Here is a 101,310-nt window from a genome sequence, read left to right on the forward strand (position 1 = left end):
GCAAGAAGCTTTACATTTTCTTTCCACCTTCTCTCCATGGATCATAAAACCTTGAATATCACAGAAATAAATGTTTTAGTGCTTTTTATGCAGAAAAACACAATACATGGTTGTTCACAAGTCAGTGTTGACCTGACAAAAATAGTCAATGGCAGCATCTGCGTATGTCTGTGGTCTTGTGTATCCATGTGATAGTTGTGCGTGTCATTACATTTGTTTCCTCTTGCAATTTTCACTTGCCCAATTAGTTGTCTCATATTTTGTGGCTGGCACATGCTACTATGGCAACTTTGTTTGTCTTTTTCCACACAGCACGTCACACGATGCTCTGTGCTCATGCTGTACTGTGACTGGCAGAGACTAGACCTTTTTCATGGCAGCCATATTGATATGATGTAGTAGGTAAACACAGGTGTTGCCAATGATAATAACTGAGGTCCCGTTATAATAGCAGCTCCTTGACTCTGTCCAACCTAAATGGAATGGGACCTTAATAAGTATCACTGGTAACACCTGTGTTTAGCCTACTATTTCATTTCAAGATGGCAGCTGTGAAAAAGCTCTATTGATGGGCTGCATCTCTATAGGCGCTGGCTGCTTTTTGCTGACAGCTGATGCACGTACATCCACAGCATCAGATGTTTGTGCTCCGTTATGGAAGTCGTTTTGAGTAGGCAGGCACTTGATGATAATTACCGTTTCTGTAATGTTTCTCTTTCTGTAAATGGAATCTGGGGGCTTTGGCAAGAGCAATGAATCAGCTTTCGGGTAAAACAAAAAGGATGTAACTTTTTAGCGAAAGGTCTGTTTCTGTCGAATTTCTTTTCATAACATCATCTGGAACTTAGAATAAGAATCTGAACCTGTCGGTGGCAAAGCAAGCACTTTTATTTCGTGGGCGACTTTGACAGTTCACAATTGCCCATAAGGATTACATTTGCAGCCTGTCTCCTGGCGGTCTTGCTCAATACTGGACCAATTTTAAAAATTGTCTCCATGAGTCACTTTGTGAAAATAAGGTCCAGATTGAAAAATACTGAAGTTACCCTTTAAAGATGAAAGGCCATGCATTATTTTCAGTATGGACTCCAGGGGATGTAATGTGTCATTTGAAAAACCTTCATGTTAAACCATCCAGTGTGCATTCGGAACTCACCATCTCACACACACTCTCTCTTACACACACGGAAAGGTTGCTTATATGGCCACGCTCCTTACCCCAACACACACTCACTCTCACACATGCTGATATAATGATGCCGGTGTTCCCACACTGTTCAGATGGAATGATTTATTCATAATCATGATAGCATAATAAAACAATGAACATTGAAAGCACTGACAGTTGAACCCAAGGCCTCTCACACACAGCATGCACCACCCTGACCCCAGCGTTCACAGAGACACTGACCATTCCTAACGCCAAGAGACTCCCGGCACCTGAAAGTCCTACTTTTTTTAAAATCTCCGCCCCAGTCAGTTTTTTCCTTGTACTTTTTTTTTTTAATCCTTTAAATATATTTTGATATAAAAACAAGCCCACATATGATGAATCAACCATGTTTGTGAACTGCTTCTCCCCCTTCTCCTCCTGTTATTGTCCTGCCCGTCCCCCCCCGTCCCATCCCACCACTCCTCCTCTGGGCTGTATTGGTTGGAGGACAAACTTGATACTGGCCCCCCAAAATCCTCTCTCTTCCTGTTCACGCTCTTTTCATGGACACTTGTAAAAAAAAAAACAAAAAAACAAAAAACATTCTGATGGGTTGATGGCGGCGGTGGGGGAGACAGCACTAAAAAAAGGGTTTGATAACTTCCCTGAAAAAAAAGGAAAGCAATAAAAAAGATTTCTTAAAAAAAGTAAAAAAAAAAAAAAATCAAACCACAACAGTCCAATTGAAAGAAGTGCTGGAGGGACGTCTGGAGCTCTGTAGACTGGAGGCACTTTGGCACAGAGCGAAGGCCCCACACCTGACACCACGCCGAGGGGAAGGAGGGAGGTAAGGAGGGAGGGAGGGGAGGGATAGAAGGAAGGATGGAATGACAAAGAGAGCTAGGCTGAATTCATGCAGAGCCACACAGTGATACAAAGATCCAGGAATGATGGAGAGACAGAGGGAGGAAGAAGAAAGAGCACCTGACAAACGTGGAGGAAAAGGCCAGCCTCCCCTCAAGTTAATGCCATGTTCAGGAGAGGAGGAGGGGAGGAAAAAATAAGAAAAAGAAGGGATCTTCAAGGTAAAGGAAGAAGAGAAAGTTGGACCGAGAGAAAAGAGACAGAGAGAAAGAGAGAGCAGGTGAGCAGCGGCAGGTTTAGAAGGAGGAAAGAGAGCAGTGGCCTGTCAAGAGAAGAGGAAACTGTCTGGCAAAAGCTATACAACACAAACAGGAAAACAGTCCTTGTATGGAAGCAGAGGGCGGCTGGTGGACGTCTGAGGTCGGGGGAGGGGGCACGGTATGGCAGTCCCACAGGGTCAACAGGCTGGGCAGGCAGGAGGAAAGTTGCTGTGGTCCCTCTTCCTCTCTTACTCTTCCTCCTCCTCCTGCTTTACAGCTGTGCTGGGCTGTGTCTCGCCCCCCCTCCTCCCCTCCCCTCCTTCGCCACCCGTGGAACCTCCTCTTCACAGGTAGAGCTCCTTGGCTCTGATATGCTGCAGCTTCTCCCTCAGCATGCGGAAGGAGGGCCGCACCACCGAGTCCAGGGTCCAGCACTGCTTCATCAGGTCGTACACGACGGGCGGGCAGCCATCCGGGGCGTCCATCTTGTATCCCTTCTCTACCCGGGGCACCACCTCTTTCAACGGCTGAGAGACAGAGACGTGAACATGTTGGTCAATATTCAGCTGATGCAACTGCACAAAAACATCCCAGAAAGGTTATTATAGTCTAAAACTAAACAAAAAAAACTGAAACTGTATTGCAATACCTATTCTGCACTTCTTAAAACTTGCTCCTGATAAACACCAAATATTACAATAAAAAAATACTACTGTGAAACTAATGAAAAATGTTAATAACTCTGCAGTCCAGGCAAAGATTAATCTTCACAACAACAAATAACTAAGTATGCAACAAGTGGTGAAACATGCAGAAATAATTACATTTATAGTTTACAGGACATATTGACATTTTCATCACCTGCTCCAGCAGTCTAATGGCACAAATATAATTATTTTGAGGTCAAGACATTTCACTAATCTTCTGGGGGAAAAAAATAAATAAATAAAAATAAATAAATCAATACTGGTCCTAGCAATGAAGCCTGCCATCTGCTGGTACACCTCAGACCTTTGTGAGCCACAGAAATCTGGTGTTCAGGTACTTACAATTCTAGGGTAAGGCACGCGCCCAAAGGAGTAGATCTCCCAAAGTAGGATTCCATAACTCCACACGTCCGACTTGGTGGAAAACCTCTGTTGAACGAAAAGCATCAAACAAAAGGCATTCAGAGGGCAGCTCAGGTCTTTTGTGCTTCCTCTGTCTATCAAAACTTAGGCTTGGTTTGTTTGTTTTAGTGCTACTTCACATGAAAAGTATGACAATAACCACAATTTTGATACTTTATTCTTGGCTGAGTATAGCATATCAAACATACACCAGCTGTATTCAGTGAGTTGAAATTCATTGTAAGTAGAGGCTGCAGAGAGTGCTTACATGCAGATTTAAAAGATAAAGAGAAGAAAATGAGGAGCAGCAGGCTGCCTCTTAGTTAAACTGTTGCTATCAAACAAACAAAACAAAGACCTGAATTGGATTCCAGTCCACCTGAAACTGCAGCAGTAAACAAAACAGGTGCCAGGAGGAAAATATGAGATAAAAGCTGTCTAAGCTTTTCTATAAACACACTGGGCTTCATGCAAGACCCACTTGTATGAACATATTCATTCCTGATCGGCACGTTAAGAGGTTTTGTTGCAGTCGCCAGTTTTTTCACGCTTAAAATTTTCACTATGGTATGAACAAAATTCTTGAGTAGTGGAGTCCTGTCGTATGAGTACAGAGAGGTCTGCTTTTCTTCACAAGGGAAGGGAAAACACTTGTTAAAGAATTCCAAATATTAGAGAATGATCCTTAAAAACTTTAAAAATGAACACACTGCTGGTACTAGTGAAAGTGGAAGCAGAACTTTTCAGCCCCCTAGTGTTTCCACATGGTATTATTGCTGTGCCGCTGTGGCAAAGACAACAGGTGTTGTGCTGAAATCTGTTCCCCTGTTGATATGTCTTACCTGATTCTGCTATACCTAAACATAATGTGTGGAGGACACGGTGCGAGAAACACTATCTATATAACTTGAGAACTGGTTCTCAACTGACTTATCTGGTTAAATCAAGGTAAAATAAAATATAAAAGTACGCCCACTTCAAAACAACACTGGGTTGCTTTCAGTTTCCTCAGAGTCAGTGCCTCTGTAAAGAAAATAATCAACACTGCTATAAAAATAAGAGTGAAGAAAGAAGCATGTTCACTGAGGAAATACACTGAAGTTGTCAAAGTAAAAAAAAAAGTGGGTGAAACAAGTGCTACATGTCCATCTGTTGTCCCCTCTCACCTTCTCTCTTAGTGCTTCAGGGGAGGTCCATTTCACAGGGAGCTTGGCAGTGTCCTGTATGGAGGAGGCCTCTTTGGTGAGGCCGAAGTCGCTGACCTTGGCAATGTTATCGTCGGACACGAGCACGTTACGAGCTGCCAGGTCTCTGTGAACGAAGTTGTTGGCCTCCAGGTACTCCATGGCTTCACACACATCGCTGGGTTACAGAGCGAGACAAGAGGTGATGAGTGAGGACTGCATGACTCAGATTATAACAAGTCACAGGTGTGCATCTAATCCTTATTCTGTGTTGACATATTTGTGACTGTGGTCATCCGTTATTGCTCTCGTGCTCTTGTTGGGGTTCATGCAGCTTTTTAAGAGTAAAATTCAAGCACTTTCAAAACTTTACACAAACCAAAAAGTTCTAAACTCTTATATGATATTTATCATCATATCAAAATTGTTACTCTTGTACATTCCTCTATACCAATGTCAATCAATGAATATTATCATTTTGTTTGTTTTATTTCTTCATATTAACTTTGACTGTATGTTTTTTAATAGTATTTAACACTTACTAATTTCCAGAGTAAAAGATCAACAAAGGACTTATCTCAATACGAGTAACAAAGATGCTCATGGGATTGTTTCATTTCAAATATTAAAAGATTCTGTTTCTGAGTGACTTTGCAAATGATTGCAAATTTATAAATGTATTGAAAATCAAGCATTTTTCAAAGAGTATATTCAAATTCAAGCAGATTTATAACCTTGAAAACATAACAGTGAATTTTTCAAACTTTCAAGACTTAGTATGAACCCTGAAGGACACATCACATGATGCCTACAGTGCAAATATAACTGGCGAATAAAGATGGTTAAGATGAAAGAAAAAAAAAAAACAGGCTAAATGAGAAAATGTGACACAATCCTTTTCCTCTTTTACTTGCGTCATGTTCATACAGTTAAAGTTTAATCCCTTGCACTTCTCTTACAAGTTCATCCAAGGGCTACATGGCTCACACTGAAGATGAATCATGAAATACTTCCACGTGAATGCATGCATATTTATTTGTAATGATCTGAGTGTTCATAGTTATGTAACGGCTGCAGTCATTTCAGGTTGTGCTGGGTCACAGCATCAGCTAAACGACTGTTAAATTAAAAATAAATAAAGACTTTCAGGCACTTGACTTGCAGATAAAGCAGTCATTTATCAAAGCAAACAACCTGCAGGATGGCTGCTTGTGTAAACAAATGCTTCTTTCATGTTTCCAGTCAAGTGCGTGACACTGCTCTTTTGAAATTCTATTCAAATCCTGACAGCTAAAGAGCAGCAGTTTAGCTCGAGACCCTGAGCTGTGCCGATTAAACATTTGTCTTCTTGACTGGTGTAATAAGCACTTCAGCAGAGACGATGAAGACTCACAGCGAGAACTTGAGTAAGCAGTCTCCGCCGAGCACGGTCCGTCCTCGAGAGCGCAGGTAGTCCACTAGGCTGCCCTGTGACACAGTTCATATTATTAATACAATATGTGAGGACACAGAGCATTTTAGCACCCAAAAAGTGTTTGTGTATTGTCAACTGAGCAGCATGGGACCTCAATATGTTACATACACGTTTTTATAGCCTGTCAACTTATAACTGAGGGACTGAGTTTTGTCATCCAAATATCACTATAACATTTGTTATTTTGATTATTAATGTCGGTTTTATTTGCCGTCATTTCTTCTCTAGGTTCCTCAAATGACATTATAAAGGACTAGTTCCACATTTTTGGAAATATGTTTTGCTGTCTGGCAGAGAGTTAGATGGTAACATTGATATCACTCGTATCTGTATTTTTGTTGGCAGACACCAGACACCTTGCTCCCAGCCAAGAAATAGTCCAGGAAATCATCTCCCGTAAAATGGCTTTGGTTTTTGTGCAGATTAAACAAACGACATATGTAAGGGATAATGCCTGACGAAGCGTCCATTAACAGGAATTAATAGGTGACATGAACACCAGGACTGTCCAAAGTGTAGCAAAGGATGGCTGTATCCAAATTAATTCCTGATTTTGGACCCCTTGAGGGGCATTATCCCACTTATGCCATAAATAAAAACATAAGAACATTAATTTATATTTTCATGCCATTTGTGATCAAAATCAAACAAGCCATAACTCAGTTTCCCTGGTAACACCTCAGAGTCTAAATAATTACCAGCTGATTAGTTTCTTGTGTAAATTAAATGGTGGTCTCTACTCCAGTAAACAGGACAAACCTTAGATACCACTTGACAACAGGAGATAATTCTAGACCGTTCAGCTCATAGGAGCCTTTGGCTCAGCTATGAGCCAGAAAGCTAATGTTATGCTAGCAAGATTCAAAGTCAATAACATTATTTCCTGCAGCTTGTGTGTCACAGTCTCCATCCTGTGGTGTCTCAGAGGATGAGACACTTGGTGGTGTAAATAGGTGTAGTTTGTTTACCTGTTGCAACAAATTGTAAACACAGGCTTTGACTGTGTCCCTATTACTACGGTTATTCATTTTAGGTACAGTCTCTATATTAATTTTAAATTCTAAACACACATTTTCACTGAGGTAACTTAGTAGGTGTCCATTATCAGGAAATGTTTGACACCCAGCAGCCAGTCAAAATTAAGTAAAGTAAAAAATGTTTTACAGTACAAGCACATTTCCAACAGTGTTCCTACATGTTTTAAAACATGTAATAAATGGTTTAGTAGCTTTCCATAAGAGGAGACTAAAGAAAACTTGTGTGACAGACCTTCGCCATGTACTCTGTGACGATGTAGAGACTGCCTCTCTCCTCAACAATTACACCTAGCAACTGCACCAGGTTGTTGTGCCTCAGTTGCCTGTATGAAACAGAAGCAAAGCAAAACAAATCAAGTGTTAGTGTGCTGCAAAACATTCAGGTGACTCCTGTATGTACATAACGGAAAACGTTTTTATCAGAAGATCTTATGGGAAAAAAAGTGACAGAAAACAACCTTTCATTTCAAAGAGACAGATGTGTCCATGTACACACGAACATATTTTACAGGTAATGTGAAGGACAAAGGAGGATCTTACGTCATGACAGATGCCTCGGCAATGAAAGCCTGCGCTGTGGCGTCGTTTTTGATACACTTGACCGCTACCTTGGTCCCTCTGTAGTCTCCTACCATCACATCTGACAAGGACACCGACAAGGTGAGGTTTTAGCACAACTTCCAAGGCGACCTCACTCTGTTATTACGGCTGTGATGTATGAAATTAAATGATGCAGAGATCCTTGTGAAATCAACTGCTTACCTCCAAACTCCCCTTTGCCAATGGTCTGCAAGAGTTTCAGCTCCTTTCTGTTCAAGGCCCAGCCGCCTGCCAAGAGAGGACAGATAACACTTACTCACAGTCAGCGACAATCCTGCTGTAAGTCTAATAACATTATTGTAAATCACACAGGGAAAAGCATGCATTATATAAAGCCATCCCCCGATCTTAATGGTTACTGTTCAGCTGTAACTGTTAGAACATCACATTTATATGCTTCATTGGCATTTACTTTGTACTTTAATAACATAATTCATCATCATTCATTAATCATAGACTAGTTTTAAATGTAGAAAAGACACAGTACATATTATTCTCTACCTCCACCACTGAGTCTGACTATCCTGCTATTAAAACTTTAAATGGTACCCATATTGCTCTGAATGACTCGTATAGATATCTTGGTGTCTGGCTTGACAGCAGACTATCATTTCAGATTATGTTCACCATTTGACCCAAAAAATGAAAATAAAACTGGTGTTCTTGTACAGAATTAAGGGATGTCCATCTCCCTTAACCTGTAAAATCAGTGAGCAATCAACCTTCATGTCTGTCCTCGACTATGAAGATATTTTGTATTGTCGCGCTGCTCCATCAACACTTCAGCAGTTAAACGCTGTGTATCGCAGTGGGTTTTGTTTCATCACAGATGCCAGATTTCATACTTATCATTGTTCTCTGTATTAAATGGTTGCACGAACTCCCTTACAGTCAAGAATAAACAGCCATGTCATGATATTCAATTTACAACGCCCAACTGTTGAAGTGTCCTACCTCATCCCTTCTCTCTGTAAAAATTAGTAACTAAGGTCCAGTAACTACATGTAACTATATGATCCAGTGACCTAACCTTAGACGCCCCTCATTTAGGAGCTAATGTTGGCAGAACTGGTTTCAAGTATTATGCACCTTTCAACAACAAACTGGACTCAAACCAGAGTTTTATTTATTATTATTATTTTTTTAAAAGATTTTAAAGCTTTATTATCTGTTTTTTTGTGATTCTTGTAACGGTTTTATTAATTATACTTTTTGTACTTTTTATTGTGTAGTTGTGATGTTTTGTTTGCTCACTGTGATCTTGTGTGTTTTTGATCTCAGGCCTCTCTTGCAAAAGAGACCTTAATCTCGATGAGACTGCCTGACAAAATAAAGATAAAAAACAAACCAAAAACCCCTCAACACTGATATGATTTTGCAAGGAAAACACTGAATTGAAGTAAAAGAAACAGGACTACATAAATATTCAGAAAATGTATTAAAAAGCTCATTAGTGAGTCTGGTCAGACTAAAAGTTCCACTTTCTGAATGACGCATCTCTCATTTGGGGGGGGAAAGGTGTTCATCAATTCAGAACATTTAGCTTTTCCTAATTTTCTGGTGTAACAATTAGCTGGGTCAGATGGATACATGCAGAGGAATTCATAGGTGGAGGAAGACTCAGATTGACCTTGAGAACTGGTGGAGCCCAGCTCTCGTCCCCAGACACACTAAGATTAATTACCCTCTGTTGATTAATGCTATTAGGACTAGGATGACAGTGGATTCCTGCAGGAGATGCCACAGAGTTTATGCCTGTGGGGTTTATGTGACAGTATATAAACACAAGCACAGTAAAATCCCTGTGTGCATTGGTGCCTGTGTCCCTGTAGAGCAGTGTAATGAGCTCAGTGTGTCCTTACTCCTGGAGAACTCGTCTTGCGCTGCCACCGTCCCCTCCATCAACTTGGGTTTTATCAGCCTGGTGCAAAGGCCGTCGGCATCTTTGGTGTAATGCTGGGGACAGAGATAAAGAGAATTAAATGCACTTGAAATACATAAAGACAAAATGTCAACACATTTAAGTGTTGGAAATAACAATAAAAATCCAGGCTGTCATTTTTGTGAAGGGTTTCATTTTTAAAAAGTTTCATACTGTGATAGTTCGCTCCCACTCTGCCATCTTAGACCTAGTTGACTGATCAGAGACTGATGTTCACAGATTAAATTTGAAAGCTGCGTCTGTGTACAAGCTTTTGATATGCAAAACAAAAGTGAGGCTGATGCTTCCAGGGACGCTTGACGGAAGAACATGAAGGTAGCGATGAAAAGAAGATTCAAGCTGCGTTGGAAGAGTTGAGGTGAGGGGGAGATCCGTCTATTTAGTATGTACGGGATAACAGTGGTGTTTGCCTTCACCACAGAGAAAAAGTAGGGGAGAACTTTTATCAACACATATCAATGTTAAAGAGGAGAGAGGTTTTCTTGTCAGAATTCTCGTCAGGTTCTCTGCCTTATTTCCATCTGATAGATATGGTTTTATATAACTTGTTTCAGTACACACAACAATTTAAGTAACAATTTTGGACAATAATAGTGTCCAAAAATACTGAGTACTGCAGTCCAAATAGAGAGCTGGAGCCACAGACTATATATTAAATAGACTGACATCCCATTCAATACACAGTCTTCGGTTGAAGCGAGTTATTTCCCCCTGCTCCCTCCTTCCCAGCCCTGAGGAAGCTCAGGCAGGCTGTAGGAGAACATGCAGGAGGGCAAGACGAGCACAACATTGTAATTTGACAATAACAAGCAATGAAGAGTTCTCCCCTGTAAGTTGATCAGCTGTTTATCACTCTGTCAACTGTTCAGTGACTCCCTGCCAGACTTCATGAACATTTTGCTCAATTTAGAGCAATGGATGTAATAAACATCCATGGCTTCTAAAAGATTATTAATGGTTTCTTACCACTCATAAACATACATCAACTAATTTGGCCAATGTTCAGCATCAATTTGAACTCTCATTAACATGAAACAGGAACACAATGATACAAGTTATAGACTGGAATAGAAATTTCAAAGGAGGTCACTGTTATTACTGTAGAGTTGTCGTCAGAGAAGTGAGAATTTCAAGTGAGTATGTTTCCTTAATCTCTGATGACATACTGTAGTCATTTTGTGATTTATTACAGTAAATATATTCAATATTTCTCCCTTAGTAGAATAAACATAATTCACTCAAACATAAAGCTTCTGTACTGCAACCATCGTCTGAGGTGACAGGATCAGTCATCAGTATCTGAAAAAGGTTCTAGAGTAGCTCCTGTGGTGAGAGGTGTGAAGGTTTGTAACATTTATTGTGGGAACCAGCAGCAGGAGGAGTGTGTGGGTGTGAGAGAGGTCACTGCATTTGACCTTTCACCCTCAGAAACGCAGCAAATCAAAGAAACTCCCATATATATATATATATATATATATATGTATATATATATATATATATATATATATATATATATATATATATATATATATATATATATATATATATATATATATATATATATATGCTCATTATCATAAAATCAGGCTACACAGTAGTATTACAAATGCAGATGTCCCATTTTGGTGATATTTTATTCATGTGAACAGGAACATTAAATTTAAGAGATAGAAAAAGAAGCAAACTTGTGAGACAAACAGTGAATCAGTGTCTTCCTGACAGACAGCTGAGGCCGTGTGAATCACCAAACTTCTGTGTGACCGCCAAATTAATAAGACAGTAACACAAGAAGCAGCTACCCCACTGACAACAATACTAATGTCATGTTATACAACTGCAGCATGGCGAATTGACCACAGAGTGTAAGTTACCATGATAACCACCAGGGGGCAGCATGGTGAAGGAGGGGGTCAGCTCCACTATATTATTCACCACTGACGCTCACATGGGCCCAGCAACAACTGCACCACCCCATATGCATATCTATAATACACAACTACACATATTTAGTTGTACCTACATTGTTTGTTACATACATGTCAGGATTCACCGCGTTTTTCTAGAGATCATGTTCAAGGAGATTTTCAGTGATGATCTAGCGTTAATGAAAGATGCCATACACACATTCCTCCCTGTGAAAGTGTGATTTAAACTTAAACTTTTTCTCTTTGCATGTAGTGCTATTTATCTATCTAGATAGTTTTTGGTGCGAGTTGCAGATATTTGGAAATATCAGCCGTAGAGATGTCCGCCCTCTCTTGAATATAATGGGACTACTAAAAAAACATTTTAAAATTTCAACATCAGTGTCTCTTTCCAGAAATCTTGACCTTGTTACTCATGATAACCCAGACCTTGTTGTGAGCAGTTTCATGTAGGAACTACTTTCTTCCTACTAGGAAGACAATAGTTCAAGAGAGGGCAGACAACTTTGGAGTGAACGGTCCATTTAAAGAAACATTTCAGTATATGAGAATAATCTTTAGATGCTTTGATTACCCAAATACATTCTTTCTTATGATTCATATTACCCATTGCTGCCTAAAAAATGTACGCTACAAAAAGTACAAAAAGCCCACAGTTTGCCAAATCAAGACTGAACTTTATATACCTAAATGTTCGAGTCAAAGTCAAGAGTCTCCCATGTGAACGTTAATATGATCTTGAACATAAAACAATGTTTTGGAGAGCTCCGACAGAGAGCCTAGTGGGCTAGTTCATTCTCAGCTAAAGGACAGGAGGATTATGTTGAAATAATTTTCTAGGACATTTCACATTTTCGCTCATTTTCCATGTGTTTTCCATGACTGGAAAACTGGTCAATTGTTTTTCCAGGGTTTCAAAGAGGTGTGGGAACACTGACTGTGTATTAAATGTACTAAAGCAAAGATGACTCTGAATGTTGCATAATTAATACTGCTTGTGTTAACACATTTTCATTACTTGAAACAATGACTTAAATCCAGTCTGCATGAAAATATATTTTTAGTACACAATGGTATTGGATAAATCAAGATCTTGCCCATATATGATTAAAACAGAAGGGTGTAATGACAGAGTAAAAATACAGAATGGGCATTGTAGCTAAAATCACTTTCACTGTGCTGATACGCCCATGTAAATACCATATGGAGCCATCTTTGTTTCACTTCACCACTATCACTGCATACATGTGACTGACAAACAGAACATCACTGTGAAACTAGTGACTGGCAGAAAGGAGACCTGGATCTGTCAGCATATATGCACTATATGCATAAATATATAGTATGAAGGTCTACATTAAGCCTGCTGTGACAGGCCAATGAGAGCAGGGGAACAGCGAATGAGCCAGAAAAACACACAAGAATGCGAGGAATCCTCTCATATGCTATTATAGAGAGAGAGAGAAGACACGTGGGAATGCAGGCAGGGGAGTGGATAAAGATATAGAGATTGGGAGAGAGATGCGAAGGGAGGGGAAGCAAAGTAAGAGGTTGAGATGGATAACAAAGAGAGGAGGAAAGAAAGCAATATGCCAGGTATACACAGGAGGGAACACAAAGAGAGAAAGAGGAGGGAGGGAGGGAGGTGGAGAGAGGAAGTGGAGGCAGAACCGAGCCTGGAGGGTGTGAACAAGAGAGACAGAGCGAGAGGGATGGAGAGATAGAGATTGTGGGTGGCTGATAACGAGAATGCACCGGGGATAGAGATGGTCGCGGTGCCAGCTGGCACATTCCTGTCGTCCACTTCCAGCGCCCCGCGAGGCAAAGAGATGAGGTCCAATTAAAAGTGTGATAGACGCCAATCCAGCTCTTCTCTTTATCTGAGAGGATGAAAGGCCTCCCCCGTCTCTGTCTCTCTCTCTCCCTCTGTCCCTCTGCCATCGTGTCTCCTTGTCTTTGCCTCTCCACACTCTGTCCTTCCTCTGAACCGACTCTCAGATAACAGGCAGGCAGTGAAAAGATCAGACAGCTTTTTGAAGAATTTGAACATGTACTTGAGTCTGATTTTGAGGGAAACTCCGCAGGGACGCTGAATGTGTGTGTTATGTGTGTTTGTGTGGGTCTTGTGTTTACAAAGTTATGTAATCATACTGCTGCATGTTCACAGTGCAGCTAGATTTAATTTTACTAATCATAAATCGTAGAGAGGAGAATGGATTACAAATCTCAATCATAACATCAAGAATGGCCATTGAGATATGTACTTTACACAGATTTATAGATCTAATTTGTTAAAAACTTTCTTGTAGATTTGTAATTTCTTTTCTGTAAAAATCATAGCTGATAATAAAGGCCTACAGGTAGACGATCAGAATGCCACATTTAGTCAGTAAACACTTAACAGACAGATTGCTTCACTGCACTGTGTGACTGACTGTGAGTGGTGAACCAAGAGACAGTTTTCGCAACTTAAACAGTGGCTGAGGTACGTTTGATGGCTGTTTTCACAGACACAACAGAATCCGAGGTGCTGGTCCCCTGGAGCTGCATAGTGGCTGCCTCAGCTTCTAATTCTGAATTTGACTGTATAATTGTACTTTGCATGGTTGTATATGTCACAGTGAAACTGATGTTATTATCTGGAAATTTAATACAGCCTTGTAGGACTGCAACTACAGCTACAACAATTAGTTGATTAGTTTTCAACAATCAAATTAACCCCCAACTATTTTAATAATCAATTAACCTTTGAATCTTTTTTAATGCCCATATTCTTTGAATTTCAGCTTTTTAAATGTGAATATTTTCTGGATTCTCTGGTCCTCTTTGGATTGTGGACAAAAGACATTTAAGAACGTCACATTGGGGTTTCTGAAACAGCGAGCAACTTTTTTTCACCATTTTCTGACATTTTATGGACCAAATAGCTAATCAATTAAATGAGAAAATAAACAACAGATTCTTCGACAGTGAAAATATATTTAGCTGCAGTGCTACAGAGCAAAACATTTTTGTTGATTAATCCTTTCATCTGGAGAATGACAGAAAATAGTAAAAGTGCCCAACAATTTCTTAGGGTACAATGTGACGTCCTCAAATTGTATATAATTGTTGCCCTACATCTTACTGACTTTCAGGGGGGAGGGAAGTATGTTCTGAAACATGAAGAGTGACATTTATGAACAAATGTCATCGGTCCAAGGTTCCATTTTCTTAACAACAACTGTCTTTACAGGCTCTCTCTATGGTTCAGCTGCACACTGACTTTCACTTCTCACTATTATTAAGTGTAAAGACAAACCAAGTGATTAGCACCGATAATGAGTGGCCAATTCTCCTTTTCATCTGCCAGACTAAAAACCAAGGGTATTTTACTTTTGGCATCAAGAGTATTATGTAAAGAAATAAATAGGAGCCTAAATGCTGCTGTGCCTCACCTCAACCAGCTGCATGAGGTTCTCAAAGTACTCCTCCTCGTCGATGGTGAGCTTGCCGTTGCCGTAGATGATGCGGTAGTGCTCCACCTTGCCGTCACAGCTGACGCACAGGGTGTAGTCGCCGGGATAGTTGGTGCTCTCCCTCACCAGGTACAAGCCCGTCTCCGGAGGGTAGAGGAGCCGCTCGGCCTGCTCCCGAGTTATCTTCCCATGGAACCAGCTACAAGGAGGGAAAAATGAAGGACAAGAGGGAGGAGAGGGAGGGAAAAAGGAGGACAAGAAAGGAGGGATAGTGTAGAAAATGTGGGGAGAAAAAATAAAACTGGTTAAGGGATTGTTTGAGATTCAAAACCTGTCGTGTACTGTTTGCATATCCACAACCATACACATGGTGAACAAGTTGCTCTAACAATCATGACCTAATATGAGATACTTCTGTTGTATTGATGAACAGAAATACCACGTGCCACTTCTTGTTCTTGTGTAAAACAACTGAACTCCTCGTCTCTCTTTGTCAGTACTAATGGCATCATACAGGCCCAAATCTTACAACAGATCACAAGGGGTTTCATTTTCACTACTCTCATTCTGCTCATTTGCAACTTCAACCACACAAAAGGATCCACTTCCACGTTATCACAGCCCACAGCTCTTTTCTGAAATGAGAAGTGAAAAACAGTAGCGTAGCGGTAATGGGAAGCCGGTAGCCGTAGCACTTCCAGTCTGCTCAGCTTAGCAATGTAGGGGCGGGGCTGTCTCGACTCCAGGAGTCAGTGAGAAAGTACCTGAACCCAAACAACAGGAAACATGGTGCTCACAAACACACACACATGCACACACACATAAGAAGCCTGAGGCAGAGTCGGAAACCGACACGCAGGGACTGCAATAACAGGAAAGCGCAAAAACTGCTCAGACGAGGTGGTGGGTGGGACAGAGCCGAGTCACCCACTCCTGAGCTGAGGTCAGACGGACGGACTGACTATTCAACACATAATGGAGTTCAAACAAAAAAAGAAAAATCAAGTCAGCCTTTGCAAGGCTAAAAAGCTGTTCAGAGATCTGCTAAAGCTTGTGATTCTTTATATAGAAACTGGCTGTACAGCCCTGTTCACCCTCACCATATGGCCTGGTGGATACATCTATAGGCTACTAATGGATGGATTAGACAGCTGCATTACAGTGAGTGTGCTTACATGCACATTAGTATCCTGGTTTTGTGTCTTGTCCTGATTTTGATCATATTCAAAACGGGGGTTGCATTAGACTTTCTCGTTGTTAGTCATTTTGACAGACAGGGTCGTACAAACTCTGTCGTTATCTATTTTTATCCATCTTTTCATTTATTTGTTTTCTATATTTATCAATATGCACTAATATGAAATTTAAAAAAAAAATAACATTTAATGCAGGAAACAATGCTTGAGGTGATTTAGATTTAGTGCATTTATGACAGGAGGAGCTCCCTGGTTGGTAAAAATGCTGAGAAGTTATGCTTATTGTTTTACAACCTAATCCTAACTGACTGATAAAATTACATTATTCAACAATTGACTGATACTAAACAGCCAGCTGTTTATTTCATTTTCATTTATTCTTTATTTTCTGTGTTCCTTTCTACAATTGACATATGTATATGTTAAATACATAATATTCTTAAATGAAATGATTTGTTTAAGAAAACAGTTTTCTTAGTACCATTGAATAGTATTATCAGTGCAAAATCAGAACAGAATCTACGCTGAAAATGTCTATTTGTACTCTAGTTCAAACATTCACTATATTGGTCACTATATCACTAATCAGTTAATTTTTCCCTTCTAAAATTGGTATCTGTCTCAAAAATCTGTTATCAGTCAGGTTTTATCAAAATATAGGACACCCCTGTAGAGTGTCTATGATTACTTGACTAAAGATTTCTCTGTCACTCTTGTATATATCTTATAGCTTGCCTTTTGGCAACTGACACAACCACTTGTTACGGTAGCTCACCCTCAGTGTTTAATCTGTCAAAATGATGAGAAGCCTTCAGATTTTTCTGTCACTGTTAAACAAATGACTCAGTCAGTGATGGAAAATATTCAGTCAACACAGCATCTGATTTGGCCTATGGTGCATACATGCAACATATAGAAACCTGATTATTCGTATCCCTGATTACATGATCATTACATCCAGGCTTCTGATGGTGTGTGTGTGCAGGTGTCATCTCAGCCTCTTATTTCTGTCCTGACTGAGTTACCTCAACAACTGAGAATGAACACAGTTTGGTTTCTGGCTGTCTGCTGTGTTAATTATTTGGTAGGATTTGGTTTCTCCATTGGATCATTGGTAATGGAAAACAAAAGTGACAACACATTTTATGATCTGCACTGCCAAGTCAGACTTTCCTTTTCAGCTTGTTGATCATTACATCATTTACCATCAGATGTTTTTGTATTACTGATTAACTACAATGTAACCTGAGTAGAGGAGGCACCTGCATACATGGTAGAGAATTGACAGACACTTAGATAAGGTGTTCACATGCCACAGTATCCCAGCTTCAACCAGAATACTCTGACTAGTGTTTGGTTTTTCAAAACAAGGTTAATGTTTTTTTTCTTATTTCTCCATTAATGAGCAAATTACAGGGTTCCAACACATTTTCAATTTCAAAATCACATACTTTTACAGGCTCATGTTGGGTTGGACCAAAAAAAAAAAGTAACTGTGGGAGCAGAAGATATTGTGACAAGACTGTGTTTTTGCCCTTGCATATGACATACAACTGTTGCATTCCCCATGTTGGAGATGTTGAATGACTTTGCAGAAAGTTTGCATCTAGCCGTTTTTTTTTCCCATTTGGAAACCTTAGCAAACCAGCGGTATCATATTGTATTGTGATGTGAGTCAAGGTATTGTGATAGATTTTGTATACTGTTATATCATGATGGGGCATAAGTGTTGTCTTTTCCTGGTTTTAAAGGCTGCATAGAGTCATGTGATGGAATTTTTCTTGAACTTTGTCTATCTGCCTTTATATCCACATTACTGATGATTGATTACCAAAAAATCTCATTGTATGAAAATTTAGTAAAAGCACCAATAGTCACCCCTTCAGTATTACTGCAATACCAAGGTATTGGTCAAAAATATTGTGATATTACTCACTTTGTCACCTTACATGCTTCCATCCCTTGGAGTAAACAGCATGTCATCAGTCACCTAGATAATCAGTAATTATCTGTATCGACTGATATGAAACTTTACCATCATGATATGTTTTTCAGTTATATCGTCCAGGCCTAGATTATCCACCAAGCCCTCAGTAAACCTACCTATCCATTGTGGCCACTCCAACTCTGCTCAAAGAGGAAGTTAACTAACTGGTGCTACCCATTCTTGATATTATTTTCCCTAAATTGAATTAAAAATATTTGCTTAATGTTTCCACCATCTTTTATAGAACTGAAAAATACTTTAATCAAGTTAAGTCATTTAATTTTCGTGTTGTATGCAGCTTTCTTTAGTCACTGTGTCCATGGGAACAATAAACTTTTCTTTTTTCCATACTTATCCAGACCTGGAAATTATTCAACTCAAATTCAATACTGTTCATACTACGTAGGAAACCTGAAATTAGTTACATGTAATCTGCAAACGTTTATGTGCAATTTATCTTAGATTTTCCAATAAAATACAGTTTGACTTTGGCAAAGTCTGAGCTGTCATTGTAAGAGTTCAGAATTTTGCCATCACTTCTCTCTGGTCATCAGCTTAAATACGCTACCATCCCGGCACCGTATCCCATCGATCCATGTCACTCCTCGTGTGAAAGGTTGTATTAGCGGCAAACAGTGGCAGCCCACAGGGGTATCTCTATCTGTCTTGGCTGGTGAATGGGTGGTAATCAACAGCTATAATTGATTTAGCCTGTTTTCCTGTGACTGCCTCCGTCACTCCCTCCTCCTCTTCTTCGTACTTGGGCTCCTCAGACAGCAGAGGCCCTTGTGGCAAAGCAGCTTAATATGGGTTGAGTTGATTAGATCAGTGCAGGCAGCTTCTCCAATGGACAGCAGCTCCTTAACTCCCACTAATCCGAGAGCGGGCGCCAAGCGTGGATGGCCCAGAGACACACATAGCCCTTTGGTGGACACACACTAGCTATTCTGTCCATGGCAATTAACTGCAGTGTTCATACATTACATCATACTGAAATAAAAAAAAACAACAACACAAAAATGCAGTAAACAACTTGGTGGGGACATCAGGGAAGGAGGAAGCAGGACAGCACCTAGCCTCCATTAGAGGGTGGTGCTGTCCTGTGTCGCAGATGTCTGCCACATGGGGACAGCAGAGAGAGCAAGCCGCTAGATGCCAGGACTGTATATAAGTATCAAGGGGTCAGGGTGAGAGAGGGGACAGAAGACCACAGCTGAACCCTTATGTAAGCCAGAGGAGAGGGAGAGGTCTTCTCAGAGACATCTGTTAGTGATTCACACAAAAAAAATCAACAAGTCCCTGTTGGTTACAGCTAATGGTTCAATGACTTCTGATGACTTGAGTGTTTCAAAAACCCTCTTAACTATGCAGTGATCTCAAAGGCAGCAGTAAGGATGTGAGGTCAGCAAGTGTTACCATGTAAAATATTTGGAACTCTAATCATTCCTTTAAGTCACTGGTTCCCATCCTCCAGGTTTCATGGGGGGTCATTGAGGCCTTCAAGAATTAATTTCTGTGGAATTTTGTGGTATACATTAATATTTAAGATAGAATTAGAGGAAGTGCTAATAGAAAATGGCAGTGTCGGTGAGAATAAACCACTGAATTTCTCAAAAAAGAAGCATGTGTGACCACCAAAAATAAAACTAAGCATACATAATACAGATGGAATTGTATAAAAAATACCTAAAACAATAGTAAAACTAGTCCCTGTTGCAATATTCACTACAATAACCAGCTCAAAATTCATCCAAATCATTCATTTTACACAAATATTCTACATCTACATCATATTGAATTCACAATTTAGGTTAATTATACAGTTTATTACCGTAGTTATTCTGTGCAGTTGTTATAATGCACTGAAATAATATGTAGTTCAGTCAGAGGTGTCCAGTTTATTAAATGACAGACAAAGGAATCCTTAAGGAAGAAGGATGGGAACCACCACTTTAAGTGAAATCAAAGTAAAATTTCTCTCAAACAAAGATAAATGGTGATGAGAAACATATTGTGACAAAAATTTGGAAACTGCCATAATAAAGTGGAAAAATAACTATTTGTCTACAGGACTACAGGAATAATTACATGGCCATCAACTGACCATCAGAGTTAAAACAATATAGGAGTTACTAGTGGAGTTCAGTATTTTGTGTTGTTGTTGTGGGTTTGTAAAGCCCTCACAGTTGCACAGGGCTAATTTAGAGTTACCATTGGGCCTCTTCAGACCACACACACACACACACACACACACACACACACACACACACACACACACACACACACACACACACACACACACACACACACACACACACACACACACACACACACACACACATATCAGCATGGCAGAGCTGGATGACCCTGTGACCATGTTCAGAATAGTGTGGACAGGCAGTATGAGTGGTGGCACAACGAGAGGTTAAAGCTTTCAGCAGCAGATGAAGCGAGACAAAGAGGGTCAAAAGTCTATTTAAATGTTTCCTGCTGATGTTACTGTGACATACTGTACCTCCACCTCTATACGCACTGCTGAACCAAAGACTCCCAAGATAATGACTGTCTAAAAGTTTGATCCTCTGACTGGTCTCTGTATCTGAACAGAGCAAGCTTCCTTTAGGGTTTATGGATGTCCACCTGGGATTATAATGCAAGGATGGCTCATCTTAGCCACAAGAAAGCCCCATAAATTGTCAAGCCATGTGTCAATCAATGCAGCACGAGTGTATCTATTCATCCCATTAGGATGCACATGTTTCATTTTTGGCATCAAAGAACTGTTGCTGTAACTTTTCTGTTTTCTCTTTCCCCTTTTTCTTCCTGCACTTCTCTCGCTGGACACCTGCTTGCTCACTCACGCAAAACAAGTGCTTCCCTCTGCCTCTCCTGTCTCTCATTTCATTTCCTCAAAACAGACAGTGAAAGAACTGACATCAAACTGCATCATATCACCACACTTTCATAATGTGCATGTGTGGAATAAGTTTGTGTTTTATAAGAAAGATGAAAAGCACTGCTACCAATCATTTATGCAAAATGTGCCTGACAGCTGTGTACAGAGCCACGCGTCTCCCAACCCACAGAGATCTTATGTCATTGGCGTGTGGAAGAACAGCAACACTGCTCCTCCACACCCCACTTCCTTAATACGGTCAACTTCAATCAAAGCCGCAGCAATCTTCACATGAAACAGAGTAGCATATAATATTACTGCAGAAGTGCATTTTAATCAGTTTTAAAGATTGTTCACAGATTCTCATTTTGGCTACAGTATCTCATTTACAAATAAGATTCCTAATATGATGTAAATGCCACTGTAATGTTTCCTTCTCTCTGTCTCTCCTGTTACTGAATTTAGTAAAACTAGCATGATTTCTTCTTGCAACTAATAGTGCTTTCCAAACATAGCATTAACAGAAACAAAATGTTAGATTCACATATTACATTGTATCGTATTGCATCGTGACAAGGCTGAACCATACTGAATGTAATCTTTAGCTAACATGTATCGAGATGTGTATCGAATTGGTCTCAGTCAGTGAGAGACATCCCCTTGTAGGACATTTATCCTGATGGACAGATAGTTTTAATTGTTGCTAAAGTAGCTAATTGCTAACTGATGTTATTTAAAGCTGATTAAAGGACCCATGTGCAGTATTTAGGGACCAGTATTCAAAGAGCCTGCACCTGTTCTGGGCTACAGTAGTAGGAGTACTACTGTAAGTGGTGCAACATGGCGGCATCTGTAGATGTAAACGGCTCATTCTAAGGTAAGAAAAACACAGTGACTTTTATTTTCAGGTCATTATGCACAAATGAAAACATCCTTACACTGGTCCTTTAAAGATTGGGTCTAACCTCATGAAGACTGGTTGATTCATTTCACCATAGTTGATAGTGGAACATGTCTCACAGTATATAACTTCTCCCAGCAGAGTGACTACCCTCTTCTTATAATCCTACATTTCCTCACTTCATGCTGAAATTAAAAACTTTCTACTAATCTGTAAAGGTTTAACTCTTGTTTATCAGCACTGGAGGGATACAAACAAAAAAGCTTTGGCTTTCATGACAACATCTCATAGCTATGTGATGAGACTGTAGCAGCCTGTATGCTCTCAGCTTTCCTGTCTTGTTTCATTTGCATATGCCCCTCGTTATGTTTTCCTCTTTTTGAAATAGCTGCAGTTTCAAAGAGACTGATTCAAATGCTGTGCGCAGCTGGTCCTGGCCTCTGTAGCAGGCAGACAGATACAGACAAGAGAAGACGCGGTACAAACCAAAAAGATTGTAAGAGATGGAATTTCCATCTTTTGATGTTTTGCCTGACTTTTGAAATCAACACTGCATTTTCCCTCGCTGCAGGGAGCAGAAGTGAACGGGGGGGGGCAACAACTTGTTCACACACTTAAGAAGGGAAGAGAGCACATGTGGCAAACACGTAGAAGACATTACTGCAGCATAATGCCATGTTCTTGTACTATACTTTGACAGTATGTATCATAATTTTCCTTCTTTGTATATAAAACAAAGTTTGAGTCTGTCTGTGTATAAATACATGAGACATTAATTCAGTCACACACTGTTATGATGGGTTTCCCCTCCATTACTTCTCTGTTACTTACGGCATAAGACTTAGTTTCCCTCCTGACTTGACTCCTTCCCTTTTCTGGACATAGTTAGCTGGGATGGTGCCCTCTCTGCCCACTTGGTTCCTCGCTCTGTACCAGTTTGGATCCTGAAACAGCCAAACACACAACAACATGACTTTTAATGACTGAGTGAAAGGACAGTCTTGGAACTTGCTACCCGATCACTTGAAATCTACTGCTAACTTGTTTTTTTTAAGGGAGATTCCAAATCCTGGTTAATTCAGCAACAAACATGTACTCATGTCTACATTTTAAATGTAATTTCTTTCACTGTATGCTTTATTGTTTCGCTGTCCTCAGTTTTTACATAAGTATTCAGTTTAACATGTTTTTTCCTCACTGTTTGAATCTCTTATTTTCATAAAAGCCCTTCTGGGGATAGGTGTTCCAAATTAGCAATCCTTATAAATACTATGATGTGTGCATCAAATATCTGTTTTCAGCTATTCATACTGTATCTGTCCTATCACATGAAACATCAATAAATTATAAACTGGACTAATCAAGGAATGCTAAAAAGTCATTCTGTAGGAGAGGAGAATTTCTGTCCCTCTTTTCCCTCAGGAAACACTCTGAGGTGGTAGCAGGCGAAGCAGCGGGGTTAGAAACCTACAGTCCTCTACACACAGTGGAGAATGGATGCAGGCAGTGAGGTCGGCTATATATCTGAAGCACTGATGGGAGCAAGAGAGTGCCTCTAGCTAAAAGGAAACCCCTCTGACAGGGGCTACAAATCTATTAGATGGAATTAGGTTCAATGGCATCTCAGGTTTTTTGCAAACCAATTTAATGTATTACGCAGCTGTTTGTTTTGTGTCGACATACAGGATATCAGCATTAGGGGGAAACTATTTGGCTGTGTTTTAGTATCCCACTTTAACTATAAACTACTACTATTGGCTCATAATTTGCCAAAAAATATGAATATCAATCTTAAATACAGGAGTCAGTTATTTCTTACTGAAACATTCAGTAACATGAAATTGCTGCTTTGGCTATTTCAAGTTGGAAGAAGAAGTTATCCCCTTAGTCTGTCATCATTAATACTAACAGTTAATTTCTCAAACATTAACTAAGGTTTGGAATGTGAGGAATAGTGGAGACAACTTTAGCTGTGCTGGTGTAGAGGTGGGTTGTGGGAAAGCAGAAACAAGTATTGAGCCTTCTGAGGGCGTCATGGCTTTAATTCATTTTAATTAAGTGGACTGAGAATGGTACTTTCTGTGTGACAGTCCAGTAGATTGAAGCCGACAGTCGTATCCTGCACCATCAACTTTTTTTTTCCTTCAGTTAACTTCTGTGTATTTTGTTCAATATTGCAATTGTAAAATGTCGATATTTAGTACAAGATCAGTAACTGGGAAATAAAACTTATAAAATATATTCATATACACCTCCATGAAGAAGTAAATTAAAAAGCTTTTCCACAATTAACTCATTCGGCCATGATAGCAGCTTTGAGGGCTTATGTAGTAAAACATTTATGATATATACATATATACTTACCCTGGTAACTCCGATAATGGTCAGTACATCTCCTTTACAGAAGGGCAGGTCCTGTTCATTGGCAGTCTGGAAGTTGTACTTGGCTACACACTCTGTGCCAGTCGACCATGGTGCCTGCATCACACGGGACAGAGAGGAAGAACCGTTAATGATGTAATAATGAACTCAGGCTAGTATGAGGGGATGAACTGAGCTATTCATGACATGATAGATGATAGATGCACAACTTGAGGTAACAATGACTGAACCACACCAGAGCCTGACAGCAACACCCTGACCCATCAAGGCATGGACTCCACTAGCCCTCTGAAGGTGTGCAGTGATATCTGGCACCAAGATGTTGGCAGCAGATCCTTTAAGTCCTGTAAGTTGTGAGGTGCGGCCTCCATGGATTGGACTTGTTTGTCCAGCACATCACAGAGATGCTCAATTGGATTGAGATCTGGGGAATTTGGAGGCCAAGTCAACAAACTCATTGTGCTCCTCAAACCATTCCTGAACTATTTTTGCTTTGTGTCATGGAGTATTATCCTGCTGAAAGAGGCCACAGCCATCAGGGAATACCGTTTCCATGAAAGGGTGTACATGGTCTGCAACAATGCTTAGGTAGGTGATATGTGTCAAAGTAACATCCACATGGATGGCAGGACCCAAGGTTTACCAGCAGAACATTGTCCAAAGCATCACACTGCCTCTGCCAGTTTGCCTTCTTCCCATAGTGCATCCTGGTGCCATGTGTTCCCCAGGTAAGCGATGCACACGCACCTAGCCAGCCACGTGATGTAGAAGAAAACGTGATTCATCAGACCAGGCCACCATCTTCCATTGCTCTATGGTCCAGTTCTGATGCTCACTTGCCCATTGTTGGCACTTTCGGTGGTGCACAGGGGTCAACATGGGCACCCCGACTGGTCTGCGGCTATGCAGCTCCATACACAACAAACTGTGATGCACTGTGTATTCTGATACCTTTCTATCAGAAGCAGCATTAACTTTTGAGCACTCTGAACAACAGTAGCTCGTCTGTTGGATCGGACCACATGGGCCAGCCTTCGCTCCCCACGTGCATCAATGAACCTTGGCTGCCCATGACCCTGTTGCTGGTTCACCACTGTTCCTTCCTTGGACCGCTTCTGATAGATACTGACCACTGCAGAGCAGGAACACCCCACAAGAGCTTTTTTGCTTCTAACACATCAGCTTTGAGGACAAAATGTTCACTTGCTGCCAATACATCCCACCCACTAACAGGTGCCATGATGAAGAGACAGTCAGTGTTATTCACTTTACCTGTCAGTGGTCATAATGTTACGCCTGATCAGTGTATGTTGTTGATTTAAACATTAGGTTCATTAGTATCACTGGTAACACCTGTGTTTACCCTACTTCATGTCAAAGTGGCTGCTGTGAATTGAATTGTCTGCTGTGAATGTGTTTATCTTGTACACTCAGTTTAACTTTAAAACTTTAAAAAGGTACAAGAAATCAATTAATAACACAAATGTAACTAATAACAGGTGTTCAAACAAAGCAGAGGTTTAAATGGATGTTGACAGGAGGCTTTTGTGATTTCACACATATGCCACCACAGCTTGCTAATTGGTGAAAACAAAATTACATAATCTAACATGGCTAGAGGCGTCATAGCGGTAATATGCACTTATTACCACTACAAACTTCAGCCAGCATTTTCAAAACACTTGTGATGAATATCTTAACAATTAAATTGTGGCATAGATCCTTGGCAATTATCTATATGTGCATATGCATGCTAACATCACCCACTTCAAAGTCAGCAACTAATACCCCCCAAGGTGGCTATATGAATCTTGGCAAAAGGTTGATGAGACTGCACCGCCTTACAAAAGGCAGCGTGCAGTAACTACAGAGGCAGTGATGTTGAGGGGAAAAAAAAGCTTTAAGTTTTCAGGCTGGATGAGAAACTGTGAAGCCAAAATAAAGGTTTAAAGGTCATTTTATTCCCCCAAATTATTGTTATAGAACCTACATAATAGGTAAAATATGCTAAATTTGCAGTTTACCTCAATATTGTCTTCAGGTTATATGAGGTGAAAATGTAAAATCTACATACAAAATTTGTTTCAGCTTTCTTGTCCACTTTCAAACCTGCAACTAACGATTATTTTCTTTGTCAGTTAACCTGTCAACTGATCCATTACTTGTTTCTATAAAATGTCACAAAATTATAAAAAATGTTGGTCACTCTTTTCCAAAGCCCACCATGATGACCTAAAATTTCTTGTTTTGTCCAAAACCCAAAGATATTCAGTTCACTGTCATAGAGGACTAAAGACACCAGAAAATATTGACATCTAAGAAGCGGGTATCAGAGAATTCTGCCTTTTTTCCTAAAAAATGAATCAAACAATTAATCAGCTCATCCCTAATGCTGACCTGTCCAAAGTAATTGCTGGGACAGACTTTAGCCTCTATGTGGACCCTCAAAAGACATCAACAGGTATGCAAAATTAATAAATGAAACCTATCTCACAATGCTTTGGACATTAATTGAACAATTTCTGTTTGGGTTTGCAGCATCTTACAAAAAATAAAATAATCCTGTGAAATATATTGTCAGTTCTCTGGCACATATTAATAAAAAATGTTTATATCACAGTTGCTGCCTCAGAATTTACTCTTCTAAATTATTCTTGAAGAGCTAGTTGCATTCAATGTCAGTCACTGTGAATGCTGTAAAAGTGGCAGCTGCACACCTAAAATATAAATTTAAAATGCCAGCAAGGGTACAGATGCTTAGTGTATTCAGTTTTGCACTGTTAGATCAGCACAGCGGTGTGATCAAAAATGCTCCACAATAGAGTGAATGAGATGAAATGAGAAAGCCAGAGTACAAAGCAGCAGGTGTGAGTGAGAGGCTCCTTGTACATGCTGCTTTATTCCTGACAACACAAGCTACGGCTGAATGTGACCGATGCTGTCTCAGCCAATACTACATAATGAGTTTGGACCGCTGGAGAAGACTGCGACTGAGGGAGATGCAGATACAAAAAAATCTTGCTCCTCACTGTTATTAATTTGGTCACTTGAACCAAAGGACTTTATTTATGAATACCGAATTTGCTGGATAGAATGTATTTCCTTGAGGATCTTTAATAATTTTAGATGCAGCCTGGTTCAACACACAAAGCAACTGGGGGAGAAAAGCGTGGGCTACATTTAACCTGAAGTTGCAGTCAGATATTTTAGAGCCAGCGTACAGTAGGGTTTTCACTGTGTGTGCTACAAAGCTTGAAATTAAAAATATCCTGCTGTCCCGTGGATAATAAAAATAGGACCTGGGACACAAAGATGCAGTGTCTCAAACTGTAGAGAAACTTTATCTTTACAAATGTAATTATTAGTGCTATCAATCAATTAAAATATTTAATTGCAATTAATCACATGACTGTAGTTAATCACAATTAATCACAAATTAATCACACATTTTTTTATTTGTTCAAAATGTACCTTAAAGGGATATTTTTCAAATGTTTAAAATGTAATTTAAATATTCCTTTATTAAATAAAATACATTAACTAAAAACAATGATAAATATTGTCCAGAAACCCTCAAAGGCACTACAACTGACATAAAAAAATATGTTCAAATAATAACATGACAAACCCAAGTTCATCAGACACAGATGAGCATACTGACCTGCTCAATTTATCATTAAGGCCAAAATGCACTGAAAGCTTCAATAGAAAAGTCAATTGTAGCTTCTATGGTTCACTGCAGGCTTCAGATTTAAAATTCAAACACCAAATGACCAGCTGTATTTTAGGAAAAGGTTACTATTTATATGCAATTATGTCTTTAGTATTATCATTGTTAATAACAGATTATTTCTTGAATAAAATATTGTCCTCTGAGGAGAAAAGTCCTTACCTTTATTCTGCTCAGTCTACATGATGAAATGGTGCGCGATATTCATGTTTTTGTATGAAGGCAGCAGGATCATTTACATCAGTGTCACTCTGACAGTTTATATCAGTGAGGATGTTTTAGACCACAGTAAACAGCAAACTGCACCCCGACACACTGAGGAGATGAAGAGGAGATATAGCATCTGGACTCTTCATCGTGACTTACAATAATGCAGCGCAGTGACAAATGTTTTGTGGAGGAGAAAAGCGTCTGCCAGTTTGGTCTTTACAGAGATAGATTTTTAAATCTATAGTTTAAACCACAGAACTGTACAGTAACATCAGGATTTATGATCAATAAAGTTTTTTATCGGTCGGCACTTCACTCACTCACTCCCCCTCCCTCCCTCCGCAGCTTGTCTCTCCTCCCTTACAGTTATGATCAATCAGCATGAAGTAATTATGTATTTAAAAGTACACAAACTGGACTTGGAGTAAAAAAAAAAAATTCACACCACAGAAGTGTACGGTAACATTATGATTCATGATCATAAAATGTTTTTAGATCCAGTTGACACCTCTGTCCATATTCACACACTTCCTCCCTCTCTCTCTGCTGTGGGTCTGACTTATTTTTATTTTTACCTGGTTTCAAGTGGAGCTGCAGCTCGACCAGCACTCGCTCATCTCCCTCCAATAATTATGTTTATTTGCATTGAGCCAGTTGCCTAAACAGATAAGCCTGTTTATATTGTTGGGTGACACTGAAGCTCGCTTCTGATTCAAGCTATTGGTCAGGCCAATATACCAGAACGTGCATTAATCGCGCGTTAAAAAAACATAGTGGCATTAAAAGGAATTTGTGTTAATACATTATTAACACATTAACTTTGACAGCCCTAGTAATTATTATATTAATGCATCATGAATTTGTTATTTCATTGTTAGGTGTTCAAATTAAAAAAAATACAGGCGACACTGGCACAGTGGTGTTTAAAATAAGTATTTCCAAAAAGTTTTTACCCTGAAATGCACAAGTTTGTATTTGTATTTGCTGATCAAATAGTTAGAAATAAATGAGAAACAATAACTCAATTAATGACTTAAAGAAAATGAAAACTGTGAATAAAAGAAAAAAGTTAATTTCAAGCCCTGCTATGTTTTCCAAAAGGAAAATGCCACTAATCAGCATTTTTACTAGGATGTGATGACTTTTAGAATGGCGTAATACTAATGTGTTGTTACTGCTTGCCATGTAATTCAGTTCCTGAGTGACCTACAAGTCAGTTTGGTGGTTTACTGTATTCACTTATATAAGGGATTTTTTTCCACTGACACTTATTGAATATTTGACCTTTTGGTCACAGGCTGGTAAGAATACCAATAGGTCACTCTAGTGCCCCTCAAAATATTCTGTGTCAAGAACATTTTGTGACCTCTTGGCCTACAGAAATCCACTGTGTAGTTCTACAAACAATCAATCTTCAGCCAGATTCACACTGAATCCATAATGCACTTATGTTGATATAAACCAGAGTTTTCTGTCAGGGTCCAGAGGCTCGTATATGCTGAGTAATCTGACATGGTTATTGATTGCAGCATTATAACATGCATTATTAATTACACCTTAGACTTACTGTCATAAACATAATCAAAACTTCAAAAAGCCATTAAGAAATAACGCATGAGAAAAATAAATAAAATGTGTATATCACAACCTGACTCATGCAAATTCTCTCATTTATGTGATTAAACTTCCATAAGAAGTGGAAAAGGTGATCTTCTGGAGTATTTTCACTGGACTGTATAGAGGGAGTGTGGTCTGACAGATAAAAACAACACGGATCAATAGGGACATGTGAAGGCAGGGGATGAAGGAGAGAAAGTAATCCTCCTCTGAAGCCAGCACTTGAGAGGCATTAGTTAAACCACTGAGACAGCCAGGTAATATGAAACCACTAAAACTGAGCCCGACACTTTGATGGATGTGTGTGTGCGCCAGCTATGTGCATTAATACATTACTGCAGATATGGGTTTAGTTCAGCACCTCAGGGACCAGCACAGATTCCCTTACGACTTATGTGTTCGTGCTGCTCTCATTTGTGTATGTGTGTGCGTGTTATTCAGTCCAGTAGTCTCAGTGAAAATTACACATATTACAAGAAGGTATTAAGGTCAGGCAGTATGACCAGAAGGTGACCAGAATTATATCACAGTATAATTTCAATGTTGGTCACCAACAGTATATATCAAGGTACTTTTTTTCCTATCCTCTGTATCTATGGTGATACTGCTTACAATTAGTCAGTTAATAAATTGAGAAAATGAATAACCAGCAATTTTTAGAATTAATTAGCAAGCAAAAATGCCAATAATTCTCTGCCTCCAGATTCTGACATGTGTTTTACATTCTGTTTTATATCATTATAAACTGAATATGTTTTGATTTTGGATCGTTAGTTTGAAAAACAAGGGATTTTAATATGTCACATTGAAACAGTGATGACATTTTTTACACTATTTTGTGTATTATTTAGATCTAGCAATTCATTTAAAAAACTACTGTCTGGAAATAATCATTAGTTACAGCTACTTCCACAATGCACCTTTTTACCTGCTACCTTCCTTTCTACTCTGTGTTATCTGTGAAGTAGCTGAGTGTGACTTCATGTAAATGAAATGAGGTGTGAATTACAGCTTCGTAGTTACTCAAGAAGCTTTGATTTTTAAAAGTTACAGATGACACCACAGAGGCAGGACCAAACAATGGACTCTTAAAATTAAATCTTAAGGTTGGAAACAGCAGTTTGACAAAAAAAAAAAAAATAGACACAATGATCGACAGTGTCAAAAAACATTCAGCAGATCAAGAAAAGGTGTTGCGGTTGTTTTTATCGAAGACCTGAGAGGGAACATTACCACTGACATTAAAACAACGCTAATAAAATGTGACAGCTGGTGCTGAGAATATTAACCTCCAGGGAGACACGAATGATGTTAGAACTGAAGACAACATGGAGAGTTTTGATAAAGGGAGGATAATTATCAAGATCATACTGGTTATGGAGTCACCACTGTAAGCAGGAAGGACCATCTGAACTGCTTTTTCAACTGTCCTTAGACCAAACTGCACGATGTTTACATGTAAAGCTTTTATAAAGGTGACCCTCTTATCCGCAATAACTTGTGATGTGAGTAATGGTAGAATATGTATTTATTCCTTTACCATAAACACTTTAGGAAACTTGAGATAGTTTATTTAAAATACTGTTTCAATATTCTTATTCTTATAATCTCTGATGAATATATTAAGATTAAGATACTACAAAATGAATACTAGCAAAGCTTTTTGTTGTAATATTTTCTTACATCACTGTTAGTTACTAAACTAAACTTAAAAGTAAAATAATTAAAATTGAGAAGAAGCTGCAGAATCACAGCTAAAAACACATTCCCTACAACTATCACCAAGATGGGCATCTTGTAAGAATGGACTTCTTTGTGCTGGTGTGGCCATCAGAGGCCACCAAGAGCAGATGCTGCCGAGTGTTGATGTATGAAATGTAGAGAGGGTAGTGTTTAAAAGGTGTTTGTGCACCTGTGCACCTACACACTGGGTCAGCAAATATGAAAAAACAGAAAAATGAATAATGCATTGTGTGTTTCACTTACATGCATCCCAGACATGATGAATGGAATTGGGCAGCAGGTGTCCTCAGGCAGGTAGCGGTCACTGTTCAGCTAGTACCATCAGAGCTGTAAGAAAGAAGAGAAAAGCATTGGGGTACAATCAATAATCTGTTTTAGACTAAATGCTAACTATATTCTGAAATTGGAAGATTTGTTGGGGCACTACACTACAGATAATGATCACTGATTGCAAGACGTGTATGTAAGAGCAGAAAGATCTCAGCTGACAAACATCACAGTCCTTATTTTAATATCTTAATAAGTGTACACACTGCTAACATGGACAGGTGCAAGTCCACAGAAAGCGAGTCACAGTGAAGCTCAACTTAAAAACCAGACAAGCAGAAGAATGACCATTTCAGGTGTTTGATCTTCAAATGACCTTAAAGTTTTGCACTTATATATTCTTCTTTTACAGTTGGAGTGGTTGGTATAACTGGTACAAACAGAAAACTTGCAGATATTGTGTAACAGGGAATGAATTTGGTTGTAGCAGTGGTGTAGAGAGTGTTTAAATGATGACATCATATAAGTGAACCATGATCATCAGTGGAACTTTTACACTTACACATGTTTGCATGCAAAGGAAAGGTGGTAGGAGACAGTATTACAGAGCCAGGACATAAAGGTGAGCAAACACATCTGCAAGTATGTGGAATAGTTAAAATGTGCTCCATTTAGAAAATAATAAAGTCCCCGTCCTTCAGTTTAGGAGCCAGTGGTGTCACATTAAACTGTCTTAACTGTGCATATGAAGTGCACAGAAGCCAGTGATGTAAGAAAGGTGACTTACTAACTCTAATTCTCTATATTTTTTAGTGATATTATTCAGATTGGATGCAAAAACTGAGATTCGTAAATGAGTGGCAGGCAGCTCTCTGGTATTAGCCAAGTCTGTCGAGCATCTTTGCAGCCAATTACTAGTCTTTTAAAGGTGACCTTGATACAGTGACAGAAAGGAGAGAATGAGCTGCACAGAGAGACATGTGGGGGGAAAGGGAGAAAGGATGTGAAGACAAACTGTAAGTGATGAAAAAATGTAACCTACATCTGTGTCTCAATTTGCAAAAAGATTCCCCGTGTGGATGGGTGTCTGCGCCTAGAAGAGCATGCGTGTCAAAGTGTGTGGCTGAGCCCTGGCAGGATTTTTTATCTTTACTGACAGTACTAAATCAGTGACAGCATACTAAATATTACAATAGTTTGAGGTTGTAACAATAACTGAATACGACCTCCCGCAGTAGCCTCCATTCAAAGCATCTCACTTCCGACCAGCCCAGAGAACAGGAAGTTGAAATCGGGAGGGAGAAGGAGGAAGTAGCTGACGCATATTTTCCAGTGCTTCGGACGAGATAGGGAGGGGCTGTAGTTGGAGTCCAATGTGAGCATGGGCATTCTGGTCACTGCCTCGCTTCAGACTGACTACTGCGACTCTTCATGGAGTCATGTCAAAGTAGATCCATGAACAGAAAGCAGCACAAAACAACTTGAGTAAAAATCAAAGCTCAAAAATTCCAGCTAAAAACGTGCTCTGTAACATCTCCCCTTCCTCTGATTTTCCCTCTGTGTCAGATAAAATAACTGAGGCGCCAACTTTCACTCTGAATCGGTCTGTTTCATGGAAAGTAACATTTTGTCCACTGAGTGTAAGCAAGTTGTTCTCCATTTACAAAGTAACTTAGTGCTCTGTGTAATTTTAGAGCCATGAAAATGGTGCATCTCCTTCAGTGGGCCTGGTTACTGGCTAGCCTGCTCCCTGAGAGCATCTATGGCCAAGCTTCACAGCGCTGCCATATCCTGTGTTGAAACAGGAAACAGCCTAATTGCAGACCATTGCAGATCTGTATGCAAACTGACAGAGCCAAATATATCCAAGGCCAGGCTGGTCTGCTGCGCCCAGAGGGCACCCGCTTCTTTCCCTTTGCCATTCTTTACGTCTAGAGCAGCGCTGCTGGAACAGAGCAGCGTGGCTCACCAACCCACAGCCACACTGGTGAGCCAATAGAGGAGAGACAAGTGAGTGCTATTCTTATCTCTCTCCAGTGCTGAGGAATGCCTTCGAGCTATTGAAGAGCTTCAGCATCACACTGCTCACATCGCTCTCCTTAAGGTAGTCAAGTGGTGTTCGGTAAAGGCTGGGAGTGAAAAGAGTTCTTCTTTAGTTCAATTTTCTACAGCAGACTGTAGAGCAGCGCCGCCGTGTATGCTTCGGTGCCAAGAATAAGATTCTAACACCAAAACTGAAATTGAATTCATTGTGATAGCATACAAGTTTGATTTTGGGAGAGAAGGTGTGAATAGTACTACTCCTCCAGGTGTTGTGCTACTGTACAGTGCAACACCGCCCTTGCTGAATACCCATGCAGAAACCTGAGGCTGTGTGCAGACCAAAAATGGCACTGCTGGGCTACGTGTGTTTGGGCATGTTGTTACGGTTACTGGTCAGAAGACAAAATAGGAGCCAGGAAGTCCAGTTTCAAGGCTTATCTGATTCCAAAATGGTCCACAACAGTTTATATCCCTTTAAACAGGATTTTACAACTCTGGAAAGTTATTGCTGCATCAGTTGCTGCTCCTCTGTTTCAATGCTTGTCATTCAAGTAGAAAACCTGCAATGCTATATCACACAAGGTATTTTACCTGGTGTGTGGGCTTGCATCAATTGGACTGGCTTGGACTGGATGAAAAGCCCTTCTGCCTGATGTAACCCTGCATAGTGGCAACTAGAACTTCCCCCCAAATAATTGACTAAACTGGTGGTTAGGTGGTCACTTAGGTGGTGACAGGAGTGTTAGTTAACCAAGTTTTAATTTCTCTGCAGTTGCAGAAAAAAGAAAACTGTGTTGTGCCTTGCCATTAGGGCTGGGATGAAAGTATTAAGATTGTTACAACGTGGATCCTTTCTCTTCTTTTGACACATTCAGAATTATTAAAGCTTTTGCTGTTACATTTAACAGGCAGCCCGCTTAGTGCTCTAAAAATATATATTTAAATAACAAAATTGATATCGTAAATGTAGCTCAACAGGGTTGAGCTCATTACCGTTATCACCACAAATTTTATTTTGAAGGGTCAATTTCATGCTGGGATCAGCACATGCATGTTTTAATACATGTACGGATCTGCGCTGTCACACGTAAGTCAGCAACACAACCTCTGACTGGTTGACAGACTCAACCCAAGGCATATGGGGAAACAAGAACTACAAGAATAACTGTTTTCAAGATGGAAAGAAAATATCACAAAAAAGGACATTCACTGTTGGATTTATAATTATGGATTTGTTTTACCATGTTTCCAAAAAAATATGCTGCGGTTCATGGTGCATTACAAAGTTTCTGATAGAGATACAATCACACCAAAGCTGATGATGCTACAGTTTGCCACCCACTTTCATCCACTTGCACGCTGTGCACACACATTGCACCCTCCCATATTCCTTAAAGGAGCTATGCTTCACTTATAACAGCATTCTTTAATAAAGTTCAATGAAACAGAATTATTAAGGGTGTCTGTGTAAAATAACATCCTGCAGGAATATATTGCTTTATCACCCTGGTAAGAAAAAAATCCCTAAGCCCAACATAAATGAGCAACAAGTAGTCAACTAATGGCTTGAAATAAGGGCTACAAGTTGACTGGGAAAATCTTTAGTAGGGGGCAGCCCAAGTTGCAATGGTTGAGCCAACTGCCCTGCATTTATTTGTAGACACTTGGCCTTACATTACTTTTTTTTTTATTGCGATGGTCTTGTTGGTCTAAACACAGTCTAATAATTTGTATTCCCTGCCCATGATCAAAGACTAGCTTGACACCAGCTTTGGTACTTCATACCATCACTTGACTCTTTTTAATAAACAGTCTACAGTCAGCTACATGGCTCCTTATATGTTTAGGTCAGACATCAGAGTATACATCAAGTATTCTAGCTCCTTCCAGCTTCACTCCAGTCTGATGTGCCAAACACAAGTGGAAATGACTTCCCTCTCCACTCCCCTTCTCCTAATTCTCTCCTTCTGTGCAACAGGAGCTGCTGGTGACAGTGTCATGGCAACACACTGGGAAGTGCTACATCAAAGGCTGCTGTTGCCTCACTCAGAGTGCCACGCCGCTGCTTCCTCTGCCAGATGACAGTAATATTACTATTGTTTGTGTCTCATGTGCCATTTTCATTCTAACTAGTATTGTGTTCTATTAAAAGGTCTGCATGTCTTTGTGCGGCAACCTGCTTCTCTGGAACTGGTTTGATGAATGTAGAAAAAAAAAATGTTAAAGAGAAGGTGGGGTCCTGTTGTTCTACCACCTACTTAATGTCTGTGATTGTTTTACCACATTAATCTTTCATGGCACTGTGCCTCTAAGACATTCATTCCAAGCATGTTCATTATATTTTGAGAATAAAGCAATGTAATGTAATGGCATGGCAATCCTGTGTCTGCAGTCTAAAGTGTCCTGACCTTGTTAAAAAGTCCTCTCAAAGACAGTCAGAGGTGTCCACCTCCATTGATATAATTGTGAAGAAAAGATTACTCACTTTTCAGGTAGGGGAGAAAGGGAGATTTTAAAAAACTAAAAGGTTTAAATTACAGATGATCAATCAATAACTTTGAAATTGACAAATGTGTTTCTTTTGAAAGGTATGCTGTCATTCATCTGATACATTTGAGTCTCTGTCATGTCTGTTTCTTTTGCAGTAAAGTTTTCATTATACATCTCATTTTGTAATTTGCTTCTCTTCACTTTATGTAGTTGTAATTTGTTACAATTTAGATGTCTATTTACATTTTATAAAAAACAAAGAAAAAAACAATAAAAGAGTAAAAGTACACCACAGACAGACAAGCTGTCATGACATTGGCTGATAGGCCGACTTGATCCACTGTCAGTACAGACAATGATGAGCACATTCACCCATTCATAATTGTTTGCACTGCCATGACACCAAGTTCATCTAGATGAAAACGCTTAAATCACCACCTTACAACAGAACAAATCAGTCTAAACTTCTTTGTCAATGGAGCAGATTTGTGACGTGATGCAGCTAATATATTCTGCTTTAGTATCAAGTCACAATTTACAATTTAGCTTCCACTCTAGTGCAGCTCTTATTAGCTGGCATTCAACCCAAGAATCACAACGTTGTTTGTACTGGACACTGCTGATCACTGCTCTGTCAGCTTTCTCTAAATGAGACTGCTGTTGTCAGTTTCTGAAAGTACTGTGGCAAAGCTTCGGGTTATGTAAACAGAAGACTAGTCCAAGAAGGCCCAAGGCCATCCACAGATTACAGTCCGACTAGCACGGCATCTACCAGAGGTTATAAAAGTCTACTTTTACTTGGGGTGACAATTTAGCTTGGCCCAGATAGCCTATATGGCTGTTTAAACAGGATGCCATTCATTATGCTGAGGGAAACTCAATTTACTGAGCCAACATTACACAATTGCTTCCATCACATTCAACAAGGGACTGCCTTATGTACATTAACCAGTAAACAACATTCCCATCAAATTCCAAGTCTGGTTAGTCAAATAATGCCTCACAAGCGCTCTGTATGCTGCACTTAAACAACTAAACACTAAGAGATTTTACAATTGTTATAATGCAACTTTTCTTTCACAATGCAATTTCTAAACTTATGCCAGTCTAAATTATTAGCTTTTTGACACTGGTGAAACACTTCCCTCAAATCAATACATGTATTTTGCCACAAGTTTTTTTTTTCAGCCTTCTGCTACTCACATACTCTTATACAGAGATCACAGAGGATGTGCTACAAGTATGGGAAGGTAGGTGCATGTAAACAGTAATTCAAGTAACAGCAGTCACACATTTATTCAACCATGAACAAGATATGACTGGTGCATGTACTTTGGTTAATGAACTATGTCATTTGAGTTATTTTCTGTCTGTTGTTTATTTACATAGTTTTTTCAGAAACTGGTGGAGCTGGAAATAAATAAAATCTTGAGCACATGTCAATGTGGAAAAAAGACAGTGTTCATCCTAGGGCTGCACAATTAATCTAAACATTAATGAAATTGTAATGTAGCCAAGTGATAAAAGTAAAAATGTGTGATAAAACAGCATTATAATGAAGTAATCCAGTGCTGCAGAGATGCCCTGGCCTATAAATCTTGTTTGTTTGGTACAAACCCAAGCCTGAAGGAAGAGCATTGGGCTTTGAAGCCAATTTGCCATAGTGGACAAACTGTCTAATGACCATGTCATTGCTGCTCAAAAAGACTTACATTGTGAAAGAAGTGGCTGTGAAATGGTGAATACGTCTCCCGTCTCCAATGCTGTATCCAGTTCTTTATGTATTCATGTATGTACCATGACCATAACCTGTCACATTCCCACTATTTGTGAATCATATTGCAATGGCAATATCTGTAAAAATAATCTAAAAATAAGTTGTTGGGTTTTTTTTTGTTTTTTTGCCATATCATGCAGCCCAACACGATTTATTGTTTATCTAGATCACTGTTGCAGAGATTGGTGGAGCTGGAATTAAATAAAACCTTGTGTACATGTGAACATGCATACAGTAGTGTTCAACCTGACCACAGTAATGTCAGATCAGATTTGGGTCTTTTTTTGTTTCTATGGCTAACAGATTTGAAAATGAGAACCACAGTGTTAAACCAACTTCAGATGCAGACACAGAGATAAACATCTGCGTCTGTACAGACCTGTCTGTGACTGATTGTCTTCCTGTATGATCTGACTGCTCGGCAACAGCTGAGAGGACACAAACAGGCCTGAACAACAAGTTCCCTCTGCAAGCAACCAAAATTAATATATAACTTTATTTACAGATGGCTTATTGTAACCATGTTTAGAATAGTATACATACTGTCTATTTTTAATCATGACATATCCCAACAACAATGTCTTATCACTTACAAAAGGATTTAAGGCAGCATTACAAGTACAGTGCAGCTATGGGTATCGAACCTTGACTCACACAAAGTTTGTATGGTCGAGCTTACTGGCAGCAAAAGAACCGGGAGAAAAATATGGAAATGTGACCTACTGGGTATGCAAATATACAGTATAAGCTCACAAAAAACGGTCACAGTGCTGGAGGCTCTGCAGAGTGGACAGCATGAAACTGTCAACAACAAATGACTCGTGGCTGCATCGCATTTCCCCATATGTAAAGTATTTGACAGCAGGCCTGTTTGCAGCAGCAAATGATGAACACGTACTGTGTGAGGCGAATCTGGCTGTGTCCGTGGCACACACGGAACAAATATGATACCCCTGGTTGGGAAAAATGCAAATACAGATGTGTGTACAAAACTGAGGTTGGCATGTTTGATATTCAACATCATTTGCATTTACCTCTCTCAGTGTTCAGATTTACATTACAGACATCCAGTAGAGGCTGACAGACACTTATAATTAGTGAGCATGGACGAGTACTGGTGTCTATTTTTGACAGGAGACGCATTGTTACTTTTTAATTACAGGATAAACATCCTCTTGACCACTCAGCTGTTCAAACGGTAAACTTTCACTTCCAGTAACAGTGTTGAGCTGTGTATGAAAAATATAGCTTGATCAAAAGAAATTCAAAAGGTCACTTTAAGTGCAAACCAACGATAAGTTGTAAGTCTAACAATAAGGAACACACACAGCAACCAAACAACCATTGAAAGTCTGTGGCCAACCAGAGTGCGTCTTCATTAAATCACAGCATAGTGCAAGACCAACAGGCTGACATCTGAATAGCAGAAGCAGATATGAATATGTGGCTCTTGATTTTGTAGACCAGCAACACACTAAGACAGAGACTTGTCCACCCTACGGACTGTATTGAACATGAAAAGAAACAATACATATTCTATGCTATACAACTGAGCATGGCTGTAGCTGTATTCAAGGCAGAGAGAGAGCATATCAAAGTGGCCACACAGAGGCATGGCAGCCTCTCTCTGCATCCGTAACTATGCGGATGTGTGTGTGTGAGTACATCCATGTGACAGGAACCAGGAAGTGAACTTCAATTAGTGCAAATGCAGATAGATAATGTGCCCAGAGATGGAAGTCATATCCCCAGACATATAACAGGTCTCTATGTCCTCATGTCCTTTTCATCTCAATGAGCCCCCCGTCTCCCACCACAGCAGGCAGTTGGACTGGGCCCCCACACGCTTCAATGATCACATGACTCTGACAGACAGTGTTCAGAGCAGGGATGAGGCAAAACCACCATGCAACATAGTTCCTTCACCAAAACCAACCAGTGTTCTTTCAAATCAACATCAAAATTAAGTGCTATTCAAAAGGAAGTTCTATTATGATGCTGATCCAGGCATATTTTAATCGATATCTGTGAAAATGAAGTGGATCAAAACCTGATATTTTCTTGATTGTACTCTACAGTGTTTTGTCCACGTCAGCCTAAGCCATTGGTTAAAATAACAAATGTTACTGATGGCAGATTATATCAGCTGTCCCTAATTATTGTTAGACTAATTCAGAGAGTAATTTGAAGACAGAACAAAATTAAACTTGTCTGTTGTCATGTTTGCATGCTCTCAGCAGCCAATTTTGGTATGTGGCCAAAGATCTTTTGTGAGGGATAAACACAACTGTTCAATCAGAGTTCCAACAGCTCCACAAGAGCAAGGAATCCTCTTTCTAGCAGCTCACATCACATTCTCCAAGTTAAACATTCTCAAACACTCTCATTTGGATAGCAGTGAAAAATAAGGTGTCTGATTCAGTAATCTGCAGCCGTTAGATCACCCACCGTTTTGCCCATTTAGTCCTGAGAGCAGTCTCTGGCTAGTTCGTTGTTCAACTATCTCTCAGACAGCTCACTGTCATTACCTGCTGAACAAAGTACAGCCAGCATGTGTAGAGAGAATAGTAAAGGGCATTCAGACTCAACCATACAGACTGGAGACACTAAGCTAAAAGCACCTGGCACAGCAAAGAGCTGAAGACTGGTGTGTAAAAAAGAGTCATTGGATTTTTGGTACTATTATACATATTGCCAGTTGGATTTCTAAAATGTCTTAAGCAAACAGGATGCATTGCACCTGTGCCTCACAGTTACAAGAGAACATAGTGCAACACTGACATATCTATTAGCTGACCTTCATGCATGTGAGGAGTGAAGAGTCGACTGAGAGTCAGTCAGGCATCCTTCTCTCTCCTACATCTATCTGCTTACCCTGTCTGTAACTCCCTCAATGTACCCTCAACCTCAGGATACAAGTGGTGGCAGTTTCAACTCATTTTACACTAAGTACTGACCTGATTTGAGGACTGATACTACATTTCAGATAAGGATGCTTATTTTGTAGTGTCTCTTACATTAATATAAGGTCTATGCCATATGAACCATATGTGTTACATTAAAGCACATCTTTTTCTTTCAGATTCACATTCACATGAAGGGTTGAGTGATATTTACCATGTAATGGTAATGCTGATGAAGACTATATTGCAAATCACTGAGCAGACTGCTTTGTGGTTTTGTTGTATCAGTGATAAAGTACCTTGATCTGTCAGATATTCTGTACTAGGCAATTAAGGTCATTAGGACTGCAAATAGCAATTATTTTCATAATTAATAAATCTTCCATTAATTTCCTTGATTGATTGATTAGTTGTTTGGTGCATAAAAGGTCAGAAAGTGGTAATCAATGTTTCCCAAAGCCCAAGATAACATCCCTAAATGTCTTGTTTGACAACCACCCAAAGATATGCAGTTTACTATCATAAAAGAGTAAGGAAATTAGAACATTTTCACATTTGTCCACATTTGGACATTTTTTTCTTAAAAAATGAAAATGATTAATCTGCTACCACAATAGTTGGTGCTTGATTTAATAGTGGATGAATAATCAATTACTTGTTGCAGATTTAAAGGACAGGCTGACAAATCTGATCAGTGTAGTTTTGCTGCTAAGCTTGTAAAAGCAGTTCTGCAACTTAAAAATATGTCCCTCATACAAGTCTTGCCAGAGTGGCAATCAAAATCAATGTTGACAGCATTCCTTGAGCACAAGCTGTGCCATTGATTTAGTCAGCAGGAATAATTTAACACAAATCACATGACTCATCAAACCTTTCAACCCAAAAAAGATTAGAAATGCATTTCTAAATATAAGCTTTAAAAAGCTCAGATACTAGAGTCTGGATCGATGATTGTTCCTGAGAGAGACGGCAGATATTCTACCAGGGTGGAAGCTGAAGTTGAGTGAGTATTCTGGTACAAACAGGTGCATGGAGGGGACACTGAAATCTCAAGAGTCTCAGAGAGACTGGAGAGCGCTGCGAGGGATGGTAAATAATAAAGGAGAAGATCGTGGAGCAGAAGGAAGTTAAGAGAGACTGTGGCTTGCTCAATCATTACAACTGTGTGGCTGCCTCTGCCATCTGCCACATGAAACATTTCTAGCCATCTTCACCTTTTTTTTAGCTGTGGTGCTGTCTCACTGTGCCACAGAAACTCTTTGCCCTGGTCTTCTCCCCTCTTTGGCTCAGCAGCAACAGAAAGAAAAATGGTAGTCTTCTGGGTTGAGGTTGTTTTGTGGCCTCTGAAACATTTATTTAAGTTTAAAATGCTGCCCAACATAACCACAGACTTCTAACATCAACCAGCAGCTGCACCATAGGGATTAGATATAAGTGCCTTGCTCAAGGGTATCTCTTTTTTAATCGTTTAGGCGGGAGAGGAATGCAAGATTAATGACATTTCCCAGATGCAGATTTACCAGATGGCTCAGAGGTTTGAACTAACAACCTTCAGCACACACTTCTGTAACTAGATTACTTTACTGAATCAAGCATCCATTTGTCTTGCTCCCTCTAACAGACAGTAACAAGACATGATAGCTTGAATCAGTCTGAATGTGTTAGGATACACCATTTGTCATCAACTCCCAAATGTGACCAGGAATACCAACAAAGAAGACTGGGGTGGCCTGCTGTAATGTTGAACTGAGCAAGAGAAGGAAGAAAAAAAAAAGAAAATCACATCCTTTCGTTGCAGAAGAGCAAAGGAGTCATGTGCGTGTCTAATCCTCAGCCGCTGTCCCCTATTTTTATCTAACTGAATGAAAAATAGAGCAATGTGACAGAGAAACCTCTCCTACTGAAGACAGACAGACAGACAGGTGGGGAGACAGGCAGCCCTCCTGCCTGCCTTCTCTGACGTAACAAGTGACAGGCTCGGGCTCGCCGCTGATGACAGATTATAAAAGCAGGGAGGCAGGAAGTGGAAGAAAGAAAGGAAGAGGGAGAGAGAACAACCCCTGCCTCCCACTCCCCCCCCTTCCTCTCGAGCTCTGGGAGGCTGCTGGACTGGAGAAAGCGGAGGGGAGGAAGGGTAGTGGTGACAGCTTATTGTTTGAGCTCTGTGTGCTGTGGTTCCAGTCTCAGCGCACACTCACCAAGCCCAGCTATTTATATCCTCTCAATATCCATGCAGGCAGAGGAAGGCTGCAGTCGTTTTTCATCATTGCATACATTATGGAGACGCTGCATTAAAGAGTCTGCCTGCTGTGAGTGAGCCCTGCCTGTACTACTTTCAGGATTTCCCCATTAATATTTGGGCAGTGTTGGGTGCTGCATCCAGGATGGTATGCTGTTTTAATGTTTTTAGTAGCACTTGTGTGCACACATTTTCTACAATTCTACCAAGTAGGGCTAAACAATATGTAAAAAAAAAAAATTAGCCTATATTGCTATTATTTTAACAGATATTGCGGTTGCAATGTGAGTCATGATTTTAGCGGGAATGGTAGATTTTTCACTTCATTTTCACTGAACAACATAAAAATTTTTGCTGGGGTCTGTACCAAACAAGCATGTTCCCTTTCATCTGGAGAATATGATTTATAGGCTTCGGTTTCTCTGTGGCACCAAAATGCTTCATTTGTAATGTGTCATTTGTTTTACATTTTACTTTTATCAAAAAATTGCAGCTACTCCAATTTAGATATTGTCATACTGCATTTTCAACAATATTTTAATTAACTGTTCGGCCTTACCATCAAGGCATTACATCACATTACTTGTCAGAGACCGATTAAAGAAATAACAGTCAAAATCACGGCAGCAGAGGCTGAGATACCCTGTATTTTAGTCCCCAGTAGGAGTTAAGTTCCCAAAATGCTGGACCTTCATTTTACTACAACCCAGCAGTATCTGTCATGATCTAATTGTTGTGTATTTTTTCTGCAATAGTTGATTGTACAGCACTTTGGTCACCGGTTGTTTTTAAATGTGCCCTATAAATAGTTTTGGATTGGACTGGATGACCTCTCATGATCATGACATCATCAGGGTTTTTTTCCCAGATTTAGGAGGGCTACCCTCAGAGCCACAGGCTGTACAGTACTCCTCATGACCAATGAAGTGAATCTCATGATTAAACTCAGTGGAGTACACACTTAAAAATCAAATTAATTCAGATAAACTTAACTCCTCTCAGCTCATCAAACTAGCAATCCAGTGTACCACTGCAGACATGGAGCTGCTCTCAAAGATACAGAATGCAGTTGAAGACTGTGGCTACACAGAAAAAAACTTTTTCATCTTTCCCTATTTTCAGCCCTAATAATTGGCATCATCTATTCATTAGCTAGTGCATGTGAGATGAAGAAGCTGTCTTGCTGTTATGCATATGTCTGTGCTGAAGTGCAGAGTGGAACAGAAGGACAGAATGACTGAGAGGCCTGAGTGCAAATTGATATGTGGAGGCAGGTAGGAGTAGGAAGCTCCTAAAGTGGTGATGGGGGTAGGGAGGTAGAGGGAGGCTAAGAGCCAGAGGGCTGTGGGATTCTGGGAGGCTCAGTGCTCTTCTGACAAGACATCCGCTTGGCAGGTGTACACACACACTCTTCAGCCTTTGCTTATCCTGTCAATGTTACTGAACTCTCACTGACAACAAACACACAACCACTACAGTACACACAAAATGCCCCTCATCCTCCCGCCTAATATATGCAGCCTCTTACATACATATGCATTCTTCAGCCATGCTGTCTCTCACACATGTGCACACACACATACAGAAGTGGCTTCAAACATCCCAGGGGGTGAGAGAGAATGGGTGAGGAGGAAGGGGGGAAGCTGCTGGCTGCTGCTTTCACTGCCTCTCGTCCTCCTTTGATGGCAACACATGACAAGTCCTCCATTCAGACCAGAGGAGGAGGAGACGAGGAGGCAAAGCACGGGGACGGAGACACAAAGAATGTCATTAGCAGCAGCCACAGCAGGGTGTTGGTACAATATGGCAGCGGCATTAGTGGTGACTGGAGCTCCAAATCTCTTAAATAAAAGACGCATTCAGCGGCAGCAGCACTGACACCATGGAGAAAAATCACTCAGTGGGCTAAAAAGAAGGGAGAGAGGCACACAGGGGAGAAAACATGGACATGGAGGCACAAAATCTAAACTGCAAAGGATGCTGGAATACTATTTGGCTCAAAATGGAGATTATACAGATTACCTGAGCGGTGAGCAATTCCCAATTGAGAAAAAAAAAACTGACTATGTGCAGATTCAGCCTCAAAAAGAAGGTAGACACTGACAGACCTGGCTGTCACAGAGAGAGATCAAAATTACAGATCTGCATAAGATCTGCACTTTCTTCTGACAAGTGAGATCCAATCATCAGGTTGTCACACTCAACCAGTGTTTGTGGGCAATCAGACCAGGGCAGACAGAGGCCCATATCTGGTGCCCTGCTTAACCATGCAACCATTTCTGCACAGTAATCCTCCCTGAAATTACTTCTAAACTAGCCTAGCTCTGCACAATTAATCATAAAATTATCAAAATCACAACATGGCCAAGTGCGATATCCCAGTAGCTGCAATTTCTTGATAGAGGAAAAACACGTGACAAACAGTTTTTTAATGAAGTACTCTAGTGCTGCAGAGATGCCTTGGTCCACAAATCCTTTTCTCCAGATGTAAGAAAACATGTTTGGTACAGACCTCAACAAATGTTATATCATCATGATTTTAATTAGGGCTACGCCATTATAGTCAACTTAACTGTTAGCTGGTTTTCATTTGTTAGTCACAGGAAAAAAAACAACATAAACTCCAATAGGGAGCTGCATCTTCTCATAAGGCCTGGTATGAAAGTATCTGGTGATTGTTGCAAAGTGAACCTTGTCTCTTATAACACTGAAGTCACCAGGTCAACAGTGCACTGAGACTAACAGAGGCCAGTATGACAACCAGGAATACAGTACTGAGGTGGTTTACAGTGGCTGTGGCCAGGACTGTGATTCTAGGGACAACAAAGACACGGTCAGGACATACAAGGTTGATGAGCGAGTTTGTAATGTTAGCAAGTTAGTTTGCAAGTACAGGGCTACATAATTTGTTGTCTTAAGTCAGCCGGTATGTGGATGTAAATTATTTATTCATGATTTAAAAATAACCATGAGTTGTAGACCTAGTAATTAATATCATAAATGATGCACCAACTAGCTGACTAATGGCTTGAATTAACGATTACTAGTCGAATGCCCTAATTTTAAATATTTTTTTCCAGTGAAAATGAAAATTTGCTGCAAAAGTGATCATTCTCACTAACACTAGCCATATCACAATTGTAAAAAATGCTATATGAGTTGTATAACCATAGCATGCAGCCCTGTTCTAAACAAAATGAATTTGACAGATGAGCAGACATTGCATAAATTAATGACAAAATAAAATCAAGTTGAGTGAAGCGGCCTTAATGTTCACTTTTCTCTTCAAATAATTAAATATTTGAGCTACATTTCAGGCACAACTGACTATCTTTGTTTTCTGTTACATAATGTTTTTTCCAGAAACTTTCAGAAACATCTTGCATATTTGAATTAAAAGATCATAGAAAGAGAGAATAGGAGACAGAGATAGACAAGCACAGTGAGTGTGAGACTTGGAGAGATGTAGAAAGGGAGACACCAGTGATACAGAGAAAGATGCTCACAGATGGAGAGGACAGAGATCAGGAGAGCAAGGGCACAGCAAAAGAGTAGGAACGTAGACGAGTCGAGGGGTGCAGATGACAGAGGATGGAAGATAGAGACAGACATGAAAGTGTTGAAGACTGCCTGGTGTCTTGGTGGAAGACTGTATCTGCTGGTCCTTAATATTAACAGCAGTCATCTGTCGGTTCCAATGCCAACCATGAATAATAGAGGCTCCACCCAGCCCTGCCAGCACTCTGAATTATTAATTCACAACCACAGACTTGCATTAGCACACAGTGTGGGGCACTCTCCACTGTGGGGTGCAGCAGGCACATTTGCATGCTCAGACTGAACCACATGCGTATGCTCAAACACAGAAAGTGAAAATGTCTGTGCACATACAGTGTATGCGCACAAACATTTAACACATGCACATTATTTTATGCATATTTACACACTGGAGGGAAGTGAAATGATTGTATTCTCTGAAGTATCTAAGAGGATTTCCTTAGAAAACTCATTCTTTCACTTTTTGGGCCACAACATTAATATATATATAATATTTAGAATCAATATTTCTGTTTGAAGGGATAGTTTGTATTTTCTGACCTGAGGTTGCATGAGGCACTTACTGATAGTGCATTAACTAAAGTAGATGCTGGCAAGTTTGGAGAGGAACTAAGGGGCACGATCACGGAAGCTAAGCAATGTACTGCTGTTGACAGGGTCAGCAGCCAAATGTATTTTAGCCACTTTAAAGAACATCAATATCAGATTAAGTGCACTCTATATTTACAACATTGTCAGTGCTGTACTTTGCTGTCAGACAGCCTTTTCTGACAGGAAACCGTGGTTATATAAACCAAATATTGCTCTGTCCAAACCAAGCAAATCCAGGGCAAAATCAGTAATTTTAACTTGCAGAGTGCCTGGACTTCCACTGCCTTGATGTGCTAGGTTGTTTGCGGTATTTTATCACTTTGGTATTTTAAAAGGATAGTTTGGATTCACTTAAGTCACACAGTAACACAAACAACCCAACAGATTGAGGCAGTAGTACACAAGCAACTCTCATATTCTGTGAGATCAAATGAATGACTTTGCTAAATGTGTTTGGTTGGTATAGAGAGAGCAATATTTGGCTTATAAAACCTGTCACAACCGATGTCATCAACAAGCTGTGTGCACATTTCAGGAGCAGAAGTAGCGGTCTCCACCAGTCATATGAGTAATCCAGCTGTAGATGTTGAATTACACATTTTACTAGCACCAAAATGTCTGGTTGCTACATGTACAATTACCAGAATCAATATTCCAATTTGCTTTTTGTTTGCAGGCTTTAAAAAGGTCAATAAGTCACCAGTTTCCCGTTAGAAAAGGCTGTCTGACAGCAAACTAAAGTGGTGAAAAAATTACTTACAGTAAATTAATTTACTATTTCACACACTTAAATAAAAGGTCCACCAAAAGAAAGTCTGTATTAGTTTAAGTGGGTTTATACCTTTTCTTGCAGACCCCATCCTAATTAGTTAATTGCTTCGCTTCAGTGCTAGTACTGCTTCTCCAAACTGGGGTCGTGCTGACTGGCATCTACTATAGGTAATACACTGACTACAGAGTACTTCAAGTACCTCATACAACCCCACGTCAAATAATGTGAACTATCCCTTGAATACCATATCATGATTTCAAAGTCAGTGATTAAAAATCGTGAAATTGTGGGCATTGATATCAGTCAACACTAAAATGGATCTTTATATTTAGAGTGCCTGTTGCCAAAAATGTCAATAAACTGATAAAAAAAGGAGACATATTTGGTTCGCCAAATTTTGAGATAAAAGAGATACACTAACCAGTTAATAATCATTACTGTTTCAGCCACAATAGTAGAACCCTAGAGACAATGTTAACTAGGTCATTAGTTTCTTTTCATAGGCTAGGTTAAGAAATGTAGCCTAATTAGCTGAAAGGAGAGCTGCCTGTCAGATGTAAATCAGTGCAATGCTGCTCTGATACTATACATTGCGTACACCTAGTATAAAGTGAAGATCTGAAGGCTGGGTGTGTGTGTCTGTCTGAATGTTTGTGAGTCACTGATGAAACACCTAGGCATGTATTGTCATTTCTGCATATACCACATTCCCTTGTTTAAACCCTTATTAAAATCATACCACACATACAACAATGCTTCACATGCCAGCACAATCATGCACACACAGACAACTCTTATTCTTATCACTGGCTTTGCATCTGCTGCAAGGAGTACCTCACCTAGAAGACAGCTTCTCCCACACTCCACACCTCTCTTGATCAAAGCACAAAACAAGTCCGCTTCCCCACACAAAGCCAGCCAACACAGCCTGCCAACCAGTCTCTAGAGTCAGGCAGGAAAACAAAACACAACATCAGCTGAAACAAAAAAAAATCTGATGGTAAAAAGCTTGCAGTGAACAAATTCATGTAGACTGAAAGAACACAAAGCTGTCTTAAAGTATTTGAATGTGTTGTTTCTACAGACAATGTTGTGTAGGCTGAAAATTTGCATTTGGGCACCACGTTCAGAGTGAGTTTAACCTGTGGAAGAGGACGCTGGGTTACATGGTAATGGTAATGGTGTGGGTGAGAAAGCACAAGTAGACAATGACACGCACAGAGGTATCAGAGAGAAGAATTTCTCCTAATGCAGAGCCAATGTTTGCAGAGGCAGCTGCTGCAAATCTTGCTTGTGGAGAGCAGGGCTCAGGGATTTCTTTGGTAAATTCACAAAAGCCTCACACACACACACACACACACAGAGTGTGCAGTGATAACCCTGTTCACTCTCACAGCCCAGGGACCGGCATTATGTCTTAAAAAGAAGTCTGCAAATAGGGCTTAGTTTGACCTCAAATATGTATAATAGAAACATGTACAGTATATCATGATCATTTTGTCACTTGTACATTTTATTGAACATGACCTTATTTTTCTCCCTTTTTACTCTGCCTGTACTCATGTGTTTGCCTGCAGGGGAGTAAATCACAAGTTTCATCATGATACAATTTTATATATATTCTTTGGACGACATTATTCTTTGAATACGATATTTGCTGATATCAAAGTCTGCCAAGATGCAGTTTTGATTCAGACAATTTCATATGTCCATTTATTACATTCAGGTATATTTATGTCAACTCACAAAGAGCAACTAAATCATGATTTAACAATTTAATGTCAGAACTCTTCCAGACATTTATGACACTGACAATAAAGATTTTAACTCAATAATAATAATGATATTGGATTGTTGAACATTGAATCAATTTATTGATCCAGATCGATGTTGCACCCCTGTTCTCCTGCAGGTTAAACCACAACAAAGACCATCCAAGGTCTTGAAGTAGCGCTGAAGGCCTACACACACTGAAAGCGATAACTAATGAGCCTCATTTTTGCACGTCAGTTGATGCTACTATGATGCACTGCAGCCATCTGATTTGTAATGCTGACACCACAGAACCAGCAGTACTTTGTTAAAAGGTTGCCATTTCAGTGTTTCCTCTACATTCATTTAGGAGTGGCGGGCCGCCACTCCTAAATCCTAGCCGCCACTCCTTCAAATTTCTTTCTTTCTTTTTTTTTTTTTTTTTTTTTATTGTTGACGCAAATACACCACCGCCGCATCTCTCCACCTTCAAAACAGACTCCTGTCGGGTACTTGCGAGCACTAAGGTAAACTGCAGATAACTATCTTGCTCAGTATGGAAATATACTTGCACGTGCTCATTTGCATGATGCTAGCATTGTTTGGGGGGCGCGGTCGTCAAGCACGTCAAGCACCTAGGCGACAGGGCAGAGTCAGAGGAGCGAATTCCCGAATTACAAATAAACAATAAAGCAGCGAATTACCGGCCGGAGAAGAGGCAGACGTAAGTTATTAGCTTGAGATAACTCGACATAGATTTTACAAGTTAAACAGACGTTCACAATATGTTGATGACCAGCTAACATTACGTAACTTATCGGTAGTTTAAGTTAATTTGGCCCGGTGCCAACTCAGTGTTGCTAACATGAGTAAACTAATTGATAGTATTAGGCTAACGTTAATATCTACACGCCATTATGTAACAACTGACTGCATTTTTCAGATGAGTTTATTGAAATATTTCTCTAAGAAGAGAAACGGAACGCCTGCCCCCGTTGCTGAAAAAAATCCTAGAGGAAACACTGCATTTATATATATCTGTTTATTTCTTTAGTATTATTACTAACTTATTTATTCTTCTTTGGAGAGAAAGAATAATGACATACTGCGTGATATTCATGTTTTTTTTTAATAGGTAGCTAGGATAACCTGGTTATTAACAGCCATGGTGTGACAATTTTAACTCTACAGCAGACAGAAAATTTGAAATGAACAATATACAGTATTTAAGTATAAGGAGGTGAGATTTTAACCGTCCCTCTGTGAACACCAGTCTGCTGCTGGTTAACATTAGCCTGAAGAGCTACGAAGTTTACGGCTGTTCTGTGACATTGTCAGCTGCTCTGTCTGGTCGTAGACTCTGTCTTCTCTTTATCCTGTTCTTGGAATCTGTCGCTAACACCAACTTCATTCAAGCATGTGTCTGAGTGCGTGTAGCTGTGATCAGCGCTGTGGTGATATCACAGTCAGTTTGTTGTTTGACGGGCTCAGAATCGGATATTTGACGATTTGTCGATTGGTGCATCCCTAGTGTATCTGTGTGTGTGTGTGTGTGTGTGTATGTATATGACAGATTTTCTAGTTGTTCTATTATTTGCCTGTACCCACTTAGTCTATATACTATACACTATATCTTGTGAAAGCAGGTATTTGGTCAAAAATGTGATATCTGAGTTTGTCTCGATAATACAACAAACTTATTTCCTCACCTTAGTCTCTTCCACCCTTTGGAGTACACGTTGTCAACAAACAAAATAATCAATAATTATCAATATCGGCAGAAGCTTCATTATCATGACAGACTTTGAGCTATATTGCCCAGACCTACATTTTACAGACCAAACAATTAATACAGAAAATAATCAACAGCTTGATCATACATTACATTTTATTATTAAAATACAGCTGGCACAGGCTCTTCAAAATGCACCAGAATAAGACTTGAGCCATGTACTGGCTTCACCAACACCACACCATTCAATGTAGGCTATATGACCATCCACTTATAACAGTGTGATGTCCAAAAATATTGATTTACGTGACTACAAACTGAATAGTACTTTATTACTGCAATAATGTCATAGTAATAACATAAAGCGTCTCCTATGTCTATAAGATTAGACAATCTTCTGGTTGCCTGCTGAGCTAAATGCAGGAAGCAAATTTGGCAACAACCATGAAAATAATCTACAACCTAACATTTATCCAAACCCTGCCCCTTACTTGACACAATGAAGTTAACACTGACTCAAGTCACAGAATATACAGGGAGGGGTCCGCGTATCCTAAATGGTTGGTACATTCTTACACTCCCAGGAGGCTCAAGACGGAGCTTTGCAGAAACTTGAGATGGGTGGCTTTATTTTGCTCTGATGCTGACCCCACCATGGTCTGCTCACAGGCTCAGACCAGCAAGAATAGCAGATAATTTGTGTGTCTGTGTGAGACCAAGTTATAATACAATATATGGGTTTGAATTGGTGTGAGTGAATGTAATTGTGAATGAGTGAGTGAGGGAACACAAACAAAAGTCAACAGGTCAGCATTAAATACAAATCACTGTCTACACTGAACTGCAGTTATTCCATTTCCTCAATTGACTGGCGCCATTTATAGGAACCCTGAATTGAAATACCGCACTTCATGTCAAAAGACAGAAATAGATGTGATGACTTTACACTAAATAACAGAAATGTTACTTAACACAGCAAAAGCCATGTATTTAGATTAGCTACTGTTTCCGCTGTCATGTTCTAACCAGCTTGGGTGATGTCTACCAAACTGACATAAGCTGATATCCACAGTAAAACATCACAATGGACGATGATAATAATTATGTTTGTGCCTCTCTCTCATAAAATATGCTTTCACTGGGCAGTAAATAGTGTGATTATATAAGCTGGTTTTTCTTTAGTAAATCAGATGTAAGGAGCCATAATAATAATTCTGATAATAAACCCATCTTTCATTTTAGCGCTCCCTGGCTGTCACTCAGGGGGTGGGGGTCTTTTAGATCACAATTTTACAATGGTAAGTGGCTCAGTGGTTGATGACTGTCAGGCATCAGCTATGGACGATGGCATCATTCATCAGCCCACGTCTACCACAAACTAAACTGATCACAAAGTAAGATAATTTCCAGAGAAAAATCTGGTGGCAAAATGGTATTAATTTTTCATAACCTGGATCGAGCAGAGGACAGATTTATATGCACATTACGCTAATATTTTGAAAATGATAGGAGTGAGAGTGACAACCCAGTCAACTGTAGCTGTAGTCAACTCAGTGCCATTGTATTTTACAACTGTGCTTCATTATGACCAATTTTTCTGTCAAACTGTATAAGACTGCTTCCTTTTCTCTTGAAATTTTGGAAATATTTCAGGAAAAGATGCCCACTGGGTAATAAATAATTAGTAGTATTACACCAAACCAATATTTTTGTATCACATTATTCATTTTAAAGATTTAATTTATCTGCGTACTTCAGCCTGAGTGAAGATGCATTAAAAAATACCAGCAAGGAAAACCTGGACAGGCTTCAAGCTATCCCACGAGATACGGACCCATCCAAGAGCTCTGACCATCTAGTAAGAGGTGCTATAGCAGCAACAAGGTCTCTCACCAGCTTCCCACAGATGAGCACTGACTGTTGTATTCACTGCACATCAAGCTGATTGTATTTTTAATAATGATATGGCACAATAACAGTTATTTCCCAGTCCATACTGATATATGTTTAACATCCAGGTGCCAAAAGTCCACATGTGGATCAGGGCTAACTGGTAAACACTGCTGACTGAAACAGAACCCATTGTGCTGCTCAAGTTTTAGCTGTAACACTTATTCAGAGTGTTACATACAACTCGAGGGTATGGACCATTTCCCTAAACAGGGAACAACAGCACCAAGTTGATGACATTCTTGTCCTTGTAGCATTTCCATGTATGATAATAAGGTAAAAGATTAAGACCTGAAGAGTTACCCATCTGCCCATCTCTAAATCCATATCTATTTATGCATCCATCTATCCAGCTACCTACCTCTCAGTAAGCCATGTGGCTCATCAGCTGGTGTATCAGAAACATGTCCAGATGTAGGCCACAGTCGAATTCAGATATCTCTGCACTGCACAGATATTCTAGTTAGTCTCTCAATTGAAAACATTGAGAAAAAATTGCTTTTATTGAAAAGATTGCCTGAAGGCAATTTTACACACACAAAAAAGATCAAGTGAAAGCTTCCTTTAATAGAAAAGCCTGTATTAGGGTAGGCCTAATTCAGGTCATTTTACTTTTCAGCAGTTTCTGTGACATCATTAAAGCAGGGAGGCGTTTACTGTATCTTTGAAGTGCATCAGATGACTCAATCGCACAAAGACTACTCTGGAGTGCATCGAACGAAAGATAATAGAGGAAGCACTGGAGCCTCCCTGCTGAGATGAGATTCATTGTCATTATCATCATCATCAGTGATTCATCCTGTATTCTTTTTTAGGACATTCACAATATTGTCAGTTGAGTTGAATATCTCTATAAATGGAGAAAACATCACCAACTTTGTCCTGACTGCACCACTTCCTCTTCATGTCTCAGTTTTGGCCTAAATATGAAGGACTTCAGTGAACCAGGAAACAGGTGTTGTTGTGTGCAGGGAGACAGTGATCAGACCGTGGAGGTAAGCAGGGGAAGCCCCACATATAAATGACATATTGGCATGGGTTTTTGGTACGGTCAGCTTGCTGCATGGCTCAGGAACTCGTGTCCAGAGTTCAGGTTGATGCTTAATCTCCTTCACTTCTCTCTCTCGTCTCTACATCTTCTTCTCTCCCCTAAGAATTTAACACTGCAGCTGCTGTGGCATCACACTATACATTAGATATGGATAGAACTGTGTACATCACAAGAGCTATACATATACACACATATGTATATGTATGTGTGTGTGTGTGTGTGTGTGTGTGTGTGTGTGTATATCTTGACATTGTCCTTGTGGGAATTAAAATTAGTAACAGTTGACCAGATGCAGTTCTGCTGAATTGCAGCTTTGCTCCCAATAGCCTCAAACAACTAAAGATATATACATACATATATACATATATACATATATATATATATATGTATATATATATATATATATATATATATATATATATATGAATAAAGGGACAGCTGCTTCAGTACAAACTGCAAAGCACAATCACAACTGTACAGTATATATCATGACATTGCTCAAATGTTCATAAATCAAATATTTCAATTTAAACCTTCCACTAGGACTTTTAAATGGCAAAGGTGTTGCTTTTGTTTCCTTGCAAACTGGAAAGACAAAGGCAGGAATTTAAGACTGAAATATCACAAGACAATAACATGGCATAAAACAATAAGGACAGCATCCCAAATCAGGCTGAGGTTGCTCATGGCGCAAGAGAGAAGTACAGCCTTGGTTATCAGCATTATAACCAAGCAAGATGAGCAAGTGCTAACTAAATTAATTACAAAAGATGAGATATTAGCAGGATCTTATCTCACTAGATGACAGCGATTGATAATCATCATAGGTTTGCTCCACAGTTATCAATCAGACCAGCAAATTGCAATATTGGAGCAATGAGTGGAAAACTTCATAGCTTTCCCCAGTAGGAAATATCAGAGACTCATTCAGTCCACATCAGCTAGAAACATGAAAGGTATAATTCATGGCCCAGGTAAAACAGCACAAGCAGCACTGCTGATCAAACACCGTCAACATCAACATGTTAAGTTAGACTGACATTTTATGCAAAGCTTTGGACTGAAGTTAGTTATTCATCAGCTCAACTTCTTTCTACACTGTTAGCTATTTTATCAAATTGGACACCTGAGCAAACATCCTGAACATGCATTGCATTTTACAGTTAAACAAAGGCCTGACATAGGCTCTTCAGAATGTTTTTTTTACCAGAATAAGACTTCAGCCATATGCTGGATTCACCAACAACAAACTATTCAATGCAATATCAGTATATGGTTATAAACTTATAACAGCATAGTAGGTTCAAGAATAGTGCTTTACATGAGAATATAAACAGAAGGTTACTTTATTACTGCAATAACATCATCGTGAAAACATGAAGGGCCTCCTGTAAATCAATAACAATGGTTGCTGCGCTATGCTGATAGTGTTGGTTACTTTTTTAAACTGTTGGTAAGGCTGTGATGATAACTACATTACCATCATCATGTGATGCCTCTTGCAGGATTGAGCTCATTAACATCCTAACTGCAAATGTTATTTTGTTGGGTCATCTCATGTCATTCCGTTGTGCAATGCATTTGAGAATAGCGCTGGCACAAGTACAGAACACAGCCTCTGGTCGATACTAACATTACAGGATTGCCGATGGACAGCTAAGAACAATTTGTTTTACGAAGTCTCTAAAAAAGATGCTGCAGTTCAAGGCTGGAAAACAAAGCTTCAGAAAGGGATACAATTGCACCGGAGCTGAAGTTATAGGCACAAAGGTACTGCTACTGTTAGCGTTTCCCTCACAGCTAACTGCAGGGCTAACTGCCTTCACTGTTCCAGCAGTTGGGAAACAACAGATGAGACTTTTCTTGGTCTTGAGAAGGTACAGTTTGTTAATGGGGACAAAGTAACCTGTACTGTATGTTTACTGCCAAAATGACAATTTTAGTTAACCTTTTCCCCTGCTCCTTTAGCAGCACTTACACAGTGCTCTTGGTATAATCCACATGTCCGTAAGACACAACATAAAAAATTGACCCAAAAAAACACTAATGACACCATGTTTTTAGCCTAAATGTCAACTGTAGCCTCTCAGACCAGAGCTGCTTGCACATATTGTCGTGGCTTACGGACACTTGGATTACATCACACAAGCAGTATGGAGACATTTTGTGTTTTTTTTTTTTTTTTGTTCTTTTTTTACATTTTAAAACCGGTCACCGTTGACTTCAATTGTACTGGATTTGGCTGCAAGGCTGTTTTCTGCTGAAACCCTGGAAGTGTTTTGTGAACTGGAGATCTTCACCCATCCTCACATCAGTACAGGGGTGAGCAGATATTGAGTGAATTTTCATTTTTGAGTGAACTATCGCTTTAAATTCAGTCATACTGTAGTTCTGTAACCTGTGCAGGACTCAGGCACAATGTTAAACAAGCAGCATGGTTATCAGGCAGACGACTAGTATATTTCCTCACTGACCGAGTCCAATAATATAATTTTAATTTGTAAGTAATTATACTGGGCACTTTTCCACCAAATCATCTCCTGTTCTTGAACCAGTTCCATTGCCCATGTTTACACCAGTTTTGAAAACATTGTAGTCAAGGATGTGTCATCAACAGAGGGTGAGAAACACTGTACAATGATCTTCTTCTTCCTTGGGGTTTTATGCTAGCTGATGCAGAACAACCTGTAGAAATAACGCACCCACTTTGGTTCCCAAGGAAACTACTTTTTGGTTCCAGCTGGGAACCAACTTTTCAGGTTCTGAACCAATTTATTTCTACTGGAAATTCTCCCAACGGTCCAAAATTTGGCATGTGAACCGGAGTGCGGCCAGTTCCATGTTGGTGGAAAAAGCCTGACTGTGGTGAGAAACTGACTGCTCAGGGCACACAATGTCCTGCATTGCATATGTGTTTTTCTGTGTTGTGTACATTTATACAGGAGGCGGCTGCACGGTACAAAGCATAAACATCTTAATATCAATATCCTATTGAGTACTGCTATATCCCTTTTCAACCAATACAGTGACACAGGATAAACCAGGATCTGTGGTCAGTCAGAAAGGGTCTACAACATTATCATATCTTGCCTGGTGACCCCCATCTTAGCCTGGGAATAACAAAGCCGGACACTGGCTTTGATGATGTAATTAACATAAAAAATATGTAACTGACCACAATCTAGTCTGAGATAAGCACAAAAAAGAGAAACTAGAGCACTAAAATAGCCACAATGTCATTTGACTACTTTAAAGTAGGCTGAATGAAAGTTAGGTAGACCTGCATCATATGTGGATCTCCCAAATGAAAAGATGGTCCAGGCTTCAGTTTTTCTGCATGAATCCACTCACAGAAGGAAGTATCCAACTGTTCCCTTTAGCGTCCGACTGTTTCCTTTTGCTCATTAATTCAAATCAGCTCTAACACAACCCCAAAAAGCAGACTGATGTCATCCAGCTGATCTATCATTTAAATAACAAACCATTGTGCCATGCTGGTTTGCACCATGGGGTAGTTCAGGGTACAGGTGGGGGTGGTTAGTGAGAGGCAAGGTGGGACCTAAACGACATCTCAAAACTGATGACTTGGTAGCTTTAGTTGAGATTCTTCTCCATGCCATTTCTAAATGATCACCTCAGGTACAAAACTGTGGATAATGAGACATTTCAACTGCAGGCTACAGTAAGCAGTGGAGGTTGTCTGTCACCTGACAGATAAGGCTCCTTACAGTATATGATTACCTCTTAGCCAGCACAAAAATAAAGATTTGGATTGGAATGACACATATTGCAACCATACAGCATTGCAACATTTGCAGTGTGTTCAAAATGAAAACATTTCTTCTGTGATGCACAGCAGATTAAGTTGCAACACACGAAAAGTGCAAAGAAGGAAATAATAATAAGATCTGACTTTGTCTGAAATAATATTCTAGAAATGCTGAAATGTTGGGATTATCTTTCCCAGTGGGAAAACTGTGGAGGCCGTGGGCGTACTGAAAGACTAGGCATGTGTCAAGCCTGCGGCTCGACTCATTGCCTACATTGTGCAGCTAGCCAGCAGGCGTGGCGGCAGAAGCCTCCCAGCCTTCAAGGAGCTGCCTGACTGACCAGCCGCTGCCCAGATGGAGAGGCCTTGCTGAGTTTGCACGCAAGATGGCAGCCACAATGCCACTATTCTACTGGGCAGCATGATCACTGTGAAGGGGAGTAGGAGGATATGGGGGGGTTGCCTCTATCACAGCTCAGCAGGTGCTGAACAGAGAAGAAGATGCGTAAGTAGCATGTCACTGGGAAAAATATCTGGGACCATTAAGGATTTGGTCTGTGTTTCTCAAGTACTTTTTGAGGCAGCCTGGCAAGGCTTATATAACACATTTCATCAATTTTTTCTTTAGCTTCATGTGCTGTTATGGTGCTGAATGCTAGGTTTCTTGTCAAGTCACTTAAATAGAGAGAAAGAAAAAAGGACAAGTAAACTTTTTTACCACACATTTTTCATATAGTGGTGTGTTCTTTATAATATGACAGTTTTCCTAAAGTTAGATTTAAAAGTAGCATTATTCCTTTGCCTAGAATATATTGAATCATAACCCCTGTATCGTGATAAGTATTCGATCCAAGATGCTGGCCAATACACAGCCCATTTCAAAAATTGACAACACCAGGGCTCTTATCAATACCTTGGCTTGAATACCGGTTTCTGAGCGATTACTTTGTTTCATACTAAATCCATTTTAACAAAACAAAAAGGAAATTATAGTACAAATTACAGTACAATTACTCATTTTAAATGAAGAAGCTGTTCAAAGACCTAGTGGTAAAAACAATGATCAACATAATGTAGTCTTTTCCCTGCATGTCTCTCTGACATGTAACATTAGAAAGCCAATCACCAGCATTATTAGAGCTTAGTACAAGCATGCTGCGTGCTGCGTACTTGCTTCCTCATCGACATTGATGAGATTCACTCCCTGGTAATTGAAATTTCATATCGAATGACAAGGCAGTTTTTGATACTTAAGAATACTAAAGCAATTCAATCATCTTATCTGCTTAGAATAGGGCTGCAACATATTGTCAAAATATTTGACAATATTTTTTTAACTGATATTACAATATGACTAAAAATGAGTGGGAATGAAAATTTTTGCAGCACAATTTTCATTTTCACTGAAAAAACTATTTAAATAATGATGATGTGACATTTTCTGGGGTCTGTACCAAACAAACTTTTTTTTTTCTGACATCTGGAGAAGAAAACTTGTAAACCTGGGCATCTCTACAGCACTACAATTCTTCATTATAATGCTGTTTGTCACACATTTTTCCTTACACTAAAAATCAAAGCTTCTGCAATTTGGATATTTCACTTTGCCATAATGTTAATTTGTAAACTTGATGATATTTTGAATAGGCAAATTGAGCAGCCCTCACTTTGAACCAATTAAACTATTACAAACAGTACAGTTAGGTTATATGATAGACCTACTGTGTCCCAAGCAAGCGTAAAAAGAGGAAGCACTGCAGGTGCAGTGCAGATTTCCTGTCAGTTTCACTTTCTATCATCCTTCCTAAATAAGTGGACCATAGCACTGCTCGCCACTTTGCATCTTGGAATGTCTATAACACACCTGCATAACTCAGAATGGCACATACCTTAACAGACAGTTAAATGTATCATGGGGCGCACTGTGTGTTTGAGTTTACAGGCTCACACACTGCTCTGCTAACAACTCAGTGCACTTCATTTTACAGCTACTAGCACACTAAATCAGGCTGCTGAAATGCAGACAACCATGAAGTAAATGCTGTTGAATGTATCTATGAGAGATGATACAGCCTACTGTGCAGAGCATGTCTTGCACCATCTGTGATGTCCTGTTGCTCATGAGTGTCAGTATACTATTAAGCTCTGCACCAAAGTCACGACGATAAATCCCTCCTCTGTTATTGCACTTGCTGATTAAAGAGACAGTGGACACTGAAGAGAAGAGGCTGGATGGGAAGAACGGTCTAAACGCGGTCATTGTGTTGAGGTCAGCAGGGCCTTGGACAGGCTTCAAATGTGCAATGAGATGGTCAGTGTACAGACAGAGGAACCATTACTTCCCTGCTGAGCACATAAGCCTGGCTCAGGGCTTAACATAAGACAGTAACACAGCTCAGCTTCTCACAGCTTTAAGGATCGACCAGATAGCAACCCCCGCCCCCTCCTCATAACTCATTGCTAAAAAGCAGAGAGTCGACATGTAGCTGGACTTGCAGACATGTCCTGTCACCTCTTGTCCTTGTCAAGCTGCACCTCGATTAGACTACTCCGATCTAGTGATCAGTCAGTCAATGAGAAGGGGATGGGGCTATTGACAAAGAACAGATAGGAAAAGGAGGAACTTCGTGTGGTCAAAGATTTAATCTGTGAGTCTTCTGCCACCTTACTAGAAGAGTCTGACTTCACAGATGGACAGCTGTACTGTCTCACCACTCAGACCAGGGCTGAGTCATGCTGTGTTTTGAGGACAGTGTACTGAAATAAAACATTTTGTGCTTTGAATTTTATTACATAGAAATGCTTTCAATTCTTGCAATAAAAGAAAAAAAATCATTAATTGCAACTAATCTCAGCAGAGACCCTTGAGACACTATGTTGGACATCCTAGCATACCGGCAGCAGGTTAGCCCTGACAGACGCAGCATATGGACATGTTGCAGTCTGGTTTAACAGATTCCTCTGGGGATAATGAATGCCAAGCCCTCACACCCCACTCGCTCCAACCAATCTTGGTAAGAGATTTCCCTAATAGAAAACTCAAAGCTACCATGTTGCTTCATCAGCACTCTGCACTCACTGTAATCAACATAACAGTTAGGGCAGGTGGGCATCAAAATGAGTAATTTAACGTAATTATCTTTCAAATCAGACAGTCCACTCACCAGTGTCTCCATCTAGATTATAATGCAAAATCTAATTGCTGGTCAGCCTCAAGCTGACTACAGCAATCAGTTATTAAAATAGGCAACAAGATCTGGAGGGATGATATTTTAGATTTTGAGCTGTAACATGTCAGATAACACAGGCAGACACTGAGATAACATGCTAATCATAAGATTTGTTCCCTGAAAACAACCCTGGAGGAAGCTTGCAAGTGATTAGGCATATTACAAAGCAGAGCATACAGGCAGTCTTCTATTAAACTACATGGAACACCATGCAAAGTAACAATGCACTGCAGAGTCAGACACTACATTGCTTTCATGAGTCAAGCCACAGCTTGCAAAGGTATGTACATTTCAACATTTCAGACAGACAGTTACCTTGAATTACTGCGTGAGGAGCTAACAAACAAGGCCAAAGCTGCAGGGACAACAGCATCTATCTCATCTGGCCTGATCCTTTAAGTAACTACATTTTACAATGTCACAATTTATTCTTAACGTGTTTAATGGTCTTTAATCTGTGAGTTAGCAAGCAACCACGTTCAAGTGTCCTTGAGACAGACAGTGGAGCTTTACCAGCTCTAGGATGGTGTTCCCTGACCTCTGACCTCTCCGTGGAGTGGCGCAAGAGAAAAACAATTTCCCTGTGTGTTTAACAGTATCATCATAACAGTGTTTATGTCCCCCAATTATTTGCTGTCATCATCAACTGGACACTCTGATGCAGCACTGTGACATGTATTCCTCTAAAACTGAAACAAATCCTAAAGAATGGAGATAAAAATGTAAAATACATTATAGTAAAACAATATCAGTGAGATAGGGATCAGTGTTTCCTCAATGTAGGGGGCTGGACCTCTGCTCCAGTCCTGTGTTCCAGTGCAGCGCGGAGGTGGCTAAAATTACTGGGTCCATTATCGGACAGAATCATTATTTCCTAAATACAAACCAACGCCAAAAGGCCAGACCGTAGTTCTAGTCCAACTTCAATATACACATGGTTATTATTTCAATGATACACTGAGTGTCCCTCTACAGTCAGTTCCTCCACATTTTACACAAATCCAAAACGGCGCATCCGCCTGTAAAACAATGCTGCATGCTTCACTGTTTCACTGACTCCAAGCTTTAACTCTGTGCTTCCCTACAACACTGGACCACACTGGATCAACAAATACTGGTGGAAGACAGAGAATAGAGTCAAAGGTAAATGAAAAGGTCACGACCACAAAGCATTAGCCGCGATCAAGACGTCCGACCATGGAAAAAGGGGGAGAGGAAGGTGGGTGACGAGGAGGTTTTGGACACAGCCGCAGAATCGTACAAAACAAGCACATACTTGTGGGAAGCATAACTCATAAACATAAACGCCCTTAAACAGTTGCCTCGCTTTGTTTGTGTTTGCTGCCCTCCCGTTAAACCTAATGAATGGACTGGGGAACAGACTGGAGGGGCTAGCATAAATAGTGTCCGATAATGGATCTTATGACGTTACATTATGTTACCTAGCAGCTAACGCTAACGCTCCCAAACAGCTTCACAGCTCTGTTTAATGAGAACTGTTTATCATAACACAACACTTGAAAGCTGTTAGTGAAAGTAAAGCAAACTCAAGACAAATAGAGAACATAAAGCCTGACAATGACATCCCCCCTGTGCGCTATCCTGAAGCTTCCCGTGCTAAAAAAGCGTTGCAGCGACAGCAGCAGCAGCAACACAACGAGACAAAACAGTGACTGCGCTGTGGGCAACAACTCACCCAAAAGATATCACTGTAGTGTCGACCAGATGTTGCTGAAATCAGCGACGAAGGCCCATTAGGAGGACTCCTGCGGTCGGAGAGCATCCAGGTTTAGCGGCGTTAAGGTTAGACAATCCCAAACGTGGCTTTGCTTTGACGGTTGCCCGTACACTGTCTGCATATGTGTGTATGTTTGCGTGTGTGTGTGTGTGTGCGGCGGAGCTCAGCGAGGCCTGCTCCTGCTGCTGCTGCTGGAGGAAATGGTCTCCGCTCCGTCAACCGAACACGCATGCGCAGAGGAGCAGCGCAGCCACGGGGCGAGCGGTCTGTGAGCACAACCGTGTGGCCAACAGGTGACTGTCAACTGATGGTGGACTTGTTACTGTACTGAGGGACGTTTCCCCCGAGCCTGCTACTATGTTTATAATATATCCGGTTAAAAAAAACACATGATATGTAGTCGTACAGGATGGATATATTGTCACACAGGTGTCTTTGATGGACATGTCCCTGACGATAATTGATTTGAAGAGTGTTTTATATTCCACCAGACATTAAATCAGCTGTAATAGTAGTACCAGAAGTAAAATAAGCTACTCCTACAACACATTAACCTTAATCCTACAGACTGGGTTAGCATTCAATTTCTCATACATGTCTTTTATGTCAATAAATGATTTAATATCCTTGTTCTCCGTTTCTGTTTTCGTCAACGAGCCTACTGCTTTTTAAATACACCAATGTATCGTGGCCTTGTGGGACCCAGTCAAAAGCAGGACAGGAGGAGCATATAAATTCTTGATTTGTGGCCAAAAATGTGTTTGGTGAGGTCATTGTGACCATGACCTCTTTGTTTATTGTGCATTTTGTCTCTTTTTGGCAAATGAATTACACTCAAAAGAGTGTAGTGCCTATTTCCACCAATAAGAAAAAAGTGGTAAGAATTGGTAAGAATTATGAGATGTAATGTCAAAATTCATCTCATAATTTTGACATTTGACATTTTATTTCATAATTTCTTTTTTAATCTAATGTTTTTTTAATCTCATAATTACTTTTCAATCTCACAGTTATTACTTTTTAACTTAGAAATATGTTTTGTTTTGTTTTAAATCTCACAATTTGACTTTTTATCTCATAATATTGTCTTAACATGGGAATATATATTTTTTTCTTTTACTTGAGTTTGGCTTCCACAATATACAATATTTAAGAGGACTGGGTTATTGACTAATATTATCATATATGTATTATTATTAAGAAGAGAATGTATATGTTAAGACAATGGAAACTCCAAACTCTTGAAACCATCACTGCCTATGCAGTTTTAATAGAACAATTTATTGACTTCATGTCTGACTTGGATCCAAATTTAAAGGGAAAAGTCATCACTTCTTGTATGGATGTCCAGTCAGTGGCAAATGTAGTCAGTCGCAATTGCAATAAATTCTTCAGTGCTGCTATATTGACCAACATTTACCAGAACAGACTGAGCATGTGTATCACCACCATAGCCTATTTACTTTGTTGGTCAAACCATTGCGTTAGGTGTCAAAAACACTCACCCAGCATGCCTCCTGGCTTCCAGAGTAGAAGACTAGAAATCCAAGCTGAAATAGTCAATTCGTTCATCCTGTGACATGAATTTATTGCATTACATTTATCATCAACATTGACTGGATATCCTTGTTAAAAGAGACAACATTTATATCACACACTATCAGGGGTGCAAGGGACACTCTGCTTGACCCTCCTGTCACTTTGCTCTTGGCATAGCATGAGCTGGACTTGTGCGCTGTATTTTATAGTTTATGGTTGTATGTAAACACCATTCATTTTACATTATGTGCATTTTGAAGTTGTTTTCACCATATTACATAAATGTTCTTTTTAGAGATCATTAATTACATGACAGAATGTTTTGGGAAAAAAAAAAAAAAAAACTAAGTGAACATTTTGCTATAATGGGACCAGGGGACCCCAGTCTGTAAATATACACTGCCTGGCCAAAAAAGTCACCACCTGGATTTAACTAAGCAAAGAATTAAGAGCCTTCCATTGGATAATTCCTGCAGTGATTAATGTTTCAGCTCGCAACAAGTTATTTAACCCTAAGCGATGCAGTGAGGAGCTTCTCATTTCTTAAACAACCATGACAGAAGAAATATCCTGTGGTCATGGAAAAGATGTTACTCTGTTTCAGAAGGGTCAAATGATTGGTCTGTATCAAGTAAAGAAAACAACAAAAGAGATTGATGAAACTACTAAAATTGGTTTAAGAACTGTTCAATGCATTATTAAACCTAAAGGACAGTGGTGAACCATCATCTTCAAGAAAGAAATGTGGTCAAAAAAAACTTGAATGATTGTGACTGGAGATCACTTAAACGTTTGGTGAAATCAAATAGTAAAAAGTCAACAGTAGAACTCACAGCTATGTTTAATAGTGAAAGAGCATTTCCACACACAATGTGAAGAGAACTCAAGGGACTGGGACTAAACAGCTGTGTAGCCTTAAGAAAACCACTTATCAGCAGTGGTGGACAAAGTACTCAACCCCAGTACTTGAGTCAAAGTATAGATACTCCTGGTCAAATATTACTCAACTACAAGTGAAAGTTGCTCGGCCAAAATTTTACTTGAGTTAAAGTACTAGGTTTGGTTTTTAAAATACTTAAGTATTCAAAAGTACATGTTTTTTAAAATACTTAAGTATTCAAAAGTACAAAGTACAAAGTACATTTTCTAATATCAATACATGCTGTATTGTTTTCATGATGCATTTACAGAAGCTTGTAACTCTCTGAAACCATCTAATGATGCACTGACTTGCTTGTAGAACCACTCTGCTACACAAAGCCTATAGAAACACCTATAAAAACGTCAGCATAGAAATACAATCAAAAACAAAAAGGACAGCTGTTGTCATTTTCTGATGTAACTGTATTAAAATCACTGCATAAAAGCAGATTGAAGCTAACTGTAAGGAGTTCTCCAAGTCTGTTAAATAACTGAGATTTCTTTCTGTCTTCAGAGGCAGTATATATACATGAATTATGCTCTATTTTTCAACCTGATAAAAACAATCCAACTTTAAAAGCTACCTGGAATAATTAATAATTATAATAACATGTTGAGATTGTCAACATGGGGTCCAGGCCCACCTTAGGAGGGCACCAGAAATCACAGGGGGTCCTCAAGACTTTGTGTGTTCTGAGGTCCACAAAATCAGATTTGCACATGTAGACTGATGAAACTGATCTGATATTTTTTAAGTTCTGTGAGATCAGTGATGATGTCACACTTCAGATCACGTGACTTACCATATTTGGTTAGCTGGATTCCATTGGCTGGCTATAAGCTTCTCCTGTGATGTCATGATGATGTCACTGGTCCAGAAGTTTATAAATAGAGGCTGAGAAGATGAGATGGACTGAGCTAGTTCTCCAACAGACATGACTGATGTCATCATCTGTGCCCTTCAATAACAGGGCTTTTCTTTCTTTTTATTTTTTTTCTTGATCTTAGATTTAAAGACCTAAAATTTAAATTTTTTAAAAGTCTTAAATACATAGGGATTTTAGATACAAGGTCATAAATAATATTCAGTCACATCTTAAAATGATTCACTTGTTGTGGAGGAGAGGTCAGGTCCAATATAATTCAGATAGGACTGCTATAAAACCTGTGGCTTTACGTCACTGATGATGTAAGTCATTGGTTGTCAACATGGGGTCCAGGCCCGCCTTAGGGGGGCGCCAGAAATCACAGGGGGTCCTCAAGACTTTGTGTGTTCTGAGGTCCACAAAATCAGATTTGCACATGTGGACTGATGAAACTGATCTGTTTTTTTCTAAAGTTCTGTGAGATCAGTGATGATGTCACAGTTCAGATCATGTGACTTACCATATTTGGATAGCTGGATTCCTATTGCCTGGCTATAAGCTTCTCCTGTGATGTCATGATGATGTCACTGGTCCAGAAGTTTATAAATAGAGGCTGAGAAGATGATATGGACTGAGCTAGTTCTCCAACAGACATGACTGATGTCATCATCTGTGCCCTTCAATAACAGGGCTTTTTTTTTTTTTTTGCACAATTTTAGATTTAAAGGCCTAAAATTAAAATTTTTAAAAGTCTTAAATACATAGGGATTTTAGATACAAGCAGTGGTGGACAAAGTACTCAACTCCAGTACCTGAGTCAAAGTATAGATACTCCTGGTCAAATATTACTCAACTACAAGTGAAAGTTGCTCAGTCAAAATTTTACTTGAGTTAAAGTACTAGAGTTCATGCTTTTAAAAATACTTAAGTATTCAAAGGTACATGATTTAAAAAATACTTAAGTATTCAAAAGTATAAATTACAAAGTACATTTTCTAATATCAATACATGCTGTATTGTTTTCATGATGCATTTACAGAAGCTTGTAACTCTCTGAAACCATCTAATGATGCACTGACTTGCTTGTAGAACCACTCTGCTACACAAAGCCTATAGAAACACCTATAAAAACTTCAGCATAGAAATGCAATCAAAAACAAAAAGGACAGCTGTTGTCATTTTCTGATGTAACTGTATTAAAATCACTGTATAAAAGCAGATTGAAGCTAACTGTAAGGAGTTCTCCAAGTCTGTTAAATAACTGAGATTTCTTTCTGTCTTCAGAGGCAGTATATACATGAATTATGCTCTATTTTTCACCCCGATAAAAACAATCCAAGTTTAAAAGCTACCTGGAATAATTAATAATTATAATAACATGTTGAGATTTAATTTTGTCTTTCGCCTGCCGTCACCATTACCGCTTTTTGTTTGAATGAAAGAGGGAGAGCTTGCTTGTGCTTGTTAGTGCGCCTGGACGTATTTCTGCTTTTACATCAGTCCTATTTGAGAGGAGCTACTGTGATTTGTTTCTTTCTGTGAGGAACACAGCATGTGACCAATTGCATTTTAGAAAAGAAAAAAACAGCAACAGCTGACTTCAACCATGTGCTCAGTCAAAAAGTAACAACAACCTTCCTAGAAATGTAGTGGAGTCAAAAGTACAATATTTATGAAAAAAGTTAGTTTCCAAAAAAACTCAAGTAAAGTAAAGGTACTCAAAAAATTTGCTTAAGAATAGTACTCAAGCAAATGTACTTTGTTACTGTCCACCACTGCTTATCAGTGAGGTTAATTGGAAAAAAAAACAGGCTTCATTTTGAAGAGTGATGGGAGAATCAGGGTGAGAAGAGAGGCAGATGAAGTGATGCTCCCATCATGCCTAGTGTCGACTGTACAAGTCTGTGGGGTCAGTGTTATGATCTGGTGTTGCCTCAGTTGCTCAGGTCAAGGTTCAGCAACGTTATGTCCCCAAAAAATGAGATCAGCTCACTGCCTGAATATACTGAATGAGCAGGTTTTTCCATCAATAGATTTGTTCTTCCCTGATGGTACAGGCATATTAAATAGTGAACGAGTGGTTCAGGGAGCATGAGATATTATTTTCAGACATGGATTGGCCTCCACAGAGTCCAGACCTAAACCCCACTGAGAATCTTTGGGGTGTGCTGGAGAAGACTTTACACAGCGGTCTGACTCTCCCATCATCAATACAAGATCTTGGCAAAAAATGAATGCAACTCTGGGCAGAAATAAATGTAGTGATATTGCATAAGTTTTTCAAAACCATGCCATGGAAAATGTGTGCTGTAATCAAAGCTAAAGGCAGTCCAACAAAATATTAGAGTGTGTGACTTTTTTTTTGGCCAGGCAGTGTACAATTGTGTAAATATAAAGTCCCCCCTGGATCTCACATTTGTTCACTTGGTTTGCGTTATTTTGATTGAGTACAAATACAATCATTAATATACCTGTGGGATTTCTGGTATGACATGTCAAAATGCAACTAGCCCATTGTGATTTTATTAAAATCTCATAAAAATCACCTTTTTTAATCTCATAATTATCATTTCTCTCATAATTTTGACTTTTTATCTCACACTGACATTTTATCCCATCATTTTAATTTTTATCTCATTTTGAATTAAAAAAAACCCTTTTTATCTCTGTTTTCTTTTATCACTTTTTATCTCACAATAATGGCTCTTTATCTCATAATAATGGCTTTTTATTAAGGTGCAGGCAGCGTCGCTCTACAGTCTTTTCCTTCTCCTCCTCCTCCTTCTTCTTCTTGCATCACCCTATTCTGTTCTGATTATTTATCAATCTATCTATCTATCTATCTATCTATCTATCTATCTATCTATCTATCTATCTATCTATCTATCTATCTATCTATCTATCTATCTATATATATATATATATATTTCTTCTTCTTGCATCACCCTATTCTGTTCTGATTATCTATCTATCTATCTATCTATCTATCTATCTATCTATCTATCTATCTATCTATCTATCTATCTATCCATATATATATATGTATACATATATATATATATATATATATATATATATATATATATATATATATATATATATATATATATAGATTCAAGATTGTATATATATATATATACATATATATATATATATCTCGTGGGGAAGCCGTTTCAAAATTCAAACCTGTCTCTAGCTGTCAAAATCAATACGTGGTAAAACAAACCACTCAGCCAAATCAACAAGGAAATGAATGTGCTTTGGATGGGATTTTTTTTCCGCACCAAAGCAAGCATTGAAGCGGTTCAATGGAGATGTAGTTTTGAGTTTGAAGCACATATTGTAGTGTTGGTGTAAGATAGTCATCACTACTGACTGACTGTATAACAGTGAGTTCCTTCCTCTGTCACAGAGACAGCTGCTCCATGAAAGATGTTTTTTATAGACTCACAGGTGCATTCAAGAATTAATTTATTAATTGTATGAAATATTTTTATATTTTAATATTAGAGGTGACATGGATTCTAAACCCTTTGACTTAACTTCTCAATCTCTTTCAAACAGCACTGTCATCTCCAACATGGAGACTGGGCTCAGTTCATCACTTGATGTGATGCGCTGTCAATGAAATGGATTAGATTTATAATCCAATCCCTATGTGAAGACTTTAATCTTTTTTTTCCCACTTTCCCCTCAACTCCATTCAATCATACATGATTCAAGATTCAAGATTGTAATTTGGAGTTAATTTGCAAAAAAACATTTACATTGTTTACAGTTAAGTATTTACAATTTTATGTTCACAGCCACATTTTAAAAAACAGTTAAGATAATGTGCTGAAAAAGTCCTTTCAACTAGAAGAGGGCTAGACAGACTTTCACCAGGTTTCAAACTTCCAAAACAATTTACACTGAGAGAACAGTGACAAATTTGAAACAAAGTGTGTTTGAGAAACACTGAAAAGAGTGCTGTACAGAGTACAAAATGTTTGCAGAGATTAGATTTTTTTTCAGCCTACCAAAACATTGGAGAAGTCTTCAAAAAAACAAAAAAAAACAAACAAAAAACTTGCTTTCAATTTTATAATTTTTTGATTTTCTTTTTTTTTTTTTTAATTAGATTTAAAACTTTCAACCACTAAGTTTCAACCTTATAAAGCTTTTTTCCTGTTTCAAATAATGACATGACATTCATCCCACAGAAGAATGGGAGAGAGGAAATGAGGGCCAATATTACTACAGCATTCAAAGGAAAGCAAGAGAAATAAGAGAAATACGTGGAGAAGAGGACATTATATCAAGATTTGGTCACAGTAGTTTAAACAGGACAATGTATAACCCTGCTCCAGGTTGTGGACTTCAGGAAATGGTGAAGCATGTATTTTTATATTGTCTGAGAGAAACACAAGACACACACACTTAAAACTACATTTCAAATGAACCAAATGATACCAGACATTGGAGCAATGATGACGTCTGTCTTGTGCAGACTGGACAAAGGATTTATACACATGTGGGTAATATCTGAGCCCCAATAACTTTTGGGAAAGCTATAAATGTGAGAAGGTTTTAGCCGCCACTTGCCACCTAATGTTAACATTCAAACATTTCATACAGTTGTAATGCGAGGGATTCTTGGTAAGAATAAACAGCAGGATAAAATCAGATGAATTGAATTTACTGTACTGCAAATTATTTGAACTAATTTGCTGCGCTGAACATAAGATTGTTAATATGTAAGTGTAAACAGTGTAAATTTATCTTTAGCAAATTAACTCAAATTTATAGCTTCACTTCTGAGTCTTAAATCATGTATAATTAAATGGAATTAGGTGGACAACGAAAAAAGAGAAAACCGAATAAAGCCTTCACATGAAGATTGGAATATAATATTAATCAAAATAATTTTGCATAAATGCCTCTCATAATCCTGCCCATTTTCATTATAATCAGAAATAGCCTACTTTGTGGTAGTTGCTGTGAAAGTAAAGAGGACAGAAAGATTTTGGAGTGTTGGACTGAACCAGGTAATTTTACCTCCACGCTGGAGACGACAGTGATGTTTGGGAAAGCTAGAAAAGGAAAAAAAAGGAAAAGCAAATTGGGATGGTGATGAAGTTCACACAGTGTGCCAGTGAGGTGAGCGTGGCAGCAGCTGCAACATGCTACAACACTCAACTAAAACGAAAAAGAACTAAAGCACGCCACAATCAACTGTGTATTTTTATTCATACAAGTTCTCTATCACGTCCAGTTGCGCACGACAACACTTACTACACATATAAGTTTTTCTTTTCCCTCATTCTGTTATTACCTCATCATCAGTCCAGACATATTCAGTCTTAAATGATTTGAACATATGTTCCATTAAATATTAAGATCAATCACTATTACTTATTTTATGCCTTTAATGGTAGATGTTAATTTCTTGTATATATGTTCACTCTGTCTGAATGTTCAGACAGGAAGTGACAGGTCAGCCATGTGAAGCGGTTAAGTATCAAATCGGCTGAAAAAATTCCATATGGTGCATCGCTACACACAGTATAACCTGTAGTTTATGGACGGCTGAGGGAAATAAGGACCAAGATGTAGAGAGCAAAGATCAATGATTTGATTTTCCAAAGTTCTGACTGAACCAAATCAAACTGACATCACTATATGACATCAAAAACAAACAGCACTTCTGACTCTTCAAATGTTTATGTTCATTATCTACTCACCCTCATGCCGACTGAGAGTTGGGTTTATTTTGTTAGTTCATGAAACACTTGTCACTTCCATTTTTTTGGGGAGATTCTGGGATGCTGTTCTCCTGTGAAATTTCAGCAGTGTTTTGTGGAGAAAAAAAGCCCTGCTTTCTATCTTTTAACTTGGGACAATGCATTTTCCATTTTATTTAGCTCATATAGATTTCACATTCCAATTTGTTCCTGATTGTTATTTTGAGATAATTGTTTGCATTTATGCAGCTCTCATCCTGTATGTAATAGTAAGCTCCATCCCTCCCATCAGAACTTTCTTACATAAACTGAATTTTACTATTTTCAAATGGGTACTGCATAAATGTAAATCCTCTCTTTTTATGTCACTTTTGTGTTCAAACTCTTCATTCTACATCAATAGAATCAAAGTAAATGTACAAAAAGGCTTTGTAGCATTGTTCAAACATAGCAACAACAAAAACACCCCCACCCTTTTCTGTCTTTTTAAATCCTAGGTCCACCTTAAACATCATGTATTTTGCCCATAATAGTGATAGATAAATATTTATTAAAGGACGACAGTCAACAGAAATAACACAACAGAAAATGTACAGAATTTCAGTTGCAGAGAAAGAAAAAAGCAAACATGCACACAGGATACAAAATGTGAAACACCAAGGAGATGTAATGAAAGGGAAATGCAACGTAAAGTGAAGTGTAGTGTTAGAATCCTCTTTTATTTACATTAATGTAACTTTACATTTGATTTTACTGTACTACAACTATACCAAGACTTTACTGTACAATCCTCCAGAAAGCAGCAGTGGAAACATAAAAGTTGAGTTTTCATTTCAAACTGGCCCCCTCCACTATAGAATTCATGGTACTTGTACTGAAGTGCCCTCTAGCGGCTTTCCCCATCAAAAACAGAGACAGTAGGGGAAAACAAGTAGATAAAAGTAATTTAGGAAAGATCAATGAAGTAGCACTTTACTAACACGTCTCAACATAACCACTGTTTGCAGCAGAGGTGATATACTCTTACTATTACTGGATCTACACCTTCATCAGGAACAGGAGAATGTTTACAACATAGTAATCACAGTTTGGTGGGCAGTGGATGTGGAAGTTCATCCCCTTGTGCATCCCTAACCACTGTTCATCCACTCTGGGCCAGATCATGGTGCAGGAGACACACACGAAGAGGTTGTCTAGCTGTTGTCAGCCTGCAGCATCTTCTCGATCTCTTGATCCCACTGGTCGTCTTTGTTGTCTGACTCAGTTACCACCTCGTACTCCTGAAGTTCCTGCTGCAGCTCCTTCTCCCAGTCAGCTGACTCATCTGAAATTAAGTGTAAGGGAGGGTTATGAGTGAGACAGTAATTTACTTAGCAGTTTAATAATACTCAATATCCACAATACAAATTGGCTGAATAAATACAGTAAATAACTGCAACTGCATAATGTAAGCAGTAGGGTTTAATACTGGGAAACTGGATCCCTGAAAATACCCAAGCAAACGATTTAAACCTTTTTAAGAAAAATAATAATGGGAATTTTAAAAATATAAAAACATTTTAAAAACATATGAAACAGCTGTGTGTGTGTGTGTGTGTGTGTGTGTGTGTGTGTGTGTGTGTGTGTGTGAAAGACGGATATCATCTCCCACACAATCCATCCCAAATCTCACAACAAGTGAGAGAGAGCTTTTTGCTTTTTAACTGAGTGGTCGCTGACTTTATCAGGTTGACTATACCTAACACATGAGGTTGTTCCAACAGTGACAGATTACAGGCAATGATATATATTACATACAATATATTCATTATAATGTTGATTAACATAAATGGTAATCTTTTGCCTTAATAATATTAAAAACGTTATTAGTGTATTATTATAGGTTTGGCCAGGTTTTGAACCAACATTCCTCCTTGTTGCATCTACTGTTGCCTGATGTCTTTTCACTGTGGTTCTAGCTAGACCTTAAAGCAAGTGGATTTCCTGGGAATTCCTGGAATTTCCAGGATAGAAAATATCCCATTTTTGGTAAATGTATTAATCTCTAGTGAGTGCCTTTAAAGGGTAGTTGATCCCAAAATGAAATTTCAGTCATTATCTACTTACCCTCATGGTGATTGAAGGTCAGGTTTAGTTTTCTTTTTACAATGTAAGCGAATGGTGACCAGTTTTGAAACTGAAAAAATCTACACACAAAAAAAGACCCCAGACACCAGTTGAGCAGTATAGAAGCATTTTTTCTTTGGTTTTCCATTTGAAAACTGGTCACAATTCACTTAAATTGTTTGGTTTTGGTTTGATTCTACAATGCTGTTTTCCTGTCACACTCCAGCAGTGTTTTGTGGTCTGTGAACTAAACCCAACCTTGAGAATAGATAATGACTGAATTTTCATTTTTGGGTGGGCAATTCCTTTAAACACAACATTTAGTTGAAGAATCAATAGAAACTTTCAAAGAGCTAACCATCAGGAGAGGGGGTGCTCTCCTTCTTATCCAGCACCAGCTGCTCCATCTCTTTCCTCAGGTCCTCCTGGTTGATGGCCGTTGAGTCGAAAGCGTCGCTCACAAACTCAGACACTCCAGGACTTGTTGACATCTCCTCCTCTTCTTCTGGAGGCGGCTGGGGGTCATGCAGCAGGACATGACAGAAACTCATTGCACTAATTTTTCTGAACTTTTAGAATCATTGTGAGAAAATACAAAAATATGCGCACACACCCACACACGTCTTCATTTTAGCCCTCTTACCTTCTGTATGTCGCTGATGGAAACTGGTGGGGTTTTTGGTCTGACATTGTCTACAAAACATGATACAGTGCTGTTAGTTTTCCTCATGCAAATCACAATGTGGTGTTTGCTAAACTCACTGGCCCATGGATTTCCTCAGAAAACACAGACCTTTCTGTGGTTTGTAGCAGAGCTTATTTAAAGTACAGGGTCATTATGACAGTCTGAATAATAATGAATCATGGTTGCATAGGCGCCATCTCTGGGGGCATTGGCTTTTATGCCCCCCCAAAGTTGAACTTGGAGGTGCAACGACCCCCCAATCTTGGGGCAAAGCAGGAATAAATGCAGTTGTAAAATTGCCATAGACTAATAGATTTAATTGGCATTTGACAGGAAAGGAAACATAAAGTCATAGCATGTTGCTATTTAATTTTCATGTGGGCTGGTGTGTGTTTTGTTGCTCTTATGTGTTACTGGCTGAGCGCACAGAGCGCTTTAATTAAAACATGAATTCAAAGTGCCATGAATTCAAGCATCTGAATGAGACACACAACACGATGTCTGCCACCAGCTTTGTGTGGAAATACTTCAAATATTACACAATGCAGATGCAAATTGTGCGCTGGAGGGATAAAATCCGACTGATGTTTGCTGCGACATTTGAAATATCAGACAGCATTCCAGGTGAAGCCCAAAGTTTCAAGAACAATAAATTCATACTTTATCCAAAGCACATCTGGATGAAACACCGCAGCATCTGATAGATTTACCTTCAGTAGTTGGCTGTGACAAAAAGTGCTCCTCACTGAAGAAAGATACCAAAGTCTCCCAAAGAATCCATCCAAAGCCTCACACAAAGTGAGTGAGCATTTTTTCTTTAGATTTTTACTTTCTAACTTTCAGTGATCATTAAATTTACTCAGCCTACTATATTAACCACTGAAGTGCGCACTGAAGGAGCTGTCTATTGCGCTGAGCAGCAGACAGACTGTGGAATCTGTTTCGGCTCAATATCATGACTTCGAAAACACCCAATGACTTGTTTTAACGAACTTTGTTAGTTTAAAATATGAAGAACTGTAAAATATTACTTTCATGAGGCTGTTCAGTCAGACAATGACAGATCACAGGCTGAAATTGGCATTTCATCCTCGAATCCAGCCGCAGCAAAGGTCAAGCTGCACGCAGCATATGGAGTATTATGTTCATTATAATGTTAATGTTTAAATGACATTCTTCTGCCTCAGTAATAATTATTAATACTACCAGATAATAGACTAACACGGTCATCTGGTCAAAATGTGTCATTTTCTGGAAAATATTAATCTTTACCCTCACTTCATCAACATCATACAGACTGAAATTTTTTGCCCCCTCAATGTTCAACACAAGTCAGTGCCTATGAATGGTTGACATCTACATGTGATGAATTAATAACACGTGAGCTATAGCACGTGTAGGAGCAAGCAGAAGTACCAGTGGGTTAATATATGTGATTAAAGGCATGTTCACATCTATTTACAGTGAACTGTTGGGAGTGGAAATCAGCCTCATGCACATGTGTCCTGTTCAATAATGAACTTACACACAGTCTAATAACAGCAAAGAAAGCCATAAATACATATACTTCTGGAGTTAAGAAAAGTCAGTTGGGATTAGGGGTGTGATAATTATCTAAATCCATGATTTGTTGCAACTTTTGATTTTAAAGGTGGACTTTGAGCTGTTTGTAAATATATCAGGATGTCAAATACTAATGTTTTGGGGTGGTGACGCATCCCAATCATTGCATAACAATGAGAAAAAAAATTAAAAATATAGTCAGAGGGCAGGGTTTTTGCCACACTCTTCTAGAGGGTCATAAGTGACAACGGAAAGGAATTATGTTTATATGAGTTTATACTTTGATTTTCTTTAGGAAAATGTTGCAGATTATACCTTCATGGTCTTGATTAGATTAGATTTTTTTTTTTTTTTAGTAGTGATACCCATGCTCTTGTTAACTATTGAGGTTTGATTTGTAAAAATCACAGATCATTGGTTTTATGCCTTTATGTCTATACATTGTCAAATTCTTCTTTAAAAAGATAGATGACGAGTCTATGTGGCATCAAGTATGATACAACAGCTGGTAAGCTGCACTGTGTATCCTTTCTTTTTAATCAAATCCATTTCAATTTGATTTTGCTCATTTCAACTGTTTTTTGATTTAATATTGAATTGTGGCAACACTAGTTGAGAAACAAGATAAGACAAGTTCCCCCCTTGCGAGTTACATATAACAGGTGGAATGACCCTGTCTGCTGGTGTTAAAACATGGACAAAAGTCTGACCTGTTAAAACGACGTCCTCAGGTGAAACACTGGCCCCTCTGTCCTCACCATCCTTCTGCTGCTGCTGGGCTGCCAGCGCTGTGAGCTGAGCTGACTGCTTGATCAGAGACACCCGGTAGAAATAATTCCTCCAGAAAACCTCCTCCTTCACACTGTCAAACACAAACACACCACATCATCCATTTCATCTTGTTGATTTTGCAGATAAATGGTTAATACAAATGCTGGAAGAGCACTGACTGTTTCGGAACCAAGTCAAAGCGCATGCGGTTGAGAAGTTGGTCTTCCTCCAGCATTACTGCAGCCAGGGGATACATCTGCTCCATGTCGAAGTGGAACTGAACGCCAGCTGGAGGGTCTCGCAAGAAATTCCTCTTGTCCTACAATCAGAGTGCTCAGTTTCACTAAAACGGCTAACTATCCCAGAGATAATCAGACGGATGTATTGATCAAAGACATCAATAATGTTACAGATGTGTTGACACATTTATGTAGTGTATGAGGCCTTTGCTTACAGCTGACAGAGCCAGGATCTGTTGCTGGATCGTCTCCTCCTCATTGTATCCGACCCATGGAGGCACTGCTGCCTCTACATACAGACATCAGTACAGAAAAACCCACTTAGACACAATGTGCACAACACCATCGGACAAAACTAGTGTTCTGACAGGTGATGCATCACCCAATCACCAGTCTTATCTCTCAGATACACTCAAGCATACACCTGGATCTGTGATAATAAAAGCTGCTGGGCAGGCAACTGATATACACTGATAATATCATGACATCATAATTTCTGCTGTGAGCCCACTGCTTCTCTGACAGAGCGTATACATGAAGCTTACCACATTTTCTATCAATGCTGTCTTGCCAGATATGGCAGGACGGCATTAGGTGTAATTCACAGGTGTAATTCACACTGATAATGTGCATAACAGTCCCAATTTTCAGTGTAGTTAAACATTTAATGATTATATTTATGAAATTCATTCATTGTCTGCAACCGCTAATCCTTGAAGGGTTGCAGGGGGCTGGAGCCCATCCCAGCTGGCATTGGGTGAGAGGCGGGGTTCACCCTGGACAAGTCGCCAGTTCATTGCAGGGCTGACACACAGAGGCAGACAAACATTCACACCTATGGGCAATTTAGAGTTACCAATTAACCTATTATGCTGCATGTGTTTGGACTGTGGGAGGAAGCCGGAGAACCCGGAAAGCGGACACAAGGAGAACATGCAAACTCCACACAGAAAGGCCCTGCCCTGCCCTGCCCCAGCCAGAAGCTCGCAGCTGGGGGATTTGAACTCAGGACCTTCTTGCTGTGAGGCAGCAGTGCTCACCACTGCGCCACCTATTTATGAGATTATGAACATTAGCATAGCAGCAAACCACTACATGCTATGTGAGGATATAGTGTAATAATGGCATCCTGAGCAGAGACTATAGTCACACTCTTTCTGGGTGTGCTGCAATCCAAGCTGCTCTTTGTTTTGGTAGACAGTCTGCCTGCGCATGTATGTTAGTGTGCAAGTGAGTCCCTCCCTGTGAAACTGTTGACTTTGAGCAGAATGACTAAACAGCTGTTTCTACTCACATCTAACTTGGCGAATTCAGAATTTATCTTGACCAAACCACAGTTGGTGATTGTAGGAGCAGTGGGAAACCAAGACAGTTTTATTTTGTTTTTTTCATTTAAATTACGTGTGTTTTATTATGATTTGGAAGGTAAAATTATGGTTCTTTTCAATAGAATCTGGTGGGCTGACACACCCATTTGTTTCGGTCTAATATGCTGATGCTCTAATATGAAAACCAGTGGCAGCGAATGCCATACATAAAAACATAAAACTATAACATTTTATTTTACTAAATTCTATTTTTCATGTGCATTGGAATCTAATTCTTGAACTTATCATATTGTGAGTCCTGTGTAAAGCATTTTGAATCGCACTAACTTGTATATAAGGTGATATACATATAAAGTTTGACTGACACATTGCATTGCATTAAAAAAAAACATTATGCACACAGAAAATTAAAAGGATTTGGAAATTGAAAATAAGTGAGTGAGCAAAATTAACATGTCATTAGAAAGAATTCCTAGTGTTTCCTACAACAAACCATGATGAAAATCAGGTGACTTCACTGGAAGCTAGTTTGCCCTGTAAAGCAAGGGTGCTTTAACACAATAAAAAATGATTTGAGGGAATATTATTTGAAGATGATTCTTGTTTTGCCTTTTGATTTTACCTGATTTTTTTGCCTTCTTCTCTTGGACAAACTTCTCTTGCTCCTTTTGGAAGTCTCCGAGAAAAGTCTGTAAGTACACATGCAAAAACAGATGCTCATTAAATGGAGGAAAGGACTTAAAGTTTGGAGAAAAAGTTACAAGGGCAAACATCTAAAAGTATATATAGTCAGGACTATGTTTTGGTATGCTGAGCACATTGCTGCACGTGACAGGTAAAACCTCATGAACCTCAAGATGTCTTAGACAAAGACAGTTCCAAACTTGTCAAACAAGTCAACAGAGCGACATGCCTTGTCTATGATACCATCGATTTTCCCTTCTTCCACAGTCTTCTTGATGGTCTGAGCTGTCTCTACCATTGACTCAGAGATCTTCTTTGTGGCACTGGAGGCAAAACTGAAGATGTAACCTTCATACAGAAGAGGAAGATGAGAAGATAGCATGGTTGATGACAGTGTCATATTGTGAAACTGCTGGATTCAATTTCAATGAGGCTTTACTGGTATGACCTTAATCAAGCATTGCATTGGCAAAACATATTGTATGAGATAATACACTACAAGAAATAATATATATATATATATATATATATATATATACAGAGAAAAAATAATATTTATATGGTTTTGCTCACAGCTAATCACTGCAAGCATTCTTAATAAAAAAAAAAAACTTCTATTGTAGGGTTACAACTAGTGATTATTTTCAAGTCCATTAATTGGTTGATTATTTTCTCAATGAATTGATTAATGGTTGTTTGGTTTAAAATTTCAGAAAATGGTGAAAAATGTCGATCAGTGTTTCCAAAAGCCCAACATGACGTCCTCAGAGGTCTTGTTTTATTCACAGCCCAAAGATATTCAGTTAATTGTCACAGAGGAGTAAAGGGACCAAAACCTATTCATATTAAAGAAGCTGAAATCTGAGAATGTTGACTTTTTTCTTAAAAAAGTACTCAAACCGATTAATCTGATCCGATTAACCGATTATCAAAATGGTTGGCGATTAATTTAAAAATCAATTAATCATTGTAGCCCTACTATATGGGTATCACTTTAAGGGTACTGATATTGGTATTGTCATGATTTTTTAAACGATACTCAACCCTACTGCCATGCAAGCAATACTGTGTGATACAAAACAAGAACAGGAAGCTGACAAAACTAATGGATATCACCAATAACATGAAAATAGTAGGATAACAGTAAAACATTGCTTTAACAACACAGCATAAATATATCAGAAGAAAGCTACTCCTGCAGTCAGATATTCTTTAGTTTGCACAGGCAACAAATCACAAAGCTGGAGTTACATTTCACGAGAATAAAGAGCCTTACACAGTCTGTTGATTTAAAGGCTGTATGATGCGTTCACATGCACAGACAGACAACGTCTCGCGGAATAAGACAAGCATATCCTGGAGCCACTGAGGAGCAAGTTTGCTAATTACCTAGCATGACGTTAAGTTAAGTTATTTGGCGAAAACAACGATAATAAATGGAAAACAGTTGTTTCTCACCACCCAGTCCTTTGCCCTGGTCAGAGTTCTCCTGGTTCTCATCTGGTTCTTCAGCTGGCTGCTGTTTGTTTACCTCGTTCTGAGCCTCCACCACCTTTTCTTCCTGCTCCTCCACAGTCAGCTTCTCTTTATCGTCCGGACTCGTCGTGTACGTAGTCGGGCTCTCCAAACCCAACCACGTCCCTAAACCTTTGAACATGTTGTTAGAAATAAAAATAACTGTCAACTTAAATATTAGAAAACCAACAATCTGCAAGGAGACTAGTTCTGTACTTTATGCAACCAGGAACTAAACCGTCAGGAGTTCTTCTTCTCTGTTTGCATTTGGGTGAATGCATGTTGTGTGTTACTGCCACCCAGTGGTCAAAATGTGACATTACACCCTCAAGGACGCTCTGACTCAGACCTTCTCACGACAGCTATATTGATAAGAAATTGTGGGGTAAATACAGGTGGTACCAATAATATTAACTACAGTCTCGTTCCATTTAGTGTAGGAAAGACAAACATAGAAATTTTCAGTTGTGCATACTCAGTGCTTTGGTCGGGAATGTTAAAAATATACTGCGACAAGTGCATACATTTTGGCACTATTTATACAAAATTATTTATTATAATTTAACCTCACATACTCTTTCTAAAATAAAAATATTTAAGATCTCAACGTATGTGTTTATATGGGACATGTATGAACCACTGTTGCTATAATAATAACAATTATTATTATCATCGTTATCATAATATTGATCATGAAAGAGTCCAGAAGGCGGCACTTCACCAGCAGGGGGCGGTAATGAGTCCAGAATTCTTGCACATCTTTTTTTTTTTAACACCAGAAGTCGAGGAGAAAGACGACGGAGCGCTGGACTTTAATCAAGCAGGTTGAGGTCAGTTTGTCAAATATGTGGTTTTTTGTATTGACCCCTGACCTGGGTCTACACCAGTGTTGAAATCAATGTAATACTTGTTATTCTTCCTGAACCTGATCTGAACCGCTGAAGCAGAATCTGAATGGAAGAATTAGCCGGCCGGGCTGCTAGGCCGGTTACTTGTAAGGAGACGAGGTTACACCAGACTTCTTATGAAAAACAACTCAGTTAAAACAGAGTGAGTTCAAACGTAACCTTTATAGTAGATCGAAAATAAGTCACAACAGGTCAGGATTAATAGGGGCACTTTGGTACAATCGGCATGTATAAGAGAGCAAAGTATTGAGATTTGACAGTTTGGTGGTGTAGTTTATTAGGACCAGTCACAATTGGTGCCGGTTAAAAACATAAGCTGGATGAGCGTAGCTGGCAGAACAGCTGATAGTGAAAGTAGATAATGTTACATGTTTACCTAACCTTAATGTGACGACTGGACTGAGCAAACATGCGTAACATCTAACAAGAATATTAGATAATAATAAGTATTTATTTATTTATTTATTTTTTATTTTTTTGCGTTTCGCTCCAAAATTAACAATTGCCTCTTAGTGTACATTGTTCTGTATTTGAACGTGTTGTCTTTTCTCCAGGTGAAAAATGAAGACTCTGATGGTGTTTGACTTTGACCACACTGTGGTCGATGACAACAGCGACACTTGGGTGATCAGGTAAATTATATATTGATTGAATCAATTACTTAATCGGTATAAAATACAACACATACTAAGTTATGTAAGGTATAGAATTTATTGCTGCAAACTGTATATTAATCACCAAGAGTATTTGGTAAAGGAGATTAAAATATTACACTGAAAGGATCACTATACAATATAGGACCACAGAGTACTTGTTGTAATATTTGTTTTATTACAAGTCACATCATCACTTTGAACTTTTGTGTTTTCTCTCCTCCCAGATGTCTCCCAGGTCAGACTCTTCCTGACTCTGTGAAGAATTCCTACAGAAAAGGCCACTGGACTGAGTTCATGGGCAGAGTGATGAACTACATAGGTGAGAATTTATTATTGTGTTTGTTGGCCATTAATTAAGTAGTTCATTCATTTATTCCAGGGTTCAACATTAATGATTTTTTTGTCAGACAAGTGGGTCAGAAATCTGCTTGCCTGAAGTCAGTCACTGTACAAATTGGCTTTTTTATTTGCTGTTATCAAATAACAACAAAGACTTGAGTTGTTTAATCTGGGCTGCAGGGTCTATAAAATGTCAAAAAATAGTGATCCCACTACTTCAAGTTCATAACCAAAGATATTCAGTTTAATAAGTTAATAAATGGAGGAAAGCAGGAAATTTCCACATTTTTGAGAGGCTAAAAACAGCATTTTCTGTCACTGTTGCATGAAAAATTGTTTAAACAGTTAAGTGCTAGTCAAAATAGTGTAATCATATAATTCTTTTTTACTGTTTGCCAGGTCAGGTAAGTGAGTTGCTGGATTTACTAGCCTGACATCGCATATTACTTGCCCTGGGCAAGTGGACAATCCTTTTGTTGAGCCCTGCAATCATCCATCCATCCATCCATCCATGTTCCTGCCTAAAGACACTGAAAACTCTAATTTTCAACAGCAAATATGTATTTATAAATATGTATTTTCAGGTCATGTGCAAATAATAGTAAGCAAAAGTGTGAGTGTGGCAGTAGTAGTAGTATAAGAATTAGAAATGAGTTTAAATCCAATTTTGAAATATTGTTATTTATTTCATTTCTTTCACACATTCCTGATACTGGATTTGAATTGGGTGTGCTTATACTCTGACATTTATTCTTGAAATCCTGCAGTTAATTCCACAAACAAATCATAAAAATTAATGGCAGTTGTCTAATCTAAACAAGTGCAAACAAACCTCTGTGGTTTACGCTGCCTCAATCAGCAGCAAGTAATGTTAGTTCAGATCTAAACTAATGACTTGAAACACCAAAGGACACAATAACAAGAACAGACCCAGACCAAGACAGCAGGGGCCAAGATTTTAGTTGGGGGCCCTTCCACTTTACCTGGAGAACTACATATGTATATAAATACACACACACATACATACACATATATAGTTATATATATGATTGCCATTGGCATAATAAAGGTCTTATACAGTGATTCTCAAAGTGTGGGCTGTGGCCCACTTGTGGGCCAAGAAGGCCCTGCAGGTTGGCTTTGAGAGGGCATGAAAATTAAATAAATTAAACATTTTTAAGTTGAAACTTTAAGGTTGAAAGTACCATCAGATATTTAGGGTTCAGTTAAAAAAATAAAATAGCGTAATCTGAACTAAATGAATAAAGACATGGGATTAAAATTACATTGTGTTTTTTGTTTACCTGACCTAGTGTAACAGTTACACTGAATTTGGTGAGCTGTCACATTAATGCTGGAACATATCTGGGTACAGTTAGTCTTGTGTGTTGATCAGGTTTGTGATTAAAGGTTTGGGTGGCCACGGAAGTTTTTCAGATTTCAAATTTGTCTGTGTTGTTCTTGAGTTTAGGAATGGCTGGTCTAATATGTAGCTCTCTTTTGAAACATTTCATATGTTCTTAGGGCCTTGTAGTGGCCACTGGGGCCCTGTGCATGTGCTTAATTCACCAATGCCATACCATTTTTTTCTATATGTATCTTTTTTAAATGGCTAAAATAAGTTTTTCTGTTGGCCCCGTCCACAGCAATGCATTGCTTAGCTTCCGTGCCAGCACTGCTGAAGGAGATGTCAATCAATATGTGTCCTGCCACCTCTACGTAGTCTTATGAATGCTTATTTTCACTTAGATTTTTGTGGTTACGTAATGAGACACTCAACTTTGATATCATATATGCATTTTTGCTATCTTTACTATTTCAAGCCAGATTTCTAGAGGATTTCAAATACTGATACATGAGCATTTTTCTTGCTGCCTCCAACCTGCCTATTCTTCAGTTGTCTGACCTTTTTTCTGCCTTCTGTTTTTGTCTGTCCATCCAGGAGACCAGGAGGTCAGCCCCGACCAGGTCCGCAGTGTGATGGAGACCATCCCTTTCACAGCTGGAATGACAGACTTGCTGACATTCATATCGGAGCATAAAAGCACCATCGACTGCATCGTCATCTCTGACTCCAACACCATGTTCATCGATTGGATCCTCCGTGCTTCTGGGCTCCAGGCAGCGGTCGATAAGGTCTTCACCAACCCGGCTAGGATCAACGAGCTTGGGCACATGGAGGTGCAGTGCTACCACTCTCACGACTGCAACCGGTGCCCCGTCAACCTCTGTAAGAAGAAGGTGCTGGAGCTGTACCTGTCGGAGCGGTCTCAGGGAGGCATGGAGTACAAGCGGATATTTTACGTGGGGGATGGTGGGAATGATCTCTGCCCTACTTCCTGTCTGAGAGGCCACGATGTTGCGATGCCCAGGCGGGGCTACACCCTGGAGAAACTGCTGGCCAAGATGGAAGCTCAGGAAGACAACACCTCTCTAAAAGCTAAAGTCATTGTGTGGAGCAGTGGCACTGACATCCTTGAGGAACTGAAAGCAAGTTTGCAGTCGTAGCCAGGGCCATACTGGACCGACTTATCAGTCCTAACCGAAATATTGCACTTAAAGCAGATATTGAGTTTGCACTGAAGAGGGAACATGCTGCTCCCCATATTTGATTATTATTATTTTTTTTAACATTATCAAGAGAGTATTTTTAAAATTTCTAAGTACATTTGTAATGCTAAAAGGATTTTCATTTAGTCCTAAAAATGTCTGAATTCGCCTGCAGGATATTATATGTTCTTTGAAAACAGTAACGAGCTGCTCAAACAAGGTTGGACTCCGTTATGATGAAGGGTTTGTCGTTTATTTAGAGGTGGAGGTGGAGATTTGAGGCACTGAGCCCAATTACAATACAAATACATTACATGAACAAGGTTTACACATGCTGTGTATGTTTGACACTGAATCATAATTTAGTAAGGGTATATTTAGTATAGTATTCAACATCTTAATTGTTTTCAGGCGCCTGGTGCAGTAAATGGGAGAGAACCTTGGAAAGGAGGAATAGCAAGTTAAAACTAAAATTCAGACATCATATTCAAACAATCTATTATAATGGCATCAGGTGCCCTAAAAGTATCATGCTATGTAGAAAGGATACCTTTACATTTTGGCAAACACACTTATTTGGTTTCTTACTAATAGTTAGATGAGAAGACTGATGCTGCTCTCATGTCTGTAGAGTAAATATTAAGCTATAGCCAGCAGCAGTTCGCTTTACTTGGTGCTAAGACTGGAAACAGCTGGTCTTATTCAGCTCAAAGGTAAAATAAACCTGCCCACCAGCACCTGTTAGCTGAAAACATATGTCTAATTTTTTAATTAACTGAAACAAATGGAATATGTGTTAATTGGTAACATTTAAACAAACAAAATGTGTTATTTAGCTTCAATGGCGCTAGTTGGCAGATCCAGTCTTTGTGCTCGGCCAGAGGTTTTCAGAGTGAGTGGGAGTGGATGAGCCTCCACACAGACAAAGCTTGGAAAAAGAAAACCTCAGACTTAATACATAAACATATAGAAAAATGTCCGTCCAAATCCAATTAATTAGTTTCTGATTATGGGAAAATGGGAAAAAAGTAAAATTCCCCAACACTGTACCTCTGAACAATCACTCTAACCAAATTACACACACCAGACTTGAGCAGTGGGTGAAGCCCACCTTCTGCTTTTATAACCTCTGTGCTAAGATGAGCTAATAGACTCCTGGCTTTATCTTCATATTTAGCTGAAGTGCATTTAATATACTAGGGCAATTCAGTGTGCTTTACAGGGTAACAGAAGTACGGGAAAGGTAAAATATTTACAATTTGAAAAGTGCAAAAGTGCAGGCAAGCAACACAAACAGTAAAAAAAATGTAAAAGTAAACTTGTTCCGTCCAGAAACTGTTCCCTTAAGGACATAAACCTCAGGATAATTTCCAAGTATCAACTCTCCACCGTGATGCTCAGCTGGTTTTACATCTTCCAATCACACTAAAACACAAGATTTTATCAAATATGTCCAAGTTTATAAATATCAGTTATCAGTCATGTGTGAATCTCTCAGAGCACTTGAGCTACAAAACATACTAATACACTTGATTTTATTTATGTTACCAGTATATATTAAGTTGTAAAAGGTCTCTTTTTTTTTCTTACAGGACTTTGACTTGTGAGTAGGAAAGTCACGGGTGAAAGGAAAATATAACTTTAGATCAGGGCTGTAGCCTCTATTTTTAATGCAACACCTCTACATTAACTTACCTCAGTTGTTCTATAGGCTAAGTAAGGGATAATGTAACGTGAGTTTGTCATTATTGCGAAATGAACCCAGATTCAGTTTGAGTGGTCGGATTTGAACACATAAGGAACATCGCTGGGAAGCTAAAGAATGATATACAACCCTCAGAAAATAAGTAAATAAATGATGGACTCACCCTTTAAAGAAATTAAACGGTGTTTCCATTGTTTAAACATTTATTAATGTCCTATTTCCTGGCTGTTTCTCACCAAATAAATTTCTCAGAATGTGTCTAAGTTGTCTTAAGAAAGATAAGTTCCATTTCTACAACTCTGTTCATGCAGTGTATCTAATGTGTGCAACTCTGGCTGTGAACAACTCTCTCCTTTATATATTTTAACTGTTTAACATCTCAGGTCTATGGCTTCAACTCATACGTGTAAAGCTGTCTGGATTATTTAAACCAGGTTTGGATTAACCTGACCATGGTAACTCTGAGTTGACTTTATTGAATGTCCTAAGCCTCAACTGTTTGTTTAAGCTAGAAGAACAAAAAATCCAAGTCTGTCCATATGTACTTAGTTATGTGGATAACTTTCCTGAGCAAAATTCAACAGCACTTTTTTTTTTTTTTTTTTTTTTTTTACATCCATCCGACCATTTGAGAAGGTTTCAGACTCTATTTAGTGATGTTATCCAGATAACTAGGAAACTGTCTGGATCGAGTTGGAATATTCTTTGGACTTTATCTAGGTTTGTTTCTTTTTTCTAGCTGGTTTATACTACTGGACACATGCATTGAGATAAGTTTTTGAGACTGTCATGCGAAATATTATTTGTTTATTCTTAATCTTCTAATTCTATTGATGCAAATAAAAAGAGAAACCTCTTGTATCCGTTTTTTCTTTTTTGTAGGCTACTGTTCACTGACTGACCAGGAAAAAAGAAACATCAGGGACACTGCAGTGCAATCAAACAACAATCTTAACAGTCCATTACTTAATTAGCCTTTGTGAAACTGTCATGGATGCATTATATTTTAAGACCTTTCTATAAGTTTTCCTCTGCATACATAAATGCAATGAACAAAATAATAGGAACATCTAATGCAGTCCATTAGATGCCATGCACAAGCCTTCATAAACAGCTTAATATTATCAAGACAGAATGAAATAATTTATTTCAAATGTCCTTTTAGAACACATAAACATGTCTACATACATGTGAGTGGTTCTGTGAAGTTGTACTTAAGGTGCTAATTAACACAAAGTACAACTGAGGCTGATGGGAATGTCTTCCCTTGTCTGCATTTAATTAGCCATAAACCAAAGTATATGACACATTCTCTAATGTGATTTGAGGAGAGATGACATGCGGCTTGTTAGCAAAGTGACCAAAATGCATCCCCCTCTTATTCACCTGCCACCCCCGTCTCCCTCCAGAATGCAGGGGGTTGTTTAGTTGAATAATCCGTCTGACTGACTGATCGTTTATCTGACTGAGGTTTGTACACGTTAGAATCTATGGCCCCCGATCATGGCTCTGAAATATCAGCAGTCTGATATCTGTCCTGTGTGTTGATAAATCCAAGGTGTCCGTCTTGCTGAAGTAGCAGATGGATTTGTACTTGTGCCCTTTTCTCTGAGTCCTTTCATTTTATAATCCTCTATAAATCCTGTATGGCAAGCAAGGAACTCTCTTTTTGGACCTCACACCACCCCTTTGATTGTTTTTTAATAAAAAAAACATATATTACATGACATGTCTGTCGCCAATAAAATTAGGGTTTGGAGTGGGTATGGCCTTTTGTCTCGGGGTGGAATAATACTTTCAGGAAGCAAAGCCACATGAGACATGTTGCCACTAATTGGCAATATGAATGGTATTTTTTAACATGTTTAAATTGAAATAACTTTCTATGAAAAATAGATATAAAAAATATATGCACATGCATTACTGTGGAAAGAGGTGCACTTTATTTAAAAAACTTATTTAGTTTTCTTCAGGGCAAAATTGTGCAGCTGGACCGCTTTTGTTCAGGCAAAATCACACTAAAGTACAGAGATGCTCGGATGCATTTTTTTCCCCCCAACCAATCACAATTAGGACGTTTAAAGTCAAAACAATAAAATAAACAAACTACTGCTAATTACAACTAACTCCTCACATATAAATATTTCTGACCTTTTTACATATAATATAAAACAACCAACATCCAAGTGACTGCGTGTGTCTGTGTGTGTGTGCGGGAAATGTGATCGGATTGACATTGCCAACAAAGTATTAGCCAACAATTCATCACATGGCAATTCAGACCGGGTGACCAACAGTAAAAGAGCCCTGTATAGAACACTTCTGATCATTCAATTATTAGAGATTTGGCCATTATTTGAATCTTATATAATTTGTGTCTGGCCCATGGCAGCCTCATCAATTTCTCATGTGGCGCCCTATGAAAAATAATTGCCCACCCCTGCCATGAGAGGATAATGCTCTTTAAACTATTTACCTTATCTAGTGGATCATTTAAAGGAACTGGTCCTCTCATCACTGTGGTGCTCCATTTGGGCCATCCCTTGTTAAAACTTAATAACTTGCCTATTGGTCAACATTAATTTGTTGTTGACCTGTTGATGGCGCTAGATGAAAAGATAAGTGATCGCCAAAGTGATTACAATTCATCCTGAGGGTAGCATGAATGTGTGAACCTAATTGAATCTGTTAATGTGAACCTCATGATGGTGCTAAAGGAAAAATCACAAAAATGATCAGGATACAAATGAAAACTAGATCAAAGTTCAGGGGATCACCAAAGTCAGTAGGCTTTGTCCCCTGTAAATGGTGAGACATTAAAAAATATATGAAATTTAGTACCAATTATTTCATCATCATTATTTTTTGTTATACAACTTATTATGAGCTGATGCCACAAAAACTTCAACCAGTGGCTGACTGAAGAGCTGATATATCCTCTCTCTTCAGATAGACAGACACATCCTGTGAAGATGCAAAAGATTCCTTCCCAACACTGACAGAAAAAAACAAAACAAAACAAACATCACTAGATTGGCACAAATGTATAGGGATTTGAAGATGGATTTGGAGAGGGATGCAGGCCAACAGCTCACAGAGACAGCTCTTGCCTAGGATCTAACCTGGTATTATGGTCCAAGACTCAGCAGGCTTTGTTTACTTCTTGAATTCACTCTTCAGTGGGAAGAAGCTTTGGAAGATGCTTGCTGTATTAAAGGAAGATGCTTAGTTGCATAAGTAACAGCCAGGCTCAACAGTGAGACTGTCAAACTGGGATACAAGTCTTGGAAGTTTGGACTAGTTTACTCTGAAGGGTTGGAGCTGAGGCCAGAAACAGCTGGTGTCTCTGCATGACCACAGATTGAATCCCACATATTGTGAGTTATTGCATTTATGTCATGATGGTGTAACTATAATCGCTGGTTCTGTGTCCTCACATACAGCATTGTCCATGGATCAACCGGCTGTTTGTGTCTACAACACATTCATTATGGGGTGTGAAGGGAAGATACAAAGAAAGAAAGTGTGTGTTCATACATAAGCAAGTCTTTTGAAAGTCATAATTAGAAGTTATTCTGGCCTCACGTGTCTGTCATATGTGTTTAATATCAATGGCAGATCAATATAACCAAATTAAAGGCCATGTCATGTAAGAATCACCCTCACAATTTGTCACATTTATTTTTAGTAAGGAGAGAAATCTATAATGTGTAACATTTCCACACTAAAATGTCTATGTCTAAAATGTCTAAAACACCAGACTTATGTTATATAGTTTGTTGATTTTTAAACATTCAGTTTCCCAAATGTTTCCAACAATGTTCAGCAGAATTTAAATGTTGTGCATTTAAATTGTTGTCTTTGCAAAGACTTTTGAAATTCAGTGGACATCAAATCCATGTTGATCAAGTGTGTACTGTTCATCATCCATTCCACTGATGTGTCATGCTCCAACTATGATATTTTATTTTTTTTTATGGAAACTTTATCCTATTTGCTCCAGAGACATAGCTATTTAAAATTTCATTAGCAAGGGGCAATATCCACAGCCAATGAGCTCCGAAGCTACAAATCATTATACAAAAGGCAGCATTGGCCTTACGTATAACATTATTCATGGATTTCTAATGTGTTTTCATATATAACCAGAGCTGTTTGACAGAAACCAGATCTATAGGAGATACTCAACATGATAATTTAACACCCCAAATGATGCATGTATATGTATGATATGACCATAACACAATTTATTATGCATGATGAGGTGATAAATATTTAAAGGAGCAATCCTTGATTTCAGCAGGCAACTGTCTCATTTGCACACCAAACTGAACAATGGCATGAGAGACCGTACGGCACCACAGTCATTTACATCCCTCTTTCCTGATATATCCAAAACACAGCTTTTTGTCATAGAAAGCCCAAAAGAGAATTTAAATGCATGCATAAATATTTAAAATGTATTTGTCATAATCAAACTGACAATATGTATTCAAAACTACATGACAAGTACATGACATGGCTGTTTTTCAGTTTTGTTGCTTCGACGTTGAGTCAAACTTTGTAATGCCACAGACTCTCTATGTGTATGACTTTCAGTAGTGACGAGTACAAAGTAAGTATAAGTACACACACACACACGCACTCGCACACACACACACACACACACACACACACACACACACACACACGCTATTAACATATTTTACCAACAATGTGGTGAATTTTACAGTCAAATGAGTTACTCTGAGTCACTCTGACAGTGAAAGTCATCACATGATTGAATAGACATTGGACAACACCAACATTACTCAGCAGTCATCATTGCCTATCATCACAAAACACCATATAAATAAGATATTCTACTTATATAATTGGAGCGTAGTTCATGTGTTTTGTGTCCAACCATTCTTCCAATCCACATTCTTCCAACCCTCTCCAAAACTGCTCCAAAAGATGTTCAGTGGGTCAGCATTTGCATTTAGTGTTTGTTATTGGTGTTCTTTTTAATAATGTCATTTCATTTTTAATGTTAAATAACTTCCGTGCAGTTTTACGTTGTTCTTTTGAAGCCTTTATTTTGAAATCCAGAATCCTTTATTTTGAAACTGAGACTGGCACTATGCATGCTGCAATGTCAGATACATTCCAACTCTAAAACAGCTTTTCCTCACTTGGTGTGAGATTTCGGCTGGATTCCTCAAATTTTGTCTTTCTTCAGTCACAGCCAGCAGCCTACTGTTGAAGGTGAATTTATCGTATGCTGCCATCACAGCCAGTATTTCATCCAGAATTGTTTTGGATAAAATAAGAATCCAGCGTTCCAGCTTTGGCCTTTCTCTTGGATTCTTTTTTTTAGAATGATCTTCTAAGATACGCCTTATAAGATAGCATGTAAGAAAATATCATTTTAATCAAATTTTCCTCCCGAGATCAACACTCTTCTGTATTTCTCCTGACAAATTTTCACACCTTTTTCGCTTTTCATTGTCACAACCTGTTTCTGACACTGTACAGTGTGTATACGCCTTATAAGACTTAAAACGTCTAATGTTCCAATCCAATCCAACTTTATTTGTAAAGCACTTTAAAACAACCACAGTGAACCAAAGTGCTGTACAGAAATAAAATACATGAATAGATTAAAAGACATACAACAGCTATACAATTTAAAACAATAAAAACAGAACAATAAACAGATAAAAATAAATATATATCAATAAATATAAATAAAATAGAATAGAATAAACAAAAAATAAAAAAAACATCAATACATTCAACATCACACATGGTGTTGAAAGCCAAGGAGAAAAGACAACGGACAACAATGTGGCTTCTTAAAATCAGTCTTCCTCAGATGAATTCCTGTTTCTTAAGGAAAGCCCCCTTAAGGAAAGGGGCATGCATTTTGTAAAATCTGCCTTGTCAATTTTCTTTTGAGGGCAAAAAATAATTAAATAAAAGAAAACTGATGCATATTTGTTTATGACAGAGATTTATCAAGTTTATGTTAGAGGGACAACAGATATATATACTTCATATTTATTAAAATCTTCCCCATTTTTGATTTCTTTATATTGCATTTAAGTGTATGCATTTAAGTATGCATTGAATTTTAATATTTTTAATAGATGTTATAGTTTATGTACAGTAAGTAAGAATTTTGTGGTATATAGATAGTCTTTTCTTTTTTAAAGAAAGAAACAAAACCATATCAGAGATGGGTTTGCCTTTTCAAGAACATTTATAGCAAATGATACTATTATTCTTGAACACATGGTGTATTTCTGTGGTTGCAACCTGAGTCACCTGCAAGGACCTGTTCTCCGCCCAACAAATTGTTGGAGGACGCCCCCACCCCCACCCCCACGGACCTCAGGGCGGCTGCACTGTCTATATTTTTGTCCCTGGATGCCCTGAGAGGCTTCTGCTCTGAAGGCCTGTTCGCAGACATCTCCCTGCAGTGCTCCTCTGGCCGAGGCCCTGCACCGCCACAAGGTGGCACTCTGTGCACGCAGCTCAAACTTCACGGTCATGTCCACTGCGGCCATGAGGGAGAGGACATGCAGCCCTGTCAGGTCCAGTATGTATGAGTATGTGATAGAAAGGGAGAGGAAGGGTCATCATGGATGGATTGTACCATTTAAAGAGAGATGAGCACTCGTGTTCGATGCCCCGCTGCCATCTGCAGGCAGTCAGCACTGACCCACCTTGTTCATCTGCATCAAATCAAGTGTCTGCCTTGTCTCATTGTCTAAGCAACACTAAATATTGCAGGAATACACTCTTGTATTCAAACGTATATGGATGAGTGACTGAGAACCACTAAGGGCAATGTTAAATGCATGAATAAGAGATATGAATTTATGACAAAATAATAACAACACTATAGACAGGAGTACGCTGGTTCATATTGTGGCTCACAGCATTGTGAACACCCTGTTGGCCTTTCATCGTCCAGTCAAGGAGACGCTGCAAATTTAATGATTTAGTGATTTAAAGGCTGTCATTCAAGTGGACAACCTTGGTTCATGTCCCGTGTTGCTTGTATTTGCAAACATCTGCTATGCCTTTAGAGGGACTATGAAGCCCTACCTGCTCAAGCAGTATACTGTACTCCAGCTCTCCCTGACCCCCTGATCTCCCTGTAAGAGAAAAGACAGAAAGGATTTTTCATGCTATCTATAAATTACCTCAAAAGCATTGAAAAAGCATTTCATCTGTATGTAATGGGCTTCACACATTCCATTTAGCATAGTCGAGCCTTGCTGCTAAGCCAACCTGCACAATAACAGCACCCTGACTCAAGTTTGATTTGAGTGGAAGTGAACCGAAATTGTGTTTATTCTACCATTCCATGTTACAATGGTTGCTGTGTAAAAAGTCTGCTAAGTAACTCTTCAAGCTGCATGTTGGTCCATGATGATACCAGAAAACCATGCTTGTTTGTCCACATCTTAGAATCAGATTTATGGAGCGCACAGAGAAACTTTACTTCAGCAAATGAATGTGGAACTCTTTCTGCACAGTGAAGCTCATCCAAGTGAATCCACGATGAGAAAAGTGTGAAGTGAAGTGGGAGTTTAACATAAACATAACTTTGAGGATAACAACACCCCCAGGTGAAAAACTGATACCTGTAATAGGCTACCTGTAGCAGAAATGACTGTCTGGAATGTTAAGGAGTTGAAGTCCTGGCTGCACAGTCAAACAGAAACCTGCAAAATGTTGACGCGGAGCAGAAGTTGTGTGGAAATGATTGCAATTCCATGTAACTTAAGTATAGTGAAGTTACAGCTATGAAAAAAGCAAGAGACTGCTTCTGTTGACCTTTCATTAGCCTTGATTTGCTATTGTTTTATAATAACTGTTGGTTTATAAGACTGCCACTTGTATAACTAGTAATTTGAATTGGTTTAAAATCTTGCAAAGGTTTCCAAAAAAAAAAAAAAAAAAAAAAAAGTTGGGTGTTGGCATGTATGCCAGACAACAAACAACATATACAGACTTAGTTTACACTTCAACACATAACTTCCAGGAGAATTTTCAATATATGCTACCATAATATCACCAACAGTAGATGTTCCTTTCATGTATTAGGTGCTACATTGCTGGGACATAGAACAGAATTCTGCACTCTGTATATAGACATTCTCTATGGCAGTGGTTCTCAATAGAGGTGCAGGGACCCCCAAGGGGTCTGTGGCACCATAAATTCATAAAAAGTTGTCAGATTAATTTATTTAATTCATCTTGATATACCACCACCATATAACAGAAACATATTTATTTAATTAATTTCTTACAAAAGGCCTCATATTTCAACAAATAATATTTACATTTTTAAGCTCTGCCATTGGCAGTTTAATGATGTTGTGAAGTAGTGTGGAATCATGACAGCTGTTTGATGTGACCCAGGCTGAAATTATGGTCATGAAGTCAAATAAATATAAATTTGGGTATAGTCACATTGGTCGACTTGTTTCCTCACTCTTGGACGTATCTGACACATCCCGTGTTTTCCAGGAAATTAGACAAACTAGCTAGCAGGAAATGCACCATTACCTTGAATAAATTATAGATTTCTCTATGTTTGAACATTGTTGGAAACAATCTGGATAATTTAAGTACACAACTCAACAAAATATATAACATGTCTAGTATTTTAAAACGTTTTAATGTGGAAATTTTACATATTATAGCTTTAAAGCTAAAATAGTTCATAGATTATATGCTTAAATTCTAGATTAATAAATATATGGTATACATATCTTTATCCCACCAGTCATCAAATCACCCTTTAATGGTGGAAACCAGATTTGTCTACATGGGTACTTTGTGTTGACACAGTGTGAATATTTTTAATATATGTCTAATATGGTTCTAATGTATTTCTTTTGTGCTGTTCTTTGGCTTAACTAAGTAGAAGTGTAAAAAATAAGGCTATGTAAAAATATTCCAAGGGACATATATTAGGGGATCCCCAGTATATATCCTATATTGGTGGAGAAAAAAACCCAAAGAGAACCTCAGCTGTATGGGCCCCTTCAAGTCTTGTAGTATTAGTATCTTTATTGGCTTTCCTCACATGAGGGCCTTGTATTCTCAGCCCCCCCAATCCAAAGCCCTTAACCCATTAAAAAGGCTACAGTCTAACAGTGAGGAAACAGTAGGCTTGTCCTTATCCTGGTAGTCTTAAGATTGGCACTTTCCTCACTTCAGAACTTCTCCTCTCCTCCCAGGCTGCCGATAGTGGAGGTGGAGGTCTTATCAGCCTTGTAGACTACATCTACTCCTCCAGACTCACCCTAACCCAGCTGAGTGTGGAGAGCTCGCTGAAGGCTGTTGAAGACCTGCTCCAGATCAGAGCGGTGAAGAGTGCCTGCAAGGCCTTCCCGGTGCGTCTGCTGGATGTAGACAACTGCCTGGGCTTGCTGGCGTTCTCCCAGCTCCACACGTGCCGTACCCTGGAGAAAGAAGCAGTGTTGAAATAGTAATTTTTTTTAGCATGAACACAAATTGAAAGCAGAGAAATACTTTTCTGAATTTCATGTCATTTGAATTTTTTCCACATATTTTTATAAGCTATGGTTGCCAAAGTGACAATTCTGAGTAAAATACCCTCAAGTAATTTAATTTCAGGTAGAACAATCTGCTGCAGGTTTCAGGACATGATCAAAGACTGGATCTTGGCAGCCTTAGGACTGTCCTAGAAGATGAGAACCAGGATGTCGAGGTTAAGGCAGTGGGCAGGTTCATAACCCTTTCATCCAAACAAAACCATCTCAACCCTGCCACTGGACATTAACCCAACAAACCTCAACAATGTCTTACACCATAAGCCTGATTAACATGTTAAATATTCTATAAATGAGAAATTAACGCTTTTAGGCTGAATTACCAGGCCATCTCATTGTTCTGATTTCTTCTCATCAGGAAAACAATATAGGACATTTAAGCCTACTTGAATTGTATTTATATGGCATTGACAGGCTCTTGTTTTTTCTTCTAAAATGATATACAAATTTTAAATATTTTAAATAATAATAAATAATTATTCAATAATAATACATCTTAAATTTGCTGAATTTCTTCCACATGCTTTTAGTTATTTTGTGACCGAAACAGAATGTCCTGTGACCCACCTGTGAGTCACTATCCAGTCATTCAGGCATTTTATGCTTTTTGTGTGCAATTTTACACCATTATATGAGTTTTGGACATGCAGGAAAGCACGAAGTCAGGTGACCTTTGTCACCTTGGTAAAAATAGACAGGTTGTGAAACCTTAACAGTTTGGTTTAGAAACCAAAACTACTTGGAGAGGTTTAGGAAAAGACTGTGGTTTGAGTTAAGAGCATGTTAGTTATGTAAATTTAGTCACGTACTACATTACGTATGTGACATGTATGTGGTGTAAGTTAAGTATATTTCTTATGTTAACTTACATACGTAAGTTAAAATAAGTTAATATTGACTTTTGGTTTTGAGACATGAGACACGAACAATGGTCTCCTGTGTTATTTTGACCCATCCATCTACCCCAAATCCTGCATATATACACTGTTACTCTATACTATATATGAGAGTAGCCACATGTCACTTCCTGTGACCATGCCCACTTTTGGGTAAAAACAAGTGCTGTTAAAGTGCTCGTGCCAAATTGAAAAAACTTTTTGCAAGCATGTTGATGTTTGTGATGTAATTAGTTTATCATAACGCCACAGTGGACAGACTACTGAAACAATAAAAAGGTGTCTTAAACGGTGAAACATATCAGAAATACGTCACCAGGAGATTCAATAAGGTATTTGTATATGTCAGGATTTGCCACCTCAGGCCCCTCAGTGGAGTCATACTTCAATTTTGAAGGAGACACTCATCAACCCCTATTCCTTTCTTTCTTTTTTTTAATGTAATGAAACCGTTCATTGATCAGCAAAGACATGATTGGTCATTTGACTGGTCAGAGGATTTGGGCTCCTAATAGCTCTAAAGCAATATGGTTTTCTTATTTTAAACTCACAAAGACTTTTGCATGTTACTCATATGTTATTTGGTGAGACCAGGCTGAAACATCTTTCCTGTTGTTATGCTGAACTAAGCTAACTGACTGCTGACTGTAGCCCTACTATCATATTAATCAATCTTCTCATTGAACAAAGAAAGCAAATAAGCCTTGTCAAACTATTACGATAAACTGACACAATGCTGTCCATTGTTACAGGTGCAGTGAATGCCTCTGTGACTGCTTTGGGAAACAACATCTATGTATGTAGCAGGTTGCTACAATGGTTTTCTGTGGTAGTTGTTCTTCCCAAGGAGATTCGTTCAACAGTTTATTACAGGCCTGGGTCACACAACGTCCAAGATGAACAAAGTCTGACAAAGAACTTTCTGACAGCACAACATACAGAGAGTAAAGGCGTCTTCAACATCTTGCTAGGAGTAACCTAATCCATTATCTTGTCAGTAGGCTCAGTAGACGCCATGGGCCTTTCAACTATAACATGGGTCATATTATTTTCCTTAAAAGATGACATGGGCAGAAAAATATTCTAACACAGGTGGTAATTATGGCTTCAAGGGCAGCTGTAGCTACAGTCAGATCCAGAGTGACAAAGTGGATGTAGACGAGTGGAGTATCCTAACCACTTGTCCCCATCCAGGTAGTTCTGACACCAAATAACTAACTTCTCAAGGATAAAAAGGCAACTGCTCTTGACTGTACATGCAGACAGACAGGACCCAGAAATAGTTGGTTTCCAATTTCCATTTATAATTCCATTAATCTAAATTTACATAAAAATGCACGGATTGAAGCCCAGTTCTAGTCATGTCTTTGCTCCCTGCAGGGTACAGGATGTGCCTGGTGTCTTTGAACAGCAGCCTGTACCTGGTGGGGGGCCAGACCCCCCTCACTGAACGCTTCGACCCAGACACAGAGGAATGGATCCCGCTTGCCAGCATGAAGCAGTGCAGGATGGAGTGCGGGGTGGTGGCCATGCTGGGCTGTGTCTATGCCACTGGGGGCTGTTCCAACTCTAAAGGGACCTACCTGCAGAGCATGGAGAAATATGACCCTCACAGAGATACATGGGACCTAGTTGGAGATCTGCCCAAAGCAGCACATTTGCATGGTTTATAATTGTATCTAGTGTGGAAAATACTGCATCATCGCCTCATCTTGGAACGACTGTAGTGCCAATTGGGTGAAACGATTTAACAACCCCCAGTCAGGCAGTGATGTACCAACTGGTTTAAGTTTTATTGTGGTATCTGTGGTTCTCCCAAGCTTTGTCTCCTCTGCCTCTTCCAGAGCAGTTGGGAAAACTGGAAATCATTGCCCCCTCATTCTCATTTGTACATTTTGCTTTTTGTACAGACTAAACAAAAAAAGTTACAACATTAGTGAGCTTAAGAGGTGCTGGAGGGAAGATTTTATTTCATTTGGACACAGGCTAGCTGTTTTACCCTGTTTTCAGTCTTTAAGAAAACTATCTCCTGGGTGTAGCTGCATATTTAAAGCTATAATATACAACATTTCAGCGTGGAAAATTTTGTTGTAAAATTTTAGCACTCATGCAGGAATGTCATTACATAAAGTACAGGAAATATCATGCACAGAACAGATGTTACAAAAATACCTGTGAGATTATAAAATTTCAACAACATAACAGCAACTAATGGTAACATTGTAACTGTAATGCTTCAGTAATGTCATTAGGTCACAAATGATATGTCACATTTGCGACATTGCAGAGACATACTGTGTTTGTAGGGACATGAGGAAACTGTTAACATGAATACGACTGTTCATGAACATGAATACTGTCTGAGTCACATCAGATAGATTTTCACCAGCTGTTGCGGTAGTTTAAAACTCCCATAATCCTACACATCTTCATGACATCATCAAACTACATCATTTGCTACTGTTTTAAAGCCTGTGTAAAGCAGTGACAAATATGTGTTCTGAGTTTGTCACACCACAGAAACTAGGTCTTAAAATCATGAAACTCTATGGGCGTCTGTTCCGGTGGCTCAAATATCAAATACCACTACACCCTGAAACATGGGCGCTCTGTCTAGCAGCTTTATTGGACTTGTACAGGATGTTTGAGTCACCAGAGCCAGAGGACGGTGACCTATCAACTCATTAGAGAATCAGTTCATCCTTCTCAGTCGGCAAAAGGATGGTATTTTAGTCCTTGGAACTGAAGTGAGCAGTAGCTGCTGGACTGATATAGACTGACAGAGTCAGAGTCAGTTAAGGTAAGTTCATGACTGACCATTGGGGTGGGGGTGGTTAGTGGGGCTTATATATAGGGCTTTTTCATTGTCAGTTTTGGCTGTGCTGAATCAAACCTTGACGCACTGATTTGCATTTCCTTTGCCACTTTTTACGCACTGAGCTGTGCTGAGTCGTGCCCAAGATGAACCTTCTCTGGAATGAGGACAAAGTGAACCTGACCCACCTCCAAGCAGCTGCAGCAGCGTCACGTCAACAGTGCACAACTCATGATGACCCGCCTTCTCCCTCACAATCGAGCGTGGCGAAAGTGAACTGTGCAGGAGAGTAGAGAGAAATACATTTTTAAAAGTCTCTGTGTGTTCAGCTCTCAGGACTTTTTCGAGATTCTCACTGAATCTCCGTGGTTTTACGTTTAGTTTCTCTCTTGT

At 39.0% G+C, this 101,310-nt stretch overlaps 3 protein-coding genes and 1 pseudogene across 5 annotated transcripts; 2 read left to right on the forward strand and 2 right to left on the reverse strand.

The window, feature by feature from the left end:
* Positions 1-1,276: 1,276 nt before the first annotated feature.
* Positions 1,277-63,735, reverse strand: cskl (c-src tyrosine kinase-like). Of its 2 annotated transcripts, none has more exons than XM_084721228.1 (13): positions 63,489-63,735; positions 31,912-31,995; positions 24,351-24,464; positions 22,818-22,930; positions 14,986-15,205; positions 9,544-9,637; positions 7,844-7,909; positions 7,622-7,721; positions 7,314-7,404; positions 5,964-6,037; positions 4,553-4,748; positions 3,327-3,413; positions 1,277-2,804 (listed from the first exon to the last, which is right to left on the reverse strand). In XM_084721228.1, the coding sequence occupies exons 2-13, from the start codon at positions 31,924-31,926 to the stop codon at positions 2,622-2,624; spliced, it is 1,353 nt and encodes a 450-aa protein (XP_084577354.1). In that variant the 5' UTR covers positions 31,927-31,995; positions 63,489-63,735; the 3' UTR covers positions 1,277-2,621. The 2 variants fall into 2 exon arrangements, with proteins under 2 accessions (XP_084577354.1, XP_084577362.1); XM_084721236.1 differs by lacking the exon at positions 63,489-63,735 and adding an exon at positions 49,148-49,167.
* Positions 63,736-73,109: 9,374 nt separating this feature from the next.
* Positions 73,110-81,729, reverse strand: LOC146333234 (synapse-associated protein 1-like). The gene is made up of 9 exons (XM_084721249.1): positions 81,414-81,729; positions 80,185-80,303; positions 79,894-79,960; positions 78,159-78,232; positions 77,884-78,023; positions 77,644-77,795; positions 75,329-75,378; positions 75,044-75,197; positions 73,110-73,903 (listed from the first exon to the last, which is right to left on the reverse strand). Exons 1-9 carry the CDS (start codon positions 81,610-81,612, stop codon positions 73,773-73,775), a joined length of 1,086 nt encoding a protein of 361 aa, XP_084577375.1. The 5' UTR covers positions 81,613-81,729; the 3' UTR covers positions 73,110-73,772.
* A 476-nt stretch (positions 81,730-82,205) lies between these two features.
* On the forward strand, positions 82,206-86,251 carry phospho2 (phosphatase, orphan 2). 2 transcript variants are annotated; one of them, XM_084724998.1, is made up of 4 exons: positions 82,206-82,300; positions 82,933-83,010; positions 83,259-83,353; positions 85,316-86,251. In XM_084724998.1, exons 2-4 carry the CDS (start codon positions 82,940-82,942, stop codon positions 85,879-85,881), a joined length of 732 nt encoding a protein of 243 aa, XP_084581124.1. In that variant the 5' UTR covers positions 82,206-82,300; positions 82,933-82,939; the 3' UTR covers positions 85,882-86,251. The 2 variants fall into 2 exon arrangements, with proteins under 2 accessions (XP_084581124.1, XP_084581131.1); XM_084725005.1 differs by lacking the exon at positions 82,206-82,300 and adding an exon at positions 82,339-82,520.
* Positions 86,252-92,216: 5,965 nt separating this feature from the next.
* Positions 92,217-99,775, forward strand: LOC146333236 (kelch-like protein 23; annotated as a pseudogene).
* The last annotated feature ends 1,535 nt before the right edge of the window (positions 99,776-101,310 follow it).

Source organism: Lutjanus erythropterus, chromosome 1, assembly GCF_056507025.1.
Source record: "Lutjanus erythropterus isolate fLutEry1 chromosome 1, fLutEry1.hap2, whole genome shotgun sequence".
In the NCBI taxonomy this organism is placed as follows: domain Eukaryota; kingdom Metazoa; phylum Chordata; class Actinopteri; order Lutjaniformes; family Lutjanidae; genus Lutjanus; species Lutjanus erythropterus.

Bases quoted from the DNA above. Each gene is read 5' to 3' on its own strand.
- cskl (XM_084721228.1), bottom strand. The intron at 7,910-9,543 runs GTAAGGACACAC...CTCTCTTGGCAG, and splicing joins GCAAGACGAGTTCTCCAGGA to GCGGCTGGGCCTTGAACAGA. The intron at 4,749-5,963 runs GTGAGTCTTCAT...TCTGTAACCCAG, and splicing joins TGCTTACTCAAGTTCTCGCT to CGATGTGTGTGAAGCCATGG.
- LOC146333234 (XM_084721249.1), bottom strand. From the start codon at position 81,612: ATGTTCAAAGGTTTAGGGACGTGGTTGGGTTTGGAGAGCCCGACTACG. The intron at 79,961-80,184 runs GCATGTCGCTCT...GTGTACTTACAG, and splicing joins TCGATGGTATCATAGACAAG to ACTTTTCTCGGAGACTTCCA. The intron at 75,379-77,643 runs GTCAGACTTTTG...CATGTTTTGTAG, and splicing joins TGAGGACGTCGTTTTAACAG to ACAATGTCAGACCAAAAACC.
- phospho2 (XM_084724998.1), top strand. From the start codon at position 82,940: ATGAAGACTCTGATGGTGTTTGACTTTGACCACACTGTGGTCGATGAC. The intron at 83,011-83,258 runs GTAAATTATATA...CTCTCCTCCCAG, and splicing joins AGCGACACTTGGGTGATCAG to ATGTCTCCCAGGTCAGACTC. The intron at 83,354-85,315 runs GTGAGAATTTAT...CTGTCCATCCAG, and splicing joins CAGAGTGATGAACTACATAG to GAGACCAGGAGGTCAGCCCC.